The sequence below is a fragment of the Panicum virgatum genome, chromosome 8K (genome assembly GCF_016808335.1).
Source record: "Panicum virgatum strain AP13 chromosome 8K, P.virgatum_v5, whole genome shotgun sequence".
NCBI classification, from domain to species: Eukaryota; Viridiplantae; Streptophyta; class Magnoliopsida; order Poales; family Poaceae; genus Panicum; species Panicum virgatum.
The window spans coordinates 45,912,838-46,056,090 of NC_053143.1; the positions used below are offsets into that span (position 1 = coordinate 45,912,838).

General features: G+C 46.2%; 5 protein-coding genes, 2 long non-coding RNA genes and 7 pseudogenes across 12 annotated transcripts; 7 read left to right on the forward strand and 7 right to left on the reverse strand.

Annotated features, from left to right (window-relative positions):
- The window catches only part of LOC120644868, a 9,437-nt pseudogene extending 3,476 nt beyond the window's left edge, over positions 1–5,961 (forward strand).
- Positions 5,962–14,007: 8,046 nt separating this feature from the next.
- On the forward strand, positions 14,008–26,237 carry LOC120645818 (annotated as a pseudogene).
- A 3,540-nt stretch (positions 26,238–29,777) lies between these two features.
- Positions 29,778–32,160, forward strand: LOC120646355 (probable methyltransferase PMT2). Its single transcript, XM_039922958.1, has 4 exons — positions 29,778–30,434; positions 30,536–31,413; positions 31,493–31,570; positions 31,706–32,160. Exons 1-4 carry the CDS (start codon positions 29,778–29,780, stop codon positions 31,989–31,991), a joined length of 1,899 nt encoding a protein of 632 aa, XP_039778892.1. The 3' UTR covers positions 31,992–32,160.
- A 1,240-nt stretch (positions 32,161–33,400) lies between these two features.
- On the forward strand, positions 33,401–37,238 carry LOC120644871 (chromatin-remodeling complex subunit ies6-like). 2 transcript variants are annotated; one of them, XM_039921606.1, is made up of 4 exons: positions 33,401–33,761; positions 34,046–34,345; positions 35,127–35,194; positions 36,781–37,238. In XM_039921606.1, exons 2-4 carry the CDS (start codon positions 34,171–34,173, stop codon positions 36,883–36,885), a joined length of 348 nt encoding a protein of 115 aa, XP_039777540.1. In that variant the 5' UTR covers positions 33,401–33,761; positions 34,046–34,170; the 3' UTR covers positions 36,886–37,238. The 2 variants fall into 2 exon arrangements, with proteins under 2 accessions (XP_039777540.1, XP_039777539.1); XM_039921605.1 differs by having other exon boundaries at positions 36,786–37,238.
- A 2,877-nt stretch (positions 37,239–40,115) lies between these two features.
- Positions 40,116–47,166, reverse strand: LOC120644869 (xylanase inhibitor protein 2-like). Of its 4 annotated transcripts, none has more exons than XM_039921602.1 (5): positions 46,865–47,032; positions 45,997–46,086; positions 44,197–44,312; positions 42,837–43,467; positions 40,116–42,355 (listed from the first exon to the last, which is right to left on the reverse strand). In XM_039921602.1, the coding sequence occupies exon 5, from the start codon at positions 41,270–41,272 to the stop codon at positions 40,358–40,360; it is 915 nt and encodes a 304-aa protein (XP_039777536.1). In that variant the 5' UTR covers positions 41,273–42,355; positions 42,837–43,467; positions 44,197–44,312; positions 45,997–46,086; positions 46,865–47,032; the 3' UTR covers positions 40,116–40,357. The 4 variants fall into 4 exon arrangements, with proteins under 4 accessions (XP_039777536.1, XP_039777537.1, XP_039777535.1 ...); XM_039921601.1 differs by having other exon boundaries at positions 41,626–42,355; positions 42,837–42,964; positions 46,865–47,166; XM_039921604.1 differs by having other exon boundaries at positions 41,626–42,355; positions 42,837–42,964; positions 46,740–47,019.
- A 3,262-nt stretch (positions 47,167–50,428) lies between these two features.
- LOC120644872 (HVA22-like protein a) lies at positions 50,429–59,465 on the forward strand. The gene is made up of 6 exons (XM_039921608.1): positions 50,429–50,688; positions 52,170–52,196; positions 52,303–52,425; positions 57,908–58,151; positions 58,562–59,064; positions 59,147–59,465. Coding segments are annotated over exons 1-6 (954 nt in total). The 5' UTR covers positions 50,429–50,632; the 3' UTR covers positions 59,148–59,465.
- A 7,549-nt stretch (positions 59,466–67,014) lies between these two features.
- LOC120645819 lies at positions 67,015–68,789 on the reverse strand. The gene is made up of 3 exons (XM_039922555.1): positions 68,169–68,789; positions 67,283–68,117; positions 67,015–67,052 (listed from the first exon to the last, which is right to left on the reverse strand). Exons 1-3 carry the CDS (start codon positions 68,787–68,789, stop codon positions 67,015–67,017), a joined length of 1,494 nt encoding a protein of 497 aa, XP_039778489.1.
- Positions 68,790–74,825: 6,036 nt separating this feature from the next.
- LOC120644873 lies at positions 74,826–77,550 on the reverse strand (annotated as a pseudogene). The gene is made up of 3 exons (XR_005663969.1): positions 77,268–77,550; positions 76,992–77,121; positions 74,826–76,811 (listed from the first exon to the last, which is right to left on the reverse strand). The product of XR_005663969.1 is annotated as an F-box/kelch-repeat protein SKIP11-like (transcript).
- A 23,564-nt stretch (positions 77,551–101,114) lies between these two features.
- On the reverse strand, positions 101,115–102,692 carry LOC120646356 (annotated as a pseudogene).
- Positions 102,693–106,514: 3,822 nt separating this feature from the next.
- Positions 106,515–107,859, forward strand: LOC120646357. Its single transcript, XR_005664403.1, has 2 exons — positions 106,515–107,054; positions 107,408–107,859. It is a non-coding gene; the product is annotated as an uncharacterized LOC120646357 (long non-coding RNA).
- A 1,055-nt stretch (positions 107,860–108,914) lies between these two features.
- Positions 108,915–110,494, reverse strand: LOC120646358 (annotated as a pseudogene).
- Positions 110,495–114,316: 3,822 nt separating this feature from the next.
- Positions 114,317–115,661, forward strand: LOC120646359. The gene is made up of 2 exons (XR_005664404.1): positions 114,317–114,856; positions 115,210–115,661. It is a non-coding gene; the product is annotated as an uncharacterized LOC120646359 (long non-coding RNA).
- A 1,055-nt stretch (positions 115,662–116,716) lies between these two features.
- Positions 116,717–118,296, reverse strand: LOC120646360 (annotated as a pseudogene).
- Positions 118,297–124,430: 6,134 nt separating this feature from the next.
- Positions 124,431–126,324, reverse strand: LOC120646361 (annotated as a pseudogene).
- Positions 126,325–143,253: the final 16,929 nt, after the last annotated feature.

The following is a 143,253-nucleotide window of genomic DNA, read 5'->3' on the forward strand; positions in this document are numbered from 1 at the left end:
GAGTCTTGCTTTGAATCATTCGACATTCCCTTTAGAGTCACGTTTAGTCTTGTAAACCCATTTACAGCCTACTGGTTTGACTCCATTAGGAATATGTACCAGATCCCAAACATCATTAGAACTCATGGACTTAAGCTCTTCTTCCATAGCCTCAACCCATTTGGCAGAATTCTCACATGATACTGCCTCCCTGAACGAGTTAGGATCATCAACTTTCCCAACGTCATACATATCTTCACTCAAATATGTCTCATAATCTGGGAAGGTTGTCTGTTTCCTAGCCCGCTGTGATCTTCTTAAGGGCTGAACAGGCTGAGGTTTTGGTTGAGGTGCGGCATGAGGCACCTCGACAGGGTTTTCAACTTCATCATTAGGCGCCACTTGCTCGGCTTGTGGTTCGGCTTGTGGTCCACTCGCAGGCTCAGGAGCTACTACCACTAGCGGAGCAGCGCTAGTACTCTGAACAAGAGGCGTAATCTGAACGGATGGTGTACTCTGAACGGAAGGAACAACAGCGGCACTAACTGAGGTGTTACTATTTCCTGAATAATCGGGATGGGAAGCTCAGCCCGTATTTCTTCAAGATTAATTTCTCTCCTCGGAAAGCTCCCACTGATTCCTGAATCCTCAAGGAATACAGCCTGTCTGGTCTCAACAAACTTAGTGAAGCGATCAGGACAGTAGAATCGGTATCCCTTAGACTTATCAGGGTATCCGATGAAATAGCAGCTAACCGTCTTATCATCTAATTTCTTTTGCTGTGGATTAAATAACTTAGCTTTGGCTGGACAGCCCCACACACGTAAATAATTAAGCGTCGGTTTCTTCCCAAACCACAATTCATAAGGTGTCTTAGGAACGGATTTGGAAGGAACCCGATTAAGTATGTGCGCGGCTATCTTTAGCGCTTCCATCCACAGTTCCACAGGAAAGGTAGAATAATTAAGCATGCTACGTACCATGTCCATAAGTGTACGATTGCGACGCTCAGCTACTCCATTTTGTTGTGGTTCGCCCAGCATACTGTACTGGGTCTTTATACCATTCTCCTCAAGATACTTAGCGAATGGTCCAGGTACTTGGCCGAATGGAGCATGTCTCCCATAATATTCACCACCTCGATCCGATCGCACTAATTTAATAGTCATGCTGATTTTCCACTTCAGCCTTGAATATTTTAAATTTATCTAATGACTCGGATCGATTGCGAATGGGGTAAATATAGCCATAACGAGAGAAGTAATCTGTGAAAGTAATGAACGAGTCAAAACCATCAACAGACTTTACTGGGAACGGGCCACAAATATCAATATGAATTATTTCTAATAGGCCCGAACTCCGAGTAGCTCCTTTCTTAATCGTCTTAGTGAATTTCCCCTTAATACAATCAACGCATTGTTGATCTAACTCAGAAAGATCTAATGAATAGAGTATCTCTTCTCTAATGAGACGCTCAATTCTCCCCCTCGAAATGTGGCATAAACGACAGTGCCACAATTTCGAAGAAGTCTCATCATCACACTTGCGCTTATGCGTTACATCATTCACATTCATCACAGAATAATCATCAAGAGAGAGCAAATAAAGATCACCTTGCAAATGACCAAGGCCAACACTTATATTATGAAACTTAATATTGCACTTAGAGTTGCCAAACTCACAAATATGTCCCGACTTATTTAAATGTGAAACAGAAATAAGGTTTCTCTTCAAACTGGAAACATAAAGAACATCATTTAAATGAAGGTTGAAGCCACCCAGTAGCTCCAAGTCGAAGCTCCTAATGCCTTCAACCTTGACCTCATTGCCATCAGCCACTCTTAGGCTTCGCTCCCCCTCTCTTATAGTTCGGATCGAACTGAATACCTGTAATGAATTGGAAATGTGCATAGTGGCACCTGAGTCAATCCACCAAGTATTAGGAGAAAAATTTACTAAGAATGATTCATCAATGAAAGATACATAATCAATAATTGTACCTTTGCTCTTCAGCCAGTCCTTAAAACCATGGCAATCTTTCTGCTCATGGTTAGGTGACTTGCAGAACTTGCATAGCCTCTTCTCAGAAGTCTTCTTATGCTGCACAGCCTTGCCCTTATAGCCCTTAAACTTCTTCTTATGCTGCCTGCTGCTGCCAGACTCAGCCTGATGCTTGGGAGTGTTGCTGACGCTAACACGCCCAAAGCGCTCGCTGACCATGTTGACAGCATCCTTCATCCTTTCAGCTTTTTTCCTTTCTTCTTCCTCAATACAGTAGCTAATGAGCTCAGCCATGCTCCAAGTCGCCTTCTGAGTGTTGTAACTTATTTTGAAGGGACTATACTGTGCAGGAAGTGAAGTCATAATGAAGTGCACCAGAAAACCATCAGAGATAGCCATATCCAGTGTCTTCAGCTTATTGGCCATGTCACACATGCTCATAATGTGCTCCCTGATTCCACTTTGCCCATCATACTATGAAGTTAGCATCTTCATAATGAGAGTGCTAGCATAAGTTTTGGAGAAGCTCTTGAAATTATCTTCCACCTTAGCGAGATATTCCTTGGCCGTCAGATCATTACCATCCTGGTCCTTATCAGAAATAGCACCACAGATGGTAGGTGTGATCGTTTGCTTAATGATCACGAGAGCCAACCTGTTACATCTCTCCCACTTCTCAATGGCAGTCCGATCACCATTGGGATCAGTGGGCACTGCTGGCTTATCCTCACGTAACGCGAGATCATACTCGCACACAGCAATGGCCACCTGAACATCATTATACCAGCTGGGATAGTTGGTGCCATTCAGGGGCTCAATGGACTTCAGGTAGCCCGTCACAGTGTTCAGTGAAAATCATGAGAACAATAATTTTATTAAATTCACAATTAAGATGCTCATAAGAAGTATGAAATTAACCCTACGATGGTCTGATCAAAATCATACATAAATTTCAATTTGCATCACCGATGGGGAAAACAAACAAAATTTATCATTAAAACTCGTAATTAAAACAACGATGGTCAGAATTAATTACAAGTGCTCTAAATAAACTTCCCGATGGCTCCATTTAAATAGAGTGCATCATAATTGTTCATGGTGGATAAACATAATTTTCAGTGAATAAATGCAATTAAAACATCATAAAAGCATTTACATAACTCATGAAAAAATTAAATAAGCATAATGCTAGTAATTAAGTGCAACAAAAATAAATAAATCCTTTAAACATAATCAGCAAATAAGATTAAGCTTAAAACACTAAAGAAATAAGCTTAAAGCATTAAACAGTAAAGGAAAAGGCTTTAAACGTCAAACTGGGCTCAAAACTCATTAAACAGACCGAAAAACTAAAATGGCCCGTGAACTCCCCAAACTGCACGGCCCAAATGCGCGCACTCAGCTCGGCCCAGTAGCGCGTGGCCCGTTTGGCGCGCCACTGGCCCAGCTCGGCCCGTCCGCGAACCCTAATGCGGAGCAAATCTCAACCGTTTGTTAAGATCGGATGGCCGAAAACTGATGTGGTTTCATATATAAGGGAATCGGGCTGTCGGAGGGTGCCCTAATCCCTTCACTTTCCCTTTTCTCCTCACTCCCTGAGCAGCCGCTGCCGCCGGAGCCTTTGCTCCGCGCCGCTTCGTCATGGCGCTGGTGCAAGCCGGGACCGCCGGGGTTCGGAGCCTCGGCCGCGCGCCACCTCCTCATGGGGCATCGCCTGCTGGGAGCCTCCGCACCACATGCCCGCGTGGGCCATGGGCCCCACCCGCGTGCTGCCGGCTGCCGCGCACCGCATGCGGGCAGGCCACTGTCGCCACCTCACGCGCGGTGCGCGGGCCCCACATCATGCGCCTGGTGGTGCGTCTGCTGCTGCTCCTCACGCAGTAGGTGGGGCCGAGCCGGATGGGCAGGGGCGCTGTGGGTCAGGGCCCCGCAGCCGCCGCCTGTGCACGAATCCTCATGCGCGCGGGTCCCCGGCCGCCGGTCTTGGCCGTGCGCCGTGCAGGGCCCCTCGCCGGTGTGTGCGTGCGTACTAATCGCACGTATGACCTTCGAGGGCTCCTCACGGTGTAATTTGGCCAGGCCAGTACGCGCCTGATGCGCACGGCATGGTGAAACTGAGGTAGGTAACAGGTAAGCCACTGATGCTCACCTAGGGTTTGGGTTCATCATGAGATTTGGGATTTTCTTATGCGATCTGAAATTTGACTCCCCTTCTTCTAATTGCTTACTGATGCATCTAATCTCATAGATTTGGGCTTTAATTTGCAAAATAAAGCTTAACAGTGGGCTAATTTAGGAAAAACAGTAAGCAAAAGTAAACCCTAACCTTAATTACTTAACTTAATCATGACATTAACTTAAACTGATTCATTACTCAGGCATGATTGCATCTAATCCGGTACTTAACTCATAAACAGATCAAGATTTAATTAAAACTTGACTTAAACCGAAATAGATTAGATCTAATCTCGTGATCAGGAACATAATTAACCATGATTTAGATCTAATCACGTGCAAATACATTATGGCATGCATGAAACATTTCTGCAGAGACATTACAACTTAATTGCAGAAACAATTTGCATCTAAAACTTGAGCCTTTACATATTGTGCAAGGAGATCTAATCTGCACAACCATATGCATCTAAATCAACAAATCTGAGGCATAAACATGGCTTGAAAAGGACCGTGCATGACTAGGTTAAGATGGCTCATGATACCGATTGTTAGAATTAGCCAGGCTTAAACATTAGAGGCTAATAACCCAAGATCTTTACATAACCTAGTTCATGACAGATCAATCTAATGCGGAAAAATGGTAGATCATTATACCAGCGTTAGCGGTTGAAGCAGCCATTAGTGCCTCCTGAGTTGATGACGCCCGAGCCGTAGAGGAAGTAGGCGTACTTGTTGATGAAGATGTGCGAACATGGTAGCGGCGGCCTTACGGACGCCAGCGACACTGCCCTTGAGGAATTGGCCTTCCGAACCCCTCCAGTGCCCTTAGCGATCAGACTTTCGTGGCTAGGGTTTAGCTAATGACGTGATTAAGGATGCTAACTACAACCTCATATTTATAGGCACTGTGGACTGGGGGCAGCCTCTGGAAACGGGCTAATGGGCCTGCTGATCACAGCCCATTAGGGTTTTTCATTAAGTTTCCTTAATCGTGTTTAGGTGGTTTAAACGCTTTCCTTAATAGTGAAGATCACATATTATCTTAACAGAAATTTATTTCCAACAATTTCATCTATCTGAATTCTGAAGAATGACACGAAAATTTGTAACTTTTGTTCTATTGAATTCTTCTTCAGGTGTGAAGCGTTCTCTACCTACCCAAGAACATACGACCTCATACACGCCAATGGGATCTTCACCCTTTACAAGGACAGGTGAACCAAAATCTCATCATCTGTTTCCAAAAAACGAAATTACAAAATTCAAATTTTGTTCCCCATCTGTTCTCTGAATGTGTGGCCTATGGTGTCTGTGCCTGAAAATTTGATCTGTGAATTTGGAGCAGGTGCAAGATGGAGGACATCCTGCTGGAGATGGACCGGATCCTGCGGCCCGAGGGCACGGTGATCCTCCGGGATGACGTCGAGATCCTGCTCAAGGTGCAGCGGACGCCCAAGGGGATGCGGTGGAAGACGCTGATGGCCAACCACGAGAAGGTGCTCTTCGCCGTCAAGCGGTACTGGACCGCCGCCGGCGAGGGCTCGGAGTCGGAGAAGCACAAGAACACGGGCAGCTCTTCGGAAGCCAAGGGTTCAGAGGAATGAATGGTGAGCGAGATGAGGCAGAGCAAGAGGATTTAGATGATGGGAGTGGACGTGTGATTGCTTCCGGTTTCTGTCAGCCAGCCCAAGGTCAAAATGTGTGCTAGGTATTCCTTTTCCATTTCATCAGGGAAGCTTTGGTAGAATCATTCAGGATTTATGTTCAGTACGTAGAAGACTAAACGTTTTCTGATGCTCTGAATTTTGCAGTTTTCCAGAGTCAATGCCAATGAATCAGATGTGGTTATTTATCCTTATATAAGTTTGCTTTTTTGCATTGCACCTGCTCCAATGAATCGGCAGCTCTTCTGCCTGGTTCGTTTCGAAAAAAATAAGTTTGCTTTTCTAAAGAAAGTATAGTTTCTAAAAGATGTGTTATGATAAATCGGGAGTACCAATCCACAATTTTTACAAAGAGAGGGCATATATAGATTCAAGTGCGCTGATAAAAGTTTCAAGATGATTCAGAGAAATTTATTCCTAAATGTCACTCGAGTGATTATCGTTTTTCGTCATCAATCGATATTTTGTGTCGTGATTCTGATTTCGATGCTGCTGCCAGCCAAGTCCAAGTCCAACAACGCACGCCCATTGTGTCACGGGGGATGATGGGGCGTTTGGTGGAAGAAATATGGGACGTGACTCGTCCAAATCATGGGCCGTGGTGCCTGAGTTATTTTTAAGCCTCTCATCTGGGTACAGCTATAGTATCTGTTGATACATACACGCACGCACACCTCACTCACACCCCACATGTATAAACAAACCTACAACTACACTCAGACCAACAAACTGCATCCATCTTGAGATCACCGGAAGACTTTGTCAGCGACGGGCACGTCGCATTCTCTTCGTAGTTCCACGCGTGAGAGACTGCAGAGTTTAAATGGGGAATAACCCCGGCGATCGATGCCATTGTCAAATGTTCGTTCATCTAGATGTAAGCTCTCTCCATCGACGACAACCAGGTCGTCACTCGTCACTACCATGGACGGCACCTCTCGCTCTCGCTCTGCCATTGACTTGACTTTTAATTTTCTTCCTAAGCAAAAAACTTGCTCTTGGCTGTCTTCCTCTTCTGATAATCCATGGAGAGGGAGTGGCCCGTTGACGTTGACCGCAAGATAGCACAGTCATGGCACGACACGTAACTAGCATGAAAGCTTAGTCGTGCCTTGTCGGGACTACGCGGCTGCTCGGCCCCAGGCACGACACTACATGCACTTAACCGTGCCATGCCGGCCTACGAGCTGCTTGCTGTGTTAGTGCTGGCCCAGGCATTACAAATAAAAATAGGCTCAAACAACTCAGAATTGATAGACAACTTCAAAAATTTTGACAAAATCATAAACTCCGGTCATACAACAGTGATAATTCAATAGAGGACATCTCCGCAAGCAGAAATATAATATAAACTATTCTTGGACTCTACTCTTCTTACATACATAGAAAAAAGATAAAATATAAACTGCTAGTACTCATAGTGCAGATAAAGCTATTCACAAATTGGGAGTAGTTGCCAACGAACGTTTTTCAAATTTCCATGGGCGAAATATTTTGGGAGCCACTAGCACAACTTGGGAGATGCAGTACACAGCTATTGTCCTTTTTTTTGTTAAAGTCTGAAATATTAAGTAGATCGTAATACACTTGAGGTGGGGCTCCGATATTTATCTTCTGAAATATGTTGCGACAATAGTCTTCGCATTATATCGCCTTTCCCAGTGCAAAAGTGCTTAAATACCGATTCAAATAAATCCAACTAACTGAATGTTTGATTTCAGATTCCAATTAGCATTATAAGAGAGTTTAGCCTTGTTAACAGAAAAAAAAATAGGATGCTACTACAGATAAATTGACACATTTGCAAGTGGATATGATTGCTATTTTACCACATTTGCATTCAACCAAAATGAATATCAGATAACACAGGCATCATATCTGCTCTCTCATCAGATAAACATGGATACTGATGAAATTGTTCAGACATGAAGATGTAACCACGTTCCTACAAGTGTTGCTCATTAGTCCTTTAGAGTTTGCCATGCATTGAGGCTGACACTTGACAGTTTCACATGTGTGTGTTTGCATAATTGCATTGTCATCTGAAAGGACCGGTAGCGCGCTCTAGCCTAAGAGGGAGAGGGGGTGAATTAGGCAAGCTAAAAACTTAGACCTATGGCTCCAACTATTTGCATAATATTAAACTAAAACAAGATATCTAGATGTGCAACTATGGTTGTTCTAGTGTGAAACCTCTATCCCAAAAGAGTTTAGCAACCTATAGCCTTTCCTATCAAGAAACTACTCTATGAAAGTAAAGACACACAAATTGCTAGTATGAAATGCGGAAGCTTAAAAAGCGGAATAGGAGAAAGTAAACTCTCGACGCTGGTGTTTATCCCGTGGTTCGGTTAGCCATAAAGGCACACCTACATTCACGTTGTTGTAGCACTCACTAAGAGTATTGCTACTCGGCCACCAAGTCTCTTCCGTGAACACAATCAGGGTCACCTTGGCCCCGGGTTTCACTAAGGAGCTTCTCCACAAAGGATGGGGTCTCCACGTCCCCCGCACAAAGTTGTCGTCGCCGCTCCACACCAAGTCGGAGGGTCGATGACGTTGCCGGCGAGCTTCACAGCTCCAAGGGGCCGGCGTACCAAGCTCTTCTTTTGGTTCACTAAAGAACCACAGCACAAAGGCTCAAGGCCTTGCAATCTCACTCACTAAGAGCTAATCCTTTACACAACACTCTCGAAGTGTGCTAAAGGCTAATGATATGAACACTAAACTCCTGGATGGCTTGGAGATGTCCTTGGATGTGTATGAGATGTCTTGGGACTCCAGCAATCTTCAAATGGCCGGGGAAGCTCATATATATAGGCCACACACTTGAACTAGCCATTTGGAGCCGTTGAGCATATTTCTGCGTAGGCATCGGAACTTCCGGTGTAGGGCGTCGGATCTTCCGGTCACTCACAGCAACTGAAGTAGCCGTTGGCTTCTCTGACACAGTTGCAGCGACTCCAGGGACCATCGGTTAAACCGATGCTTAGGGCGTCGGTTCAACCGATCACACATAGCAACTAGACTAGCCGTTGGCTTCTCTGACACAGTTGCAGCGACTCCAGGGGCCATCGGTTAAACCGATGCTTAGAGCGTCGGTTCAACCGGTCACACACAACAACTAGACTAACCGTTGGGCCTTCCTCTTCTGCTGACGTCATTGCTCCGATGGTATGCTCCGATGCACCACCGGTGCAACCGGTGCTGAAAGCGTGGCTCCTCTGCGCTTGACATCGTCTCTGGAACATAGTACATTGAATGCACCGATGCCTCTCTTGACACCGTCGGTTCATCCGGTGCTTCACTTCTTTCTTCACTTGCTCTCCAGAGGCGCTCAGTCTTGCACCAAAGCAGGGCGTCGGATCTTCCGACAACCATCGGATGCACCGATGCTGTAGGCATCGGTTCTTCCGGTGCTACTGATTTCAGTAGAACTCGTCCAATTCAGCGTTTCTTTGAGTTCTTTCTTCGTGTTTTTCTTTGCATGGCCTTTTTACTTCATCCCTGGGATATAGAAATGTTCACTTAACAAAACCATTAGTCCCATTGATTGCGTTGTCATTCGATCACCAAAATCACTCGAAATGGCATAAATGGTGCCATGTTCATTATATCATCATCAGGTTCACATTACGACAACATTTTAGTATGTTAACATTGCATTATGTAGAAAGCTGCAACAATATATCAAAATTAGAAAATTTGTGTGAAAACAGATGCATTTCTTTGGGGTGATGTTGTCAGTGTTTTACCGCAAAACCTACCGAGGATACCTCGAGGTAGTTGATTTGTAGGCAGGGTGTCGTTGAGATCAGGAACTCGAAGGTGCAAGCAACACAAGGTTTAGACAGGTTCGGCCCGCGAATTGAGTAAATACCCTATTTCCTGTATCATGGTTTAGTTTTGTATTGCCTGAGGATTGTTATGCATCCTTATATAGTCTAGGGGGATAGGGTTATATGTATCCTAGTCTGGTGCGAGCTTAGGATTCCTACTCTGGTCATACCGAGTAGTTTCTTTCTATACCGACTAGTCATACTGGTATCCGAAAACATTACAACAGATATAAGGTATGGGTCATGCCCATCCCCTATTCCAGAATATCTATACCATGCTAGCAGTCCTGTGGTCCCCGTCTGACAGTATAAAAGTTACTTTTCTTAAAAAGGTACTAATAAAAAAGTTACATTTTCTCACATTAATGTACTACGAAGTTACTTTTTTCATATTTTTCACGAAGTATAAAGTTAAAGTTACTTTCTTATAGCACTGGAGTCCTCAAATTATTTTGAAGGTAAATGTGACAGCTTTCTTTTTTAAAAAATCTGGTGGGATTAAACTTTCCATTATAAGAAAGTTTGAGGGCTCTCGATTTGACTTAGTGGAGAGGCCTCTACATTTAGATTTTACCCAGAAAAAAATAGAAAAACACGGTTTGGACTTCATGGTATAAGCTGCACAAGGTAACGTGTCAACCAGGGCGAAGTAATGAGCCAAACCGATCTATACGTTCGTGTTTAATTTCATTCTCGCCTATTACGTACCGTTGTAGGTTTGCATCATATGGTAACGTGTCAACCAGGGCGAAGTAATGAGCCAAACCGATCTATACGTTCGTGTTTCATTCTCGCTTATTACGTACCGTTATAGGGTTATTATCAGTGCTATTAGTGGGATCAAAAAGACTTTGACCTTGAAACTCGGACACAAACCTTTTGTCCCAATCCAGACTGCAAAAAGGCTGCAGCTTAAATAGGAAGTTAGGCAGCCACTGTCCAGGAGAGGTGATTGAGGCCTCCCGTTTGGTTTTTTAAATAGCTGTCACATCGAATGTTCGGATGTCAATTTGAAGATTTAGATGTCAATTTAATATAAAAATATCTAGATGAATCTATTAAGTATAATTAATACATGATTAGCGGATGATTATGGTAGCAATTAGTGGTCAAATTATGGACTAATTAAGTTTAATAGATTTGTCTCGTGATTAAGTCACGACCTATAAAATCAGATTTGTAATAAGTCTATATTTAGTACTCCTAATTGGTGTTTAAATATGCGACGTGACGGGACTTATGACACTTATGACTTAAACTAAAAAAACCAGACGAGACCTGATTATTGAACCTGCAGAGGGGCTTGTTCGACAAAGGTACGGTGCCTCAACCAACTTTCTATACTTATGTACAAGGCTGCTGGCCCCAGTGGTAACACTGGCCAAATTCCACCACTGTTGAATCATATCATTGGTTGGCAAAAGCCATGATCGCCGCTGTCCTTCTGATCCTCAGCTTCACGCCCTTCACCACCGTCACCACCGCCATCGATGATACTCTTAATTTCCTTTACCAATTCTGCAGCACCAGAAGCAACTACAGAGGAACGAGAGTACTTTATCCTGCCTGTGATGAGTGAATTGTCAACCATGCGGTGTGATCATGCGCTTGGTCTTTAAAATTGCAGGTACACGAGCGTCGAGTGACGACGGTGAGCTGTGTAGAGGAGCTCAGGCCGGGCGGCAGCTGTGGCGTCCACTCCTGGATCGAGGCGCAAGCGGCAACGGAAGGTGGGTTTCTTGGTTTTCGCCACAAAACCAAGGAGGCGGACGGAGGTTGAAGACGCCAAGTCGTGGAGGCACGGGCGTCGGTCTCGGGACTGGCGGAGGCGACGGGCGTCGACGGCGTCTAGGGTCTCGCTACGAGCGAGGAGGTGACGGGCGTTGAGCGGCGTCTAGGGCCGTCAGAAGGCCGAGGCGGGAACGGCGTCTCGGGCCATGGTGTGGAGGCGGGAATCTCCCCACGCGAGGAGTTTTGGCGGTTTTTTCAAAACCGGCCACCTACCCGGGTTTCGCGGACCTTCCAAAACCGTGGACTAGATCTTCATCAAGATGGCGGCATCATGGAGAAGATTTCGTTCCGAAGAAAGAACCTCAGCCGTCAGATGGGATCGTGTACAGGGGGATACTGCAGACCAACCGGTCAGACCGGTTCCTGGCACCGGTCTGACCGGTCCATGGATTGCTCTTTCTCCCAGCCCGCCGCCCCTGTGTCTCTCTTCCCTTGTTCTTCTCTTTAGGATAGATTTTGTCCATGGATTGTTGAGACCTTGTGTTGGATTTGATTGGGAAAGGAGGCCCTATCCTCCTCGTGCCCTCTGGGCTTTTGAATCAATCCAATCCCGTCGTTTTTGTGCCCTTTTGTGCTGGATTTTGGTTTCATTTTTGGTGCACATGATTGCGATGGTTCTACGAGCTCTTTGTTGTGATTTCCGTGGATCTAGCGCTGACCCAAACCCTCTGGAATCGAGAGCTCTTTCGAATTGGATTTCTTGAGTTCTTGAGAAATCCCCATCCCTTTTGATTTCATCCCGAAATTCTCGTGTTATGATGATCTTTAGGACGAGATCTCTTGGGGATATGTTCATGGGGTAGGTGCGAAGCTATCCCCCAAGTTTCATCGAATTCCGTGGTCGTTTGGTCGAGATTCACTGTTTGGATCAAAGATTTCGGGGTTTTCTGTACGCCACCGGTCAGACCGGACGGCAAGACCGGTCAGCCAGCTTTTGGACAGCCACGACCGGTCAGACCGGTCCAGTGCACCGGTCAGACCGGTCCAGGCAGACAGGTCTGCTGTTTTTCCCGATTCGCTTCCGATTCGCTTCGTGATTTCGCTCGCTCGTTCTAGGGTCTTGTGTGTTGGTTTAGCTCTTCCATAGCTATTCCAAACTTTGCCTAGAACTCTTGAGGACTTGTGGTGATTTTTGATATAGGCCGACGGTTTGAATTTCGGAAGAAATTTTGATCGGCTCCTATTCACCCCCCCTCTGGTCGCCAGTTTCGGTACCTCAATTGGTATCAGAGCTTGGTTAAGGTTTTCAGTACCTTAACCGGTTCGATAACCACTTGGCGACCATGGCGAGTCTTGGAAAGATCCCAGTGTTTTCCGGCGACGACTATGCCTACTGGAAGGTTCGCATGAGAGCCTTCTTGCAGAGCATGGGAGCCGAGGTCTGGGATATTACCAAGAACCAGGCTTACGTGGTGCTTGCCGCTCGGGTCACTCCTCTTCAAGTGACTGAGCACGAGGCTAACGCCAAGGCTGTCAATGCCTTGTTCACTGGCGTTTCTCGTGCGGAGTTCTCATGCGTCCAGGGTTTTTAGGAAGCCCACAAGATTTGGACGTGCCTTGAGAACTACCACGAGGGCACACCTCAGGTCAAGGCCAGACTGTTCGAGACTCACCGGCGTGAATACGAGAACTTCACACAGGAGCCGGGTGAGAGCATTGACTTGATGTTCAGTCGTTTTCAGTCGATTGTGAATAAAGTCGATGCGAACAGATCTGCTGATGCCCTTGAGTACACAGAGCACGAGAAGGCCCTCAAGTTGCTCTATGCACTTGACCGCTCTGTGTGGCATCTCAAGGTGAACACCATCATTGAGTCTGCTGGCTATGAGACTCTGACGGTGAACGAGCTTTTCAGCAAGCTCAAGGCCACAGAGGTGGATAACCAGACACGAGCCAAGCTTAATGGTGCCCCTCCTTCCAAGAGCATTGCTCTTGTGACTGGCCCAGGTGGATCGAGCTCTAACACTAACTCTGTTCTTGGCTTTTCTCTTGCCTCTTTGCCTTCTGTTACAGATGAGCAGCTGTAGACGCTGGGCGACGACGACTTGTGCCTCCTCATCAACAAGTTCCAGCGCGTCTACCACAACAGGCAGAGGAAGAAGAACCCCGGGTGCTACAACTGCGGCGACCTGAACCACTTTATCGCCGATTGCCCCAAGAAGTCCGGTGGTGGCCAAAACAACCACTTCGACTACTACCGCCACCGCGACCGCGACGAGGGAGGCTACAACAAGGAGCGTCGGTGCCACAAGCACCGCAGACGTGACCGGGGAGGACGCTTCGACAAGGAGTCGCTCAAGAAGCACTTCCAGTACAAGGCCAAGAAGCGGGAGAAGGCCTTTCTGGCGCAGCTCAGCGACCTCGACAAGAGCTCCAACACCGACCGCTCTTCTTCACCGACCTCCGACGACGGCGACAAGAAGAAGAAGAAGCGGGACAAGGAAGCCACAGGCTTCATCGGCCTTTGCTTGGCGGCCGGTCGGCGTAAGGGTTTCTGCACTATGGCGGGCGAAGCCGACGGTGCTCGTGCGTCTTCAGGTGGACATGCTACACCGATGCACGCCGACTCTTCTTCTGGATCCGACAGTGATTCAGAGGTAAACTCCACGATCGACCTGCTAGATACAGAGGTTAGGGAGTTGTACGCCGCTCTCGACAACCAGAAAAGGCTGCTTAAGGAAGCAGCTAGAGAGCGTAGAAATCTTAGGGCTGAGCTGGCTTGTGCTAGGGAGAAATCTAGTGAGGATGAGTGCGTTGGATGCATATCTCACATGAACGATCTTGTTGCTCTCCGTGCCAAGCATGATGAGAACGTCGCGAACTTAGATGTTGCTAAGACTTCGCTTGCTGACATGTCTCATGAACTCGCTAAGGACAAGCATGAACTAGAACTGGTTAAGGACGCTTCTATTGTTAGCGATGTGCTTGAATGTGATGAGTGTCCTATCTTTAAGTCCGATCTAGCTTCGTTGTAGTCCAAGTTTGCTACTGTTGTGTGCGAGCTAGAGGAGATGAAGTCTAGGCCAGTTTTGATTGGTGCTTGTAAGCTTTGTCCCACGCTTAGGTCAGAGCTAGATGAGAAGAACGCTTTGATCAAGTCTTTTGGGAAGACTAAGGTCGTAGAGTCTAGCCCACATATTGACTGCTCTGTTTGCCCTGGTTTGATTGCTAATCTGGATAGTCTTGCGGTAGAGAAAGCCAACTTAGAGAATGAGAATACATATCTTAGGGCGATTCTGAGTTGGGTTTCTAGCAGTGAGCCGCAGTTGGGCATGATGATTAAGCAGTTCAAGCGTGGTGATGGGTTTGGGGTCGGTTACACATACACGAAGTCAGACTTTGACAGGTTGTATGGTAAAATTGGCAAGGCTGCTGGAAACACTGCTAGCACGAGCACACAGCCTACGCTTGTTGACCCCATGGATGGTGTGCTTAAAGAACCACCGAAAGCACCTCCGCAGAAGCAGGTTTGGGTTCCAAAACCCAATGAGCTGAGGAATTCCCTCGACACGCTCCCTGCTGCCGTAGCCCAGGTTGCACAGAAGAAGGGGGCTGCTTCTCCCCGTCCGCAGGCTAGGCCTTCACCTCCTAAGCGTGAGGTGAGGTACCACTGCGAGTTCTGTGACATGGAAGGTCACCTGGAGGAGTTTTGCTTCAGGAGGAAGCGGGCTGTGAGGCGAGAGCAGGAGAGACGGAACGCGGACATGTACTCTGCTCGGGTGCATGGTCCTTCTCGGCGTGGTGGTAGGCAAGATGCTAGGGCGCGCCGTGTAGGTGGAGGTCAGGGAGACGGTGGTGCTTACCGTGCTCCAGCGGGTGGTTGCTTTGCCGGTCGTGCCCCTGGTCGTTTTCAGTACGGCTATGGACCACATGACCGAGGCTTTGGAAGAGGTTTTGAGGCACCACGCTTTCCTCGCGGTGGTGTTCGTCAGTCACGCGGTAGACGGGACGGGGGATACGCTTTGCCTGGTTTTGCTAACCCTTCTGTAGAGCAAATGGCTCGACACTGGTTTGCTTCTCACTTTACTAACCCCAGTGTTGAGACATTTGCCCACCCTTTGTCTCACTACTGATGTGCAGGTTGGAGGCTTGGAGAACAGGTGGATCATGGACTCCAGTTGTTCGCGCCACATGACCGGAAATGACAAATGGTTCTCCAGCCTCACCCCGATGCGCTCAAAGGAGTACATTGTGTTCGGGGATAATGGAAGAGGAAAGGTACGTAGACTTGGCGCTGTTCGAGTTTCTGATCTCTTTACCCTGAGAGAGGTTGCTTTGGTTTCGAACCTTGGGTTCAATTTGATTTCTGTTTCGCAACTTCTTGATGAGGGGTTGAGGTTCGCTTCAAGGAGGGTTGTTCGCGTGTTTTAGATTCCAGAGGAGATTTGATTTGCCGGATTACACCTCGCGATCGGGTTTTCTTGGCTGACTTCTCTGGAACTCCTCTTGGCCCTTCTCGTTGCTTGTTGGCTGGTCCTTCTTCTGATTTGTGGAAGTGGCATAGGAGACCTAGACATTTGAGCTTCGATTTGTTGTCGAGACTTAGCTCACTTGGCCTAATCCGAGGATTGCCCAAATTGAAGTTTGAAAAGGACCTTGTTTGCCATCCGTGTCGCCACGGGAAGATGATTGCTACTTCACATCCACCTGTTAATCAGGTGATGACCGCTCACCCTAGAGAGTTGCTACACATGGACACAGTTGGTCCTTCTAGGGTGATGTCTGTTGGTGGGAAGTGGTATGTTTTTGTGATCGTGGACGATTTTTCTCGCTATTCTTGGGTCTTTTTCATGAGAACCAAGGATGAGGCTTTAGAGTTTGTTCGAGACTTGATCTTGAGGTTGAAAAACGAGCTACCCCAGGCCATGCGAGCGATTCGCAGTGATAATGGCACAGAATTCAAAAACGCTCGTTTTGACGCCTTTTGCAGTGATCAAGGGCTTGAACACCAGTATTCTTCTCCCTACACTCCACAGCAGAATGGAGTTGTAGAGCGGAAGAATCGGACGCTGGTTGAGATGGAGAGGACGATGCTCGATGAGCATAGGACTCCTCGCAAATACTGGGCTGAGGCGGTTAACACCGCTTGTTACATGTCCAACCGTATTTTCTTGTGTGCTTTCATGCACAGGACTTCTTACGAGTTGCGATTTGGACGCCAGCCCCGTGTTGACCATCTCAAAGTTTTCGGTTGCCGGTGTTTTGTGCTGAAAGATGAAAATCTTGATAAGTTTGAGTCTCGTTCGTCTGACGGCATTTTTCTCGGTTATGCTTCTCACTCCAGAGCTTACCGTGTGCTGATTATTGATACTAACATCATCAGAGAGACTTGTGAAGTCACTTTCGACGAGACTGCACCGTGCAATTCTTCTGTCTTTGAAGTTGCAGGAGATGAGGAGCTCGGAACCTCCATCTTTGAAGATGAGGAGGAAGAAGCTGCGGAGGGCGAGGCTGAGGCTACCACGCGTGCTGTGGACCCAGTTGCCTCCGCCACGAGCTCGGACGATGATGACGGCCCCGATCTGACTACGTCTACTTCACGGGGGGGGATCGAGGAGGTGACTCAGGCTTCACCAGCTGTACCTGAGGAGATACCAGACTTGGTTGAGGAGGAGGCGACTTCGACGCGTGAAGCACCTCGACATATTCAGCGTCGTCATCCACCTCAACAGATGCTAGGTGATCTCAATGAGCGAGTCACCAGGTCCAAGGTAACAAGTATCGCTGGCTTCGCTCATTCAGCGTTTGTTGCCTCTTTTGAGCCCAAGGATATTGGACATGCTCTTTCTGATTCTAATTGGGTCAATGCCATGCATGAGGAACTTGAAAATTTTGAAAGAAACCAAGTTTGGGTTTTAGTCGAGCCTCCACCTGCTTGTAATCCCATCGGAACGAAGTGGGTTTTCAAAAACAAGTAGGGTAAGGATGGGTTGGTTGTTCGAAACAAGGCTCGTCTTGTTGCCCAGGGGTTTTACCAAAAAGAGAGTATTGATTTTGAGGAGACTTTTGCCCCTGTTGCTCGTTTGGAAGCTATTCGAATCTTTCTTGCATTTGCTGCTTCCAAGGGTTTTAAAGTTTTCCAAATGGACGTTAAATCTGCCTTCTTGAATGGTTTTATCGAAGAATAGGTTTATGTTAAGCAACCCCCTGGTTTCGAAAATCCCAAGTTTCCAAACCGTGTTTTCAAACTTCAGAAAGCACTTTATGGTTTGAAACAGGCACCTAGAGCTTGGTATGATAGATTGAAAACCTTTTTTACTAGCTCAGAGTTTTAAAATGGGATGTGTGGATAAAACTTTGTTCTTCATGCGGTCTGGCAATGACTTTCTATTAGTTCAGATATACATGGATAATATTATCTTTGGTGGCTCCTCTCACGCTCTTGTCTACATGTTTTCTGAGCAGATGTCCAGGGAGTTCGAGATGAGCATGATGGGTGAGCTGCAGTTCTTCCTCGGGCTGCAGATCAAGCAAACTCCTCAGGGCACGTTCGTCCATCAAACCAAGTACACCAGGGACTTGCTGCGGAAGTTCGACATGAGTGACTTGTCACCTCAGCCGACTCCGATCAGCACTTCGACGGCGCTTGATGAGGACTTGGACGGCGAGGCGGTGGACCAGAAGGAGTATAGGGGCATGATCGGCTCTCTCCTGTATCTGACGGCGATGCGGCCGGACATTCAGTTCGGCGTCGGCCTTTGTTCGTGATACCAGGCTTCTCCGCGCACCACCCACAGGCAGGTGGTGAAACGCATCTTCAGGTATCTGAAATTCACCCCTGAATTTGGTCTTTGGTACTCTGCGGATTCTTCTCTGGTTTTGGTGGGCTTTTCTGATGCCGATTTCGGTGGGTGTCGGTTGGATCGCAAGTCGACATCCGGCACTTGTCAATTTCTCGGTACATCTTTGGTGTCTTGGTCCTCTTGCAAGTAGGCTAGCGTAGCGCTTTCTTCCATAGAAACTGAGTATGTTGCCGCTACTAGCTGTTGCTCCTAGATCCTATGGATGAAACAAACCTTGTAGGATTATGGATTGAGTTTTGGTAGGGTTTCCATCTTTGTAGACAACATGTCCGCTATTAGCATTGCAAAGAACCCTGTCCTACACTCCAGAACCAAACACATAGATATCCGTTTCCATTTCCTGCGAGATAACCATGAGAAAGGCCACATAGACTTGAACCATATCCCTTCAGAGAGGCAAACTGCAGATATCCTAACCAAACCTCTTGAGCATGACACATTTGCTCGCTTGCGAGGGGAGCTTGGGGTTTGTTGCCCCTTTTGATCACTGACTTTTCTTTGGATAGCTTTGTAGGTCTTGTTTGCTCTTCTTTTCATTTTCTAGGTTTGGTAGTTGCATTGTGCATATGCATTGTACATGTTTGCATTTTGCATTGCTTCACTTGCACTAGCATTCTTGTATACATTGCTATGATCTTCTAGTGCCTGCTAGTGTGAGTTGATAAACATGATCATGTATAGCTTGCTCCATTGTGTATATGACATCATCTAAGTTAAGCTATTTTGATTTGAAAATCTGAAAACATGATCACCTTGTCTTGGCTACTAGCATGTTAGGGCGTGTCGATATGCTTTGCTATCTTATTCATGCTAGTGTAGCCTTTCGTTCAGCAATTCATACTTGAAATGATCTAAATTTGATAAAATTGCTTGAACTGTTCTTGAAATGGTTTGAAAAGATACAGGTGGGATTGCTTGTCGCACTGATCGAGCTTTCGGGACGGCTCACTTTGCACTGGTGAGAACCCGGGCAAGGCTGTGCATGACTGAAACGAGTGCTTTAAGCTTCTGATTGTCTTTTGGCATAGGCTTGGCCTCGTTGCTAAGTGAAGCATGACAAGCTTTCAACCCCTGGCATTAAGAATTGCTTGATATAAAATTGATTGAAAAAATGAATGTTTGCAAATTGTTTTTGGCTGGTTTGGCTCACCTGTATGAGTATGATTAGCACTGTTTTCCTTTCCCTACTTGTTAGTGCTAGATCATGGGTCATACTTTTATTTCTCCTAAACTGAACTTGCCTAGCTCTAGACTGATTTGATATACCCTGTTGAGACTAGATGCAGGTCTTGTTTATGGATGCACACGTGCTTGTGACTAGATGCTGCTCATATCTTTGTATCCCTGAATGCTTTCACTTACACCTCTTGCATTGCATTCTTTGCATAGCATCTGTTCAGGGGGAGTTTCAGCTTCAGGGGGAGCTTTAGGTCTTTTTAGACTTGATGTGTGCATGTGCCAACAAGGGGGAGATTTTGGGAGAAGTGATCGAACAAGGGGGAGACTTGTTTGATTTTTTTGAAAAACTTGTTGTGCACAGGGCTTTGAGAGTGCATCATTTTGGGAGAGTCGCACTTGTGAGAGGGAAAAGCTTTGGTTTGAGAGTGCCTGCTTTGCTTCTGGCTCTTGGTTTTCTTCGTTTTCCTTCCAGTTCCAGCATGACTGCGTCGAGCGTTACCTCTGTCTTTGAGGAGTCATATTTTGGCTTTTGATCGATTGCATCGAGCTGTTGCCCTTGTCTTAGGGAATCGATCTGTGCTTGAATAAGTGACTATTTTTGACTTTCTGAGCTTTTTGTCACTTGCTTGAGTTCTTCGCTTTCTTGTTTATATTTTATCACTTCTCTGTTTTCAGGTGGTGTGTTGACAATGCACTCATCAAGGGGGAGATTGAGGAACGATAGTACTCTATCCTGCCTGTGATGAGTGAATTGTCAACCGTGCGGTGTGATCGTGCGCTTGGTCTTTGGATTGCAGGTACACGGGCGTCGAGTGATGACGGTGAGCTGCCGTGGAGGAGCTCAGGCCGGGCGGCAGCTGTGGCGTCCACTTCTGGATCGAGGGCGCAAGCGGCAACGGAAGGCGGGTTTCTTGGTTTGCGCCACAAAACCAAGGAGGCGGACAACGGTTGAAGACGCCAAGTCGTGGAGGCACGGGCGTCGGTCTCGGGACTGGCGGAGGCGACGGGCGTCGACGGCGTCTAGGGTCTCGCTGCGGGCGAGGAGGTGACGGCGTCGAGCGGCGTCTAGGGCCGTCAGAAGGCCGAGGCGGGAACGGCGTCTAGGGCCACGGCGTGGAGGCGGGAATCTTCCCGCGCGAGGAGTTTTGACGGTTTTCTCAAAACCGGCCACCTACCCGGGTTTCACGGATCTTCCAAAACCGTGGACTAGATCTTCATCAAAATAGCGGCATCATGGAGAAGACTTCATTCCGAAGAAAGAACCTTAGCCGTCAGATGAGATCGTGTACAGGGGGATACTGCAGACCAACCGGTCTGACCGGTTCCTGGCACCCATCTGACCGGTCTAACCAACCGGTCTGACCGGTCCATGGAACCGGTCTGACCGGTCTCCGCGGGTATAAATAACCTTCACTTGTATTAGGTCGGTGTGGCTTTTGTAACTTATCCGTCAATTGCTCTTTCTCCCAGGCCGCCGCCCCTGTGTCTCTCTTCCCTCGTTCTTCTCTTTAGGATAGATTTTGTCCATGGATTGTTGAGACCTTGTGTTGGATTTGATTGGGAAAGGAGGCCCTATCCTCCTCGTGCCCTCTGGGCTTTTGAATCAATCCAATCCCGTCGTTTTTGTGCCCTTTTGTGGTGGATTTTGGTTTCATTTTTGGTGCACACGATTGCGATGGTTCTATGAGCTATTTGTTGTGATTCCCGTGCTTCTAGCTCTGACCCAAACCCTCTGGAATCGAGAGCTCTTTCGAATTGGATTTCTTGAGTTCTTGAGAAATCCCCATCCCTTTTGATCTCATCCCGAAATTCTCATGTTATGATGATCTTTAGGACGAGATCTCTTGGGGATATGTTCACGGGGTAGGTGCGAAGCTATCCCCCAAGTTTCATCGAATTCCGTGGTCGTTTGGTCGAGATTCACCGTTTGGATCAAAGATTTCGGGGTTTTCTGTACGCTACCGGTCAGACCGGACGGCAAGACCGGTCAGACCGGTCAGCCAGCTTTTGGACAGCCACGACCGGTCAGACCGGTCCAGGTAGACAGGTCTGCTGTTTTTCCCGATTCGCTTCGTGATTTCGCTCGCTCGTTCTAGGGTCTTGTGTGTTGGTTTAGCTCTTCCATAGCTATTTCAAACTTTGCCTAGAACTCTTGAGGACTTGTGGTGATTTTGGATATAGGCCAACGGTTTGAATTTCGGAAGAAATTTTGATCGGCTCTCATTCACCCCCCTCTGGTCGCCAGTTTCGGTCCCTCAACTACACTGCCAACAGCACCTACCTTGCCAATCTTAAGCTCCTATCTCCCATGCTCATCAAGAACGCCTCGGCTAATCCATCGCCCTTTGCAATGGGCTCCGTTGGAGCTGTCCCGGACACCGTCTACGGCCTCTTTCTCTGCCGAGGCGACGTGGGTGCCTCCGACTGCAGCCAGTGTGCTGCCACCGGATTCCATGACGCGCAGGTTGAGTGCATTTTCAACAAGGACGCAACCTTGCTCTACGACCAGTGCCTCATCCGCTACTCCAACGAGGACTTCCTTGATGATCTGAACCATCGGGACAGAGATCGTGAGGCACTAGCGCGGCCAGGATATGCAGATTGGCCATTTCCTGGTTGGAATGAAAGCAGCGCCGAGAATGTCACGGCCATCACCGGCGTCGTCAGGGTTCAGCTGCAGGAGACAGCCAGGCAGGCAGCGTTCAACTCGACATGGAGGTATGCCACCGTACGCATGGATGTCAGCAGCACATTCCCGGCTCTCTACTCGTTGTTGCAGTGTGTGCCAGATTTTACACCGAGTGACTGCTGGGAGTGCCTCAAGAGTATCAGCGATACTGCGGTGAGCTTATTGGATGGGGAGATAAAAAATTACGTTCTTGGTGTGCCGTGTAGTATGTGGTACAGCACCGTTAAGTTTTATGAAGGCAAATCCATGTTGCACATCACGCCGCCACCGGATGCTCTTGCTACAGAAGATGCCGCTCGCAGCCCGAAACACAAGAGTAAGTGCTATAAGGCCAGTCTCATGGTATAATTTCATTGCACGGTTACTTGGTAACCGTGCGGCTAAATTTTATAGGGATGAAACTCCTCTCTCATCTCATGAAACTCTCCCTCATCTCACCTTATAATTAATGACACTGTGATGATTTCCTTCCCGAGCATTTACAGTTCCCTAAATATTACTAGCACCAAATAACTATTTGCATTTAATAGATCCCATTAGCAAGGTTTTGGTCATTGCCTTGGTTGCTCCACTATTTGCATTGTTTATCTGCGTCATCGTTTCCTTCAGAATTATGAGAAGGCAGATGAAAGGTCAGCTATCTGCACACATAATAAATGTTTTTGAGCTTCATTTCTAGTTTTCCAAATGCTAAATGTCTGTATATATGAGTGTACACTAAGTTAACTGAATGTATCACATATAGCTAAGATGAATGTGCATGAAGATGAAGCACTAATTTGGGGATTAGAAGGAATGAATCCAGAATTCACGATCTATGGCTTTTCACAAGTATTAGAGGCCACAGGTAATTTCTCGGACGACAACAAACTTGGGCAAGGAGGCTTTGGTCCTGTATACAAGGTACATTCAATTGCGTATTCGCGCGTGTACTCAAAGAGACAAAATGTTGATATACAACTTTCCATATCGTTCAATTACGTAACAATCTAAACAATTTTCTGATTGTGTTGGTTGGAATATTTGCCAAGTACCACTAATCCATCTCTACTAAACTTGGCTCAGGGGCGATTTCCTGATGGGTTGGAGATAGCAGTTAAGAGACTTGCTTCGCATTCAGGGCAAGGCTTCACGGAGTTCCAAAATGAAATTCAACTAATAGCTAAGCTCCAGCACACAAATCTGGTTAGGCTCTTAGGATGCTGCTACCAGGGACAGGAGAAACTACTGATATATGAATATTTGCCAAATAAAAGCTTGGACTTCTTCATTTTTGGTAGTATTTCTCACTTCACTGTAGTACAAAATCTCGTTTATTAAATCTAACTGGAAAAAGGTTTTTTTTCTTCAATATATCTATGTTCAATGATTCGCAGATGAAACCAGAAGAGCTTTGGTAGATTGGAACAAACGCCAAGTAATAATAGATGGGATAGCACTCATAGCACAAGGACTTCTGTATTTGCATAAACACTCTCGGTTGCGTGTCATCCATAGAGATCTCAAAGCAAGCAACATTCTCTTGGACCATGAAATGAACCCAAAAATTTCAGATTTTGGGCTTGCAAAAATATTTAGCAAAAATGATACTGAGCAGAACACAGAGGATCGTTGGGACATAGTAAGATTTTCTTACCAATTAGTCGATATCAGATATACATATAGCTACCAATACTGTTACTTGACATCAGGATCTATTACATGTATCCTTTCAGTGGTTATATGGCTCCAGAATATGCTTCAGAGGGCCTCTTCTCAGTCAAATCTGATGTATTCAGTTTCGATGTGCTAGTTCTTGAGATTGTCAGCGGACAAAGAACATCAAGATTCCATCGATATGGAGACTTCATCAACCTTCTTGGGCACGTAAGTCTTTTCAATTTTGAACACGTAAAAGTTTGTGTTTCTGAAGAGCGTAACTGTTTTTGCTGTGATCAACGCTCTGTCCTGCTTGCCAGAAGTATATTTCCAGGCTGTTAAGAAAGACCCAAATATAGCTGCCAATGAACTTGCACAGTCGATGAAATCCCCTATGTGTTAATTCAGTAGTTGCCAAGGAATGTATCCATGTCCCTGAGTAACCAAAAAAGATCTCTCTTTCTCACAAAAATAAAAGCCACTACTACAGCACTAACAGTATTGATCTGGAATCTGCAGCTATTCTTTTCACTTGTCCAGTACATCAATGAAGTATTTCGAGATTAAAGAAGATCCAATACATAATTTGAGATCACAGTCTGTATTTTGTGCTCATACAATTTGCAGGCATGGCAGTTCTGGAAAGAAGAAAGATGGCTTCAACTCGTGGATGCATCGATTGCTGAGTATCATACTCCAGGGATGATGAGATGCATTAATATTTGAGGAATGTTGAGTACTCTATCCTGCTTGTGATGAGTGAATTGTCAACCGTGCGGTGTGATCGTGCGCTTGGTCTTTGGATTGCAGGTACACGGGCGTCGAGTGTCGACGGGAAGCTGCCGTGGAGGTGCTGTGGCCGATGGACCGTGCGGTGGACGGCGGTGAAGGGCAGCCGGGACCGGAGCTCGGACCGGGCGGCAGCTGTGGCGTCCACTCCTGGATCGAGGGCGCAAGCGGTGACGGAAGGCGGGTTTCTTGGTTTGCGCCACAAACCAAGGAGGCGGACGGCGGTTGAAGACGCCAAGTCGTGGAGGTGACGGGCGTCGATCTCGGGACTGACGGAGGCAACGGGCGTCGACGGCGTCTAGGGCCTCGCTGCTGGCGAGGAGGTGACGGGCGTCGGGCGGCGTCTAGGGCCGTCAGAAGGCCGAGGCAGGAACGGCGTCTAGGGCCACGGCGTGGAGGCGGGAATCTTCCCGCGCGTGAGGTTTTGGCGGTTTTCTCAAAACCGGCCACCTACCCGGGTTTCGCGGACCCTCCAAAACCGCGGACCGGTACTTCGTCGACGTAGCGGCATCGCAGCAAAGACTTCGAGTCGAAGAAAGAAGTTCCGTCGTCGATCGAGGGTGTACAGCGGGCTGCTGCAGACCCGACCGGTCTGACCGGTCCCCTGGACCGGTCTGGCCGCAGCAGCTGGGTATAAAAACCCCCACCAGCCCGTGGCTGGGAGAGTCTCTTGAGTCTTTTGTTTTCTCTGGGTTTTTCCTTCTCCCTGCCCCTGCTCTAGGTTAGGGCCAAGAACTCCAACGCAAAAGAGGGTTAGGTATAGCTAATCTCTCAAATTTAGAGGGTGGATGATGGGCGGATGGCTCTAGCTTTGTATAGGTGAATTCCTCCGAAATTTATGAATGAAATCCTGTTGAGATTCACCTTTGTGTGCTAAGTACTCGTCCTCTCCCTTCTCCTTTGCGTTTTTGTCTTGATTTCTCTCTTTTGGATGATTTGTGTTTAGAGGAATCAAGCCCTTGGATTCGTGTTTTGCCGAACTCTTTGTGACGATTCCTATGCATCTAGCCTAGTGGCAAACCCCCTGGAATCGCGAGTTCACACGAATTGAAGGTTTTGTGTTCTTGAGAAAACCCCAATCCACGTTGATCTTTTCCCGAATTCTCGAGTTCCTTCAATCTTTTGGGTGAGATCTCTTGGGGATATGTTCACGGGACCAGTGTGAAGGTATCCTCCAAGTTTCGCTGAATTTGGACTTCGTTTGCTCGAGATTTGCCTTTTGAAGCTTTGATTGCGGGCTGTCTGGAAGGGACCGGTCTGACCGGTCTCTGATACCGGTCTGACCGGTCTGGATTTTTGAATTCCAGCCCGACCGGTCTAACTCAGCAGTGTTGCTATTTGGGAAGTTTTTCAGTTTTGCTTCCGCGAAGTTTTCTAGGGTGTGTTGCTGCGAGATAGCTTGTCTATAGCTATTCTCACATACCCCAGGTGGAGGGCTTGCGGTGATTTTCGGGATATAGGTCGCCGGTTTCGGTCCCTCAATATTGCATTGTTGTGTGTTCAAGAAAATGCAGCTAATCGACCCACCATGTCAGATGTGGTTGCCATGCTAAGTAGTGAAAGCATGACGTTGCCTGAGCCTGATCACCCGGCATATTTCCATGTAAGGGTGACAGAGAAAGAGGCATCGCTTGTCGAGCCATGTAGTCTCAATGATGTCACAGTATCTGGTATTGATGGAAGATAGTTTCCAAATTTCGTTTTAAAATCGTGTTAAAAAGTTAGTATTTTGTTCCACTCGATCAGGGGCTTATCCAGCCTTAACTCTGTAATATTTGGTCATTCAGCACCTGCAGAGTATCTGATTTCCTTAACCAAAATGGAGCAGAGCATATCATTCTGTAGTTTCTCGTTTGATCATTTCATTCAGAGTGTGATCTATATACATCTGCCTGCTCCTTTGGAGTTATTAGTTATTAATACTACTTGTTTGTGGCAATGCTAAGATGCAGCTACTTATATACTGCCTGACCTATTACAGCACATGATATGGATGGGTTTAGCATGAATTAGCAGCAAAACAAGCATGACTAGCATGCCATTCTCTACTACATCAACAAGAGGGCATGCTTCCATTGTTCTCTAGGATTTACAACTTCCGTAAAATTTATCACCAATCCATTGTCATTACCCTTGTTTTTCCATGATAATAAAATGTTATACTCTTGCCTTCCTCCATGACCGAGGTTCATTGTATTGTTCTATGGTAATCCAACCCTCGACATCCCGCGCCCCCACACCATCCCCAACCCCCAGGAGCAAATGATAGAGAGAATTCAGATATCGTTATGCTTTGCAATCAGTTTTCTTGTAATGATATGGATTGTAACAAGCTAACGATACAAATACTGCCCGGTTGAAAACGAAGCTTTGTGTAATTGATTCTGAATCATTGTTGTTCCATTAGTGTCTCAGTAGGTTGATACTTCAATCAACACATGCCACCTCGTGGAATTATAGTGTGATATTTTTAATATTGGTAGGTTCTAGGTTTGATCTTTTGAAAAGTATTGTTCATAGGCAAAAAATAATGTCTAATTCTACATATTCAAACCACAAACTTAACTTGTTAAATTTGTATCTCAATATATCATGACAGCATCAAGAAAGATACCAAATACATGCATTTCGGATGATTAGAAAGGCCGTAGCATGCTATTCATGTTTTTGGAGAACAATCCATGTGACCATGCTACTTGGGCAGAAGCAATGGCAGTATATATGTACATTCAGCATGTAGCACAAAGATGAAACGCCAGAAGAACCAGCAGAGAAGAGTCCCATTTCTGTTCCTCTGTTTTGAATTGCAATTTTGGAGAGGCAAATGAGTGAGATGTTGGCGGAAGCTGAAATGGCCAACACATCCACCAAAGCTATATGGAGTTGTCAAGGATCCATGCGTCTGTAGCTGCACACTAAAATTTCATATACGGACCACGAAGAGAATGACGGACACCTTTGTTTTGTTCATCACTTTTTCAATTCGTTCATTTGGGAGAGGCCAATGCTATGTGCTAGGGCGTGAAAAAGGTAGTATTTCCATTGGATTATCCGTCGAGCATTAGCACCTTGCTTGAAAACTTTGCACATTTCATTATAGAGTTTTTTTCACAGAAAGACAAAACTGCAAGTTGCGTAACATGAGTCGACCGGCAGCCGCCGTGTGGGATTCCGTGGTGCTGGAGGGACACAATCGGACGACCCCATGCTGGACACATGAGCATAAGCACGGACATCCAATCAATGGCTTGATGCTGCATGCGCAAAGGCTGAGCAATATGAGGCAGGCGTTCAAATGTGTATTTGCAAACATTTGGAGTGATTAATACTGACGATTCAAACTAGGATGCCTTTTGTAAATATTTTGGGTTTTTGTTTTAACAAAAATGCAAAAATTGAAGGATACGTTTTGTAAAAAAAATTCAAGGATACCACTCTGTTCTGACTGTTCATATATAGCACCCCAACCAACAGGAAGAGTTTGAACAATGCCTCGGTTTTTTATTTCTGTGCGGGCAGGTACAAGTGCAGGTCTCATGAACTAATCACAAGTCAAAATAAAGCAGAGGTCCATCAGTCACAAGCATGCTACAATGTTTTGCAGAGGAGTGCATGCCGTACCTTCGACTTGAAATTTAAAAATGTTGTACCCTGTGTCAATATGACAGATATGTACATTCTTTTTTCGGAACGTGGCATTTGAAGAATGTTGTACCCCATAATTTTTTGTCTCAACGTGATTCTTACTGGTCTCATGTCTAAACACAAGTAGCATATCTTTCTTACAACGTGATTTTTGCAGCTTTTCCAAATGCAAGTAAACACATGTGTTATTGGTGCAGAAGAAAAGGTACAGTGTACACACTAAATGTTTCCATCAAGAATCAACAGGGTTCTGTGGATTTTGAGGGTGCACTTGAAATCATCATAATTAAGTAGGTTTGTCAACCACACCGTGGCAGAGTGCAGATGTTAGACAAAGCCAAAATAACCAATACGCCAAAAAAAAAACATTCATGCACAAAGGGGTGCATTTGCCGCAGGTCAAAAGATTGTGTCAAATAGCATTTACGACACACATCTTTCGCAACATGCATGCCCTTTTTTATGATTTTGCAGCTTAAACGCATGAACTTGGGCAGAAGGGTTGGCAGTATCTATATGCGTGCATTCAAGATGGTACCAAATGAACTTGCATGGAGGATCATCACATATTAGTTGATAAATAACTCCAAATGAGGTTAACTGATTTTTTCCCTTAATTTTTGTACTTCAAGCTTGAGCTTCAAATCATCAAACGTAAGTGTGTATTTTTCAATTTATAACTTAATTTACGTACAGAGATTCGAGCGACATGTTGGTGGAAGGTGAAATTAGAGAGCCGTCCGGTAAATCTGAATGGGATACTCCATGTAAATGACCCTTGTTTGTTCGCACAAGAAGGTGAATAGTGTTATTCAATGCATTCGATGATTTTTTCTAAAACAAACTAGGTACAAAACAATCTCACTCTATTTGAATCAATCTCTCATATTACCGTGACATTCTATATATTATTAATGTTGTTGATGATCTATTTTACTAATGTTTTAATTATTTTTCGATCAATAAGGGATTGGTATAAGGCGCACACGTAACATGAAGTTGAACACTGATATACCTTCTCGAACATAAATTGTTCTTTGCAAAAGAAGTTGGGCCTAACTCTTCTTCAGGTCAGGCGGCTGACATTTTATTTGGATGCTAGATACTAATCCGATGGCACATATCAGTCGTCCGTTTTCTCCTTCATAAGACCGAAATGTGACGCCATATATTTGTCAACCATTTTTTAAAAAAAATATATGTTCGAGCTAACTCCTTTTTCTTAGGCCCTCTTCTCTCTCTCACCATGCTTCCAAGATCCGGTTCTCTCTCCTTCTCGTTACTCTGCATACCTGACACAAACCGCGTCACGTATTCCTCCTCACCTCCCTCGATCAAACGCAAGAACAGCGTTCGGATTTTATTACCACATCGTTAATCGATCAGATTATTAGAGTCGTGAGCATCGCAATCAAGGTTCGTATTACATTCCACTCCGATCGATTCATCCATCGCGCATTTGCACATTATTAATCACATTTTGTAGGCAGAAATGTTTCTTTTCTCTTGTTGCAATTATTGTTCTTGATGATGGCATCAGATTGGTTGATCGAATCCGATCGGCGAGGAGTGCGAGGCGGCCATGGCGAACAAGAGCAGCTCGGGGGCGCGGAGCCCGCTGAGCCTGGTGGTCGCCATGGCGCTGTGCTGCTTCTTCTACGTGCTCGGCGCGTGGCAGCGCAGCGGCTACGGCAAGGGCGACCGCATCGCCGCCGCCGTGAACCGGCAGGCGGCCTGCGGCGGCCCCGGCGCCGTCGCCGCGGGGCTCAGCTTCGAGACGCACCACGGCGCCGCCGCCGCCGCGAACGCGTCGGCGGCGGCTGCCGGCGCGGCCCCGGAGTTGTTCGCGCCGTGCGCGGCGGCGCTGGCGGACCACACCCCCTGCCACGACCAGGACCGCGCCATGAAGTTCCCCCGCAAGAACATGGTGTACCGGGAGCGCCACTGCCCCGCCGCCGGCGAGCGGCTGCGCTGCCTGGTCCCGGCACCGCCGGGCTATGTGACGCCGTTCCCGTGGCCCCGGAGCCGCGACCTCGTCCCCTTCGCCAACGCGCCCTACAAGAGCCTCACCGTCGAGAAGGCCGTCCAGAACTGGGTCCAGTACGAGGGCGCCGTCCTCCGCTTCCCCGGCGGCGGCACGCAGTTCCCCCACGGCGCCGACGAGTACATCGACCGCCTCGCCTCCGTCGTCCCCTTCGCCGGCGGCCACGTCCGCACCGTCCTCGACACAGGCTGCGGCGTACGTAATAATCTCCTCGCCTCGCCTACCTTGGCCGACCTCGCCGTCGTCGCCGTCGCCGGCTTCCCTGACTGACTCGGCGTCGATCCGTGCGTGTGCAGGTGGCGAGCCTCGGCGCGTACCTGGACTCCCGCGGCGTGATCGCCATGTCCTTCGCGCCGCGCGACTCGCACGAGGCGCAGGTCCAGTTCGCGCTCGAGCGCGGCGTGCCGGCCTTCATCGGCGTCCTCGGCTCCGTCAAGCTCCCCTTCCCGCCGCGCGCCTTCGACATGGTGCACTGCTCCCGCTGCCTCATCCCCTGGGCCGGCAACGGCGGGATGTACATGATGGAGATCGACCGCGTGCTCCGGCCGGGTGGCTACTGGGTGCTCTCGGGCCCGCCGATCAACTGGAAGGCGAACCACAAGGCGTGGGAGCGATCGGAGGCGGACCTCGCCGCCGAGCAGCGGCGGATCGAGGAGTACGCCGCCGCGCTCTGCTGGGAGAAGGTCACGGAGATGAACGAGGTCGGCGTCTGGCGGAAGCGGCCGGACCCCGCCGCCGCGTGCCCGGACAGGCCGGCGGCCGTCCGGACCTGCGACGAGGCCGCCAACCCCGACGACGTCTGGTACAAGAACATGGATGAGTGCGTCACACCGCCGGCCGGCGCCGGCGCCGGCGAGCTGCAGCCGTTCCCGGCGCGGCTCACGGCCGTGCCGCCGCGGATCTCGTCCGGGGCCGTGCCGGGCCTCACGGCGGAGTCCTACGCGGAGGAGAACCGGCGGTGGGAGCGGCACGTGGCGGCGTACAAGAAGGTGAACTACAAGCTCAGCAGCGAGCGCTACCGGAACATCATGGACATGAACGCCGGCGTGGGCGGCTTCGCGGCGGCCATCTTCTCCCCCAAGGCCTGGGTCATGAACGTCGTGCCGACCGCCGCCGAGCTCTCCACCCTCGGCGTCGTCTACGAGCGCGGCCTCATCGGCATGTACCACGACTGGTAATAAAAAGCAGCTACCTGAATTCTGAAGTTTGACGCGAAAATTGTAATTTTTGTTTTTTACTGAATTCTTCTTCAGGTGTGAAGCGTTCTCTACTTATCCAAGAACATACGACCTGATACACGGCAATGGGATCTTCACCCTCTACAAGGACAGGTGAATCAAAAACCTCATCACCTGTTTCCAAAAAACGAAATTAGTACAAAATTCAAATTTTGTTCACCGTCTGTTCTCTGAATGTGTGGACTACGGTGTCTCTTCCTGAAAATTTGATCTCTGAATTCGGAGCAGGTGCAAGATGGAGGACATCCTGCTGGAGATGGACCGGATCCTGCGGCCCGAGGGCACGGTGATCCTCCGGGACGACGTGGAGATCCTGCTCAAGGTGCAGCGGACGGCCAAGGGGATGCGGTGGAAGACGCTGATGGCGAACCACGAGGACAGCCCCAACATCCGCGAGAAGGTGCTCTTCGCCGTCAAGCGGTACTGGACCGCCGCCGCCGCCGGCGAGGGCTCGGAGCCGGAGGAGGAGAAGAACGCGAGCAGCTCTTCGGAAGGCAAGGGTTCAGAGGAATGAATGGTGAGCGAGATGAGGCCCAGCAAGAGGATTTAGGTGATGGGGGTGGACGTGTGATTGCTTCCGGTTTCTGTCAGCCAGCCCAAGGTCAAAATGTGCGCTAGTTATTCTTTTTCCATTTCATCAGGGATGAAGAAAATTAAAGATTTGGTAGAAGCATTCAGGATTTATGTTCAATATGTAGAAGGCTAAACGTTTCTGAATTCTGCAGTTTATCGTTGGGAACATATCTAGTGCAAATATCTAGTGCATTCAGGATTTATGTTCAGTTGTGGTTTGCACTAGATATGTTCCCTTTACCGTTACATAAGTTTGTTTTTTTTCTACAGGAGAGGGCATATTCAAGTGCGTTGAGAAAAGTTTCAAGATGATTCAAAGAATGTTCAGATTGGTCAACTTAAAATCATAAAGGCCTAAGAAATTATAAATTGAAATTTTTTAGAAGTAAAAAAATCAATTGAATAAAATAAATACTTTTATCCTCTGATGCGGCGCAAATGCTCAGGGTCGCGCGCGCGGGTGCGTGCTGACCCGTCGCACAGCGCCCGCGCAGCGCCCCCTGTTGGTCTGTGCGGCTCACTGTGGATCTGTCGGGCGCCACCGGCCCATTTTGCAAGTTACAGCCCAGCTCCCCCTACGCTACAACGGAAAACGCTTCGGCGACTTATCGTATCCCAGTAACGCGTATTACGACGAACAGGACCTTGATGCGGCACACGAAGGGAGCTTCTTTCTGGAAGATAGATAAATTATTTATCTTTAAAGTCCAATAAAATCCATTATCCTACTGCAAGTATATTCAATATTTTCATATGATTAATTCAATATTTTATTAAACTGGTTCAACATTTGACTATCAAAATGTTGAAATTGTATGGATGAAATGTTGAAACTAAACGCACAAAATGTTGAAATGTTGGAATCGAAATGTTGAACAGCAACCATCATGTAGCTTCTTCACTGCGCGGCGGCGGCAGCGGCGGCGTGAGCGATGGCAAGGCGGCGGCGGCGCAGGCATGAGGACGGCGCAGAGGTAGGCGGCGGCAGCGCAGCACGCGGCGGGGCGGTGCAGAGGCAGGCGGCAGTGGCGCAGCGCGCGGAGGCAGGCAGGGGCGGCGTCAGCACAGGCGGTGGGGAGAGAAAGTTGGGAGAGAGAGAGAGCTAGGGTTGAGGTGGGTCCAAGGGCTGTTGTTTGCATGAATCCCAATACTGGAAGATATGGAAACTAAAAACTACCGGAAGATCGGAAGATATATATAGGAATGGCGGCACATGAACAGACTCGTGGCGTGTTGGTTTGACGTAATGGTGACCCAAATTCTGCAGCTCATTAATGTACTGGTGGCCCAAGCCCAAAGCCTAATAGAAAAGCAGCGATAGTCAGCCCACCAAGGCACCAAAGGAAAAAAAAAAAAGGTCACATCCTGTTTCCTCTTTCTTGGCTTGCTAGCGGCCTCTCCCCCAAATCGCATCGCTCTCCTCCAGGCGGCGACGCGGAACGGCGACCGACCAAGAACGGCGGTCGGCCTCCCCTCCCGGTCTCCCCTCGGCGCTCGGCCGTCGCCGGTCGGCGGTCGCGCCTTGCCGCTGCTGTGGCTACGAGGGCACGCGCGGACGCGGCTGAGCCTAGCCCTAGCGGCAAGCATCCCGACTTTGGCGACCGGCAGGCGACGACGACGGCGAGCCCGGCGCTTACTGCCGGCCACCCGCGCGCCACGACGGCCTCGGTTCGTCTCCGGCTTGCCGTGCTGCTTGAGGCAAGGCCGCAAGGTGAGCACACCAATGTCAGAGCATTCTTCAAAGTAAAAAGTTAAGATTTCATTTTCTGATTTTTTGTTGCATTGGATTCTTGTAACATAGGTGAAGAAGAATGGTGCTAGCAATAGCATATTTGCATTGTAGAGTTACATTTTTTTTATTAGTAGCTTTGAGCCTGCTTTGATGTTTTGTATTTTTTTTCTTAATTAATAGAGACCACTATGCTTAGACTTTGTACTTTGTTTATTACTATCGCACATTTACATGGAACTTTTTTATGTACGTGGAATACCCAGCCGTGAGGTTCTAGCTCCGCCACTGCTCGCCGGCAACCCCCGTCGCCTAGAGCCCAAAGCGAAGGAACCGCTGGAGACTTGGTCTCATCCTGCTCCGCCTCGCCGGCGCGGGAGAGTATAAGAGGATGGAGTCGGAGGTGGTGAGGATGGAGATGGTGTTGGCGCCGTCGCTGCCTTTCAAGAAGGTGCAGACGGCGGACAAGTATCCCAAGGGCCAGTCCCGGGGGCGCCAGTGGAAACACCTCCGTCACCTCCTCCAGGCCGCAGATGCCTCCTCCATGCCCCCCGACCGCCCCAACTGTGAGCCCCGTCCGATCCACCCTTTCTTCTCAGATTGGATACCCCATCTGAGTTCTGGTAGATTTGCTCGATTATTGTGCGCTATGGCCGTGCTTAGGCTTTGCTGCCTCCTTTGTCTTTGCAAATCTCCTGTTTCGGTGTTTCCCTTCCGTTCTCCATGTTTATTTGGGTTACTTTACCTTAAATAAAACTTGTTAGATTTAGATCATGCTCTATTACTCTTCATGGCTGGTGGATGCATGTGTTTTAGTAAAGAAAAAGAGCTTCATATCATATTGAAATTTGTCTTTAGAGTAACTGCTCAACTGTTCACACACAAAGCATTAGGTTAATGTCATCATTACAATTCTTTTGTAGAATGTCAATACAATTAATAATGTCGAGATCTTTGATGTAAACTGATAAAATTTTTCGGTTCTTGCTAACCATTGTAGAGGGAACCTTGTAATAAATTGTTGAGAACAAATATAAATTGTCGCTTTCTCATTTTATTTTATATTATTGGAAAGCTCGTGACATGAAAAATCAGCAGAAAACTGTCCTTAGTATCAAATATTAAAAATCCAGAAACTGTCATTGATGGTACTAGAAAAATTGACATGTTTTTATTCTTGTCATTTGTAGTTTTTAGATAATATCATGTACTGAAGAATATGGCCTCTGGTAATCCTGTATGATATTTTGATGAGTGTTGTATGGTTGATGTTATCTTAAATATGCTGCATATGTGGTTTTTTTAGTTTGAGACAAACATCATATGTGACAATTTGGTTTTATGCAGATCTGAATATTCAATCGCCCCCATCCATTTACCCATCAAAGAGATACTGTGACATAACAGGTTTTGAGGTAAGTTTAATTTAATATTAGTTCTTTTGGGATTCTTTTTGGATACATATCTGAGAAGGTCATTAAATGGTTATATTCAGCGTTTAAATGTCAAATTAGAAGAAGAAAAAAACAAAATGTCACATTGTGTTCCTAACTACTCCCTCCGTTCCAAATTATGGATCGTTTAGACAGTGTGCTACTTGTTGCAGTAAAGGAGGGATTACTACCAATACCAGCCATTCTGTATTTCTGTATATTGATGTAGTGCTAACTTGTGATCTGATATGTAATTGTATTATCCGCATGGGACCTGTTTAATACTTGTATGTAGGACATAAAAGCTGATCTTTCTTTACACTATGTGCAATAATTAGCTGGGTTGGAAGAAAGACAAATGGGTAGCTTATAAGAAGCTAGAGCTAAGAAAAACAAAACTTTTAGTAGTATGTTTGTCAATTCTGGTGCTTTTTGAGTTTTGAACAGTGGACTATTATGTTAAAGAAGCCTTGCATGTCTTTTTTCTTTTGAAAATGTGTATGATTTTCTTCTTTGGGAGCTGTGAAGTTGACGATGGGTGTTTTGAGAATGTGTCTATCATGATACTCTTTTGAGCTTGTATTTCCACCTTCATGAAACCTCTGATTAGGACTCACACAGTATGACTTTTTGTTTTACTATATTTTTTGTGTGTGGAAGCCATGAGAAAGAAAACCTGTACATGATAGTGCTAGACTAGGAACTGTTAGGAGTTTGTAGCGCTAGATTAGAATGACTAGGCAATTATAGGTTCCTGGCAGTCATTTCATACAAGTTAGTCACCTGTATCTATAAGTTGCTAGTCTGTGTTGGAACCCTTATGATACAAGATTTTGTGCATATTTTGTATGTCTTCAAATTTAAGTGATAATTGATTGCTGGTTTGACTATCTAAATTCTGACATTTTGCAGTTAGCTGTTGAAATTATTGAACATCATTTTTTAGTGCACTTTGTTTAATGGCAAGTATTTTGTCTATTTTTTCTAGACTTTTTTACTAACTTGTTTGGCATCAACTCAGTACTCATAGAGTGACATAATGTATAAACTTCATGATTCTAAATAGTGGGATAAGAGATTTAGCGGCTGGACTCAAAAAAACAGCTAATAGCGGGCTAAATGAGGCTATAGCGGCTAAATTACACATGAGTTTAAATAGCGGTACCATGCCTCAAATAGCTATAGCGGGAGATTTAAAACCTTGATGAACTTCAACTCCTATGATGTTAATAACCTGTATATTGGACATCCTTAGATGATGTCATGTAGAAGCTTTATTGCAGTTCCTTGATATTAATAGTCTGTGCTTTGGATATCCTCAGGCCTCCACTGACATCTATGTTTTAATTTGGCTGAGTTGCGCAGTCCTGTCCTAGCCAATGAGCAATGGCCTAGCCTGTTCTGGTTGAACAGTGGACAATAATCCCTAGTGAAACAGAATTCTAGAAAGAAGAATCTGGACAAACTTATTTGTGTTGCTATTTTTTTTATCAAACTTGTCATTCCCTACTGCTGCATTCTCTGTTTACTCTTTGGCTGCCAAGGGGCAAGTGAACTAAATTTCTCAGTGCAGGCACCGTATATGGATCCGAGGACAAAGCTGCGCTATGCAGATCCAGATGTGTTCAAGCAGATCAGGATGCTTCCCGATGAATACGTCCAAAGGTATCTGACCTTGAGAAATGCAGCAGTTATACTGAGATAGCAATCCCTGAACATGGATAAGTCTTGTTGCACCACTCTTTACTATGTACGGAGGAGGCTGTTTCTGAATCCTTTTAAACGGATCTTTCTTCCTTGCTCTTGTATATCAGGGATTGCCTATGTGATTACATCCTGCTTTGTATTTTTCATACTGAAGATTGCGAATTGATGTTTAAGTATGTTCTCTGCTGTAGGCGAATTATGTGGTATCTATGTGCTATATTCAATTCATACCTAATTTTTTTGTTTTGTAAGATGTTAATGCCACAATCTGGGATATGGTTCTCAAAATCTCAATTCTATTGTATGGTTTTACATTTTACGACCTGGATTAGTGGGGCTGATTATACAATTCTAGTCAATGAAATTTGCAGTTATATGATTTCTGTAGTTAACATCTTATGATTCCAATCTCAGCCACATCCAAATCAATTTACATTTTGCAATTCTGACAACACCCGAGACCTCTTGCACGCTTATATAACACAACTTTTTTTATTTTGAAACGGTTAAAGTCACAGGAAGCTTTTTGAGACTCTAATTCAAACATCTGAAAATGAATTAGGCAAATGCAATCGCATTTGATGATGCAGCAGTTGGTATACATTACTACAGCCGATAATCACAAGTGCAAGTAGTAATAATGTAGTAGCACTTTTCATAACTATTATGCGGCCGGTAATCTTGTCACTCCATGTTGGAGGTTCTTGCTCGCAAGATGCTCACCAATCAAATACTCGCACAGAAACTTCAGAACAATCAGCACGATACATTCACCATCTTGTGCTCTCCTTCGGTAACCAAAAAAATAATAATGTGCACTCGATTCCATTCTGTACAGGACCTAAGTATGAAGACGCTAGCATGACCTAATTTTATGAATGACTGGAATCTGGGCCTATCTTCGAGCCCAATGTAGAAGATACTAAAGTGATTCCAGTATCTTCTAGACCTTAAATTGAACCCAAACATGCCACTTGGGTCCAATCGCACTAATTTTGAAAATACAGAGCAGATGTCTGAGTTTATCTGATGAGAGATATAATCTCCAAAAAAAAATCTGATGAGAGATATGATGCCTGTGTTACCTGTTATTCATTGATATCTTCTATTCAGATTATTCCCTCAGATTTTGAAAGTTCTGTATTATTAATGTTGTTCTACGAACATAGCTTTCTTCTTACACATTGTGTCCCACACCCATATTTAGTCTTGCACTCCTCATGTATGCTCAGTATTTATATGCATGACAATTTATTTAGTTAGCTTATGGAACATAATTCTGCTTGATTGTCTTTGGACAATGTTGAAATAGCAGCATAATTTTTTTAAATTTTCTCATGTTTGTTTATATTCATAAATAGTTTTTCTTGATTCCTAGGCATGGAAGATGTGGTTGACAATGTGAACAATGAATTAGTTGAACAAGAAGTGAGCACTGGCAGCATCCCTAGCCTGCTGTTCTGCACAACAAGGCTAAATAAAAGGCTTACGTGGAAGGTGTGGGATGACTTCATACCCACCTTCATCGATGGAAGGTCGTGCGGGCTGAATGTTTGCCACAGGACCTTCAACTACAACAGCACCAATAGCACTACCGGCTTGCGCAATCACCAGAGCAAGTGCAGCCCTGGGACTCAGAAGAGGCCAAGGCAGCACGAGCAAACACCCTTTGCAATCTACAAAGAAGAGCACAGCAGTTGTCAGCTGATCCAAAATAGTGGTGATAGCTAGCACTTCAAAAGATAGACATGTATACAAAGATATATGATGTGTGGCCTCCTTTTTCTTATTTCGTTATGCATTTTTTCTTGGGCTTCACCAACCTTTGTGTGATCTGGGAGATGCTTTCGCACTACTCTGATGATTTTGTGGTGGTGCAAATATTTGGCTTTCTCCAATGTCTCACTACGAGATGCACCCTCAATTTACCTGGACACTCCAGACACTCATGGAAGGTAGGGTCAACATCGCTGAGAAGTGCTAGAAGAAAGTAACTTCCAAATCAACTCAGGCAATCTGATGGCTCAAGTAAGTGCACCTATTGTGGGTGTGTATATATGCGAAAAGTTTTAACAATATATGCATGAATGTCCCCTCAAATGGATTTCTCCATTCCAAAAACATGAAAGGTGAAAAGAAAAGCATGATTAAGTGCTTGGTAGCTGGGCCAGCTTCATGTAAACAGGATGCTGGTCCTATTGGGAAATCCTATACTAGGACCCAAGTGTCATAGCTATAGGCGATAGGAAATGCATGATTTGGAATGTAAGCTCCATTGGTGATTTTTTTCTCTCCATACAATAAGTTTTGGCCGGTAAATGAGTCTTCATGTGAAGTTGGAAGGTTATTGCAAGTTTCTTACATGAGCATTATACATATTCATCACGGAGCTTGTTACTCTGATGCTATAAAAGGGCAACTGTAGAATTTAAAACTAGAAGTAGGACAATATACCTGTACTGAAAGTATAATGCAAAGCCCTAAGAAATTGTAGAATCAAGCCCTCAATGAATAGTTGTAGAATTGGCACCCAAAGCTTGTTCGCCTGTGTCACTTGGATTATCACCGGGGTGGAACAATCGTACAAATTTAGGGTGTTTTTGGCAGAGCTCCCAGAGCTGATTATCTGCTGAGCAGGAGCTGAAAAAACTAGTTTCTCTTGAATCAGCTCCCGTAAAGAATCGGAATCAGATGGAGCTCTACCAAACAGGCAAGCAGTGATGCACTTTACTCTTTTAAGTCCAACACGTGCTCCATCCGTTTGTCTTCCACATCCACATTTGTAGTGGATTGATGAATCTGCCCCCGAATCACCATGAATTTGCAAATTTGGATAGTGCTGGGAGCCATCTCCCACTCTTCACCATTGTTGAGCCCCGGGCCTACACCAAGCTTTTTCCCGTACGTGAACTTACCACTCGTTCGGTCATTTTCACTCTTATCATATTTGCGCATTACAATGATTAAATCCATATGATGGTACATCTATCTCGCCTCAGTTCAAAGCCAAAAAGAAAATAGGTAGCCAGATCGGATCATGATCTGTCCATAGAAATAAACCAATCTCTTCGTGCAAACTATAAAAATTTTAATCTGGGTCATCGGATCAATATCCAAGGAGAGGGGCGCAAGGGGGTGGGAGAGGGATTTACAAAAGTGTGATTACCCAATCCAAGGGTGAGTCCAGATTGTAATATTACTCAATCTCCCATGCCCCTTGGATGTTGATCCGATGACCCGGATTGAAGTTTCCATAGAAATAAAGTCACAAGAAACATTGAACACATGCATGATATACACGCCCTGTTCCATAACAGTTTATTCTTCTTCCTCCATTTTATTTTGTGCATAACACACTTGTTGAGTGATCATTACTAGAAGAGATTGAGCTGAAGTTTAGCTGAGTGGACATGGTCGGAAATCGGAATTGAGGTTTAATTAGCTGCTGCTGATGTAGTGGTTGATCTTGTCGTAGTACCTGTCCCAGATCATGAGGCCGCCGTAGTTGGGCACCTTCTCGGCGAACTGCAGGATGCCGTAGTAGAGGTCCTTCTGGAACAGGTACGCGTCCTGGTCCGCCTCCGGCGACGCCACCACGCCGACGAACACCCGGCTGCCGGGGTACGCCGCCGCCCACTTGTTCCACGAGTCGAACTGCCCCCACTCGCACCGCAGGTCGCCGCCGTAGAGCCGGACGTGGACGCGGGCGAAGAGCCCCGTCGCGAGCGCCGCCGCGAGGCCGGGGTCCGGGTACGCGCACCGCACCGTCGCCGTCAGCGTCACGCCGCCGGGCCGGCCGCGGTAGCTCCGGCCGCGGGCGCTCAGGCGCCTGGCGAGCTCGTCGTAGTGGCCGGCGCCCTGCTGGTCGTCGATGTAAAAGTCGACGCCGTCGAGCGCCGCGTCGCCGAACGGGCGGGGCACGCCGGGGCGGGCGCCACCGAGGTAGGCGTCCCAGAGGTGGGCGGCGAGCTCCGCGGCGGACCGCTGCGTGGGGAGGGAGTGGCTGGCGTTGTTGCCGGCTGCGGCCGGCCCGCCGATGGAGAGCAGCACGAGGATGCCCTTGGACTGGCAGTGCTTGATGTCGGCGCCGACGCCGGCGAGCGGGTGGCCCGAGAGGTCGAGCGAGTAGGAGGTGTTGGCGCCGCCGCCGCCGAAGCCGGTGAGGAAGGAGATGAGGACGGCGGTGTAGGCGCCCGTGTCGCAGGCCTCGCGCAGCGTGCCCTCGTCCTTGTTCCGGCCCCAGAACACGGCGATGTCGCCGGGGCCCGTGGCGGCGAGCGACGACCCCACCGCCAGCACGGAGAAGAGGAGAGCGAGGAGGAGCCTGCACGGAAGCCGCCGGAACGCCGCCATTGTGGTGACTGTGGTGGTGCCTGATGCGATCGAGATGGAAGCGCGGAGCACCTGTATTTAAGCCACACGACAGCAGAAGCATCCCACTGAGAGAGTGGAGGACAGCGCTAGACGAGCTTGCACATGCTGACCATGGCGGTCAACAACGGTGACCATGGCGGCTTTGCCAGGTAGCCGGCCGGCGAGGTTGACGTTGACCACCGCCGCTGGAGCCGACAACGAAACATGCAGAAAGGTTGGGTGGAACTTTGGAAGGGCCCCGTTGCTTCACGCCCCCACCAAGTACGTGCTAAAAAAAAGGAATGCAAGTTTGATCCGCATGTATCAGAAGTGTAGGAAAAAATGACTGGAAATTTGCAGAAGAAGCATCAGCCACACCCACAATTGAGTGCATAGTAACTATTAACATTAAGTCTGAATCAGTTTGATGATCAGCATCAGAACTAAAGGCGAGCATAGGGAGTTTGTAGAATAGTACAGGGCATCTATAACATGATTTCTGAATCAGTAAGGGATTCTCGGTATTTACAGCCTTACAGGACAATCTCACTACCACCAAATACTGATTCCAACATCTATCACTCTATCAGCAATCTGCTAACTGTTTCGTCGTTCTTTTCTGTCAACCAATACATCACTGGTGCGTTCATCTTGAGATGATTGTGTAAGGCTCAAGCAAAGCTGACTTGGCAAAGAATCGATCAGGCTTGGAGACGTGGCTCCTGCACTTCTGAGATGGGAACCTTCACGCTCTGGTGACGACGACGCCCCTGGAAAGAGCTGCAACTCCTGAGGCCGCGGTGCATAAACTTCAGCATCATTGGCAGAGTGATGTTGACTGTGCAGCGGTGATACTGTATTCATTTGGCGTGTTATGTCCACCGAGATTATATTAGGAATGTTGCTCCACATCTGATGTGGCATGGGGTGAGTCGCCAGATCAGGACTTCTCGTGTTCGCCACTCGATGTGACATCCCAAGGCTGCTATTCCCCATCCTTACACAGAGCTTGTTTGCTAGTTCTGATATTTGGGATTTGAGTGTAGCGTTCTCCTCTTGCAGCTCGGTCTTCTCTGAACTGACCTGTCAATCAGTATATTTTTGGCTTAACAGGTGCAATGCAGATAGTAACCTGAAACGTCTACCAAAATGCTACATCAAGCAAGTGGTGCTATTAGTGTAACAAACTCAAATGAGAATGGTGAAATGTTAATGAAAGTCATATGTCAGTCAGTTTCGCATTTCCAGTTAATATCAATGAATCATTGACTGGATTCACAAAACAATTTTTAGATAAAGGATAAACCGGCCGCATACTATAAGGATTCACAAAAGATAATATGTCCTACTTTTAGAAGAACGACTCAAGCTATATGTTTATCCTTCTGAACAGGAAAGTATTCAGTAGATAATTTATTGATTTTAAAAAGTGTACATTAAACTCCTTAGGGTTGGTCTATAATTTGTATCCATCCTTTGAGAAACAGAAGAATTCATGCAGCATATAGCATGTTTAAAAATTTTTTTATCAAGAATATATAAATGCTTGAATTAGGGAACTCACATATTGACGTTCCGATAGGAGAGCAGATTGTTCCTTTCTGAGAGATTCTACTTGAGTGACCAGATCTCGCAGTACTCGCGCAGCATCACCTACTACTGTAGCTTTTCCTGTATTTTGTCGATCAAGATCTGTAATAGCAGAACTGTGTTGATCAGTGCCTTAGTTATTTATAGCCAAACCAACAACCCTAACGTACAAAACTGTAAAACTAAGGCAATGTTCTGCAAACAACAGGACGACACGATAATGATTATGCAATAATATTTTATGGCGCATGATGCAAAGCAGATAGCATCATAAGTATGCCGTTGAGCAGATGGCACTCCCATCAGAATAGACGACTGCATGGTACATCAGCAACAATTTTCTGAGCGCTTGTTCGGCTGGGCATAAGTGGCTGTGCTTGAGCTGCTGCTGGAGCCGGCTGATGGAATGGAAGCAGTGACTGCAGCTGTGGGCGGACGGTGAGGGACAGGCAGGGCCGCAGGCACTACAGCGGTGGGCGGCAGCAGCGACGGCAGCCGTGGGCGGGCGGCGAGAGACAGGCAGGGCGGCAGGGCGGTTCTGGCTGGAGCTGGTTGGCTGGCAGCTCCAGCCCAGCCACTTATGCCCAGCCGAACAGGCTGAAGTGCTGTTCCATTCAAAATCACAGCATAACATTAATAGTTTAAACACACATTAATTTTTTAATAAGAAACATACATTAACTTTGAAGCAGTAGCAAATTTAGAAGTTGCATTTTGGCAGCCAAATCAGCAGTTCTTTGCATGGCAACAATCACAAACACACTCAGCACAGATGGTGCTAGCATGCTGATGTGTAAGACGAGTAGATGACACAAAAATATCCTTAATGGCATGGTTTATTCATGAAGACGCAATAGTATGATGATCCATAAAAGAGGGAGAACGAAAGCAGTATATAGAAGCAAAGGATTGCAAATAATTTTCAGAACCAATAAAAAAAGCTCTGTAGGGTCTAAATAAGAAGTTGGTGTTTGTTCTCGGAGTAACATTAACATGTTGTGGAGCACTCAAGTTTTTTTTTGAGAAATTTTAAGGAATGGATTCAGTAGACCTTTTAGACAAGAATGGAAAATCAGATGAGTTCTCCAAGGTGACACATTAACATACAAAATGGTGCAGATATACTATGCACTGCATCCTAAAAAGAGAATATAAGTTAATTTAATTTATAATTTCACTCCTCACTGAAAGTGCACGTGTCCTGGCTGCCATTAACAGATGATCCCAAGTGAAGAACAGAATGATGGAATCTAAATGCAGATACTGGTATCTTTCTCAAGAGAGTAAAGTAATTCTATAACAGATAGTCAATAGGTGGCGTATATTGTACTAACCTAGCATACTGCCGAGCTCAAGAAAAAGCTCATTCAACTGATCACGCTTGAGCTTCTCTCGTTCAGCCTTATGAGTTTTCTTTGGAGTCTTTTCCTGAGATCTTTGATCAAGAGACCTGCAGCATAAATTTGTCCAGGAAACAGGGGAAAAAATGCAGCTGCATTAAAATGGGTAGGCTGAGTGAAGGGGTACACTACTAGAACAAATAAGTATGAAAAGAATGGACAGCATTATAGTTCAGAATAATCTAAATGCTGAAATGCAAAAATAGCCCATTTAGAATTATTGGCAGTTTGAGGTTAGGTAAATCTGAACTCCAAGAGATACCGAAATATCAACTTCAAACAGAACATATTCTCAGTGTCAGAATCATATAAAAATTGCAAATTAACACTTTTTTCTTTGATTTGCCAACCTGATTGAGATGTAAAATAATACATGCTGGAAACAACTACCATGGTTGATATACCTCATTCTAATGTGGCAAGGGGTGATGTATAAAGTTCATTCAAAAGATGCCAAACTGTAAACCTCTTATATGACTCGTCCCAGAGCCCAGGGTCCTACCACGGGTTAAAGTGCAGGAACCCATCTGCACAGCTCTTGTCCTACAGTCTTTTTACTCCTACATGGTTTCTTCTGCTCGCTTCAGTATACATGTGAGTTATGCTTTGTACTCCCTCCGTTCTTAAATATATGACACCATTGACTTTTTTTTCTTCGTTTGACTATTCGTCTTTTCTACAAATATTTATGCAAATAGCCAAATCTTCAAGTTAGATTCAAGAGACTCTTGATAATAGACGTAAAGGTACTCATTTCATTTCATTTAACTAACTGATTAATTAAATAATGTTGGTCAAAGTTGAAGAAAAAAGTCAATGGTGTCATATAAAAAAGAACGGAGGGAGTATGCAGGGAACTTTCCCTTTCAAATTTTGTTGTGAGTTCAGATAAAAGGATTGCTTTGCTTAAAAAAAGAGATAAAAGGGTTAAAAAACCAGGAAGAAAAATCAAACACACAACTTAAATTGTTGACTAGTCTCGCTTTTATATGCGTGCAGTTGAAAATGACAAGCCTATGGGACCAAATGATCCTGCTTTACTTATGAGGCTACAGTAGCTACTAGCATACATTTTGCATCTCTCTACCTCTTAGATCATAAGTTTCATTCAAGTTGTGGCCCTTTACTGGCCAACTCCATATGACATGGAAAATAAGCAAGCAGCAGAGGAACTAGAAAAAAAAAACTATAGTGAAGAAGCAAACTAAGTCAAACTAGAAGGTTGAACAGAAATGCAAGATTTAACCTTAAAATACTTTTTTGAGGATTTTGAAACATCTATTCACAGATCAGCCTACCTTATATTGTGCATGAATGAACAATGCCCATTTTAATCATGTGTAGCTTGCAGCAGATCAGATGAAGAATGTGAGGATATTGTAATTATCTGATGGACATTAGCATTTTGAATGCAAGTGTTTTCTCTGCCACAATCACCCAAGATATGTAATTGACTAGCAGCTATGAAGTAGTAAATGGACTTAGGTTCATCTGCATTGTAGTTCATGATAATTTTCTGTGCCTTTATAGTTATATACTTTAGACTCTACAGAAAAATTCATAATCTCAGAAAGATACATGCAACTAGAGTCGGGAGATGATCTAAAATGGGAACAGGTACGGCCATGCGTGTGAGCGTGTCATAGACTAATCAGCCATACTGTAAAAAAGAACAATAATTATTGCTTTGAAATAAGTATTACTTATCAAGTTATCATATAATTAGAGGCTAACCCATGAACAGGCATCTCAACAGCAGCATTTGAACTTCCAGGCAGTGAATTTGAGCTTTCTGTGTCAGCCACCATACCCAGATTAATGCTCCTGTATCACAAAATGAGTAATTAAGCAATAAAAACAGATGAAACCAAGTGTAACAACAAGATCAGCTAATACAGGCCACAAGCCTGCGAGCCATTAGAACACCAAATTTAATCCACTTAAAACAAACCCTGGGGTTTGATGGGAAGCTATACCACAGCATTATCAATTATTCACAATACCACAAAGAAATAAACTTTTAAACTCCTAAAAAAGAAATACGAACCAGATATGGGTCGCACATAATCACATCAAGAAATAAAGGTTATGTGTGGACTTTGGACAAGGATCAGACCAACAACACAAAAATCGATCTGAACCTGCATCAACAACTCGGTATGGCTATGGCTACCTTTACTAACTGCTATTAATAACAATTGCTCTAATAGCCTATCAAATATGGTTGGTCAACTTTACCAATCCAGATATTTCAAAGCAAAAAAAAAAAAACTGTAACACAGCAAACAGCACATGAACACGATGAACAGCCCCTTCTCCCTAAAAGCCTCATCAGGACATCATCTTCTTTCTCTCCCGCCGCAGCAGCTAAACCAAGAACTGTGCAACCTATCCAATACCGATATCGAGGTACCAGCTTTCGCAATGAATGAATTCATCTAAATTAACAACCTAGACACCTCAAGAAACTAACCCACCTTCTACTACCCCCCTCCCTACTCCGTACCAACTGAATCATGCCCGCGCAAAGAACCAAGCTTCGATCCCCCCACGCCCACCCAAATTCAGATCAAGAAACGATCTTTCTTTGCGGCGCGGGTACCTCGATCGGCCTCGACAGATCTTGATACCCAGCCGGATGGTCCGCGGCGGCCGGCGAGGCGGCTGACGGCCAGAGATGGAGGTTGGCCGGATGGATGGGCGCGGACAGGGCAGGTGCAGGGGACGGCTACCTGGGGGAGTGGGGAGCTGGTGCGTGGGGGGAGCCTCGGGGAGGGGAGGGACTAGGGAGGCGAGCACACGCACGCGGGCGCGGGCGCAGGGAGCGTGTGGCGGCCACCCACCCGCACACTTGGGTGACCCAGGCGGCAGCGCGGTGACACGTGGCATCGCCGCCGGCCCCACCGGCCACGGGAATTCCCTGGGTCGACGCCGATATGGATGAGGAAAAAGCTCTGGTAGGATTGGATCGGGACTGAACGATGAATGAGCTCCGTGGATTGGGATGGGGATGGGAAATTGGTCCCAGCCAGGTCGACATGTGGCTGTTGTGCCACGTTGGCATGTAAACCAAGATTTCTGGAATCCTATTAAAAAAACTTTGCTAGAGAAAAATTTACTAATTTTATTAGGTTATTAAGATTGTTATTGTAGGTAAAGAAATATGCTTTCAACTAAACGGTAGGAGTATATCTAAAAGTAAGCGAATTTAAGAAGGCTTAGTCCAAGCATGTGTTGCGGTAGTTTTAGTTAAAACATGTCTTAAGAACTAACACTGGCGAAGACTTCGATAACTCTAAATTTTTACCGAGTTCCACTACTTCTTTCGTCGACTCCTTCGTGTTCTTATCCCAACCCCGTCCTACCCTTATTCCATGTTTCCGAGTAAATTTACCACTGAATTCGCTGCAATACCAACCTGTGGACTCGTACCGCCTCCTATGGCCTTTCATTAAGCCAAGGAGAGGAACAATGTGATTCTTTTCAAAAGAAAAAAAAAGAGGAACAATGTGACTCCATCTTAGCAATGCCCAAGTGTCGCACCCCCTGTTTATAGTAAAATTATGTGCCTTCATGTTGAAGTTTTGATTTGTCTGGTGCGCATGAATTAGAAAAATCAGGGGAAGGACACCTAAAAGGATATGTGGCATTCATATGCCGGGAGGAAGAATGCACGGACACCTCATCTTGTCATGCGTCATTTATAGCTTCGGTGGTTTGAGGAGTTCTCTGCTAATGGTTTGGAAACCAATTCAAGACTACACCAAACTATTTTATTTTAATATACTTTAAAACCAAACCAACTCCATCTCAATCCACTTGCTATTCCACCCAAACCAATCCAAACTAATTCCTATTACAACTAAAGCAAACCAAATCAATAGTTTCAACCCAAACAAACCGGTTTCGAACTACTGCGTCTAATTCTCTCCAACTAGTTTAGTGACTCCGCTCTTGACATGGGATCCACGTATAGTTTTATAACCACACTGTTTTACACAGAGTAGCTGTAAGTCATACTAAATCATCTCCAACAAGTTTTAGTCAATTTCGATAAAACTTATAGTGTGAACGCGAGGTTTTATTTTCAGAATCTGACTCTTGATGTGGGGTCCACATGTAGTTTTAGTCACACTGCTTTGCACAGAATAACTGCTAGTAATACTGAGTCATCTCCAACAAATTTCAGTCAATTCCGATAAAATTTTGTAGTGTGAACGCGAGATTTTATTTCCAGGGTCTGACTCTTGACGTGGGGTCCACGTATAGTTTTAGCCACACTGTTTTGCACAGAATACCTGTCAGTCATATTGAGTCATCTCCAACAAATTTCAGTCAATTGCGATAAAATTTTATAGTGTGAATGCGAGGTTTTATTTCTAGAGTCCGGCTCTTTGTGTGGGGCCCACGTATAGATCTAACCACACTACCTTACCAAGAGTATCTACGAGTCATATTAAGTCGTCTTCAATAAATTTCAATCAATTTCAAAAAATTTATGGTATGAATGCGTGATTTTTAGTTTTAAGGTTCATACTATTTTGGATAAAATATCCATTTCAACCTACGCCAGCCCATCTCAACTCGTGTTTACATAGAACCCACTTCACCCCAACTCATTACTTAATTCAACCCATTTCAACTCACCCAAACACAATCCATCTCAAAACCCAATCCACAAAACTCATTTCAACCCAAACCATTAACAGGGTGAGACACATAAACAAACTAGTGTGGTGTTAATATAGGGTATTCTAGTAATTTGAATATCTAGCAAACTTGTGAATATTTGGATTTCAAAAGGTAATTGTTTGGAGTTTTTTTCTTGGAATATCTATGTAGGAGTCAATGATATGTGGGGCTCACATGAGTCAATGATATGGGTCGCGATCGTGATGATATATATATATATATATAATTTTCGAATTTTTTAATGATATATATCCAATTTTTCTATTTGAAAAAGAAGATTGTAGAAGATCTACCAGAGTAAATACCAATCAATCACCAAATCTGATATTTATCATCCCATCAAAGTGATGATTAGGCCCTCATAATTTATTAGTTTATACTGTACATGATGAATAATAGGAATAATCCAGCTCGGATAAGATCTTGGGAGATACGGGCATAAACATAGAAAAATATAAACATTAGCAAAAATAAATAATAGCAGCATCCGAAGAAACCGGCAGATTATCCACCCAATGAGCTGTGGGCCTGTATCTCGAACCCCTCGGCAGCAGGTTTGCAGTGTGAAAGGACAAAAGAAAACCGGAAACGCAATCCCAGCCGTGCAATTATCAGTTACTCCTCTCGTGTATATGCTATTTTCTATTCTCCCCACCCGCTAACATGGATATTGCACCTTGGTCCTCCTCTCTGCAACATCTAAAACAGCTTAAAAAATGTGGGTACCCTTTGCATGAGATTAAAAATGATGCTCATCTTCCTCCATCTCAAACATGATCATGAACATTGGTTTGAGTTTTGGCCAAAAAAATTATTTTCATCAACATTTGGTGGATTTTGGCCACGTGAACCATGTCACAAGTACTAGATACTACACGACAATATCGCACCGCTGCTTGTTTGTGGTGTGATACGTACAATAAAATACGAGGTAATAGTCAATGTGAAGTTAATTGCCAGACTATAGCTTACTGGATATGTTCCTAAATAGTTGTAAATTTGACCATGTAGCTACATAAGCAAAAACAAAAATCAAGGGGCAAATCCGGCTGACATAAAAAAGGAGAGCAAGTTGGACACTAGCAAATAGGTAAAATCTCGTTTAAAAAGATAGGTAAAATATAATAAATTCATTTTATAAGAATACAACAATACAAAATATAATCGAAATACATTGGCGAGCAAATAGCTAAGAAAGAAAAATATAGTGCCTTTGCATTCCTGACCAACACACAAAATAAATTTATAGGTATTTCCAAAAAAAAGTTCTATACTCATAAACACTACCTCTACATCTACATGTGTGCAGTGTGCTCGTGCTCGGTAAGGCTCTACTTAATCAACAAAGTAGTTTTTCAAAAGAAAAACCAACGAAGTTGATAGAACCGTAATAAGATTATTTCTCGAGGGCCTTTTTGCATAACGCCTCCTCTGTTCCCGTGCCGGTGCTCTGTTTTGGGCTTGTCACTTCCACGCCGGTCTTCCGTCGTCTCGTCTGCTCCACTCCACTTTCCTCCCCCGTGTTCTCTCCCCTCGAGACCCCAAAAGCACCGAAAGGGTGAGACGGGGGGAGAAAAGGCGGCGGGTTCAAGAACGCCGGGGCCCTCCGGACCTCCACTGCAAACCCCCCTGCATTCCCACCTCTCCAGAGCGCCGATTCGGGGGCGCGGAGGCGGCCATGGGCTCCGGATCTTTGCTCAAGGTCCTCGCCAAGAACTTCGACGTCCTCGCAGGGTCGGTCACTCTCCCTGTCAGTGTGCTCTCTTACCCGCCCCCCTCGATCTCTTTCCGGGATTTCCCGCTCGCGTGCTTCTTTGCTCGTCCCCGCGGCGGTTCCGGCAGTGTGGAGTGATGCGGCCGCGCGATTCTGGGCGCTTCGGCGCTCGGCATTGCTGGAATGCAGATGCTCTTCGTTGTCTGTGAGGTAATCGGCTGAGGCTTGGAATGGGCCCAATGGCGTAGCTTTTAATCGGCGTCAGGTTTTTTTGGGGGAAAAAACATTCTCGCGTTTGGGAAGAAAAGGAATCCTTCTTGGTATGGTTTACTAGTTGATTAGTTCTTGGCCTGTAAAATCTCGCGCAACTGAATCGACTTCGTATTGCGGTGTGTGCTGATTAGCTGGAGCGCTGTTGCGTAGATATGCCTGCAGTTTTGTTTGTTGGAGAAAAAGATTTATTTTTTTCTTTTTCGAATTTTGTTGGTAGAAGGACTTGCTTTAAGGTGGGTTCCGTGACGTTCTTGAGTGCGTTCTGTTTTGCAGCATTCATTTTCGAGTCTTCAGTTTCGCTCGCCTACATCAGCACGTCTCTTTCTGTTGATCTGATTCAGTGCCTTTCTGAACGCAAACCATTGCCTGAACGAAAAGTTAGGATGTGAAATGTGGTGCACGAGTAAGCTGTCGATGAAGATAACCAAATCTGAATGCATAGATCAGCCGTCCAGTTCTGTCACTTGCTACTTTTCCCTCAGTGGTTCAGTCCTTTATAAAAGCGGTGATTGCTTTTAGATTTATAGTTTTGCTAGTGTCTGCATTTTAGGTTTGTTGCTCAATTCCACTTTCCTGTTTTATTTTTTATGTGCAAATAAGAGTTGTCCAGTCTTATCTTTTTGGCTGTTTCACATTCCTTTCCATGCAGCTAGTTAGGTCATATGGAGAAGAATGGCCCAGCACAATCTGGTGCTGTTTTCTTATAGTTTAGTGGGTCGTGGGTTATGTCTTGTAGCGACTGTGATGCATCATTAAAGAAATGAGTGTCCGTTTTGGGACTAGAATTTATTAAATCTTCTTAGTGGGAACCGATGTGTGTTGTACCAGGGTACACTGAGCTTCATTTATTTATGAAGCTAGTGCCACTGCCACATTCAGTATTGATGCTGTGATTCATGTTGCTGGGTTGGACCAATATGCTTCGACATTTCTTGCTATTACTGTGCTGTAACATGTAAAAACCCATTTACGAAACTATACCCCTCATTTGTTGGAGAGCTAAGGCTTACAACATTGCTGGTGAATAGGTTTCTTGTGAGTTATTCATTTGTTCCTCTGTTGGAGTGTACTGATGGTTTCCTGTTACTAACACAGGCAGGCTAGTGCCACTATGGTCTTTCTGAATTTACAGTTCCTCTTTCTGAAAGTTCTTTCCTCTGGCTCATATGCAATTATTATGAATCGAAAGTGCATGCTTTAACTTCAGTTCATCTATTTTTCTCTGTAGGCCTTTGGTTGCACTGGCTTATCCTTTGTAAGTTGCTCACATCATGTCTTTTACTTCTAGACACTCAACTTTTTTTATAATAATTTGTTTGTGCTAAAACACAAATGTAATTCAGTGTTATTACAACTTACAGGTATGCTTCAGTTAAGGCAATAGAAACCAAATCTCCTGTTGATGATCAACAATGGCTCACATATTGGGTGCTGTACTCATTAATAACACTGTTTGAACTCACATTTGCCTCAATTATTCAGTGGTAAGTTCTGCTGTGGTGTGATTGTTATCTTATTTTTAGTGTCAATTCACTATTCTGTGTGAAAGTTGGAGATCCTTTTGGCTTTTGTAAGCTTATAGTTGTTGCTATATCTCAGGATTAGTGTACAAACAGGACATATATATTAGCATTAAGTCATTTACACTGTGAAGCCCTTATACATCTTACTCTGGTTATCCTTGAAGATTTTGCTCCTTTGTTTTTAAAGTTAAAAGTACAGACTACAGAGTATCATAAATCAGGCTTCACATAGTTATTTTAATTTTGAACCAAATAACAAAGAACTGGCTAGTAATATACCTTCAGTTCTTCGGGTTTCGAAACATCCATGTTTTGTGAAGTAGGAATGTTTAGCACAGTTGGTTTAAGTTGATGGATAAGTCTTTGTGCTGGATGGATAAGGCATAGGGTCCTTGCAAGGACCAGAGCATCTATTCCTTTAGCATATTTCAGTATGCTAGGACAGTCAGTTTGCTTTCAGTTTGCTAGAACAGTCAGTTTGCTAGGACAGCATCTAGCTTTAGTTCTTTTGACTAGCATCTTAGCATCCTTTGGCTGCCTGCCCTGGCTGCCTATAAGTATGTATCCCCAGCCCCTTGGGTTGGCATGGCTTTGAGTTTGTGAATATGAGAAAACCAGAAAATTGCCCCAAGTTCATTGTCATCCTCTCAGCTCAATGAGAGTTAGAATTGAGCTCCTAACATCTGGTATCAGAGCCGTACTTTCCTGTAGGTTGGATATCTCTTGCTCCTCCCCTTCCCAAGCCGCGGTAGCAGCCCAGCCACCACCACCAGCAGCTAGCGCAGCAGCAGCAGCAGCTGCACCAGCCACTACAGCAGCAGCAGCAGCCGCTGCAACAGCAGCAGTAGCAGCCGCTGCAACAGCAGCAGCAGCAGCCCCGGTTGCCTCTTCTTCCCCGTTCCCTTCCCCCTCTCCACGCAACAGCCCCTTGGAGGCGCGCCATGTCCGACGCACCGTCTCAGCGCTCGGTCGCCTCGAGCGCCCGGCGCCAGCGAGACGCCGAGCTCGCCGCGGCAGAGGAGCGCAGGCGAGCGACGGCTCAAGCCGCTGCAGCAGCGGCGAGGGCGGCCAGGCTGGCTGCAGCGGAGCTGGCAGCGGCCAGGGCGGAGGTGGAAGCAGAGGAGGCGGAGGATGCAGCGCGTGCGGCGGAGGTCGAGGTTGAGACCTTGCGCGGCAGCCTCAGCGGCTCCATCGCCGGCGACGCCACCGCCGACGAGGACCTTGAGGAGTTGGAAAGGGAGAGAGCGCGGGAGCGGACCGCGCGGTGGGCAGCAGCCCACCCCGGCGGCGGCGGCCTGGACGGCGGCGCGCCCGGCGGCGGTCCAGGGGCCCGCGCGCCCGGCGGCGGTCCAGGGGCCCGCGCGCCCGGCGCGCTCGAGTCTCTGCTGGACCTCTCCACCATGACGATCGAGGAGGCGATAGGTCGCCTCAAGGTCGTCGACAGCGACGAGCCACAGCCTCCCTCGGGAGGCATCTCCATCGGTGGGAAGCTCCACCTCACTCAGGAGCAGTGGGAGGCTCGGCGCGGTGACAGGAGGAGGGGGGAGCCCTCTTCCTCGACTGGTGGCCGCAAGCGCGGCAAGCCGCGAAAGGGGCGCGGAGGTGCCCAAGCCGGGGCACGAGGGCGCGCCGAGGGTGGCGCCCGCGGAGATGCTCAGGGCGGCGCCGCTGACAGGCCCAAGGCGGCACGAGACGACGCCTGCCACAACTGTGGCAGGCCCGGCCACTGGGCCAGGGACTGCCCGCAGCGGAGGCGTGGGGGCCAAGCCCACGTCGCGGAGGCCCAGCCGGATGACGAGCCGGCTCTGTTCCTACTCCACGGGGACATGGAGCCGCATCCGGCGGCACCGCCTGTCACCGCTCTACTCCACCTCGACGAGCCGCGTGCCCGAGTTCTCCTCGGCAACGGCTCCGACGACGACAGGGTCGATGGCTGGTACCTCGACTCCGGCGCCACGCACCACATGACCGGGCGGCGGGAGTTCTTCTCCGACCTGGACGTCGACGTAGGTGGCTCCGTCAGGTTCGGGGACTCCGCCGTGGAGATCAAGGGCGTGGGCTCCGTGATCTTCACCGCCAAGTCCGGAGAGCACCGGATGCTCACCGGAGTCTACTACATCCCGGCGCTGCGGAACTCCATCATCAGCCTTGGGCAACTCGATGAGAGCGGCTCCCGCGTGGTGATCGACAGCGGGGTCCTCCGCATCTGGGACCACCGTCGCCAGCTTCTCGCCAGGGTGGTTCGAGGGAAGAACCGCCTCTACATTCTCCATGTCGGGGTGGCCCAGCCTCTTTGTCTTGCAGCTCGCAGGGACGACGAGGCATGGCAGTGGCACAAGCGCTTTGGGCACCTCCACTTTGAGGCCCTGAAGCGGCTCGGCGCCAAGGAGATGGTGCAAGGCCTCTCGTGCCTCGACCACGTGGAGCAGCTCTGCGACGTCTGCGTGCTGTCGAAGCAGAGGCGGCACTCCTTCCCCCAGCAGGCGAGCTTCCGAGCCAAGGAGCGGCTCGAGCTCGTACACGGGGACTTGTGTGGCCCGGTGACACCGGTCACACCAGGAGGACGGCGCTACTTCCTGCTGCTCGTCGACGACCTCTCCCGCTTCATGTGGGTGATGATCCTCGGCAGCAAGGGAGAGGCTGCGGACGCCATCAGGCGTGCTCAGGCCGCTGCGGAGGCGGAGAGCGGCCGCAAGTTGCGCGTGCTGCGCACCGACAACGGCGGCGAGTTCACGGCGTACTGCACGGATGAGGGCATCCAGCGCCACTACTCTGCGCCGTACAGCCCGCAACAGAATGGCGTCGTCGAGCGGCGCAACCAGACGGTGGTGGGGATGGCCCGGGCCCTCCTCAAGCAGAGGGGCATGCCGGCCGTCTTCTGGGGAGAGGCGGTGGTGACGGCTGTCTACATCCTCAACCTCTCGCCCACCAAGGCACTCGACGGCATGACGCCGTATGAGACTTGGCATGGGCGTAAGCCGGCGGTCTCCCACCTGCGGGTCTTCGGCTGCCTCGCGTTCGCCAAGGAGCTTGGCCACATCGGCAAGCTCGACGACAGGAGCACTCCGGGAGTGTTCATCGGCTACGCGGAGGGTTCGAAGGCCTACCGCATTCTCGACCCGGAGACACAGCGTGTGCGCACGGCGCGCGACGTTGTGTTCGACGAAGGGCGAGGATGGGCGTGGGACAAGGCGGTGGACGACGGCTCAGCTCCGACGTACGACGACTTCACCGTCGAGTACGTCCACTTCGAGGGAGCCGGGGGAGTAGGCAGCTCTTCTTCGCCCAGCGTGCCTACCCCGGTCCCCGAGCCTCCACCGACTCCGGCGCCCGCCACACCGGCGGCACCACGCTCTTCAGCTACGACTCCGGTCTTTCGCAGAGGCCGAGGGACACGCGGCATGGCGTGCCGCGATGCAGTCGGAGATGGACGCGGTTGAGAAGAACCGCACTTGGGAGCTTGCTGATCTCCCTCGTGGTCACCGCGCGATCACCCTTAAGTGGGTGTTCAAGCTGAAGAGGGATGAGGCCGGCACCGTCGTCAAGCACAAGGCTCGCCTGGTGGCACGAGGTTTCGTGCAGCAGGAGGGAGTCGACTTCGACGATGCCTTCGCTCCCGTGGCACGGATGAAGTCCGTGCGACTTCTCCTTGCGCTGGCTGCCCAGGAGGGCTGGCGCGTCCATCACATGGACGTCAAGTCGGCGTTTCTCAACGGCGACTTGAAGGAGGAGGTCTACGTGCACCAGCCGCCGGGGTTTGCGATCCCCGGCAAGGAGGGTAAGGTGCTACGTCTGCGCAAGGCCCTCTATGGCTTGCGGCAGGCCCCGAGGGCGTGGAATGCCAAGCTGGACTCCACGCTCAAGGGGATGGGCTTCGAGCAAAGCCCGCACGAGGCGGCCATCTACCGGCGGGGCAATGGAGGCAATGCCCTGCTGGTGGGTGTCTACGTCGACGACTTGGTGATCACCGGCACCAAGGATGAGGAGGTGGTGGCGTTCAAGGAGGAGATGAAGGCCACCTTTCAGATGAGCGACCTGGGGTCTCTCTCCTTCTACCTGGGGATCGAGGTGCACCAGGACGACTCCGGGATCACACTTCGACAGACCGCCTACGCCAAGCGCGTCGTCGAGCTCGCCGGGCTCACCGACTGCAACCCAGCTCTCACTCCAATGGAGGAGAGGCTGAAGCTGAGCCGTGACAGCACGGCAGAGGAGGTGGACGCTACTCAGTACTGGTGCCTTGTGGGGAGCCTACGCTACCTCGCCCACACGCGGCCGGACTTGGCGTTCTCCGTCGGCTACGTTAGTCGGTTCATGCAGCGACCGACGACGGAGCACCAGCAGGCCGTGAAGAGGATCATCCGCTATGTTGCAGGGACTCTCGACCACGGTCTCCACTACCCGAGGTGCCCTGGAGCGGCACACTTCGTCGGGTACAGCGACAGCGACCACGCCGGCGACATCGACACCAGCAAGAGCACGAGCGGGATCCTCTTCTTCCTCGGCGAGTGCCTTGTTAGCTGGCAGTCGGTCAAGCAGCAGGTGGTGGCCTTGTCCAGTTGTGAGGCCGAGTACATAGCGGCCTCCACCGCGTCGACTCAGGCGCTCTGGCTCGCTCGACTGCTTGGTGATCTACTCGGCAGAGACATTGGAGCGGTGGAGCTCAGGGTGGACAGCAAGTCCGCCCTGGCTTTGGCGAAGAACCCTGTTTTCCATGAACGGAGCAAGCACATCCGGGTGAGGTACCACTTCATCCGAGGCTGCTTGGAGGACGGGAGCATCAAGGCAAGCTACATCAACACCAAGGACCAGCTTGCAGACTTGCTCACCAAGCCCCTTGGGAGGATCAAGTTCCTTGAGCTCTACTCCAGGACCGGGATGGTCCACTCCTCCCACAAGACGACGCACAAGACTTAGGGGGAGAATGATGGATAAGTCTTTGTGCTGGATGGATAAGGCATAGGGTCCTTGCAAGGACCAGAGCATCTATTCCTTTAGCATATTTCAGTATGCTAGGACAGTCAGTTTGCTAGGACAGTCAGTTTGCTAGGACAGCATCTAGCTTTAGTTCTTTTGACTAGCATCTTAGCATCCTTTGGCTGCCTGCCCTGGCTGCCTATAAGTATGTATCCCCAGCCCCTTGGGTTGGCATGGCTTTGAGTTTGTGAATATGAGAAAACCAGAAAATTGCCCCAAGTTCATTGTCATCCTCTCAGCTCAATGAGAGTTAGAATTGAGCTCTTGAGCTCCTAACATAAGTTCTTTGATTTGGTGATTTAGTATTATATTTTGGTTTTCAAAGCATCCATGGAATTGTCATAGTTGCATGGGTTTTTTACATCTGAACTCAGAATATTCGGTTTTAGCTCACACAAATGTACTAAAGATCATAATGGCACACTACTAACAATATTCAATGGCTTCCCATGCTTGATTTTGACAGGCTTCCTTTCTGGCCTTCACTGAAGTTGATCTTTATTTGCTGGCTTGTTTTGCCATACTTCAATGGTGCAGCCTATGTGTACCAAAATTATGTGAGGCCTGCCTTCATAAAGAACCAGATGGTCAACATTTGGTATGTCCCTCAAAAGAAGGGCCTTTTTGGGAAATCTGATGACTTCCTCACAGCACTTGATAAGTTTGTTGAAGAAAATGGAACTGAAGCTTTGAAGAAACTAGCAAATAAGGTATATGCAACTTATATATATGTGTGCCCACTTTGTGCGAAATGATTTGAATTTAACCTAGTTGTGCATGCTTGTTCATTCTGGTTCCAATTGGCTCTGATCTTCTGGTGATGATTATAATCATCCATCACTATGCTTGTCGACAGCATTTTGATTTTGCTGCTTACCTTGTCTCAAAGCTATAGTTTGATGATTATTGTTTGTACTCTCAGCTAACTCATTAGTACCTGTCACACTGGGTAGTTGAGGCTTCAGCTCTAGTGCTCTTCTAGTCAATCTTTGTTTTATTCTTAAATTTGAGTAGTTCCTATGGACCATGCATTAATTACTTTTGAGAAAAAGAAGCTGAGAGCCCTTCTTCTGTTCCAGTGACAAGTCATCATTCTGATATCTTTTGTTTTGTATTGCAGGCTGGCAAGTCATTTAAACAGTCTGGTAAATCGTCAAAGGATTCGAAAGAATCAAAACCAGCAAAGGATTCAAAGGAATCAAAATCATCGAAGGATTCAAAAGAACCCAAGCCATCAAAAGATGCAAAGCAACCCAAGGCATCAAAAGATCTGAAGGAGCAGAAGCCATCAAAGGATTTGAAGTCACCCAAGGATTCCAAAGAGCAGAAGAAGGCAGCATCGAAAGATCCAAAGAAAGCGTCCCTGAAGGATTCTAAAGAACTGAAGAAAGCACTGAAAGATTCAAAAGAACAGGAAGCTCTGAAAGATCCAAAGGAATATACACCAAAGAAGCGAGTGACATTCGCTGAGGTGGAGCCTGAGAAGGAGGTCATGGCCTCCAAAAGTGAGTGGCACCCATACTCTGACTTCCACAGCGCGTACCCTGAGCAAAACTCTTGGACTAGCAGCTTCATGATCTTCGAGGACGAAAACACTTACTGGAACCAGGGCCCGCACGCATGGTAAACCCTGAACTCACCCTAACTATTGCTTTAAGTCCTAAACTGCCTCTAGTCTCATCATCGTGTTTCTTGTGAGGTTCAGATCAATGCATCAAGGCGGGCATTTTTTTGGTTCACTTGGAGTCGCAAGGTCCCCCGGTTCATCTTCAGCCTTTAGCGACTTCCATCTGCCGTTCGTGCTGACATCCCGTCATGTAACATATTTGTTGACATATACCAGTAGATGAGTAGTGTAGTAGAACTCTGCAATGTGGGTGGTGGTGGTGAACTGGATGCTGTTGCATTTGAGGTGGTGAACCTTATTTAGTTAGGAGAATTGAGATGATTGGGGGTAGCAGTGTGTTCTAATCTTATCTGTGGTGTCTGAATGTGTCCGCTGCTATTTGATGCATTTTCCAGTATCTACAAAGTGCCCCAAAAGTCCATGCGGAGTCATGTGATCTTGTCGTAATCAATCCCGTGTTTGAACCACCAGGTCTCTGTTGAAAATTGCTAGCAGAAGTTTACAAAAAAAGTTTCTAGGTTTTAAGGTAAATTTTACAAAAACTTAGTATTTTTATTAAATTTACCTTTTTTTCACCACCAAGGAAAAAAACAGAGTATTTGTACCATGGGCCGGCTGATGGGCCGAATCCTCTTCTCTCTAGCCCAAAATGACATCTTCTGCGCGGGCGTGGTGGAGGCTCGAGCTCCCAGGGTGAGGAGCCGAGGAGTCGCCCCCCAGCGCGGCGGCCTCGGCGAGCAGCAGCGAGCACGAGGACCGGGAACCCTAGCGCCCCCATTCCCCAATCCACTCGCCTCCCTCCCTCATCCGTCTCCCGCGGTCTCGACGGGGTTGCAGTGGAGTGCCGGCTGGCGCAGCCGCGGCATACGGCGGGGGCAAGAAGCCCGGAGCAGCGGCGGCGAGCAGGGCAGCCGGAAAACAGAGGTAAGCTCCGGACACCCGAATCCTTCCTCTCTTGGCATGGAAATGCGTGCTTGATTCAGTACTTCAACGGAAATGCGAATGCACGGTAGGAGGGGATAGGAAAGAGTGAACTTGTGATGTATTATTTATTTATTTATTTATTTTGGTTGAAATGCAGAGATTAGTTGAGCGATTGGAAAATGAAGAAGAAAAAGGCGACGGTGGATTTGAAGTCCTTGTGGGAAAGGGCCGGGAAGGCGCCGAAGATCGCATCCACCTCAGTGCCGGCAGCGGCAGCGGCACCGGCACCTCCGTCAAGTTTGCTTCGATGCTTGAGGTTCTTACTGCAGCAAGGGCTGGCTTTTCAGGGGCATGGCAAAATCGAGGACTCACTGAACGAAGGAATGTTTCCTGAGCTCTTGAAGAGGCTGGCAGAACATTTGGAAGGGGCCGACAAGGCGGTTTCATTTGATCCAGCTAATTCATTTGATCCTTATGACAAGGATAAGTTACTTAAACTTGCTCGATTTTATCCCAAAGACTTCTCAAGGAAAGATTTGTTGAATCTTCCCATCCATCTTACACGCTTTATTGCTGATATGCGTGGGGATGAAAGGTTTAGAAACGTGAAAAGTTATGTTGAGCTTTCAGTTATGCTTGTTGAAACAAAGAAGAGCCTCGAACATCCTATTGTTTACAAGCTTCTTAAATTGGTGCTAGTTCTTCCCATAGCAACTGCTACTGTTGAGAGGGTATTTTCTGCAATGGATCTTGTTATGAATAAGCTAAGAAATAGACGCGCGGGGGGGGGGGGGGGGGGGGGGGGTGGGGGTGTAATTGCCTGGTTACATTCATTGAGAGGGATGTTTTCATGCAAGTCAAGGATGAGGCCTTGGTATCATTTCCAAGCCATTGTAGGAGCATAAAGTCACAAGGAGCGTCTGGATGTTAAGCTGAAGCTAATGGCTGAGTAATTCAGTATGGACTGAAGTGCAAGAGGGAGGGAGATGTTTTAAGTTTTTGCCAAATCCATAAAGCAAGGGGCTTTGCTGCTTACTGTTGATGAAAAGAAACCTCACCATATCTTCAAGCGTGAATTTCTGCTTTTCTGCATGAACTGTGATGGATTCCTTGCTGACAAGCAGATCAAGATAAACTACATCATTGCTCTCCTGCAGAGTGCTTCGTGGCAAGGTATGCCCGACTCTATCCACAATACTCTGAAGTTCTTGTCGTGATCCACACCTTAGTCACATTTTGATTATCCTAGTGTTTTACTGCTGGTACAGGGACAATGTGTTTAGTGTTTACCTCTTAATCCTTTACAATATCACTCTCCGTCTTGATAGTAGTATCGTAGTAAAATGTTTATATCTTGTTTCTTATTGTTGTATCTGCACAGTAAATGATTTCTAGCACTTGTTGTCTTGTTGGTTAGTATTAGTGGTTAGCATATTGGCCGTTTTGGGCTGGCCATTGGCTAAGTGTGCATTTGCTTTCCAGCCAGCCTTTTTGTTACACTTGGTATCCATGTTAGTTCATATTATCTCCATTTGATGAGTGTTGAACTGTGAATCTATTACTCTAGCGGATGTTGGACAACGTTCACCGGAACAATCTTTGTGCTAAAACCATCACCGCATGCCTCTTCCTTGGGGCGTTTTTTCTTTCTTGCCTTGTCATGTGTGCAAGTTCCTTATGGACTTATGGTTTAGGGTGTCTAGGATAACGTTTATAAAACTTTAAACACACTGTTCTGTGTTTGTTAGATTGAACTGTGGAGCCAGTGGTCTCTTGAAAACTTAGTGATGCAACAATGTTTCCTGATGCTCAGCTCCAGTGTGTCTGTTTGTTGGTTAACCCACTGATAGCATAATGCAAACATGCTACTCTTGGCGATCCTATAATCATTTACATTGTCAAGTCGGTATCTTTTGTGAAACATTGATTATCAACTTTTGGATCACTGTGCAGGGTTGACAGGTGAATTGTCAACGTCCCCTTGTTTATGGTGAGTGTCGAGTCTGAGAGGCACATTGAACTGTCATTGACAAGGCCCATTGGGTGGTGGCGGTCCCCCTGGTAGGGTGAGGAACCAGAAGAACTGGAGTCAAGTGGGCTGGTGGCTATGCCTGTGGTAAGGACCAAGAGGAAAAATGCAAGAGAGCCTAGTAGTTTAACGATATGTAATCGCCTTAAGATGTTAAGGATGTGAGCGGTATGTGTAGCCCAGCCTGAGGTTCACAAAGCCTGTGTTGCATTTCAGAATTTTAACAGCCCGTCCTGTAGATAGTTGCTTTCTTTTGTTTCACTGTGTAAGGTAGCTCAAGCTATCGTGAGTTTGTTGACATCTTAACATCTACTGTCTGAACTTCGATGCACTGTCTAATTCTTTTTAGGAGAACCCTATTACATTATATCGCGTTAAAGGAGGTGAAACTGCCATGTTGGCTTCTTGCTATCTTCTTGAAAGGATTAAAAAAAGCATTATTTTTTCAACTCACTGTTACTACTATTGTCAGGCTTTGCCAGTCATTTGCACGGTCGCATGATTTGTGCCATGTCGATGCTCTTCTCTACTTTTATGGTGTGTACTGATGCTGAACTAACCAAGGGAACATTCTGACCAATTATTGATGTTCTATCCTGTACCAGTCTGCTGTAAAAAAACAAAAAAAAAGTTACCCATCAAATACGTTGAATTATCGTGAAGATCACGGCTGAGTGCATCTTCAGATACTGCTTCAGATGTAGAGGTTGGAATAAAAATGCCATTCCATGAGCACGAGCCAGGCCACCATTTGCCAAGTTGCCACAGCCGATGGTGCCAAAGCAGGCGTCGTTTTCCAACAGGGGAAGTTCGGTGAGCCGGCTTGGTGCGATCCTCATGACACGGACAGCCTCCTCTTCACCATCGTCCATTACCTCCCCTTTTCCTCTTCCTCTTTTATTCAATTGGACAAGACAAGAGAGATTGTTCCTCTCACAAATCACACGTCAACTTCAGCGGCACATTTCTTGTTTAATCTTTTGGCGCCAACTAACCGCAACTGAGAAATGTTGTTTGTCTTTCGCGGGTTCTCGAAAAGAAAAATAATAAGGTGAGAGATAAGGCTTTGTCTTGCTCTCCACTTGGTGCCATGCAACATCCACAAACTAAAACCTCCCCTGAAAAAGTGTGTGATGGTTTAAGAAACTTTGCCTTTTGTGAAGATCAACTACAATTTTTCTGAGGTTTTGTAGGATTCAGTTGCAGGACTTATTTTTTTTTTGGATTCAGTTGCAGGACTTGGTGATCAAGGAATGATTGTGTTGCAACCACCATCAACTAATAAAGGGCTATGAATGATATCGAATGGATAGGCACTGGACCTGTAGCCCCCTAAAAGACACTTGAATTGATATACAACAGGCTGCCATATCACAAGGATGTTTAGAGGGCAATAGTGCAATATGTTAGGCTATGGGACAAATAAGATACTAAGAGAGAGGGCAAGAATATCGCATTAAGGGGAGACCACAGGGCCCTTTGGATTATAAATTCTGAAATATCTAATGTGCCAATAATTTCCTAGGAATGTTGGATGATGGATGGGCACAAATAGATAGAAACAAGTGAAGGAAAGTGTAGGCACGGGAATTGTGATTGTATTCCAATGAACGGGATGTTACATTATATAGGCAAGGATCAGCTAGGGTCTAAAAGGAAATATCCAATCTAGAGAATCCTTGCCTAACACAACATAAAACCCTAAAGCACACACAGGTGCCTGGCGCATGCAGAGCTGGGCGCATGGCCCCCTGCAGCACAGCCCATCAGGCCCAATAAGCCAATACTAATGACGCATTAATGAATAACATCAATACATTCTAACACCCCCCCCCCCCCCCCCCCCCGCAGTCTGATCGGCGGCACCGCAGACGTTCAGACTGGACCTAAACTCCGTGAAGATGGAAGACGGAAGCCCCTTGGTGAAGATGTCCGCATACTGAGACGAAGTCGGAACATGCTGAACTTTAACATCACCAACAGCCACCTTGTCTCGAACAAAATGAAGATCGATCTCAATATGTTTCGTTCGCTGGTGCTGCACAGGATTGGAGGACATGTAGACGGCACTGATATTGTCACAATAGACCAAAGAAGTACGGCGAAGTGGAGCCTGAAGTTCACCAAGAAGCTGACGCAGCCAAGAAACCTCTGCCACAGCATTAGCAACGGCGCGATATTCAGCTTCAGCACTAGAGCGGGACACAGTGTTCTGTCTTTTGGAAGACCAAGACACAAGATTATCTCCAAGGAAAACAGCATACCCAGAAGTAGATTCTCGGGTATCCGGATAGCCTGCCCAATCAGCATCGGAGTAGACAATCAACTCAGAACTGGCAGATGGTCGAATCAATAATCCAAGAGAGGATGTACCGCGCAGATAGCGCAGAATGCGCTTAAGAGCAGCAAGATGAGGTTCCCGAGGATCATGCATATAAAGACAGATCTGCTGAACTGCATATGAAATATCCGGCCGAGTGAAGGTGAGGTACTGAAGTGCACCAGCCAAGCTCCGAAAATCCGTAGGATCAGCAACAGAAGCGCCTGAGGTAGCTGAGACCTTCGGATTGGTGTCCACAGGAGTAGCACAAGGCTTGCAATCAGCCATACCAGCCCGATCAAGAATATCCAAGATATACTGCCGCTGGGATAACAAGAGACCATCGGCAACCTTCTGAACATGCATCCCCAGAAAGTGGTGAAGCTCACCAAGATCCTTCATTGAAAACTCCCGCTGCAAAGCTGATATAGTGCGCCGAAGGAGATCCGGAGAGGAAGCAGTGAGAACAATATCATCCACATAGAGAAGCAGGTAAACCATGTCCGTGCCACGATGAAAGATGAACAGAGAGGTGTCGGACTTGGCTTCTGTAAATCCCAGAGATAGCAGATAGCTGGCAAATCGACTGTACCAGGCACGCGGAGCTTGCTTCAAACCATAGAGTGACTTGTTCAAGCGGCAGACAAGTCCAGACTGAGAGGGATCCTCAAATCCAGACGGCTGTGTGCAGTATACTGTCTCTGTCAAGGTGCCATGAAGAAAAGCATTGGTGACATCCAACTGATGAATCGGCCAGTGTCGAGAAAGAGCCAGAGACAACACAGTGCGAACAGTAGCCGGTTTGACAACTGGACTAAAAGTCTCGCCAAAATCAACTCCAGGACGCTGAGTAAAACCACGACAAACCCAACGAGCTTTATAACGCTCCAGACTGCCATCAGATTTGAACTTGTGCTTGAAAACCCACTTGCCAGAAACCACATTAGCCCGCGGAGGTCGCGGCACCAGGTCCCAGGTGTGATTCTGGACAAGAGCAGCATACTCAGTTTCCATAGCAGCACGCCACTGAGGATCGGCAAGTGCGCTTCGGAAAGTCTTCGGGATGGGGCTGAGCACGGAAGCATGGAAGACTGAGGGCACACGAAAACCATGCTTGGCGCGAGTCACCATGGAGTGCTGATTGGATGGACGCTCAGGAACAGCAACAGCTCCCTTGGGCAGGGAGGGCGCAGGAGCATCAGCAGACTCCACTGGAGCGGGCGCCGTGGGGCGTCGAGAGTAGACGAACCGAACATCCTTAGCTGGCAGCAGGATGTCTCGAAGTCCACTGGAAGGCGTCGGTGGTGAAGCCGCGACCGCTGCAGGCGAGGAAGCCGAGCTGTCCAGTACTCCTGTTGCGAAAGGACTCATGGCCGCGCCTGGCGCTGGCGAGGGGGTCCCCACAGGAGAGAAGGGTGGTGAAGAGGCGACGTCCGTGGCCGTGCGTGGCACGCGAGAAGCCGGTGCCGCGCGTGGCGCAGCAAGTGGAGAAAGACCTAAAGAAGGCCCAAACGATGCCGCGCGTGGCGCAGCGAGGGAGTCATCCGTGGCCGCGTGTGGCGCAGCAGGAGCCGGCGCGCTGGCTGTGGGACGGATGCCAGTGTCGGCACCAGAGGAGGCTGCAACCGAAGCTAAGGGTGAACCTGCAGGAGAAAAAACAGACTGGGAACCAATTGGTGCCAGTAGCGTGTTAGTGAAATCCTCAAGAAATTCATAAGCCGGAGGAGCAGCGGTCGGACGCTGTTCCAGAAAGGGGAAGGAGGACTCATCAAAAATGACATGCCGAGAAATAATGATCTTTTTAGAAATAGGATCAAGGCACCGGTACCCCTTATGGTGTTGTGAATAGCCAAGGAAGACACAAGACACAGAACGAGGTGCTAGCTTATGAGGTGCTGTGGCTGACAGGTTAGGATAGCAACGGCAACCAAAGACGCGTAAGTGCTCATAAGACGGGGATGTGGCGAAAAGAGCCATATGTGGAGTAGAGTACTGAAGCGTCTTGGTGGGTAGGCGGTTGAGAAGATAGGTGGCGGCATGAAGACCCTCGACCCAGTAGGATGGCGGCAAGCCGGCCTGGAGAAGGAGGCAACGAACAATGTTATTCGTAGAACGAATGATGCGTTCGGGCTTACCATTCTGAGACGAGGTGTATGGGCAGGACATACGTAGATGCATGCCACGGGTGAGGAAGAACGTGCGGGCGCTAGAATTATCAAACTCGCGGCCGTTATCACACTGAACTTCCTTGACAGTGACGCCAAACTGGGTAGACACGTAGGCAAAGAAATTAGTCAGAGTAGTGTAGGTGTCAGACTTGAGGCGTAAAGGAAACGTCCACAAATAATGAGAACAATCATCGAGCACTGCTAGATAATATTTGTAACCAGTGATACTCGCAACAGGGGAGGTCCACAGATCACAATGTATAAGATCAAATTATGAGTAGCTCTAGATGTCGATACAGGAAAAGGTAGACGAACATGACGACCAAGCTGACACGCATGACAAACTGTAGGACTAATATCTCGGGTACATGATGGAAGATGAGGCACAAGCTTAGCTAAAGCTTCATGACCAGGGTGACCTAGGCGGCGATGCCAAAGCGACTGCGGGGTACCGGCGACGAAGGAGGTGGCTGGAGGAAACCTCAGGGGGTATAACAGACCGGAGCTATTGCACCTGATGATCTCGCTCCTGGACGGAAGATCCTTCACAGAACAACCAAAAGGGTCAAATTCAACAGAACAATTATTGTCAGTAGTGAACTGGCGTACAGAAATCAAATTCTTAATCAGCCCAGGAGAAACAAGAATATTATGAAGCTGAAAAGAACCTGGAAGAGTGGTAGAGCCAGTGGAAATAACAGGAACAAGGGACCCGTTACTGACAATAATTGAGGAAGGAGAAGATGACCGAGGGGTTGAGTGAGAAAGGATACCGGCGTCGGAAGCCATGTGTGAGGAAGCCCCAGAGTCGAAGTACCAGTCACCGTCGGAAGGTGGAGTCACCGTCATGGTGCTGAAGGCGGAGGCGAGGGAACGCTGATCCCAGGTGGGAGATCCCACCAGTGGATTGTAGTAGTTTGGCACAGGAGAGGCCCACTGTCCAGCACCTGCAGGCTGCTGGAAGGGCACGGGAGGCGCCTGCTGGTGCTGCTGCGCGACCAGCGCATGCTGCTGCTGGTGCTGCGGCTGCTGCGGCGCCGTCGGGATGGGCGCCAGGGGTGGACGAGGGCCTGGCCACATCTGTATCATCCCTATCCAGGGATTGTAGAAAGATGGCCAGCCCCGGGGAGCGTCTGGAGAGGCGCCAGAAGCCTTCTGGCCGGCGGTAGATGAGGTGTTGGAGCCACCAGAGCCGCCGGTCTTGTTCTTCTGGCCGCCGCGCTTGCCACGACGCTGCTGCTGCTGCTGCTTACCGCCGGATGCAGATGGCGCTGCAGGAGGGGCTGAAGCCGAAGCGCCTGCAGCAGCCACCAGGGCAGTAGCAGGAGCGGTGGAGCGATGCTTGAGGGAGAGCTCCTCCATGAGCAGCTCAGCCTTGGCGTCGGCGTAGGTGGGGAAGGGCCGTCCGCGCCTGAGGTGGGAGGCGACGACGGAGTACTGCTCGTTGAGGCCGCGAAGAATGTTGAGGACGAGAGTGCGATCCGTGATGTGTTCGCCAAGATCACGGAGCTTCTCGGCCTTCTTCTTGAACTGGGAGCAGTAGTCGTTGATGCTGAGATCGCCTTGACTGAAGTCGCGGAAGGCGGCGTCGAGGTAGAGGGCGCGGTGCTCCTTGTTCCCAAGGAACTGGTCCTAGACAGCGAGCCAGGCGGCGCGTGCAGTGCAGCCGCGGTCTAGGGCATCGGCGATGTCGGAGGAGACGGTGCCGTGGATCCACGACGACACCACGCAATCCATCCGGATCCAATCTGGGACAGCAGGGGCAGGACCATCGTACAGAACGTGATCCTGCAGGGAGAATTTACCGAGGGTGAGGAGGAAGGACTCGCGCCAGCGCGAGTAGTTGTCCGCCAAGGAGTCGAGGACGATGGGGACGAGGCCGCGAATGTTCTGGACACCAACGGCCTGGGCGTGCAGATTCATGATGGCGGCAGCCTCATGGAGAAGAAGAGCGTCCTGAAGATCTTGTTTGCCGGCGTAGGGCTTGGGGGAGTCGCCGGCATCATCTCCAGGGGACTCGGTGATAGGAGACGAAGCCGCAGCAGCGGCGCGCTCCTTCGCAGCGCGATCGAGAGCGGCACGCGCGCGTGTAGCGGCCTCATCGCGGTCGCGCACAGCAGCTGCGGCCTCTTCCTCGGCCTGCGAAGCGCGCTCTAGGGCAGCGGCGCGCGCGGCCTCGAGGCGCTCAGCCTCCGCAGCGCGCTCAACAGCACTTTTGGAGGCCTCGGGGTCGATCTCGCCGGCGGGAGTCGCGTCAGTAAGGTCGGTGAGGCCGGCCATGGCGCGCAGGAGGTCCGCCGAGGAGGGGAGGGGTGCAGCCAGGGCGGCGCACACCCTAGGGTTGCGGAAGGTGAGGCGGGATGGAAACCCAGACTCGTGATACCATGAAGGAAAGTGTAGGCACGGGAATTGTGATTGTATTCCAATGAACGGGATGTTACATTATATAGGCAAGGATCAGCTATGGTCTAAAAGGAAATATCCAATCTAGAGAATCCTTGCCTAACACAACACAAAACCCTAAAGCACACACAGGTGCCTGGCGCATGCAGAGCTGGGCGCATGGCCCCCTGCAGCGCAGCCCATCAGGCCCAATAAGCCAATACTAATGACGCATTAATGAATAACATCAATACATTCTAACAACAAGGATTAACAGATTTGGAACAGTAAATTCTCACATATGTGGAGAAGGCTGGATAAATTGGATTGTAGCCTAAATGAGGAAAAAACTATACACATCTCAATCCATGTGCATATATGCAACCTTAGTCTAGCAGTTGGGAGAGCAGCTCATTCAGAATAACTGGAGTGGTGATGATAAAAGCACTCAACTGTCCACATACACACCACAAAGTTGCAATCAAAGAAGGAAGGTTTTGCCTTTTTTTCCCTAAAAAAGAACTGAAGAACTGCAAAAGCACAAGGGGCACCTGAATGCCACAGCCACACCATGCAACACTTTACCAGTTTAGATGCAATGAGCATGGACCATAAGGGAACTAAAGTCATAGATACTTGCCAACCTGTAATTGCAGCCAATGCAAGAGCGCCATTTTTTCCAACATGTAATGTTTGGTAACCTGCACTCATCCATTTCCTGAGATGACAACACCAACGAAGTTACAGAGTAATAAGCTTGCGACATAATTTTGAAGTGCCTATTGGCATCGCCTTTTGCCTTCTACAGCAAATGGCAAGTGAAGGATACACCAAGACTGGCCTGAGTCCTGAGGCACCTTCACTTGAGTCTGACTCAGTTGGCCTTTTTCAATACATTTGGTAATGACTTCCCTTCTCAAGGACAAGGGCAACGTCCACAAAATAATTGACTAATTGACACATCCTTCAGCCCATTGAGTTGCATCTAATTTAACTTTCTAGGTTGTGACCTGAGCAAATTAATAGGGGGGAACACATCATTGGACTATAAACCAACAAAATATAGACACATCATGACCATAAAGCAGCGACATTGGCAACTTTATGCACCAAAGTAGGTGCATCAAGAACAGTATAGCGCAGGACAAATTCCTTAGCGATAACTTTATGTCCCATCTTGCTTTGGAGAGGAATTTCTAAAATACCCAAATTGCATATTTACATCATACAAACTGTGACTAAATTGGCTCAGACGTGTAAACAAGAAGCTTTTGCATACTCATCATTGATTTGCCCTGCATAGATTATTCATAGTGCTCAAGTTTGGATACTTGCCATCGAAACCATCACCACCATGTAGCCACCAAGACAGATGCAGCTAATGGAGCGGTTACATTGGAGATTCTATCAAACTTGAGCCCTGCATCACATATGAAGGAAATGAGGAACCTGTGATTAAACAATTAGTGGGAAAAAAATCAACAGCATGTAATTAAAGAACATTTCCATCAGATGTAGGGACAGATTCGATTCTTTTTTAGAGACTTGTCGCACTTGTAACATTATTTGTTTGATTGCTTGTCCTTTCTGCTTCTGCTTTAATTTTCTTGGTTCTCCAGGCGAAGCACAATGCCATATACTTGTTCCATGCTTTAGTTTGTTCTCCACTGAAATTATCCCTAGAAAAGAAGGTGTTTTCCCTTGGTTAGTGAGAAGAGCAATCCATAGATATTCTGTCCCAATAAAAGAACATGAACATAAACTTGGCATTCTAGAAATTACTTTGGAAGTAGAGCTGACCAGATGAAAGCCAACCACTTTGTTAATACTGTGTTCAGAGAATGGGGGACAGATTAGTTGTAAAGATGCTATTCGATGTCAAATTCAACAATAGAAACCGAAGTTTGTATCAGATATAAACCGCAAAAAAAATACAATTTATGTTACAAGGTACCAAAAGAGGGAAAATAATAAAAGGAGAAAGTGTGCCATCAAACCCAAATGTCACAGTGTTGTTAATGGGGTCTTGACAATTTGCCAAAATCAAATTGTAAGTAAAGCATTTAAATCTTTTTTTTCTCGAACACGCAGGAGAGCTGCGTATCATTGTATTAATAGAAGAAGGTTGGAGTCATACAGAAAGACCCCCACACACACCCATACACACCCAAACTAGAGGGGGAATAAATCGCCTGTTACATGTAAGATCGACCCAAGACCCTGGACAAGAACATCCTAGCCAACAACCCTGTCCGAGAGAGAGGCAAGACCCTTGGCACCTGCCAGGGTCCACAAATGAGCCTCATCTCTAGCCATGCTTAGCATGCTGGCAACACTTGGGGAAGCCCCATTAAAAACGCAGTTATTCCTATGCTTCCATATACACCAAGCACCAAGGATGATAAGCGAGTTTAGCCCTCTTTGCACATCTCCAGTAACTGCTGCTGCCACCCTTTCCCACCATGCGTCGAAAGGAGAGTCATTAACCGCCGGAGACAGCTGAGAGAGGCCAAAAGCATTTAAATCCTATATGATAGCATGAACCAAAAACAACTAAGAAGCAACTAAGTTCAGATAAACAGTAATAAAGGTAAACTGACCAGATTGATTTGTTTTTGAAACACAAGATATCTTACCTCTATTATATTTGAAACATATTCTTCCGTGCACATTATGTATCCTATATTAGCATAATTTACCTTGGATGTAAATGATAAAGAAAGAAATGCTACCAAAAAATGTTCTAATACTTTCTACAACAGGAGCTAGAATGATTAACTAAACTGCAGTTCATTTTAACCATACTTTGTGGGCTCTGTTAATTATATTCCAGTATTCCACAGGCAGCGCACAAACCAGAACAATAATTTATCTAAGACATTGAGCCATTGACTTCTTACATGTCGCATTTATGTCAAAATGAACTTAAGGTTCAAATAAACTATGCCGTTGCACAACTCAATGAGGTGGTACTTATTGATCAGAAATGTTTTACACCTTGCTCAAAACATTAGAGATGCCTTAACTGTTTAATGAACCTACATGTTTACAAAATTTTAAGTGCAAATCTTCACAGTTCAGGAAAGATATAATGTCCTGAACTCATGCACACCACTGAAACATATCCAAATATGGTCACATTTAAAAGTATTAACAAATGCATGACATCCACAGAATGGGCTTGTTCCCTAGAAATGTTTGTCGGTACCTCTGGACTAGGGTACCCCCTCTTGCTGCGTCAAGACTCGCGTAGTTATCCGTAACTACGCCCTAAGGAGCTGAGCAGCCGGACCCCTGGGGTCCGACTCCACCTCACCGGGCCAACGGTCCCAGACCCGCTTCCCGCTCTGGGACGGGTCCGGTGTCACCACGCGTCCCAGAGGTGATTGCCGTGTCTAGGCAAGAGCCTCGTAGTTATCTGTGACTACGCGTTGACGGCTTGAGCAGCCGGACCCCCGCGGTCCGAAGCCCTTCTCACCCGGTCAGCAGCCCCAGACCCATTCCTTGCTTGGGAAGGGTCCGGTGACGCCACGTGTCCCGGAGAAGGGAGCGCTCAGCCAAAATAGCCGGGGGCCCCGGACCTTCCACGGGATCCCGGACCCCCATATACTATCCGGACCCCTCAACGGGGAGGGAACAGACACTCCGCTTGAGGGGGTCCGGAGCCGCCACGTGCCCGCAGGTGCAGGCACGCGCACAGCCGCGAAGCTTCCCCGGGAAGACTAGCCCACCTACCGCATTCAATGCGGTAGGTGGTAAGTGCGCTCTGCCACAGCAGAGCCCAAGGCGACTTTTGCCAGGCTGTACTGTTGATCGCGCGTTACCAAGGCGCACAGTGCAGCCGCTGGCGCCACCCACGCCACGCGCGTCAGTCTGCAACGCCAGTTAGACACGACAGCTCGGCGACGGAATATCATAACGCCTACACGGTAGACCCAACACTCTACGCCGCAACCTACACCGCCTCAACGGGCGCCTCGCCGATGGGACATGTGAAAACCCCCCTCGGTCAGAGAGTCTACAGGGCGATGAAGCGTATCCAGAAAGAGATTCACAAGGCACTGTTAATGTCTTTTTGATGGTAAACTATACATCCTTGTTGGGCCCACCTGTCGGGGTCCAACGCCTGTGTACGCGTGCTCCTTGCGCTATAAAAGGGGGACGCCCGCTAGAGAAGGACTCAAGTCTCAAAAGGGGCTTAGAGGCAGAGGATAGACTCATCCACGAACTCTAGAGCAATAGAACTCTCAGTGGACGTAGGGTATTACGCTCCGACGGCCCGAATCACTCTAAATCCTCGTGTTCTTGTGTTCTTGCTCCATGAGTAGATCTGAGGAATAGCTTGCACTTTCCCGAGTAAACACCCTTTGGGATTAGGCGGGTGCACTACGCCACCCGGCTGTGGCCCTCCTCTTAGAGCCACGACAATGTTGTCCCAATAAGGAATCCCTCCCCATATTACCACAAAATGTCAGAGGTATATATGCTCAGACAGGTGGAAAAAATAGCCAAATGCTAGCAGTTCAGATGGTCACTTCAACATAGTAATCCCTCCAAAAAAAACCAAAAGCTTCACAAAGATCATCTATCCTCCAAGAAACTTGGTCTTACAGAGACACAGACTATTGTGCAAAAGTTGCAGGTCATTTATATTTAAGCTGTCTCTGGACAAAAAAAAGCATGTGAACTCATCTATACCATTTCTTTAACACTAATGTGCTTTTAAGACACCCCTACAGCTTAGAAACTGGTATGCTGCCACTCATCGGTAGTGCAAAGCGATCCACATCCCCTTTTTAATGGACAGAGGAATATAAGATCATTCTCAATAGAAGAAACAGGAACAGACTTCCGCAATGATTACAGTAAAATTTGTCGTTTCTGCTCACCACTAGTATCCAATTTCATGTCAATGTAGAATAATTCAAAAATTGTATTCATCCAATATAAATTAATAAAATACACCATGTTTGAAGGATCTGGCTAGGGAACTCATTACACAACAGAATTAACTGATATGAGAAGAATAACATAACTAAGCATGAGCGTGCAAAGGGGACCAAAACAAAAGAAAGCACAGCATACAGTAAAGCACACAAAAGCCAGTAAAAGTGTACATAATTAACAAAATGTGCACATGCATACAGAAAATTTATGTCTTGCTAGTATCTATCGTGTATATATTTCACCTAACTGCCCCTTCAGTATACCTATCAGCAGGAATCAAATGCCTAACGGAACGTCCATCATAGGAAAACCAGAAGATGCCTCACAATAGGTTAAGGTTAGTCAGGGAGCTTCTACCAGAAGGGAACCCTTACATTATTAATACGATCAGATATTAGCCAGTTTGGTCATAGAGTAAACTTGAATGCCAATAATAGCTGTAGCAATGTTAAACCTCCATGCTAAGCATAGACACTCAGCAAAATAAATAGACAATTCATGATAAGAGAACTTAGCAATAAATTTGTACTTAATTTATCGATTACAAAAATGCATATCTGCTACCAAACATATGCTAGTGATAATTCCTTAATATGTAGTATAGTTTAAATCTAACCTGCAAGCCTCTAACTGGGTTGCGAAGGAATTGAAACTTTAGAAGCATGTCAGTTTTATCATTCAAATGCTACAATTAGGATCATCTTGAACATGGAATAACATATACGCAGCATCCATTTAATGCCATCATCCATGTAAATGGTCAGTGAGCTGCCCACAGGACCATGTAATATCAGCATGGAATAACTAGAGAGAAGGACGGGGGGAGGGGAAAGGGAGGAAGGGCACTACATTAGCAACCTACAAGGAAAGAGATCTAACAAAAATATATAGAGTAAGTTTAAGTGCCAACTAATCTCCCAAGACATTCACACATTCCAAAACTAGAATGTTAGATCACAATGACCAAACAAGCTTTCCACTCTCAAGAAGCAAACTTGAGACAGAATCAATAAATCAGACATCACCAGTATCATAATACAGCACAACTGATTAGTACTCATACTCTACACATAAAATTCAAGGAAATGTTTCACCAATATTCGGTCACTATTAACCAAGTAAAGACAAAGAGAAAAGGCGACGATTGTCAACAAGGACATATTTCTTTCTTCCTTTATTTCTTACAATCTATGGGCAAATGATTTGCCAATGTAAGGCTACTCTCTGGAGCTAAGAAACTTTGATCAAAGTACCCAGGGAAGATCAAAATGTTTGAGGTTGCACCAAATTATTAATCTAATGCTGCACTGCATGTGCAATTGCAGGCCCTCCAAATGGAATTAAAATAAAGAGATTAGACATAAGCAGTAAGAAGCTACATGAGAAAGTTCTATCCAACCTTCAGCTCAGCCTAAAATGCCAGGGGGCAGAAATTCCCCATCATGTAGTAAACAGGCTCAGCAGAATTTGCCTTCTTTATCCTTCCTTTTGGTCAAGATGTACAGTTTTGATAATGTAATAGCCTTGTATGTCAACAACTCATCACAGCACAGTTGTATACAAAGCTTCCTGAATGGTGGGTGCCAATGATCTTCCAATCAGGCAGTCCATTATTGGGTACCCAGGAACAAATTTCAATCACCCCACTACCACCAACACTGATTCCACCAATGACAATGAGCATATCTCCACAGCTGCGAAAAGCCAAGCCCCAGCCATGAACTGATGTATACCTCCCAGGTAATGATCCAAGAGTGATCCAAGCATTATTTTCCTTATCATACTTTCTAACCTCCTTTGATGCATAATCAGCAGCATAAAGTTCATTATTCACAACAGCAACAAGAGGTGGAGCACCACTCCCACCATTAAGGCCTCGCGCCATATCTGGGATCAATCGCCAGGTGCCATTCTCCAAATCAAACTCCTCAGCACAACTAAGGATCTCATTGTGCTTCTCTGCCTTCCCCCCAATGACATAGAACTTGCCATCCATGAAGAAACCAGAGCACATCTGCCGCGCCCTATTCATGCTTGGAAGAGTGGTCCAGGTCTGCATCTCAGAATCATAAAGCTCAGCAGAGCTCAATGTACCATTCTCACCAATACCACCAGCTACAATAGCCTTCTCACCGAAGCTTGCTGAGCCAAACAAGCACCTCGGTGTGTTCATCATCTCCCCAGTTGTCCAGGAGTTGGTTAGAAGGCTATACCTCAGCACAACATGGGCTTCCACCCTCCTCCCGAAGACAAGGATATTGGTGCCCACGGCCAGGGATTCTTTATCAGCAAGTGTGAAGCATTCTATGGCAGGCATGGAAGTGATGCTGAACCACCGTTGGCGGCATGGATCAAAACCATTCCACTCGAGCACATTGCATGAGCAATAGATCATCTGTTCGACAATCCAGGCCTCCCGTCTCAACCTATAAAGCTCCCCAGACCTTACAAGGGAGTAGAAAGACCGGTTGACACATGCCACATCATAATAGTAGGACCGGGGAAGACGGAGCAAGCAGGAGATGGTCAACTCCCGACCGATCCCGTTGATGAGCTCATTTGTGTTGACTTCACCATTCTGATCAGCATCCTCCATCTCAGAGCCCCAAGATTCGATTGCAGGATTCCCTGAACCACTGCCAACCTTATTCTTCTTGCTATAACAATTCACCAGAGCCTCCACCTGTCTTCCCTTCTCTGCCCAAGACACCTGCAGTCAGACACACAGTTGCTGCTTCCAGAAGTGAGCTCTTCAGAGAGGGTCAAATCAGGTGCCGAGCTTGATGAGGTTGCTGAATCTATGGCCAATACCTGCTGGTCACCCAACATAACCAGAACAGCCTTCAAACTTCACAACGACTCTACAGCAATGCTAAAGGCTGCATGAATCTTCCAGCAGCCAAATCTACACAAGCAAACTAGTTGCAAACTGGAAACCGTCCCTTTTTTCCCTCCTTAAATTCAGGGTTGAGCCTGCAAGTAGGAGAGCGCACGACGGTCAGGTGAAAACCCAAAACCACGAATAACGGCAACCGTTTCGGCTGCAAGATCCAGAGCACCGAAATTCTTGCATCAAATACTCCAACCAAATCTCCCCTGCCCCCAAATACGCAGCAAATCACGAACGCAAATAACACCAGTAACCGATCTTACCACCGAAGCAATCAAGAAATGAGCGCAATCAGGGGAACCGATCTCGAATTGTGCGAGAAGTAACCTGCCTTGCCGCCTCGCCGCCCGTGCATTCCACCGGCAAGGTCTGACCTTCAACCGCCGCCGCCGCCTGAGAAGCAGCACCAAGATCCAATCTTTTCATCAGGAGCAATCAGGAGAAAAATATCCCCAAGTAGCCACCGGGGAACTCAAGAAATCACGGAAATTCGCCGGCAAATCGAGGGACAAAAGAAAAGGAAAGACAAGACAACCCACCGGATGACTCACAGCTCAGTCCAGCGCCATTGGCGCCTCCCGCAGCGGCGCGCCGCCGGAAGGAGAACAGTGGAGCCGCATCCCGGGCGCCGCCGAGCCAGAGGCCTCGCTGTGTTTTATTTATCTCTCCCCCACCTCCCCTCACCCGGTTTTTTGCTCCCTCCCTCCTCCCCCTTTCTTCTCTCTCTCTCTATCAAACTTGTTCTCTACTCTCTCTCCCCTGTTTTTGTATTCTATCAGCAACTACAACTGTGAAAGGGAGGGAGTGGAAGCTGGTGATGGTCTGATGGAGAAGGTTTGGCCTTTGGCCAGTATTTATATTGGTGCTTAGGCTTTATCGTTTTGCTAAAATCCATGGATGTCACAAGGCGCACATGAAGAGGTCCAACTTTATTTAGATTCAAAAAAAAACAGACTCCAACTTTGTTTGTTGGAGTTTTGGAGCTAGAGTGACGATAAATTGTTGGAGTCAGCCTGAAAATTAATTGCTGGAGATAGACTGATGATGTGTGTTGGTGTTTTCTTGGCTGTTGATCAATGCTGGAAATGGATTGACATGTATTCGGCGCGTCGTTTTTCTAGCTGTTTTTTATGGCAAAGGATATGCATTAGATGTGGCTCTAGCACAAGCTTTAATTGCTAGAGATATAGTGACAACTTTAGATGCCAACTAATGGTGAGGTAAGAAACATAGATGGTGCCTATAAATGATTTTAATGTTTTCTATTAATGTTAGAGATATATTAATTTGGTATATTTTCGTTCTACTAAATTTTCTCATGTTTGGAGAAATAAAGAGGTATGTATTTAATTTACTCTATCTTCTTTAGCATTGAAATATATATGAAAACATTTGCTTTTTTTGCATTTTTATTTCTTGTGCGGTTGTGCATATTCTCCCACTCAAGTTCGGCACAATGTGCCTGCCACCTCCTACTTGATTCGTCAAAATTGCTTAAAACAACATAAAAATGAAAAAAATAGAGTGTGAGATACTCAACAAAATTTCCTAATGAACTATACTGTTATGCCTAGATAGAAAAATGTTATTTCTTACGGGGAAATGTGATATGCTAAAAAAAAAGTTTGATTAATGAATTATACTATTATATCTAGACAGAACAATATTATTGCTTACTGAAAACCAATATTATTGTCACTGTAGAATAATTTAGTTTTATTGAGAACCAACATTACAATACATACACGAGATTGGAAAAAGTTGTAACTAACACACACGCCGCCGCCGCAGGTCCGCGCCACACCGCCACAAGATCTGAAGATCATATATTTTTAAAGTTCATATCTTTGCTCTTGCATACCCGATACAAGGATTGACCAAAGGAATTTCGAAAACCATTGCACTGAAAACGTAACTCACACGCCCTAGCCTGACCCCGGGTCGCTCGAGTGGCGACATAACGGCAAGCGCGCAGTTAGATGCCGGCCCCTCCACAACCACGCTCCGACCGCCGCATCCGTCATCGGCGTCCGGCCACTGCAGTGGCAGCCAAAACCCCTCCTCATCTATCTCTCCCTCCTCTTGCTCCTCCCCACTCCACCCTCGCAAACCCTAGGTCTCCGGTCGCCCCTGTCCGCCGTCGGTCGCCGGCAACTGGCTGGTGGTGGCAGATCCACCTGTGGCTAGATCTACGCATCCCTAGCTTTGGGGGGAGGGGGGAGCTACCTCGACGACATCAGTCTCGCCCGGGCCTTCTGCACAACTTGGGGGCATCGCCGCCTCCTAGGACGCGGTGGGATCCGCGCCACCCCTGGCCGGTTCTCTTCACCGCCCCTTTGCCCGCCCTCCACCGCCTTGTGTGTGTTGGGGGCGCGGCCAAGGTGCGCCACCGCCACTCCGGCAGCCATATCTGCACCACCCTACCGGTTCAGCTTCGCCCGCCTCATTCCTGGGGCTGGCCGTGCGGTTGGGGTGTGCCGCGGCCGTGAGGCAGGGGCTCGGTGCTCCGCCATCATGTTTGCCGGGTGGCCGATACCCCTGGGTGGAGGTGCCCTCTACTACTGGTGGGGGTGTTTGGCCTGCAGTTTGCCCTGATTCGCATTGTGGTGACACTCCTCATTCCCGTGGCTAATGTTTCCTGTGGCGGCGGTGTATTTCGGGGAGGGAATTGAGAAGGCGAAAGCCTATGACCATGCGGGACAATGACGGCGATGCTCTCTGGCATCGTTTACCTTCTTGAAGGTTTCATTTGTTTCTCTTTTCCCTCCTCTCTGGTGAGCTTTCCAGGAAAACGTATTGACCTTGTTGGTCAGATGATGACAGCACTAGTGGCGTCACCCCTTCCCTTGAGGCCTCATCTTGGAAGCTCTACCGGATGTCGTTGCTATCACTTCGGGGATCGGATTGTTGCCAAACATCGTCCCCATTTATCTCCGTCTAGTCTTTTGTCCTAGTGGTGCTCGTCAGCTCTCCTCGGGGGAGTTTGCTCTTCTATATATATGCTTGTCTTCGATTTGATTTAACCACTTTGTCCATGTTGCTTAGGTTGTCATCGTATTGTGGATGCTTGGCCGCCCTTCTCTGCACTAGTAGATACTTTGCTGCAGTTGATTGCTTGATCTGGCGGATGCTTTGCCATCATCGTCTCGTCGTGTTGGTCGTATCGCTTCAGGTTGATGCTTTGCCACCTTGTTTATGTTGTTTGGATGGATGCTTTGCCACCTTATGCTTAGAGACCTTAGGCAACTTTGGCGTTATTGTATCTTAGTATAGGTTCAGATGTTTGATCGTGTCTAGGTTGGGTGGGTTTGAGTGTGTTTCCTCCCGTGTTGTTCTTACTATTTTTGTTTGTGTTGGGTCGCCTACAACTAGCTTGGTGATGCTCTGTAACCGCCTTAATAGCCTATGCCTCTTAAAATCTGTACCGATCGTATTGCTTTTCTTTTAATAAAATACGTGCTAAGGCACATTCGTGAAAAGGAAACATAACTCCCACAATTATCTGGTACGAAAATAAATTGACGCGGCCCTTCTAATTCTTTATAGCAACAACTTCTAATCCGTTCAATACCTGTATCATCATCCATTTTGGGAACACTATGAATTGTATTGAAAAAGAAGGTACGAGGACTTATGATGCACCGACTTCAGTCACTGAGGAAAAGTATGTATATAAATTAGCAGGTAGCTAGGCCGGCAAATGTTTGTGCATGTACACAATGTGGTATTCATAAACTAACATTCTTAATTAGATGAAAGCAACGATATCTCTGTGTTTGTGACTTCATAACCCAAAATATAACAAGTTGGGCACTTGTACCGTGGATAGCATTTAAGCTGCTAGAATGTCCACTGATCTTCGAGTCAAGCCGCAATCTTTGAGTGCATTGCCCATCTTGTGCATGCATGTGTATAGAAATGAAATAAGGAACTACCCATCCATTTCAAATTATTAGTCATTTTGACTTTTCTAGATGCATAAATTTTTTTATGCATCTAGATATATATCTCGTGCCTAAGCGTATAGTAAAACCAATATATCTAGAAAAAAACCAAAATGATTAATACTTTGGGATGGATCGGAGGAAGTACCAAAAATCTAAGAAATCATTTGATCTGACGATTAGTTGTCCTTTCTCATGTGGGGTTCTACTTTCCTAGGAATTTAAGAAGTTTTTTTTATTATGAACAAGTCGTACACTCCACTAAAACATTTACTATATGAACTTTACATGAGTTGTACCTACAAATAGAAAACAAATGTTGTCCAAGATAGGTGTGGGTGTTTGCATATATTAAATTTCCCATGCCATGATCTTCTTTTTATTCTCAAACGTTTGGATGTGCCCTCTCTTAGTAAAATAGATCCTTCATGCTTGTTTGAAGGCTAAACGAATCAACTGTAAACTTGAGTTCCTTAAATAAGATCACTCTTATTTAAATGTGAAAACAATCCACTGGTTGCTATTTGGGGCATTGTAATTTACATGCCGTATGTTTGTGCGCCTCACAGCACTTGTTGTGTGGTCCTAGCATTTTGCATCATCCAAGTGCCAAAAGGACAAAGGTACAGGCGTCAGAAGCTCAGGGCTCCTTTTTTATCAAGTTAAGAAATGGGATGCCATTTACTCCGTATTTCGTTCCCGGGCTGTGTTTAGTTCGCCCGACTCTTCCAAATTTTCCATCACATCGAAACATTAAATATATCAAATGACCCATGCATGGAGTACTAAATGTAGGTAAATAAAAAAACTAATTGTATAGTTTTGATGTACGTTGCGAGACAAATCTTTTGAGCCATGTTAGCCTATGGTAGGACAATATTTACCACATACAAACGAAACATGCTACAGTATTTTTCGCAAACACTTTTCGGAAAAAAATTGCAACTAAACACAGCCCCAAAAGGAGGTAGAATTTGACAGTGTACTATGTACGAGCTGCCGTTTTTGGCTGTTAAGGTAGTACGATTGATGACTCATGACTGACACACATACAACCTCGAACTTGAGAAAAAGAAAGTGCAAAGAAAAAAAATAGGGAGAATCATCCTTGCTCCCATGTAAATATAATCTTAAAATGCCCCTTGGGTCAGTTAATTTTTTTCTGATAAACTGACTGGAAATATAATTATTTGACCAGATATAACGTTTTTGTGAAATGGTTTTGGGCATTTAATAAGAAATTTCTAATGGAGAACTGATAAGCATATTTTCTTTTTTTCCTTTGCGAAGAACTAAAACATGCTTATAAGAATTAATTTATTGAGTGAATAGTTAACTTCAACAAACCTTTTGTGACCACTCTGTTCTGCTGGAACTAGCCAGCAATGTTTTTCTCTCACACCAAATTAGCAACAGCCACCAGCACCAGCTAGCCAGTAGTATTTTTCTCTCCTAACAAATCAGCACCAGCCACCAGCCGCAGCCAGCCCAACAGAGTGCTGTATGCAGGCCTTTCTTAAGTCATGATTTTCCCGGTTATGACTCTTCGTGCACCACAGTGAATGAAGTGCAGGAGACTGATCGATACATTATCCATTTATCCTTGAGAGTATTTACTTCTTTCAGGATGGTTACACAATGCTAATTAATATCGATAATACACACGCGCGCGTACACACACATCGTAGAATATTTGACAGAAGCCCAATCATTTGAATATTTGGTAACAAGAATACCATCTTTGAATTTATGGCGCAAAGCATGACCCGTGGACTAATTAATTTGCATTGGTAGCGATGATCCATTGCAAATGCAGACAAGTGCACTGCCAAATTAAAGCACTAAAGAGAACGTGTGTTTCTAATACACTCACGTGCTAAAAAAGGACCAAGCCATCGCCCCATATTGGAAGCAAGTCCACACACGCAGCTCGACCAACACCGAAAGGAAATTAATATATTCAGCACATTTTGGCTAACTAAAGAAGGCATCATTCGTATGTAAAACGTCGTCGTGTATAAATAACACTATTTTCCGAACTCGCATCATAAGGTATCTTAAGAAAGGGCTTCCCCCCACAAACTATATGAGACCGTCACCGCGATCGAGCGCGCTTTAATTTTCGAGACCCGTCGCACGTGATGATCCTTCGATCGAGCTGCGGAAAAGGCCAGCACAGAAGGAGATATCCATCAATGTTAGTATATATAGATGCTCAATAAAAGTGGAATTATTGGAGGTCATCAGAGAATGAAGGAGGGCAAAACTCCATTTGCTGCGCTGAAAGCAACCGGAGGCTGATTGGCAGCCGCAGACAGGAAAAGAGGACAAGTATGGACACCTGACTACCTGAGGCGTTGATTCGGTTCGGTTGGCTTGTGCGGTGAGGTATCTGGGCGCTATGGTGAGGTTCGTGACGCTTTAGCTTTTGTGCCGGTTTGAGCGAGTCCTTTGGGCGCCTGTGGCATGGGTTGCCAGAAGAGATGGATGGGCACCTTGCTTTCCTCATGGACACATATGGAAATGGAATCTAGCTAGAGAGATCTAGAGAGCATGATGTGTTCTTGTTATTCTTCTCATAATTTATGTTATGTTCTTAAGTCTTGGTGGATGAACATTAAAATAATAACTAGGACATATAGAATATGTAGGAGCGTGCGTGCATGTAAAACATATACATAGGGTATTTTCTTAAAGAAGTGTGTCAGCATTTGGCCCGCGATAGATTTCACCGAGGAGAGGAAAAAAGAACAATTGAATTGCTATATTAAATTATACTCCCTTCATTCTAAAATATAACATAGCCCATTTTAGATTCCCCCCCCCCCCTAATTAAGTCATACTTGAACTTTGATCAATTAAATTTAGAGAGAATCGCACCAATACTTATGACATCAAATTAGTTTTATTAAATCCACCGTGAAATATATCTTGCTAGTAATGTAGTATGTTTGTTTGGTATTAAATATAGTAATATATTTTTCTAGAAGTTTAGTCAAAATTGTAGAAGTTTAACTTAGGGTAAAACCAAAATAACATACATTTTCGAACTGAGGGATCGAAGTGCCACTTCACGAGTAGATGTACATATATAGAACGCTTGCTTTGACATAGTCAATAGATAAAGGGCCAAAAACACAAAGGTCCTGAACAATCATCACCCATCACACAATGCTAGTGACGTCCAAATCACCAGCAAATAAATAGGTTAGCCAGGAACTTATCCATCCATGCACGCGCTAGACTTAGCTCTCTCCCAGTCGTCCCACATACGTGCCATCTCCATCGGAGCTAGGCAGCTCCATCATCCAACCATCGGACGCCGGCGTCAAAGCTTTCGGTCGTGGAAGAAACACAATCATTGCCCATAGGCCGGCCGGCCGGCCTCTCGATCACTTTCCACGCACAGCCGTCGCATCGGATTACGCAGCGAGCTCTCTGACCTCGATCTCTCATTACAAAGGCGATTAGTAGTCGATCAGCATCACCAAACTCCGCTTGGTCACGGTCATGGCATGGCAGTGTCATGACCTACAGTGTGCTTAGCTTGCTTGCTTGGGCCCCAATTCTTGGATTAGGAAGCGTAAAACCAAGAGCACTAGCTGCCATAACACTTGAGAGTTTCATAGTTTGTAATAAGTGGTCATCGTCACTAGCTAGAGAGTACTACAATGACGAGGCACCAAATTGTTCATTATTAGAAAGAGAGTGTACATGCATGTAGTAAGAACAATAATAATACTGCTACTAGCCAGCTAGTCTCTGAAAAGAAATCAAATGTGTGTACATGTTCGTTAGGAGATCTTTGTACCTAGCTACAGGGCACCAAATTGTTTGCTAAGGGTCTCTTTGGAACGCACGCAATTTTTCTCTTGAAGTGCTAGATCCAATATGAAAAAACTTAATTAGGAATAATATTATGCTGTAATATCGCTTGAATCCAATAGAATGAGTGCAGAAATAACAGTTTGAATGCAGCACATGAAAAACACAAGAATTCAATATAAGAGCGGGCATCGTAAAGAAAATTATTTTTCATAAAATTCCTTCAACATGAAAAATTCATCTCATATTTGTACGAACTAATTAATCCTTCGTTGTGACTAAAGGGGCTCGTGGGATACATACTTATTGACTCTCAAATCGTCCAAAATTGCTCGGTTTTCTCCATTTTCCCTAATTTGTTTCGAAAAGGAGGCATACAAGAGTATACATATATAGTATGAAAGCACTGCCCCACCTACCAATGCAAAAATAACAAGTGTCCACTGGGAGAGCACTGGCCCACCTACCAATACAAAAAAAACATGACATATAATATAATACTTGTTTATTAGGAGTGATGCATGAGGTGGTGATGGGACACGTGTCAACATGACGAGTTCCAGGGACGTTTGTGGGGAGTGCATGGTTAGTTTCTCGTTAGTCTTGGGAGGGGAGTGAGTGGATTGGGGGCGTAAATCCACTCTTAAACCACTTTTGGCTAGTTGATGACAGTGACATATGAGGCTGTTGATTGGTATTTGATGCATGCATGATGCTGCTGTATCATATCCTTTTCCACCCTTCGGAATGCATGGTCATTTTTCGCAAATGATTGGGGTTGCATATTTACCATATGCATGCATGGTTAATTGACCACCTACTACTGGTAAAAAAAATTAAATCAGGTGCTCTCAAATCAAGAAAACTAGCTTCTTTGTTGTGCACATATATAGAAGTTAATCCATTCCATCTAAAAAGGGCCAGCTTGATATCCAACACTGAAAACACAAGTGATCCATGACACCTTTTTCTTTTTTTGCCCTTCCTCCGATCCAGAAAGTCTTTTTGAGCCCATGCTTTAGCTTGGCATGACAACTCAAGAACCCTAAAGTCTGCAAGGCACCCAAGCCAACCCTCATAGATCTGGCCAGCTGCCTTTTCCATGAAGCACACACAGGAAGAAACAACAAAGACGGTCTTGTAGTTTGGCAAGGCACGTAAAGAGGCAAAGGTGATTGCTTAGAAACCAAGAACACCTCAAAGCGATGCCAAGACGCTCGCTCATGGTTTCGATGGTGAAAGGACGCATGGTGGGGGCCCACCGCAAGGGTACAAATGCCTCGGCAGGAAAAGGTGGTCGAATTCCTACTCTCCCCGGTCACCAAAATATTCCAAAAACAGTTGGTCAGTAGCCTTTTTCCCTTGCATCATTGTAGACGGATGCTTTCCTCACCATCTCGAGGGGGGGGGGGGGGGGGGGGGGGGGGGGCGAGAGAGAGAGAGAGAGAGAGAGAGAGAGAGAGAGAGAGAATTTGTCCATTTTAGTGATATTAGCTAGGAAGAATTGGATTCCCTTTTAAGTTCATTTGTATGGCTATCAACGCTAATTCTTGACACACATAGTTGAAAACTTAGATTAATGTCTTCTCATTATTAAGGGTTGGCTTCTCAGCGCAGCCATGGTAACCTCTCTTTAATTACTTCCAAAATAATTTACCATCGCCTTTTTTTTTATTTGGTGTTCCATTTGGCTCGACTCTAGACTATAACAGGTAAAAAAGGGTGCACATCATATTACTTGTGCCATATAGAAAAGATAAGTGATTTGTGCCATATAGAACCATTACATTGCAAACAAAAGACAAAAAAAAGGACAAGTCGCCAGAAGCCAAACAACGTTAGGAGACCTAAAGAAAGATAAAAAAAGGTACAAGTCGCTAGAAGCCAAACAGCGTTAGAAGAGCATGCACGTCAACAACATGTACGTGCGCCGAGTTTCTGAGTCACCGAAGTTTTTTTTGTTGACAAAAACCTATCCAACAATGCAAGAGGGAAATTGTGCTACAAGTGAGAAAAGGGAGAAAATCTTTTCTTGCAAGGCAAACGGGTTCAGACAAGCTATGGTTTGCAACTTTGTATCGGCCTCCTTCGATCACTTTGCAGCTGCGCGTGACTTTCAAAGCCTTTTATAGGAAGGCACAGTAACTAGTATGTTATTGAAGTGAAAAATATATGCCGATCGAGTTCGAGCCAGGTAAAAATGATTTCCAATTTACAGAGGTTATGTTAGCATGCTGGCAAATGTTTCAGCTAGCAAAAACCTTTTCGATTTTATTACTTGTGTTGCCACTAATAATTTTACAGCCATTGAAGTCAAGTCAGCATTTGCGTTACCGTGCTGTGCACAACTAACTAATCACCAGAAGACTTCAAATGACATGCACATGATGTGATCGAATTTTGTTTGTTCTGTGTGTGTGCGTGGACAAAACAGAACGTAGTATGTTGTTTTTTTTTCTTTAAGATTTTTTAGTAGGGTTTTCCCTTTAAGGAGAGAAAAAGAAAACAGAGACAAAAAAAAAATGGAAGAGGCGGCCCAAACAACAAATTGGCATGGCCACGGTTGGGCTGAATGTCACCAAGTTTTTAGGCCCACTAAAAAGCCCATTCGGTCCATCGCCGAACACTGGTCGGTCAGCAAATAAGGCCCGAATGGGAGCGGTTTTTTCTTTTTTATATTTAAAAAAAATTAAAATTTCAAAAATATATGTCTGTTTTGGAAAATTTCAAAAATATACCCCGGTCGCCCTATGGGGGGGCGACAGGGTTCAAATGTAATTTTTTTTCAAATTTGCAACGAAGTCCCTGGAGTAAAAAAAAGGGGGGGCCTGTCGCCCCCCCAACGGGCGACAGGGGGGGCCTGTCGCCCCCCCTGGGCGACCGCTGAGCCCGGCCCACGGGCACGGCAGGGGGGCCTGTCGCCCCCCCCCCCCCCCCCGCGGGCGACCGGGGTAAGCCCCTCTATAAAAGCTCCTACCCTCCCCTTCCCTCCTCATTTGAGCCCGAAAATTCCACCAAAAATCCAGAAAAAAGAGAGGAGTGAGGAGAAGGAAAGCGGCGAAGCCCTGTCGGATTCAGCACTTGTGATCTGCAGGTTAGTACATTTAGTTTATATATTGTTATATTTAAGTACTACGTATTTAAGTATGAGTAATTTAAGTAGGGGTGAGTAATTTAATTTAATTAGTGGTATATTAGAACCATTTAAGTAGGAGTTTAATGATACGTTAGTTTGTAGTTACGTAGTAGTAAATTAGTTTAGAAAATTAGTACTACGCATTTATTATTACAATTGCAGTACTATTAGAGACGTGTTTATAAATTAATTATAATTTGGCATATGCAGTATAGAATTTGAGTGTCATCACGTAGTTATGAATACTTATACGTTGTAGTTGAATTTCATACTTAGTTTTTACGGATTATTGAATAAGGAAGTGAAGTAAAGAGTATAACTCGATAAGTATTATGTGATATACAGATATGTCGAGCAAGATGCAGTTTCAAGTATTTTATGGTGAATACAATGTTATGTATGGGCCAAATGGAGTAGATCTTTCTGCCTTTAAGTGTACATCTAGCGGCATAGATAAACCTCTGGAAATGAGTTTTGGTTCCATATATAAGTGGCTGCAGCGTGGGTTCCGTGTTGATCCATTGACACATGTGATCACTGTCCAGTCTCTTGTTAATTGGGAGGTAGAAAGTGAATTATGGGAATTGATGATGATACACAGCACTGATGACTGGCAGAAGTACATGCAAGCAGCTCTAGAGCGTGGGTGGCCTCTGGCCATTCTTGTTCAAATCCGGGAGAAGACACAAAATGAAATCCAACAATGTGCAGATCAAGGAACTCCGAGTATTTGAAGAGAGACTAATTATGTTGAGCAAGATGAGTCAGAAGAGACAGAGAACCAAAACATGGGACCACAGGGCCTTGCTGATGAGGGAGAGAGGATACATAGCATTGTGGACGAGATGGAGGCAGAAGACCAAACCGCAATAGAGATGGAAGAATATGAGGGCTCATCTGATGACGAGCAGTACTCATTGCCAAAAGAGTGGAAGGAGCATGGTTTTGGCAGTTATGTCGCAGAAGATGTACGAAATCAGCAGTGAGAGTACAGAGGGAATGAGGTAGTGCAAGGTGCAACATATCCAAACATTGAAGCCGTAAAAGATGCTGTGAGACTATGAGCAATATCATTGAAACGAGAATTCAGAGTCGTAAAGTCTGGCAGTAAAGAATATGAGGTTCTATGCAAGGATAGAAGTGGTCGTGGTATCCGTAGAGATAGGGTGGTACAGGAGAGTTTGATTACAGTTGATGGCAAAACCTTCTGCTCCTGCATGAAGCCTAAGTTATTGCATTTGCCATGCTCCCATCTCATTGCGGCATGTGCAGAGTCTGCGTTGCAGCCAGGAGTATTTGTTTCACCGTACTTCAGCAAGGAAGCAGCTGTATCCACCTGGGGACATGAGGTATACGGGATTGGAATTGTGGGGCCTTTCACTCAGGATAATGAGAATAAGATGTTTATTCCTGATCCAGCCACTAAGAAAGGCAAAGGCCGCCGTCAGACACGTCGTATTCGGAATGGTATGGACGAGTCGGAAGCAAGCAAGGCACAAAAGCGTTGCAGCCAACGTGGAGCATTGAGTCACAACTACAAGAAGTGTCCTCAGAATGCACTTCACGATGCTGCTGACGTCGGTCATTCCGGAAATCCCAGAGATGGAGCACCTCCTACATTTTTTGCGTAGGATTCTACCCCCATGCGGGCGCCGTACCTTCTTCTTCCTCCTTTCGACCAGATAACGAGACCTTCACCTTAGACGACTTCGACAGCTTGAGTCCAGAAGAGCCTGCCGCGCAAGGTGACCCCGATGTCTTGGAGTATTCACAGCTAGGAGGAGCACCACTTGGGATCTCTCAGCAGCAGACACCGCAGCCCCTTGCGCGTCCTGAGCGACAGGTGAGGTCTCCGGATGTTCTCACCTACTCCGAGGGCCATGTCCGTGCCCAGTAGAGGGCTAAGAGGGTCCGACGCCCTAGGGGTGGTTAGATATATCTGATGTTTGTATCTCTGATGTTTATTTGTAATGAGATAGCTGCGGACCGCTTATTTGTATCCGATGTTTATGATTGTGCTAGTTTACTTGTCATTTGTTTCTATAGGTACTATTGATGTGAATTTGTTATGTTTGTGGGTTCCATAATGCTCGTGAAATAAGGGAAGTTTTTGCGATTTTTTTTCGTGATTTAATGAAGGACAAGTTAGGTGCGGTAGGAGTCAGCGGCCGAGATCCTTCCGACGATGATGACGACTACATGCTCGAATAGCTCAAAATAGGAACCATAGTGTATCTAGCTGCGAGTACGAGATCACAGGTTGCCACTACTCAGCACGGCGATCACGGGTTTCCCAAATGTCGCATTCTTTGCCCAGACATAAGTGACCCAATAACAGTGCCCTTCCACCATTTCAAAAAGGTGTGACAACACGGCAAGCACTCCAGCTTTTTTCCTGAATTTTTAGGCTCAAATGACAAAGGAATGGCCAGGTAGTCTTAGGGAGGGGACCCTGTCGCCCCCCCCCCCAACGGGCGACAGGCCCCTGTCGCCCCTAGGGTGGGCGACAGGGGCCTGTCGCCCGTTGGGGGGGCGACAGGCCCCCCCCCATTTTTTTTACTCCAGAGATTTCGTTGCAAATTTGAAAAAAAATTACATTTGAACTCTGTCGCCCCCATAGGACGACCGGGGTATATTTTTGAAATTTTCCAAAACAGACATATATTTTTGAATTTTTTTTTAAATATAAAAAAGAAAAAACCGCGGAATGGGAGCAGCTAACTGGGCCTCTCTTCGCCCGGCCCAGACCAACGCTCCCGGTCCAGCCCACCAGGCCCGATCCTCCCCAGCCGCAGAGATCCCATCGTATGGCTCAAAACCAGCCCAGCCCGGACGGTAAATGAAATACTGTCCTCCCCACCTGGGCGGGCGGGGACGTCGGCGACTCGCGGCCGGCACGGCGGCGCCGGCGACGTCCGGCTTCCTCCTCCGCTGCTCGATCGGGTATAGCCGCCGAAGATCCCACGCCCTCCACCCGCGTCCTTTCTCCTTCGATGCCTGCGCTTCGTCGCGGCAGGGAGGGCCGCCGGGCGGCTTGCGTCGCCAGCGCGCCGCGCCGCGGCGTGGCGAGGAGGGCGCCATCGATCGCGCTCGCGCGTCTCCCCTCCGGACAAAGCTGAACGCGGGGCGCGCGCGAGATAGAGAGTGGGTTGTCCCGTCGCAGCGGGAGAACGTACTACTAAAAAAAAACCATTAACCGTGACTTTAAAAAATAGCTCTCAGAGGCCGGCAGGAAAAAAATCTGTCTCAATTAATGCCAGACTTTGCCGCCGGCGATGTCGCCGAGCACTCCACGGCCGCTCGTCGCCGTGACGTCCTCTCGCGATCCTGGAGTACCGGCCGGCGGCCGGCCTCGTGGGATCATCGATGCTCGTGGCGATGCGGCCGGCCGCATGGCCTCGCTCGCCGGCGGAGCCCCGCGCGGTCGCCCGTTGCTGGTTCACGGCCATGGCGAGAGGGGTCGCCGCGAGCGAGGCCGAGGTGGTGTCGCAGGCCACAAGTCCTGGCTGCACCTGCACGTACTGGCTATGCAGTGTGTTCATACGTGCAGAATTCCCGCTGCAGTAGTTCAGAATAAGCTTTGTTTCAGAATTCCTGCTGGCCCAAACCTTTCCAACTTTTCTCGACGGTAAATGAAGGTTCACCGCTTCGTACTACTGCTAGTCTGCTACTGCACCACCAGTTCTACGTATTCAGAGATGATAATGTATTGAATTCAATTAGAGACACAAATTGTGGTACTGTCTTGTCTACCACAAACTGTGGTATAATCTGCTCAAATCTCTTGACGTTTATCAGGCATGTTATTTCATATCCAAACGCTCCAGGTAGAATGGCCACGATATTCAACAACTAATTAACACAGATCAAGATTCATTGAGTTGAGTGATTTGACAATCGAAAAGAGCAGTGATCAGCGTCTTCCGTTACTAGATCTTGCTGATCGATTTACTGAAGCCCGACGTCTCCGCCACTTTACGATAGATCAAAAGGCTGCCTCATGAGTCCTGCCTGCCAAAGTTCAGAGGATCGAACTCAACTGAAACGACAACATGGAGTGCTGTGCTGTGATGGAGACGACGCGTACGTGCTAGTGCCTACCGGACGAGAAGGGCGTGCACACGTCTGACATAGTGGTCTCGGCCTCCTCGCCGAGCGCTTGCCCCTGTCATGGCGGACGCCGGCGGCGAGCGCCGGCCGCCGGAGCAACCATGGCGCTGCCGGCCGCTGCGTGCTGCGTGCTGCGGGTAGGAGAGAGGCTACAGGCCTCGGCGAGCTAATGGGCTCAGGAAACTGGGCCTCGACTCGACGCGGCCCAAACCATCGCTCCCCCTCCAGCGCGGTAGGTCCAATCCACGCCGCCCAGATTTCATCGTACGGCCTGATGTTGCCATGCTGGACGTCCTGCGTTATCTCGCCTGAATGTCTGTAGTTGCTAACAATACGAGACCAACTGAGCAGCAATTTTGACATACCATTTCAATGCTAATAACAACCCAGATGGTGTTCAAGTGAGGCTTATTATCAGTTAGCTGGTGAGTTGTCAGATCGACTCATCTGTCACAACTCTGCTTTCGCGTTGGTTAAAGAGCCAGGTGGAATTAATCTAAAAAATAGAACCAGGTGGAAGAATTGTACTGCATCTACTGTACATGTAGATTTGGCAGTATGGCTCTGCCAACAGTCTGTGTTTTTGCATTATATTACTGGAAATGATGACGAGTAATGTGAGCAAACAGATGGTACAGATTGAATTCAAGGCCGAACTGATGTATCATCAGTTTCTACTTGCCCCTCCGGTGCTAGAGATGAGCGAGTTCCCACCGATCCGATTCCATTGTGCTCCCTCTCATCCCTTGGCAAGCTAAGGATCACTGCATACATTACAAGATCAATGCAGAGGTAAACTTTAAACACGTGAGCGGTGAATATTCAGAGTCAAATTGTAACCTGAATGTGTACTTGTTTCATTTCTGATCCGGCAGTGCAGGGATTAATCTTCATCTTCGGGGTTGTAGTCCGTAGCGCGTGACTTGATATGTCTGATCTTGTCGTGCTCTGGTGAGGTACCTGTTAGCAAGGTCTCATACAGCTTCTTGCTGCAAGTCACCTTGAGATACCTCAGGTCTGCACCTCGCAGGTATCTACGAAGTGTCTCCATGGTGACGTCCTTCGGCTCCAAGCTGTCTAGTGACGGGACACCTTCCACAACCTCCACATTCAGGCAATCGAAGATTCTAATCTTCTGCAACCTGGAGAGCCCACTCATCCTCTTAAGCTTCGGGCAGTCAAACACATCGGGTTCCACAACAGAAGGCAAGCAGTTCTCCACAGCTGCCAGGCAAGTCAACTCATACTAGTACAGTGCTCTCAGAGCATGCCTCTTGCTGCTGGCGAGCCCTTGTGGAAGATAGCTCAGCTTGCAGTTTTGGATTGTGAGTCCCTGGAGAGAAGGCATGGCCATGACATCTACAGTGACATCATCCTCCCTGTCCCACTACTCCCATTTAGACAAGCCTTCCATCAGAAAATTTGTCAAATTAGGAAATGCTGAGATGATGTAGCTGCTGTAACACCCCCACCCACCGCCATGGAGGAGGACGCCTGTAATTCAAGGCCAACTCTCTTGATCATCGATGCATTTATAATGTTCAACGCTTCCAAACCAGGGAGCCAACACAAGCCGTTAGGGAGTTTGGTGCAGCAAGGCAGGTCTTGTAGTGTCAAGTATCTCAAGCTCTTAAAGGCCTCTATTGACGGTACCATCATCCAAAATTTGGTAGCAACCGACCAAAGCATCCTTCAACATGTATATGTTGTATGCAGGGTGGAGGGTAGAGCTTCTCCAGCACCACTTCCACAACATGCTTCTGCTGCTCCTTCTCGATCTCATCCATTAGTTCCATGCACCATTGCTACTCCAATTTAATTCCAAATAATCAAGGTGCTACTTGCTACTAACCAAGGCCATTTCAGCCAACGAGCTAGCAGGCACATTTTCTAGGCCATGCAAAGTAAGCCTCCTAAGTGGGAAAGAGACCCTATCTCTTCAAGGCTGCACTAGCTGCCATCCCCATTCATGCCCAAGTGTACTGGATACCCATAAAGTGACCTTAGATTTGTTAACCGGCCAAACTCCTTGGATATTGCAACATCAATGTTTGAATGCGACATGTTAAGAGTTCTGAAATGGATTAATTTCACAATGCATCTTGGAAGATTCTCCAAATCACTACAGTCTAGGAGTATAATGTGCTGCAGGAACCTCATCCTATGGATGTCCTCTGGTAGCCTGGATATATTTATTTGTACTAAACAAAGGTATATCTTATGTGCCTGAACTAGCATAGGGAGCCAATCAACCTATGACAATCTCCACCCTTCATGGATAATACCCTTAGCTTAGACAGGAAGCACTGCTTGAGTTGGGGAGACAAATCCTCACAGCTCAAGAAGATTTGGGTGTCCAGCTCCTTAGGCAATCCATCTACTGATCAGGCACGATGGTTCGGAATAGCCTCCCACTCACGCTCACTTTGAGACCTCATGCTTAGAATTCCTCCCATCACTTTGACTGCAAGTGGTAAACCACCACACTTTCTGATGATTTTCATCCCTATATCCCTTAGGTGATCAGTCCCAACTACCTGCCAATAATCGAAGGCTGCTTGTTGAAAAATAAATTTGATTCTTGTATGTGTGCATTTTTCATTTAAACATGAATTTACAACATTATGGTTACAAAATTACCAAATAATGTGAATTAATTTTCACTCTTGACTCATGAAGAATCATAAGTTCCTTCACTTAATGGTGTCATATATTTAAGAATTGAAATAGAAATTTATAAGATCTGCTTTGGATTTACATAGCACCTCTTGATTTCTGTGAAAAATTCCTAACAGTGAATCATTGTCAAACCACTTGTAACTACAGCAGGATCATCTACTATTTTGTGCATGATTTGGTATTGTTTTTCACAATGGCTGTATTTGGTATCGAGATAGATGAGGATGATGTTGGCAATTGGTATGATCGCCTCAATTGCTTTATTCATTTTAGATTGGATGGTGCTGATTGTTGGTAGATTGGTTAAATTGGAATGATTGAATGGATAACTGATATTAGAAATGGTTGAATTGGTTATGCTCTCCTTAGTTGCATTTATTTTAGGATGGATGATTCTAGCATTACTTGTATTTATATGGATTGTTGGAACTATTATTGCCTGTACTTTACTTTGTATTTATACATATTTTTATACTTTTTTTGTTCTTTCTCAATCCACCTTTTCCCCTTTGTTATAGTGTTAGACAAGGTTATAGTTGAGTTAGCTGACTCCTAGTTGGTTAAGAGTCCAAATCCTTAGCTTTTGATTAGGTTCAGTTTGGTAATTAATAGTGCAGGTATTCATGCCTGATTTTTAGGGCCAGCAAGGCCAAGTCTTGCACCCACCAAAGGCCTCATATTTTTTTAATTTTCTTATAAAGCATCTGAAGCGTGTTCATCTGCATACAGTGAGTTGAGCAGAGTTTTGCATTCTATTTGATTTTTACAGTGTTTATTACATATTATGACTATTTTTCTACGTGACAATAACTCCAGTTGCCTTTACCACGGAGTTCACTTTCATAAGACCAAGAATGAGGAGCTCCAAGATCACTATGAGACAATGTTCAGTCTTCATGAGACCATCATTAATGCTTAAGGTGTGCAGAATCAGCAATCCAAAGATCAAGCATCCACGGTCTTCGTGGAAATACTCGAGAAGGTATTAGCATACATCAAAGACATGGAGAGTCGGTGCCAAGCAATTCCCAAAAGCTTATCAAGCTAATTAAAAAGCTGAGGGTCTAATCTTGTGGTGCCTAGTGTCTATGGATAGATAGTTTTTCATGACTGGTATATGATGAGTTGTTTTGACTATTTTTGCATTTGTTAGGTGTGCAGACTATAAAGATAGATGTTGTTCTATAATGCTTGAAGCATATAAAATCAACTTTCTGAATTTGGTATTTCTGTTGTTCAGCGAGTATGTGAGTTAGAAAGATTGGAATGTCTTATTCTCGGATCCTACATTTCTTTTGATCCCCTAGTTGGGGGCTCAGGGCATTACGTTAAAATGATGTTATATGGTATTCTTGCATTGCTACTGGTATCTGTCATCTATCAAATTCGTGCATTGGAGATATCCATCAACTATCAAAGAAATGAGGTGTTTGTGCTTGGGGTGGATGAGGAGGAACAAACAGGGTTGCTGATCTATTTAACTATAGTGTAGGGACTTTTCCTATGAAATATCTTGGAGTCATGTTAAGTAGCAACACATGTGTGTGTCAGACTTAGCCTACATACACCAAAAGATCTCGAAGAGTTTGCCAACATGGCAATGTTGTAACCTGTCTTCTAGAGGGAAGATGGTCTCAATTTAATCATGTTTGAGTTCAGTCCCAAACTATTCTACGGGTATTCACTTACTAAAGGATGAGATCCATAGTAAGATGGATACTGCATGGGAAGATTTTTTTTAGCATGGTCTAGGGCTGAAAAAGAAATATCATATGGTTAAATGGGACACTTTGATGACTCCCAAAGACTTTGGAGGGCTAGGATTTACAAATACTAGGGTGATGAATGAATGCATACTGGAAAAATGGATCTTTAAGCGGGAAAGAGGGGATGAAAATGTTTGCCTCAACCTTCTCAGGAAGAAATACCTTGGCAACAAAGGCTTCTTCAGTTGTAATACTAGTAGTGACAATGACTTCGATGAGGATGAGTACAGTTTAGTGGAGGCGCTCGAATGTTGACTTCTCCGAGCATTTCAGATATTGTGACATTGGAAAAATCTGAATTGCGTATGAATTAGTGGCGTTTTGGTAGGGGTGCTCTTGACTGACTGTCAAGAGGTTTATATTTGTCTAGTAAATCTATGTTTACATATGCTTGTCAAGAGGTTTATATTTGTCTAGTAAATCTATGTTTACATATGCTTGCAGTAGGTTAGACCTAGTTAATTTGATGTAGGGCATTTGTACTTCAACTTGGTAATGGTCTGGTTTGAAACTAGTTTTACTGGTTTGGGTTTCATCTGGTTATCCTTTCCTTTGGTCTGGTAGGAATGGACTGGCACTACAAAAAAGTTTGGTTTAGTTTGGCTTGCTGGTGAAAGAAATTTGGATTAGTTTGAATTTGATTTGAATAGTTGTGTTGCAAATAGGTGCGTCCATGCATCTCACGTGTGTCTTTTGCCCACACACAGTAGGGCTATGCTATAGCCTCGCTTGCTACATCTAACGAATTATATTGGATTTTGAGAAGATGGTTTGGTTTGGATTGAGTCTAATGCATGCACAATTTAATTTGGTTCGGTTCCTGCAGCTAGTGGGTTGGATTAGTGTTGTTCCTTGCAGGGATAATTATTTATTTAGGGTGCGGTGGGTTCGGTTCAATTTCTAGACCATTAGTACATAAGTTCATTTGTGTTGTTCCAAATTAACTAGCATGCTCATGCCTTGTTATTTTCATCGTTGTACCATGACTATTGGCGACCTCTGGAAGAGGTCATTAAGCGGGCAACTACTAGTACTACCGGTGTGTAATCAGTTCTACATTCAGAGATAATGTGGTGTGGCAGCTGTTATGTATGCCACGCGACGACCTAGAAATCACTAGCGCACAAATTATGGTATTGATAGAGAAGAATGATCACCATTCAACATGAATGTTCATTGATTTTAAAGTGATAAAAATTGAGAAGTACACGTGCAAAGCTTGAAGCAAACATGTTGTGGCAGAACTGCCATAATTAATCCGGTTCAAGTGCGTTTACCATCACCATTAAGGATGAAATGATTAATATGCACTTCGAACGGAGAAATCTGACAGTCTGTCGGGTAAAATCCCGATACAACCACTGTATTTCTGATCGAAACAACATACCTCACACAAAGATGAGTTCAGAGATTACAATAACCATAAATTTTATAATACAAACTTCAATAGTAAATGTTATTACAAACTGAGTTTGAGAATTCAAACAGAGTACCTCAAAAGTTTGAAGGTAGATAAGTTCTTCAGAGTTTATAAACAGCGGAAAAGAAAACGATAACTAGCGATGATATATGACATCATGATGAAGCCCGTACATGACGTCAATCTCACCAAGCATCCCAAAAAATTTACCTGAAAGCAAAGTCACAAACAAGACTGAGTATACTAATACTCAGCAAGGCTGACCCGACTAAGGGTATATAATATCCCTTTAATTAGATATGTAAGGTTTGTGAAGGCTTTGGATTTTCTTTTGCTGAAATTAACAAAGAGTAGGTCCTTAATTTCAAGTTTTAGCTTCCAGATTCTAGTTTTATTTATTATTCTCGGTAAGCACCTATCTATACAAACATGGTAGAGGAATTATTTGTATCCAACAAAATTGAGTATCATAATTGTTCCACTTCTTACTCTATGTGGCAAAGGGATCAAGCAGTCTCAATTTCCGTGAGAAACAGATGATTCTGAATGGAATTTCCAACCTTGCAAGGGTAAACCTAACACACACGCTTGGAGCACTGTCGAGTCACTCCCAAGCAACCGTTTGCTTCTCATTCTGGTTTATGGATCAGTGCCACTCTCCCTGACTATAGGGCACCAACCTCGTCCTTCATAGTCGTAGTCGTTGCGCAACCTATCATAATTTCCAACATAATTTAACTTCCTATCTCTAAGAGAGAGTGGGAGGTATGTCCATTTGCCGGGCCGATCAGTTACTAGGCTTGCCGCTTACCCATAATTCACGGCATGTGGCTAGTACTTTCAAACGCTTAACCACCGCTACCACACACTGCGGCCTTAGCAAAATTTTATCAATATAGACGGATTTCCACCATGAAACTTGTAACCTAATCCGTCAATGGTCCTTATAGTGATTGCAGGAATGCAAACAATCAATTCCTATAGAGCTCGCGAGTGACAGGCAATCACTCGACTTTTACCAGTCCTATTAGCATAGCATCTATTCGGACTCAGATTCTAGTGTTCAATCAATAGGTACCTAGAATTATGCATCTAAAGCTTGCATTCAATTCCAATAACTTAAATGCACAAAAAATAATAAAAGTTGCATAATTTAAAGTAATGAGATTATGCACCGGGGCTTGCCTTTAGTGATGTCTATAGAGTCAGTAAGCTTTAGCTCTTCTGAATCGAAGTTCGGGACTTCAGTTAATTCCGCAATGTTGGCCTGGGCTTCAGAAATATCCCCGTCTGGTTCCTGGATAAGCTCGTATGTTCCGTCTGCTAACGATGTTGTTTCTATATGCAATGCAATAGTTAGAAATTAGTGAAGTGCTTGAGTATAGCTTTCCTTCACTAAAAAGTTGTTATCCAATAAAGTAAACATTTAAGACCAAGCTTAAAAGTGTTACTTTACTGGGCAATCGTTTATGGAGTAAAAGTGAATATAAAAGACTTCATAAAATAGCAAAATTAGTTACACTAAACAAAATGGGTGAGGTTTTAAATCAAACATCAACTCAAAGTTCAAAAGGAAAGATTATGTACATAATTCAAGCTCAAACATGGAGTTTATTCTAACAAAAACAGCACTAGTACAACAAGATCTATTTTTAGGTCAAGTTCCAGACATAACTAGAGATTGAAACTTTACAAAAATTATCTAACTAGAGCAACATAATTACATTCACATGGCAACTAGGATGGGGTTTATATCCATCTAAGTCATGGTTCAGAAACAATTAACAAACCCTAAACTAGGAACATGTTCTGATCCTATAAAGTTTATGCTAAACAATACCTAATAAAGCAATTCTACCCTACAAAATTCAAATCCATACAGGCAGCACATAACTCATGAATTAAAACTAGAACCCATGGTTAAATTAAAACCTTAATATAGACAACGCTAAAACTCTCCCAAAAATTACCATAAACTACTTGTGATCAGTAGAGCCCATGGTAAAAAGATGACCCTAAGAAACTAACAAAAACATGCTTTAATAAAATAATAAATGCATATGCTAGAATTTAAACAAAGTACATAAAATCATAAGCAAAAGTCAGGCATTTGGACCACAAATTTTATACAAGACTATACATGGTAAAAAGATGCTAGGTTCCAAACAGAAAAGCATAGCAAGGCTATGGTTAAAAATATATAATTAAATCACTCATTTCCTAACAATTAAACTAGAGCACATAATATAAGGTTTCAAACAAACTTTAGTAGCCAAAGTCATAGAGCTAGTTAAGAGGAACACAATAAAATTGTTAGGAAATGACTCGCTGGCGACGAGGGCCCCGGGGTGGAAGAGTAAGAGGGGTTAATGGGCTACCTCAGGGTTGCTTCGGTTGGGGTCGGGGTGGCCCGTGGTAGCGGCGCCATGCGAGCAGGCGGCCGGTGGTGGTGCTGGGCCGCGGCGACGGCTCGCCGGAGGCGAAGGGGTGGTGCGACCGGGTCTAGGAGCTTTGGGAGGAGGGGGGAATGTCGCTGAGGTGCCAATTTGGGTCGAGATGGGGTGGAGGGGTGAGTTCGGCTACGAGCTCGAGCTCGGGGTACCAATGGCGGGCGACAATGGAGGTCTGGGCACTTGGGTGAACGGGGAGGGGGGGTCTACCCTTTTTATAGGCAAGGGCGAGATGGAGGGTAAGCAAAGGGAGATTGACTCGCCGAGGGAAGCGTATCCAGCGGCGAGGAGGGAAATCCGCGGCGGCCGGCTGGTTATCTAGAAGGCAGCCGGCGAGGGGGACGGCGTGGCGTGCGTGAAGGGGGCCAGCGAAGACGGTTCGGGTGGTGGCGGGGTTCGTACTTGATGCGTGGAGGTGGCGAGGCGGCGTTCCATGGCGGCGCGGCGACCAGTGGGCGGTAAACCCACGGCGGAGGGGCGGCGCCTCTGTTCAGGCAAAAGAAGGAGGAAGAAGAAAGAAGCAAGGGTGGTTTCGTAAATATGCAAAAGTTCAGAGGGTTAACTGAAAGACAAAAATTCCCACTAATCCAAGGGTCCAATGAAAAAGTTCCCAAAATAAAAGTTGTAACTTTTGATGAGATCTACAGCTTTGCTTTCAGGCCCAAATTCAAAGGAGCTATAAATTTGAAATTATTTTAAAATCCGTCAAAACTTCCATTTGCAAATAAACATAACTTAAGTTTTAAAATTTTAAATGTAACCATGTGCATAAATATATCTTTTTGCAAGGGTAAGAATGAAAAACAGGATATGCACTTTAACTCTTCACAAAATTTGAAAATTTTACCTTTTGCAAAACTATTTTGTAAAAAGGATTCTGCACTTTTCTAAAATTACAGAAATACCCTTGCTATGGCAATTATGTTTTAAACTTTTAAATACAAAACTATATTTTTAACTGGGTGATTCTAGCCCATAAAACCTGGATTGTCACACATGCTCAGTTGGCTAGCTTACAAATTCACTCCATGTGTACTATTTATCTGTTTGTTAACTTTACGGGTACACCTCAATGATAGATCGGACACCAAGAACCAGTATAATGTTGTAGTGAGTGAAGCCAGCTTCTAAAATTATGTTTCTCCACTCTTGCTCGTCTCGCTCAATGCCATTGGCAACCATAATGAAAAGGTCATACAAAACTTGTGTCTCTCTATGCTTTGGAGTTGAACACCCTGCACCAACCACGGCATCTACTATTATCACTTTTCCACCCGCATCACGTGTAGGTATAGCTTTCTTGCAGTTCTTCAATATTGTAATACACTCGGAGTCACGCCAGTCATGCATAACCCACTGAAATAAGCAAAAAGAATATGGATGTCAAGAAAATATGCTATCTAACAGCATAAATAATACTACTTCCGTTTCAAATTGTAGTTCGTTTGACTTTTTTGACCTTAAGTTTGACCACTCGTCTTATTCAAAAAATTTGTGCAAACATTGCCAAATTTAAGCCATTCTTGAAGATCTTGTATTGATAAAGCAATCCACAATAAAAAAAGTGATAATTTGCACAAATTTTTGAATAAGACGAGTGGTCAAACTTGGAGTCAAATGAATTACAATTTGAAATGAAGGGAGTACTGAGCATTGAAGGTGAGATTTTCTATTATTCATGGTCCTTGCCAGAGGTAAAGTGTTAATTTTTAGCATTTTAATCATACCAAGAAATACCACTTACTGTAATGTACTAATCTAGAACGTATCAATAAAAACTAGTGCATCCATCCGCTACCCAATTTTCGCATGCATGTCTCACATGTTGTACCTCAAGGAAGACGGCGTTTGCCGGTGGAATGCTCTCAAACATATGCCGGCAATGTACTTCAGCCCGGTATCAGCAGGAGCACTATCCACGACGTGTTGCAGATCCAGAACGCTGCACTCGATGTGCGGGAACGCCTTCGCGATGGCCTGCGCCGCCGCGCCGTGCCCTCCGGCGACGTCGATCAGGGAGCTTATCCCCTGAAAAGACGTGGCCGCACTCTCTGATGGCAATGTCCATGAGGAAGCGGCTGTCCGCGACCATTCCGGCGTTGAAGAGCGAGCTGATGGTCGCATCGTGAAGGATCACGTCCCACACGGCCTTCCCGTGCGCCACCTCGAAGAGGGCCAGGTCCGGCAGCTCGTGCTCGAGCCAGGTGCCGAGACTGAGGAATGGTGACACGAACATCTCGTGGAGGATCAAGCTTAGGGTGGGAGCTAAGTTGTGTACCGAACCGATCAGAAGTCGGGACGCCGGAGTCAGGCCGTACACGACGCGATCTCCATCGTCCTCGGCCGGGTTCGCGGCGGCGGCGCTGAAGATACCGGGGACGGTGAGGACGCGCATGAGGCGCCGTAGAGAGGGTAGCTTGGAGGGGTGGAGTGGCTTCACCACGCTAGTAGCTATCTGGGTGAGGGTGGCCGTTCCACCATGGCGGTGGATGGCGTCGGCGATATGGAGCTCGAGCGCGCACTTAGCGCCATGGACTTGATGAATGCGAAGGTGTTGTGCCAGAGGTCGAGCTGAGCATCAAGCAAGGCCTGGTGGCCGCCAGCGCTGCTGTGTTGCTCCTGAATGGACCCCATGGCGAAATGCTTCAGCTTTGCTTGATTTGGTATGGCTTTAATTTGTTGGTGATATAGAAGAAGCCATTGATACCAAATCTCTATATATAGGGACTTGCGGTTCACAGTGCCTGTGAACTGTACTTGCTTCATGTAGTTATCTAGGTAAAAAGTTTATGTCAGGTTATCAGTTTCTGCTGGTGGTGATCGAAAAATATATTGTTTTTTTATTTCCTGATAGTTATTCAAGATTACGTACGGCATCGGCATGCAATGTTGTTTTCTGCTGATCTTGTTGTGTAATCCAAATCAGAAGCTCGTGCGATCTTAATTAATTACGCGTGCTTTCATAATGGAAGTAAAAAATCACTATTGGCATAACAGGAAGCTGGAGGAATGGTGAGTAAGCAGGGGATCGGAATGAACAAATTGTGTAGACCTTAGATCAGTTCTTGTTGAAGCTGATTCTTATATCTGATGGTGTTTTTTTTCTTTTTTTTAAAATATATTTCCGGCTACTTTTCACTTCCGGATTGTACGTAATAGACTATATATGGGGTGTTTTATCCAAGTGCTATATTTTGCCCAAAAGTGATAAAATTTAGCAGTAACCCATCCAAACAAGAGTGCTAATGGACTGAGCTAAACTTTAACCAAGATTTAAAAAGTTCAGCAAGAATATGAGAGCTACTAAGACTAAAGTTTAACACTCAACTTTAGCTCATCCAAACAGATTTGAAGTGTTAATTGTTGTACTATTGTGCCTGAAGCTAGCAGCTGGGTTATAAACCGCGTGAGTCTTTTGACTAGCGATCTTTCCCTTATAATATTCACTCTGTTCGGATGACTTGTCAGCCAATCAGTCAGCAGTGTATCTATTATCTCAATACAATAGTGTTAAAAAGCCACCATGTTCGCCAAGAGTGTCTAGAAATTCCCACGTTAATCCAAAAAAGAGAAGGATATACACCGTTAGATTTTATGAGGATCTAACAGTCTAGATTAATCTAAAAATTCCATGTAAAATACAAATAATAAATCTATCTATTATTTTAATACAATAGTGTTAAAAGAAGCCACCACGTTTGCCAAGAGGGTCTAAAAATTCCCACGTTAATCCAAAAAAAGAAGAATATATACCGTCAGATTTTATGAAGATCTAACGATCTAGATTAATCTAAAAATTCCATGTCAAATACAAATAATAAATCTATTATCTTAATACAATAGTGTTAAAAAAAAGTCACCACGTTCGCCAAGAGGGTCTAGAAATTCCCACTTTAATCCAAAAAAGAGAAGGATATACACCTTTAGATTTTATGAAGATCTAACGGTCTATATTAATCTAAAAATTCCATGTCAAATACAAATAAAAAATATTTATAACCTAAGGAGTCCTACTAAATATCTATGAATTAGAAAACTAGAAATAAAATGTATGTATCCGTACAACAATAGGAGAGAGACTAGGAATTATGTAAATACTATGTCCTAATTAGATTACATTCCACGTTGATGATGAGAGAGGAGGCATGCAATTAGACAAACTTATTTTCTAATCAGATTACTTTCCACATTGAGGAGAGATATGACTAGATATCACCTACCATTATTTTTTTTATCAATCTCACTTGCTACTGTATCTTAGCAGGCTTCGATGCCACTAAATTGCAAGTAAATGCATAGGAGAAAAGCTAGAAAATTGTATATCGAAATATATAGCTCGAAAACCCCAATGCAAAAGTGTTCCAAGTAGGCTGCAAGTTAAGGCAAAGCACATATTGTTGTCTCACTAGAGTTTTTAGCACTAACTGAGCCAATAATTCTCTACATGATACACTTTTGATCTACGTATGTAGTGGCAATAGCCAGTTGATGAAATGTATGTATGCATCTCCATCTATATATGGCATATGGCCGGCCGGCAGGAATACGATGCCATCAGTCTGTCTACCTATTCAGATAACATGGATGTAGGATATGGCGTACCAGTGATCCAGCAAAGCAGCATAAATAGAGATATGACAATGGTGTAACCAAAGCATCTCCATCTATATATGCCATATGGCCGGCAGGCAGGAATACGATGCCATTAGTCTGTCCACCTATTCAGATAACATGGATGTAGGATATGGCGTACCAGTGATCCAGCAAAGCAGCACGAATAGAGATATGACAATGGTGTAACCAAAGTGTCATATTCATCCACTCCGATGTTCACAATAATGTGCTCAAAGAATAGGGCACCCACCTCACCCTATTAGCACTTCCACATCTTCGGGCACAACCACTATTGGTGCACTTCCACAACTTCAGGCTCAAAGAATAGTCTTGCATGAGTAGTTGTGTGGTGTCGCAGAAAACAATAAACTATATAAAAATTATCACTGTACCTTTATGATAGAGGAACTCACCAGATAGCGATGCCCAACATCTGGACTGGATGCAGCAAGCTAAAGACCTTCACTTGCGGGTGCAACATCAAACAGCTCAAGGTGAAAAAACCTATGAAACAAAATACAAGTTTTACAATTTACTACATTGTAAATATGAAGAATAGTGCAAAGATGCATGCATTTTCTTCTGATCAAGCTACCAGCAAATAAATGAAGAATAAATATTACAAATAATTCACTTTGGATTAGTAGCTAAGTAGCAGCTAAACCATAGCGTTTGCTGTGCCTTGATGTGCCCTTAGTCATAATTTTAATATCTCAAATACCACTGCTGATGATGATGGCACGAACAAGTGACTCTAACTGTAGTTAGATTGCACTGGCAATCTAACTTTTTATGGAATAATTCTAAACTAAAAGAAAATAGGATAGTGTGCAATCTAGAGTGAATCAGGACAGCCATGGATAAAAGCACCACAACTTAACAACAAAAACTTACAGGGGAAAACTATTACCAACACAAAGGGAAAGAAAAAAAAGGGGCAGGATTAGTCATATTTTGAGAAGGTGATGATGTCAACTACGAGTGTTAAGTTCTCTAAGAAGAAGTGTAGCTTCATATGAGCAAATAGAAAATAAATACACAACAGATAGATGGAAAAGCAGTAAGAACTTTTTTTTCGAGAACGTGTTTGAGCACATATTTCACTAAGAAAAGAGGGAATTACAATGACACACTTCAAGAGAGTCCTCAAAGCGTAAAGTTACAAGAGACACATATAGCAACATCAAAAAAAAAATCCACACTACCACCACACCAAAACGACCTAATGACTAAGACCTGCAGGGATAGTGAAAAAATACTATGGAACCTATACAAGTTGCCTAACTAATGAGACTAGCGAGAGTAAGGATGTGGAGATCTTGCAAGATGATGCCTTCAAGAAGAACATGACGTCAAGGACGCCACCATCGTCCGTCCGTCCTGTGAAGAACGGACCAAGTCTTCACCTATCAAAAAACAAATGAGTTTGGTGGCAATAACAAAACAACGCCCCCAACGAGTTGAGCTACATCCATGGACGGAGCCGTTGTTGGTGTCGGCAAATGTCGAGCAAAGCTTTCACCATCACCCATGACCCCCAAAGCCTAACTCCACACAATCTACCACGAAGTCCCAGAAGTGGTGAGGCAACATAGTGGTGGGCAGTCCACGACGACGATAAGGCACACCTGCAATCCTCAATCGAGAAGAAAAATATCCTTCCCAATGCAGAGATGCAGCCAACGCCGACGAGAATAAGCGGCTCCCAGCAGGGAGATGACGAGCAGCAACCGATATTGGGTTGCCGCCCCCGACATATGATTGCAACCCAATGGTGTGGGTCAACTTGCTTAAGTTGTAGATTGATTGCAAGCTGTCCGTTTCTTCAAACATATGATTTTCTCAATTTCTTCTATTAGACAGTGACTGAAACGACTCATCTTCCAGAAAAGCTTCACCTCTACATGGCATGGAAGTAGCCGAATAGTATACTTAAAGCTGCGTATTAACACTTGTTTTATGTCATCTGTCCCCATAGATGATTCACCCATTAAAGTACACATGTGGAATTTTCATGATTTAAAGGTAGCTTCGACATAAGCGTCACTCCACCACTACTACAAAAATGCCTACTAATAGTGCACAAACGATTCAGTCACTAAAAAGGGTGGAAGCTTTGAGGGACTTGATGTTTCAGAATTTAGTATGCTCTAATTTTAGAAACTGTCTATATTTTGTTTCATTTCATATTCAAGATACCAGATAAGAGATTGACAAATCAATGGTAATCATTTGTACTAACTACATTTACTGTAACTATTGGTAATGTTTGCTCCTGTTCTGATCATCACACTTCTGCTGTACCTGCAGACAAACTATGGTGATATTGAGTTTGGCTTCTTTCCTCATGGAAACCCCAATCGGGTCTTGAAAGAACAGAAGGTATTTTTATGCTTTTTTTGTTCTTTCTCAATCCATCTTTTTCCATTTGTTATAGTGTTAGACAAGGTCAGAGTCGAGTTAGCTGGCTCCTAGTTGGTTAAGAGTCCAAATCCTTAGCTTTTGATTAGGTTCAGTTTGGCAATTAGTAGTGCAAGTGTTCATACCTGAGTTTTAGGGGCAATGAGGCCAAGTCTTGTAGCCACCAAAGGCCCCGTCTCTTTTTAATTTTGTTATAAAGCATCTGAAGCTTGTTCATCTGCATACGGTGAGTTGAGCGGAGTTTTGCATTCTATTTGATTTTTACAGTGTTTATTACAAATTATGACTATTTTTCTACGTGACAATTACTCCAGTTGCCTTTACCACGGAGTTCACTTTCATAAGACCAAGAATGAGGAGCTCCAAGATCACTATGAGACAATGTTAAGTCTTCATGAGACTATCATTAATGCTCAAGGTGTGCAGAATCAGCAATCCAAAGATCAAGTATCCGCGGTCTTCGTGGAAATACTCGAGAAGGTGTTAGCATACATCAAAGACAAGGAGAGTCGGGGTAAAACAATTCCCAAAAGCTTATCAAGCTAATTAAAAAGCTGAGGGTCTAATCTTGTGGCGCCTACTGTCTATGGATAGTTTTTCACGACTGATATATGATGAGTTGTTTTGACTATTATTGAATTTGTTAGGTGTGCAGACTATAAAGATAGATGTTGTTCTATAATGCTTAGCATATAAAATCAACTTTTTGAATTTGGTATTTCTGCTGTTCAGCGAGTATGTGAGTTAGAAAGATTGGAATGTCTTATTCTCGGATCCTACATTTCTTTTGAGCCCTCAGGGCATTACATTAAAATGATGTGATATGGTATTCTTGCATTGCTACTGGTATCTGTCGTCTATCAAATTTGTGCATTGGAGATATCCATCAACTATCAAAGAAATGAGGTGTTTGTGCTTGGGGTGGATGAGGTGGAACAAAACAGGGTTGCTGATCTATTTAACTGTAGTGTAGGGAATTTTCCTATGAAATATCTTGGAGTCATGTTAAGTAACAACACATGTGTGTGTCAGACTTAGCCTACATACACCAAAAGATCTCGAAGAGGTTGCCAACATGGCAATGTTGTAACCTGTCTTCTAGAGGGAAGATGGTCTTAATTTAATTATGTTTGAGTTTAGTCCCAAACTATTCTATGGGTATTCACTTACTAAAGGATGAGATCCATAGTAAGATGGTACTGCATGGGAAGATTTTTTTTAAGCATGGTCTAGGGTTGAAAAAGAAATATCATATGGTTAAATGGGACACTTTGATGACTCCCAAAGACTTTGGAGGGCTAGGATTTACAAATACTAGGGTGATGAATGAATGCATACTGGAAAAATGGATCTTTAAGCGGGAAAGAGGGGATGAAAATGTTTGCTTCAATCTTCTCAGGAAGAAATACCTTGGCAACAAAAGGCTTCTTCAGTTGTAATACTAGTAGTGACAATGACTTCTACGATGAGGTTGAGTACAGTTTAGTGGAGGCGCTCGAATGTTGACTTCTCCGAGCATTTCAGATATTGTGACATTGGAAAAATCTGAACTGCGTAGAAATTAGTGGCATTTTGGTAGGGATGCTCTTGACTGACTGTCAAGAGGTTTATATTTGTCTAGTAAATCTATGTAAAAAGGATTCTGCACTTTTCTAAAATCACAGAAATACCCTTGCTATGGCAATTATGTTTTAAACTTTTAAATACAAAACTATATTTTTAACTGGGTGATTCCAGCCCATAAAACCTGGATTGTCACACATGCTCAGTTGGCTAGCTTACAAATTCACTCCATGTGTACTATTTATCTGTTTATTAACTTTACGGGTACACCTCAATGATAGATCGGACACCAAGAACCGGTATAATGTTGTAGTGAGTGAAGCCAGCTTCTAAAATTATGTTTCTCCACTCTTGCTCATCTCGCTCAATGCCATTGGCAACCATAATGAAAAGGTCATACAAAACTTGTGTCTCTCTATGCTTTGGAGTTGAACACCCTGCACCAACCACGGCATCTACTATTATCACTTTTCCACCCGCATCACGTGTAGGTATAGCTTTCTTGCAGTTCTTCAATATTGTAATACACTCGGAGTCACGCCAGTCATGCATAACCCACTGAAATAAGCAAAAAGAAAATGGATGTCAAGAAAATATGCTATCTAACAACATAAATAATACTACTTCCGTTTCAAATTGTAGTTCGTTTGACTTTTTTGACCTTAAGTTTGACCACTCGTCTTATTCAAAAAATTTGTGCAAACATTGCCAAATTTAAGCCATTCTTGAAGATCTTGTATTGATAAAGCAATCCACAATAAAAAAAAGTGATAATTTGCACAAATTTTTGAATAAGACGAGTGGTCAAACTTGGAGTCAAATGAACTACAATTTGAAATGAAGGGAGTACTGAGCATTGAAGGTGAGATTTTCTATTATTCATGGTCCTTGCCAGAGGTAAAGTGTTAATTTTTAGCATTTTAATCATACCAAGAAATATCACTTATTGTAATGTACTAATCTAGAACGTATCAATAAAAACTAGTGCATCCATCCGCTACCCAATTTTCGCATGCATGTCTCACATGTTGTACCTCAAGGAAGACGGCGTTTGCCGGTGGAATGCTCTCAAACATATCGCCGGCAATGTACTTCAGCCCGGTATCAGCAGGAGCACTATCCACGACGTGTTGCAGATCTAGCACGCTGCACTCGATGTGCGGGAACGCCTCCGCGATGGCCTGCGCCGCCGCGCCGTGCCCTCCGGCGACGTCGATCAGGGAGCTTATCCCCTGAAAAGACGTGGCCGCACTCTCTGATGGCAATGTCCATGAGGAAGCGGCTGTCCGCGACCATTCCGGCGTTGAAGAGCGAGCTGATGGTCGCATCGTGAAGGATCACGTCCCACACGGCCTTCCCGTGCGCCACCTCGAAGAGGGCCAGGTCCGGCAGCTCGTGCTCGAGCCAGGTGCCGAGACTGAGGAATGGTGACACGAACATCTCGTGGAGGATCAAGCTTAGGGTGGGAGCTAAGTTGTGTACCGAACCGATCAGAAGTCGGGACGCCGGAGTCAGGCCGTACACGACGCGATCTCCATCGTCCTCGGCCGGGTTCGCGGCGGCGGCGCTGAAGATACCGGGGACGGTGAGGACGCGCATGAGGCGCCGTAGAGAGGGTAGCTTGGAGGGGTGGAGTGGCTTCACCACGCTAGTAGCTATCTGGGTGAGGGTGGCCGTTCCACCATGGCGGTGGATGGCGTCGGCGATATGGAGCTCGAGCGCGCACTTAGCGCCATGGACTTGATGAATGCGAAGGTGTTGTGCCAGAGGTCGAGCTGAGCATCAAGCAAGGCCTGGTGGCCGCCAGCGCTGCTGTGTTGCTCCTGAATGGACCCCATGGCGAAATGCTTCAGCTTTGCTTGATTTGGTATGGCTTTAATTTGTTGGTGATATAGAAGAAGCCATTGATACCAAATCTCTATATATAGGGACTTGCGGTTCACAGTGCCTGTGAACTGTACTTGCTTCATGTAGTTATCTAGGTAAAAAGTTTATGTCAGGTTATCAGTTTCTGCTGGTGGTGATCGAAAAATATATTGTTTTTTTATTTCCTGATAGTTATTCAAGATTACGTACGGCATCGGCATGCAATGTTGTTTTCTGCTGATCTTGTTGTGTAATCCAAATCAGAAGCTCGTGCGATCTTAATTAATTACGCGTGCTTTCATAATGGAAGTAAAAAATCACTATTGGCATAACAGGAAGCTGGAGGAATGGTGAGTAAGCAGGGGATCGGAATGAACAAATTGTGTAGACCTTAGATCAGTTCTTGTTGAAGCTGATTCTTATATCTGATGGTGTTTTTTTTCTTTTTTTTTAAATATATTTCCGGCTACTTTTCACTTCTGGATTGTACGTAATAGACTATATATGGGGTGTTTTATCCAAGTGCTATATTTTGCCCAAAAGTGATAAAATTTAGCAGTAACCCATCCAAACAAGAGTGCTAATGGACTGAGCTAAACTTTAACCAAAATTTAAAAAGTTCAGCAAGAATATGAGAGCTACTAAGACTAAAGTTTAACACTCAACTTTAGCTCATCCAAACAGATTTGAAGTGTTAATTGTTGTACTATTGTGCCTGAAGCTAGCAGCTGGGTTATAAACCGCGTGAGTCTTTTGACTAGCGATCTTTCCCTTATAATATTCACTCTGTTCGGATGACTTGTCAGCCAATCAGTCAGCAGTGTATCTATTATCTCAATACAATAGTGTTAAAAAGCCACCATGTTCGCCAAGAGTGTTTAGAAATTCCCACGTTAATCCAAAAAAGAGAAGGATATACACCGTTAGATTTTATGAGGATCTAACAGTCTAGATTAATCTAAAAATTCCATGTAAAATACAAATAATAAATCTATCTATTATTTTAATACAATAGTGTTAAAAGAAGCCACCACGTTTGCCAAGAGGGTCTAAAAATTCCCACGTTAATCCAAAAAAAGAAGGATATATACCGTCAGATTTTATGAAGATCTAACGATCTAGATTAATCTAAAAATTCCATGTCAAATACAAATAATAAATCTATTATCTTAATACAATAGTGTTAAAAAAAAGTCACCACGTTCGCCAAGAGGGTCTAGAAATTCCCACTTTAATCCAAAAAAGAGAAGGATATACACCTTTAGATTTTATGAAGATCTAACGGTCTATATTAATCTAAAAATTCCATGTCAAATACAAATAAAAAATATTTATAACCTAAGGAGTCCTACTAAATATCTATGAATTAGAAAACTAGAAATAAAATGTATGTATCCGTACAACAATAGGAGAGAGACTAGGAATTATGTAAATACTATGTCCTAATTAGATTACATTCCACGTTGATGATGAGAGAGGAGGCATGCAATTAGACAAACTTATTTTCTAATCAGATTACTTTCCACATTGAGGAGAGATATGACTAGATATCACCTACCATTATTTTTTTTATCAATCTCACTTGCTACTGTATCTTAGCAGGCTTCGATGCCACTAAATTGCAAGTAAATGCATAGGAGAAAAGCTAGAAAATTGTATATCGAAATATATAGCTCGAAAACCCCAATGCAAAAGTGTTCCAAGTAGGCTGCAAGTTAAGGCAAAGCACATATTGTTGTCTCACTAGAGTTTTTAGCACTAACTGAGCCAATAATTCTCTACATGATACACTTTTGATCTACGTATGTAGTGGCAATAGCCAGTTGATGAAATGTATGTATGCATCTCCATCTATATATGGCATATGGCCGGCCGGCAGGAATACGATGCCATCAGTCTGTCTACCTATTCAGATAACATGGATGTAGGATATGGCGTACCAGTGATCCAGCAAAGCAGCATAAATAGAGATATGACAATGGTGTAACCAAAGCATCTCCATCTATATATGCCATATGGCCGGCAGGCAGGAATACGATGCCATTAGTCTGTCCACCTATTCAGATAACATGGATGTAGGATATGGCGTACCAGTGATCCAGCAAAGCAGCACGAATAGAGATATGACAATGGTGTAACCAAAGTGTCATATTCATCCACTCCGATGTTCACAATAATGTGCTCAAAGAATAGGGCACCCACCTCACCCTATTAGCACTTCCACATCTTCGGGCACAACCACTATTGGTGCACTTCCACAACTTCAGGCTCAAAGAATAGTCTTGCATGAGTAGTTGTGTGGTGTCGCAGAAAACAATAAACTATATAAAAATTATCACTGTACCTTTATGATAGAGGAACTCACCAGATAGCGATGCCCAACATCTGGACTGGATGCAGCAAGCTAAAGACCTTCACTTGCGGGTGCAACATCAAACAGCTCAAGGTGAAAAAACCTATGAAACAAAATACAAGTTTTACAATTTACTACATTGTAAATATGAAGAATAGTGCAAAGATGCATGCATTTTCTTCTGATCAAGCTACCAGCAAATAAATGAAGAATAAATATTACAAATAATTCACTTTGGATTAGTAGCTAAGTAGCAGCTAAACCATAGCGTTTGCTGTGCCTTGATGTGCCCTTAGTCATAATTTTAATATCTCAAATACCACTGCTGATGATGATGGCACGAACAAGTGACTCTAACTGTAGTTAGATTGCACTGGCAATCTAACTTTTTATGGAATAATTCTAAACTAAAAGAAAATAGGATAGTGTGCAATCTAGAGTGAATCAGGACAGCCATGGATAAAAGCACCACAACTTAACAACAAAAACTTACAGGGGAAAACTATTACCAACACAAAGGGAAAGAAAAAAAAGGGGCAGGATTAGTCATATTTTGAGAAGGTGATGATGTCAACTACGAGTGTTAAGTTCTCTAAGAAGAAGTGTAGCTTCATATGAGCAAATAGAAAATAAATACACAACAGATAGATGGAAAAGCAGTAAGAACTTTTTTTTCGAGAACGTGTTTGAGCACGTATTTCACTAAGAAAAGAGGGAATTACAATGACACACTTCAAGAGAGTCCTCAAAGCGTAAAGTTACAAGAGACACATATAGCAACATCAAAAAAAAAATCCACACTACCACCACACCAAAACGACCTAATGACTAAGACCTGCAGGGATAGTGAAAAAATACTATGGAACCTATACAAGTTGCCTAACTAATGAGACTAGCGAGAGTAAGGATGTGGAGATCTTGCAAGATGATGCCTTCAAGAAGAACATGACGTCAAGGACGCCACCATCGTCCGTCCGTCCTGTGAAGAACGGACCAAGTCTTCACCTATCAAAAAACAAATGAGTTTGGTGGCAATAACAAAACAACGCCCCCAACGAGTTGAGCTACATCCATGGACGGAGCCGTTGTTGGTGTCGGCAAATGTCGAGCAAAGCTTTCACCATCACCCATGACCCCCAAAGCCTAACTCCACACAATCTACCACGAAGTCCCAGAAGTGGTGAGGCAACATAGTGGTGGGCAGTCCACGACGACGATAAGGCACACCTGCAATCCTCAATCGAGAAGAAAAATATCCTTCCCAATGCAGAGATGCAGCCAACGCCGACGAGAATAAGCGGCTCCCAGCAGGGAGATGACGAGCAGCAACCGATATTGGGTTGCCGCCCCCGACATATGATTGCAACCCAATGGTGTGGGTCAACTTGCTTAAGTTGTAGATTGATTGCAAGCTGTCCGTTTCTTCAAACATATGATTTTCTCAATTTCTTCTATTAGACAGTGACTGAAACGACTCATCTTCCAGAAAAGCTTCACCTCTACATGGCATGGAAGTAGCCGAATAGTATACTTAAAGCTGCGTATTAACACTTGTTTTATGTCATCTGTCCCCATAGATGATTCACCCATTAAAGTACACATGTGGAATTTTCATGATTTAAAGGTAGCTTCGACATAAGCGTCACTCCACCACTACTACAAAAATGCCTACTAATAGTGCACAAACGATTCAGTCACTAAAAAGGGTGGAAGCTTTGAGGGACTTGATGTTTCAGAATTTAGTATGCTCTAATTTTAGAAACTGTCTATATTTTGTTTCATTTCATATTCAAGATACCAGATAAGAGATTGACAAATCAATGGTAATCATTTGTACTAACTACATTTACTGTAACTATTGGTAATGTTTGCTCCTGTTCTGATCATCACACTTCTGCTGTACCTGCAGACAAACTATGGTGATATTGAGTTTGGCTTCTTTCCTCATGGAAACCCCAATCGGGTCTTGAAAGAACAGAAGGTATTTTTATGCTTTTTTTGTTCTTTCTCAATCCATCTTTTTCCATTTGTTATAGTGTTAGACAAGGTCAGAGTCGAGTTAGCTGGCTCCTAGTTGGTTAAGAGTCCAAATCCTTAGCTTTTGATTAGGTTCAGTTTGGCAATTAGTAGTGCAAGTGTTCATACCTGAGTTTTAGGGGCAATGAGGCCAAGTCTTGTAGCCACCAAAGGCCCCGTCTCTTTTTAATTTTGTTATAAAGCATCTGAAGCTTGTTCATCTGCATACGGTGAGTTGAGCGGAGTTTTGCATTCTATTTGATTTTTACAGTGTTTATTACAAATTATGACTATTTTTCTACGTGACAATTACTCCAGTTGCCTTTACCACGGAGTTCACTTTCATAAGACCAAGAATGAGGAGCTCCAAGATCACTATGAGACAATGTTAAGTCTTCATGAGACTATCATTAATGCTCAAGGTGTGCAGAATCAGCAATCCAAAGATCAAGTATCCGCGGTCTTCGTGGAAATACTCGAGAAGGTGTTAGCATACATCAAAGACAAGGAGAGTCGGGGTAAAACAATTCCCAAAAGCTTATCAAGCTAATTAAAAAGCTGAGGGTCTAATCTTGTGGCGCCTACTGTCTATGGATAGTTTTTCACGACTGATATATGATGAGTTGTTTTGACTATTATTGAATTTGTTAGGTGTGCAGACTATAAAGATAGATGTTGTTCTATAATGCTTAGCATATAAAATCAACTTTTTGAATTTGGTATTTCTGCTGTTCAGCGAGTATGTGAGTTAGAAAGATTGGAATGTCTTATTCTCGGATCCTACATTTCTTTTGAGCCCTCAGGGCATTACATTAAAATGATGTGATATGGTATTCTTGCATTGCTACTGGTATCTGTCGTCTATCAAATTTGTGCATTGGAGATATCCATCAACTATCAAAGAAATGAGGTGTTTGTGCTTGGGGTGGATGAGGTGGAACAAAACAGGGTTGCTGATCTATTTAACTGTAGTGTAGGGAATTTTCCTATGAAATATCTTGGAGTCATGTTAAGTAACAACACATGTGTGTGTCAGACTTAGCCTACATACACCAAAAGATCTCGAAGAGGTTGCCAACATGGCAATGTTGTAACCTGTCTTCTAGAGGGAAGATGGTCTTAATTTAATTATGTTTGAGTTTAGTCCCAAACTATTCTATGGGTATTCACTTACTAAAGGATGAGATCCATAGTAAGATGGTACTGCATGGGAAGATTTTTTTTAAGCATGGTCTAGGGTTGAAAAAGAAATATCATATGGTTAAATGGGACACTTTGATGACTCCCAAAGACTTTGGAGGGCTAGGATTTACAAATACTAGGGTGATGAATGAATGCATACTGGAAAAATGGATCTTTAAGCGGGAAAGAGGGGATGAAAATGTTTGCTTCAATCTTCTCAGGAAGAAATACCTTGGCAACAAAAGGCTTCTTCAGTTGTAATACTAGTAGTGACAATGACTTCTACGATGAGGTTGAGTACAGTTTAGTGGAGGCGCTCGAATGTTGACTTCTCCGAGCATTTCAGATATTGTGACATTGGAAAAATCTGAACTGCGTAGAAATTAGTGGCATTTTGGTAGGGATGCTCTTGACTGACTGTCAAGAGGTTTATATTTGTCTAGTAAATCTATGTAAAAAGGATTCTGCACTTTTCTAAAATCACAGAAATACCCTTGCTATGGCAATTATGTTTTAAACTTTTAAATACAAAACTATATTTTTAACTGGGTGATTCCAGCCCATAAAACCTGGATTGTCACACATGCTCAGTTGGCTAGCTTACAAATTCACTCCATGTGTACTATTTATCTGTTTATTAACTTTACGGGTACACCTCAATGATAGATCGGACACCAAGAACCGGTATAATGTTGTAGTGAGTGAAGCCAGCTTCTAAAATTATGTTTCTCCACTCTTGCTCATCTCGCTCAATGCCATTGGCAACCATAATGAAAAGGTCATACAAAACTTGTGTCTCTCTATGCTTTGGAGTTGAACACCCTGCACCAACCACGGCATCTACTATTATCACTTTTCCACCCGCATCACGTGTAGGTATAGCTTTCTTGCAGTTCTTCAATATTGTAATACACTCTGGAGTCACGCCAGTCATGCATAACCCACTGAAATAAGCAAAAAGAAAATGGATGTCAAGAAAATATGCTATCTAACAACATAAATAATACTACTTCCGTTTCAAATTGTAGTTCGTTTGACTTTTTTGACCTTAAGTTTGACCACTCGTCTTATTCAAAAAATTTGTGCAAACATTGCCAAATTTAAGCCATTCTTGAAGATCTTGTATTGATAAAGCAATCCACAATAAAAAAAGTGATAATTTGCACAAATTTTTGAATAAGACGAGTGGTCAAACTTGGAGTCAAATGAACTACAATTTGAAATGAAGGGAGTACTGAGCATTGAAGGTGAGATTTTCTATTATTCATGGTCCTTGCCAGAGGTAAAGTGTTAATTTTTAGCATTTTAATCATACCAAGAAATATCACTTATTGTAATGTACTAATCTAGAACGTATCAATAAAAACTAGTGCATCCATCCGCTACCCAATTTTCGCATGCATGTCTCACATGTTGTACCTCAAGGAAGACGGCGTTTGCCGGTGGAATGCTCTCAAACATATCGCCGGCAATGTACTTCAGCCCGGTATCAGCAGGAGCACTATCCACGACGTGTTGCAGATCTAGCACGCTGCACTCGATGTGCGGGAACGCCTCCGCGATGGCCTGCGCCGCCGCGCCGTGCCCTCCGGCGACGTCGATCAGGGAGCTTATCCCCTGAAAAGACGTGGCCGCACTCTCTGATGGCAATGTCCATGAGGAAGCGGCTGTCCGCGACCATTCCGGCGTTGAAGAGCGAGCTGATGGTCGCATCGTGAAGGATCACGTCCCACACGGCCTTCCCGTGCGCCACCTCGAAGAGGGCCAGGTCCGGCAGCTCGTGCTCGAGCCAGGTGCCGAGACTGAGGAATGGTGACACGAACATCTCGTGGAGGATCAAGCTTAGGGTGGGAGCTAAGTTGTGTACCGAACCGATCAGAAGTCGGGACGCCGGAGTCAGGCCGTACACGACGCGATCTCCATCGTCCTCGGCCGGGTTCGCGGCGGCGGCGCTGAAGATACCGGGGACGGTGAGGACGCGCATGAGGCGCCGTAGAGAGGGTAGCTTGGAGGGGTGGAGTGGCTTCACCACGCTAGTAGCTATCTGGGTGAGGGTGGCCGTTCCACCATGGCGGTGGATGGCGTCGGCGATATGGAGCTCGAGCGCGCACTTAGCGCCATGGACTTGATGAATGCGAAGGTGTTGTGCCAGAGGTCGAGCTGAGCATCAAGCAAGGCCTGGTGGCCGCCAGCGCTGCTGTGTTGCTCCTGAATGGACCCCATGGCGAAATGCTTCAGCTTTGCTTGATTTGGTATGGCTTTAATTTGTTGGTGATATAGAAGAAGCCATTGATACCAAATCTCTATATATAGGGACTTGCGGTTCACAGTGCCTGTGAACTGTACTTGCTTCATGTAGTTATCTAGGTAAAAAGTTTATGTCAGGTTATCAGTTTCTGCTGGTGGTGATCGAAAAATATATTGTTTTTTTATTTCCTGATAGTTATTCAAGATTACGTACGGCATCGGCATGCAATGTTGTTTTCTGCTGATCTTGTTGTGTAATCCAAATCAGAAGCTCGTGCGATCTTAATTAATTACGCGTGCTTTCATAATGGAAGTAAAAAATCACTATTGGCATAACAGGAAGCTGGAGGAATGGTGAGTAAGCAGGGGATCGGAATGAACAAATTGTGTAGACCTTAGATCAGTTCTTGTTGAAGCTGATTCTTATATCTGATGGTGTTTTTTTTCTTTTTTTTTAAATATATTTCCGGCTACTTTTCACTTCCGGATTGTACGTAATAGACTATATATGGGGTGTTTTATCCAAGTGCTATATTTTGCCCAAAAGTGATAAAATTTAGCAGTAACCCATCCAAACAAGAGTGCTAATGGACTGAGCTAAACTTTAACCAAGATTTAAAAAGTTCAGCAAGAATATGAGAGCTACTAAGACTAAAGTTTAACACTCAACTTTAGCTCATCCAAACAGATTTGAAGTGTTAATTGTTGTACTATTGTGCCTGAAGCTAGCAGCTGGGTTATAAACCGCGTGAGTCTTTTGACTAGCGATCTTTCCCTTATAATATTCACTCTGTTCGGATGACTTGTCAGCCAATCAGTCAGCAGTGTATCTATTATCTCAATACAATAGTGTTAAAAAGCCACCATGTTCGCCAAGAGTGTCTAGAAATTCCCACGTTAATCCAAAAAAGAGAAGGATATACACCGTTAGATTTTATGAGGATCTAACAGTCTAGATTAATCTAAAAATTCCATGTAAAATACAAATAATAAATCTATCTATTATTTTAATACAATAGTGTTAAAAGAAGCCACCACGTTTGCCAAGAGGGTCTAAAAATTCCCACGTTAATCCAAAAAAAGAAGGATATATACCGTCAGATTTTATGAAGATCTAACGATCTAGATTAATCTAAAAATTCCATGTCAAATACAAATAATAAATCTATTATCTTAATACAATAGTGTTAAAAAAAGTCACCACGTTCGCCAAGAGGGTCTAGAAATTCCCACTTTAATCCAAAAAAGAGAAGGATATACACCTTTAGATTTTATGAAGATCTAACGGTCTATATTAATCTAAAAATTCCATGTCAAATACAAATAAAAAATATTTATAACCTAAGGAGTCCTACTAAATATCTATGAATTAGAAAACTAGAAATAAAATGTATGTATCCGTACAACAATAGGAGAGAGACTAGGAATTATGTAAATACTATGTCCTAATTAGATTACATTCCACGTTGATGATGAGAGAGGAGGCATGCAATTAGACAAACTTATTTTCTAATCAGATTACTTTCCACATTGAGGAGAGATATGACTAGATATCACCTACCATTATTTTTTTTATCAATCTCACTTGCTACTGTATCTTAGCAGGCTTCGATGCCACTAAATTGCAAGTAAATGCATAGGAGAAAAGCTAGAAAATTGTATATCGAAATATATAGCTCGAAAACCCCAATGCAAAAGTGTTCCAAGTAGGCTGCAAGTTAAGGCAAAGCACATATTGTTGTCTCACTAGAGTTTTTAGCACTAACTGAGCCAATAATTCTCTACATGATACACTTTTGATCTACGTATGTAGTGGCAATAGCCAGTTGATGAAATGTATGTATGCATCTCCATCTATATATGGCATATGGCCGGCCGGCAGGAATACGATGCCATCAGTCTGTCTACCTATTCAGATAACATGGATGTAGGATATGGCGTACCAGTGATCCAGCAAAGCAGCATAAATAGAGATATGACAATGGTGTAACCAAAGCGTCTCCATCTATATATGCCATATGGCCGGCAGGCAGGAATACGATGCCATTAGTCTGTCCACCTATTCAGATAACATGGATGTAGGATATGGCGTACCAGTGATCCAGCAAAGCAGCACGAATAGAGATATGACAATGGTGTAACCAAAGTGTCATATTCATCCACTCCGATGTTCACAATAATGTGCTCAAAGAATAGGGCACCCACCTCACCCTATTAGCACTTCCACATCTTCGGGCACAACCACTATTGGTGCACTTCCACAACTTCAGGCTCAAAGAATAGTCTTGCATGAGTAGTTGTGTGGTGTCGCAGAAAACAATAAACTATATAAAAATTATCACTGTACCTTTATGATAGAGGAACTCACCAGATAGCGATGCCCAACATCTGGACTGGATGCAGCAAGCTAAAGACCTTCACTTGCGGGTGCAACATCAAACAGCTCAAGGTGAAAAAACCTATGAAACAAAATACAAGTTTTACAATTTACTACATTGTAAATATGAAGAATAGTGCAAAGATGCATGCATTTTCTTCTGATCAAGCTACCAGCAAATAAATGAAGAATAAATATTACAAATAATTCACTTTGGATTAGTAGCTAAGTAGCAGCTAAACCATAGCGTTTGCTGTGCCTTGATGTGCCCTTAGTCATAATTTTAATATCTCAAATACCACTGCTGATGATGATGGCACGAACAAGTGACTCTAACTGTAGTTAGATTGCACTGGCAATCTAACTTTTTATGGAATAATTCTAAACTAAAAGAAAATAGGATAGTGTGCAATCTAGAGTGAATCAGGACAGCCATGGATAAAAGCACCACAACTTAACAACAAAAACTTACAGGGGAAAACTATTACCAACACAAAGGGAAAGAAAAAAAAGGGGCAGGATTAGTCATATTTTGAGAAGGTGATGATGTCAACTACGAGTGTTAAGTTCTCTAAGAAGAAGTGTAGCTTCATATGAGCAAATAGAAAATAAATACACAACAGATAGATGGAAAAGCAGTAAGAACTTTTTTTTCGAGAACGTGTTTGAGCACGTATTTCACTAAGAAAAGAGGGAATTACAATGACACACTTCAAGAGAGTCCTCAAAGCGTAAAGTTACAAGAGACACATATAGCAACATCAAAAAAAAATCCACACTACCACCACACCAAAACGACCTAATGACTAAGACCTGCAGGGATAGTGAAAAAATACTATGGAACCTATACAAGTTGCCTAACTAATGAGACTAGCGAGAGTAAGGATGTGGAGATCTTGCAAGATGATGCCTTCAAGAAGAACATGACGTCAAGGACGCCACCATCGTCCGTCCGTCCTGTGAAGAACGGACCAAGTCTTCACCTATCAAAAAACAAATGAGTTTGGTGGCAATAACAAAACAACGCCCCCAACGAGTTGAGCTACATCCATGGACGGAGCCGTTGTTGGTGTCGGCAAATGTCGAGCAAAGCTTTCACCATCACCCATGACCCCCAAAGCCTAACTCCACACAATCTACCACGAAGTCCCAGAAGTGGTGAGGCAACATAGTGGTGGGCAGTCCACGACGACGATAAGGCACACCTGCAATCCTCAATCGAGAAGAAAAATATCCTTCCCAATGCAGAGATGCAGCCAACGCCGACGAGAATAAGCGGCTCCCAGCAGGGAGATGACGAGCAGCAACCGATATTGGGTTGCCGCCCCCGACATATGATTGCAACCCAATGGTGTGGGTCAACTTGCTTAAGTTGTAGATTGATTGCAAGCTGTCCGTTTCTTCAAACATATGATTTTCTCAATTTCTTCTATTAGACAGTGACTGAAACGACTCATCTTCCAGAAAAGCTTCACCTCTACATGGCATGGAAGTAGCCGAATAGTATACTTAAAGCTGCGTATTAACACTTGTTTTATGTCATCTGTCCCCATAGATGATTCACCCATAGTGCACAAACGATTCAGTCACTAAAAAGGGTGGAAGCTTTGAGGGACTTGATGTTTCAGAATTTAGTATGCTCTAATTTTAGAAACTGTCTATATTTTGTTTCATTTCATATTCAAGATACCAGATAAGAGATTGACAAATCAATGGTAATCATTTGTACTAACTACATTTACTGTAACTATTGGTAATGTTTGCTCCTGTTCTGATCATCACACTTCTGCTGTACCTGCAGACAAACTATGGTGATATTGAGTTTGGCTTCTTTCCTCATGGAAACCCCAATCGGGTCTTGAAAGAACAGAAGGTATTTTTATGCTTTTTTTGTTCTTTCTCAATCCATCTTTTTCCATTTGTTATAGTGTTAGACAAGGTCAGAGTCGAGTTAGCTGGCTCCTAGTTGGTTAAGAGTCCAAATCCTTAGCTTTTGATTAGGTTCAGTTTGGCAATTAGTAGTGCAAGTGTTCATACCTGAGTTTTAGGGGCAATGAGGCCAAGTCTTGTAGCCACCAAAGGCCCCGTCTCTTTTTAATTTTGTTATAAAGCATCTGAAGCTTGTTCATCTGCATACGGTGAGTTGAGCGGAGTTTTGCATTCTATTTGATTTTTACAGTGTTTATTACAAATTATGACTATTTTTCTACGTGACAATTACTCCAGTTGCCTTTACCATGGAGTTCACTTTCATAAGACCAAGAATGAGGAGCTCCAAGATCACTATGAGACAATGTTAAGTCTTCATGAGACTATCATTAATGCTCAAGGTGTGCAGAATCAGCAATCCAAAGATCAAGTATCCGCGGTCTTCGTGGAAATACTCGAGAAGGTGTTAGCATACATCAAAGACAAGGAGAGTCGGGGTAAAACAATTCCCAAAAGCTTATCAAGCTAATTAAAAAGCTGAGGGTCTAATCTTGTGGCGCCTACTGTCTATGGATAGTTTTTCACGACTGATATATGATGAGTTGTTTTGACTATTATTGAATTTGTTAGGTGTGCAGACTATAAAGATAGATGTTGTTCTATAATGCTTAGCATATAAAATCAACTTTTTGAATTTGGTATTTCTGCTGTTCAGCGAGTATGTGAGTTAGAAAGATTGGAATGTCTTATTCTCGGATCCTACATTTCTTTTGAGCCCTCAGGGCATTACATTAAAATGATGTGATATGGTATTCTTGCATTGCTACTGGTATCTGTCGTCTATCAAATTTGTGCATTGGAGATATCCATCAACTATCAAAGAAATGAGGTGTTTGTGCTTGGGGTGGATGAGGTGGAACAAAACAGGGTTGCTGATCTATTTAACTGTAGTGTAGGGAATTTTCCTATGAAATATCTTGGAGTCATGTTAAGTAACAACACATGTGTGTGTCAGACTTAGCCTACATACACCAAAAGATCTCGAAGAGGTTGCCAACATGGCAATGTTGTAACCTGTCTTCTAGAGGGAAGATGGTCTTAATTTAATTATGTTTGAGTTTAGTCCCAAACTATTCTATGGGTATTCACTTACTAAAGGATGAGATCCATAGTAAGATGGTACTGCATGGGAAGATTTTTTTTAAGCATGGTCTAGGGTTGAAAAAGAAATATCATATGGTTAAATGGGACACTTTGATGACTCCCAAAGACTTTGGAGGGCTAGGATTTACAAATACTAGGGTGATGAATGAATGCATACTGGAAAAATGGATCTTTAAGCGGGAAAGAGGGGATGAAAATGTTTGCTTCAATCTTCTCAGGAAGAAATACCTTGGCAACAAAAGGCTTCTTCAGTTGTAATACTAGTAGTGACAATGACTTCTACGATGAGGTTGAGTACAGTTTAGTGGAGGCGCTCGAATGTTGACTTCTCCGAGCATTTCAGATATTGTGACATTGGAAAAATCTGAACTGCGTAGAAATTAGTGGCATTTTGGTAGGGATGCTCTTGACTGACTGTCAAGAGGTTTATATTTGTCTAGTAAATCTATGTAAAAAGGATTCTGCACTTTTCTAAAATCACAGAAATACCCTTGCTATGGCAATTATGTTTTAAACTTTTAAATACAAAACTATATTTTTAACTGGGTGATTCCAGCCCATAAAACCTGGATTGTCACACATGCTCAGTTGGCTAGCTTACAAATTCACTCCATGTGTACTATTTATCTGTTTATTAACTTTACGGGTACACCTCAATGATAGATCGGACACCAAGAACCGGTATAATGTTGTAGTGAGTGAAGCCAGCTTCTAAAATTATGTTTCTCCACTCTTGCTCATCTCGCTCAATGCCATTGGCAACCATAATGAAAAGGTCATACAAAACTTGTGTCTCTCTATGCTTTGGAGTTGAACACCCTGCACCAACCACGGCATCTACTATTATCACTTTTCCACCCGCATCACGTGTAGGTATAGCTTTCTTGCAGTTCTTCAATATTGTAATACACTCGGAGTCACGCCAGTCATGCATAACCCACTGAAATAAGCAAAAAGAAAATGGATGTCAAGAAAATATGCTATCTAACAACATAAATAATACTACTTCCGTTTCAAATTGTAGTTCGTTTGACTTTTTTGACCTTAAGTTTGACCACTCGTCTTATTCAAAAAATTTGTGCAAACATTGCCAAATTTAAGCCATTCTTGAAGATCTTGTATTGATAAAGCAATCCACAATAAAAAAAGTGATAATTTGCACAAATTTTTGAATAAGACGAGTGGTCAAACTTGGAGTCAAATGAACTACAATTTGAAATGAAGGGAGTACTGAGCATTGAAGGTGAGATTTTCTATTATTCATGGTCCTTGCCAGAGGTAAAGTGTTAATTTTTAGCATTTTAATCATACCAAGAAATACCACTTACTGTAATGTACTAATCTAGAACGTATCAATAAAAACTAGTGCATCCATCCGCTACCCAATTTTCGCATGCATGTCTCACATGTTGTACCTCAAGGAAGACGGCGTTTGCCGGTGGAATGCTCTCAAACATATCGCCGGCAATGTACTTCAGCCCGGTATCAGCAGGAGCACTATCCACGACGTGTTGCAGATAGCACGCTGCACTCAATGTGCGGGAACGCCTTCGCGATGGCCTGCGCCGCCGCGCCGTGCCCTCCGGCGACGTCGATCAGGGAGCTTATCCCCTGAAAAGACATGGCCGCACTCTGATGGCGATGTCCATGAGGAAGCGGCTGTCCGCGACCATCCCCGCATTGAAGAGAGGGCCGATGGTCGCATCGTGAAGGATCACGTCCCACACGGCCTTCCGTGCGCCACCTCGAAGAGGGCCAGGTCTGGCAGCTCGTGCTCGAGCCAAAGACGGCGTTTGCCGGTGGAATGCTCTCAAACATATCGCCGGCAATGTACTTCAGCCCGGTATCAGCAGGAGCACTATCCACGACGTGTTGCAGATCCAGCACGCTGCACTCAATGTGCGGGAACGCCTTCGCGATGGCCTGCGCCGCCGCGCCGTGCCCTCAGTGCCGATGGTCCGCATCGTGAAGGATCACGTCCCACACGGCCTTCCCGTGGCGCCATCTCGAAGAGGGCCAGGTCTGGCAAGCTCGTGCTCGAGCCAGGTGCCGAGGCCGAGGAATGGTGACACGAACATCTCGTGGAGGATCAAGCTTAGGGTGGGAGCTAAGTTGTGTACCGAACCGATTCAGAAGTCGGGACCGCCGGAGTCAGGCCGTACACGACGCGATCTCCATCGTCCTCGGCCGGGTTCGCGGCGGCGGCGCTGAAGATACCGGGGACGGTGAGGACGCGCATGAGGCGCCGTAGAGAGGGTAGCTTGGAGGGGTGGAGTGGCTTCAACCACGCTAGTAGCTATCTGGGTGAGGGTGGCCGTTCCACCGTGGTGGTGGATGGCGTCGGCGATATGGAGCTCGAGCGCGCACTTGAGCGCCATGGACTTGATGAACGCGAAGGTGTTGTGCCAGAGGTCGAGCTGAGCATCAAGCAAGGCCTGGTGGCCGCCAGCGCTGCTGTGTTGCTCCTGAATGGACCCCATGGCGAAATGCTTCAGCTTTGCTTGATTTGGTATGGCTTTAATTTGTTGGTGATATAGAAGAAGCCATTGATACCAAATCTCTATATATAGGGACTTGCGGTTCACTGTGCCTGTGAACTGTACTAAGGGCGGGGCTAGGATTTGAGGTTTGGGTATTCAAAATTTCAAAAGGCAAATATTTTTTTGGCATAATTGTCACTCTTCTTCCTCGTCATGATTTGAACCCAAAAATTGCAATCACTCCGGCCACTCCATTGCTCTAGAATTGTCACAAATTAACAAGCAATGGCCAATCGAAGTTGCTCTACGCTGTGTGCTCACCTTTCTATTGCGCTACGACCAAGGCGCTGCGAGGGCTGAGGCGTTGGCGCAGATGCACCGTGCGCGCCGCCGCCCGCCGGTGTGCTGCCTGGCCAGTGCAGGTGCAGCTGCACCCGGCACCGGCGGCCGGCCAGCCGGCCTCTGCAGCGCCTTGGCTGCGCCGTGCAGAGCCGCCCTCCGCCCCTGCCAACTACCGCAGATGCGTCTAGCCAGCGCCAGGTGCTCAGGCCCACCGCTAGGCACCAAAGCCACCGCCCCGGCCGTCAGCGGCCCTGCCTCTGCCTACCGCCAGCCGCCGCTAGGGTTCGCCGCCTATGTGGGGGCTTCGGCGGAGCTCAGGACGAAGTCACGGGAAGGGAGACGACGGGCTGTGTCGATCTGGTTGAGGGGAGGGAAAAGTTGTTTGGGCTGCTGCAAATGGGCTGTGAGGAGAGGGGTAGCGGGCATTTGAGCCCAAGATGCAAAAGAAGATTGGGAGGTCTGTGTTTTGTAGTGTTATTTCCTATTTTTTTATACATATCCATGATTTAAATAGCGTGTTATCGAATTTAGCATTTCCATGTTTTGGCCGCTATTGCCCCTATAGCAGCCGCTATAGCGGCCCTATCGCTATAGCGGCAGCTACACCCAGTAGTGTTAGCTTGCTGTGTTCCAAATAGTGCGCTATAGCGGTGCTATGGCCGCGCTATAGCACGCTATTTGTTAAGTGGACTGCAAATTATCATAAGAAATAAGCTAATCGGCAAATTCTCATAAGAAATTATCATAAGAAACACAAATTATCATAAGAAATGATCAAATCGGCAATTTTGCCAATAGCGTATGGATAGCGCACTATGGCGCTAAATGTGTTTAGCGGCACTATAGCGTGCAATAGCGCAAAAAAGTGAAATTGCGTCGCGGCGTTTGCTTTGGCGCGCTATAGCGTCGCGGCGTTTGCTATAGCGCGCTATTTTTTTAATGGATACATATACATACTATACACTATATATATAAATTTTTCTACCAGAAATTTTGGGTATTCAACTGAATACCCATGAATACATATGGGGCCGGCCCCGACTGTACTTGCTTCATGTAGTTATCTAGGTAAAAGGTTTATGTCAGGTTATCAGTTTCTGCTGGTGGTGATCCAAAAACATATTGTTTTTTTATTTAATGATAGTAATTCAAGATTACGTACGGCATCGGCATGTAATGTTGTTTTCTGCTGATCTTGTTGTGTAATCCAAATCATCAGAAGCTCGTGCGATCTTAATTAACTACGCGTGCTTTCAGAATGGAAGTAAAAATCACTATTGGCATAACAGGCCAAGCTGGAGGAATGGTGAGTAAGCAGGGGATCGGAATGAACAAATTGTGCAGACCTTAGATCAGTTCTTGTTGAAGCTGATTCTTTTATCTGATGGTGTTTTTTTTCCTTTTTTTAATATATTTCTGCTACTTTTCACTTCTGGATTGTACGTAATAGACTGCATATGGGGTGTTTTTATCCAAGTGCTATTGCCCAAAAGTGCGAAAAATTTAGCACTAACTCATCCAAACAAGAGTGCTAATGGACTGAGCTAAACTTTAACCAAGATTTAAAAAGTTTAGCAAGAGCATGAGAGCTAATAGAGACTAAAGTTTAACACTCAACTTCAGCTCATCCAAACAGACCCCGAGTGTTAATTGCTGTACTATTGTGCCTGAAGCTAGCAGCTGGGCTGTAAACCGCGTGAGTCTTTTGAATAGGGATCTTTCCCTAATATTATAGAAAAACACAAAAAAACACAGCCGGGGGAAGGGGAGGAAGCAATTTATTAGCCGCAGGCGGAAATTCGCCCCAACCGAGGTTCAAACTCACGACCTGCGGGTGCTGTCCAGCTGCTGTCGCCACTTGGGCTAGCAATCTTAGGCGAAAAACACAAGATAATTATTACACCGTCTATCTGTTGAACGTGTAACTCGAGAAAGCAACTCGCGTGTGTCGTCCCCTGGAAGTTCACCCGCCCCATGGAAATTGGACAGGACACGATCGACACACCCAACACTGCTAGCTTTCGATCTCTTGCTGGGAAGGAATCCACAAACTTTAGCTTATTCCATCTCAGCCCAGATCTGCAAAGCTTTGTATCTCTGGTGGTGGAGCGGTGTCATTCTCAACCGCCCTGGAGGTTTCCGCACGATGGAAATCAGGTGAAGAGAGATAATGTCACGCTCGTCCTTCGCATACTGAAAGCGCATTACGCTAATGAACATCAGCGACGGCAACATGTAGGAGAAATTCAGTCGTTCAACTTCACTGGGCTCGCACATGAAACTCAGAAAGCAACATGGATGGATGCATGATGAGTCGTGTCTTTAGCATGGGGGGTAGACCGATAAAGGCTAAAACTGATCCTGATCCGGCAGGTCACACGGCACATCTTACTCCCTCCGTCCCTATATATTAGCATTCCGAGCATTAAGTTGAAGAAATAGCAGAGATGTAAAATGACACATGTGCTCCTGAAATGGGATGATGTGGTAGAGGCAAAAACAAGTAAAATATTACATTCACATGACACACGTACAAACAAAAGTACAACAGCACAAGACCAATGCATTGATTCCGTCATTTCATAAGGCCGACAAAATGGGCCTGCGCCTGCCGCCCCAGCCGCCGCCACCACCACACCCGCGCTCGCCGGGAACGCCGCTGCCCCAGCTGAACTAGACACGGATGCCGCCACACCCGCGCCTACCGCCGCAGCCGCTGATGCCGCCGCCACCGCACGTGCCGCGAACACCGCCGCTGCAGCAACTCTCGCTGACACAACTGCACCAGCACCAGCATTCGACTCCGTGGCCGCTTCCGCTGACGCACACCAGGGACGCAGCCATAGCACCGGCCGCAGCCGCCAACGCACATCCCCCCGCCGGCGCTTCTAGATCAGACGCCGATGCACACCAGGGACGCAGCCATAGCACCGGCCGCAGCCAAGGCCGCCATAGCACAACGACCGCCGCCTCAGGACCTCTCTTCTGTCGTGCCACATCCCTATTCCGACGCGACAAAGCTTCACTCTGCCGCCACCGCTCAAAAATCTGCCGCCAGTGGCGCTCAGCTTGCCGCCGCCGGCGCTCTCCTTCACTCGACCCTTCCATGGGGGTGGGAGGAGAGCGATGATGGAGCTGCAGAGGGTGGGGAGGTGCCCTGGGGACCGGCGGCCAAGGGGCCCGACACCGGCGGCGAGGGGGTCCGGGATCTATGGGGGGCCTTGTGCGGATGGGAAGGAGACGAGACGAGATGAGATTGGGGATTTCTCCAGTGCACACGATGGCATTGCCTTTTGGGGTGGGGGAATCCAAAGTGTGGAGCCCACAAATCAAAAAAATGCTTATATTTTAGGAAAAATTTTGAGTGCTTCAAATGCTAATATAATGGGATGGAGGGAGTACTTAGTTGGGTTTACTTGAGAGACTTGGTTGGGGTTGGTTGTTGCCCAAAGTACAAGTTTTCTTAGCAAATATTTCACCTGGAACTTATTAATTTGTTTTAGGATCTGTGTATACAGCAATCGGTTGAAAATAGTTATCTGTCAATCACATGTTTAACCACTAGATCTTCATCCAACAGTTCGGTCATCTGCTCATATATATTCTGTTACCTAGATGTTATCGGGTCTTCTTTCTCATGTAGCTTGCCCGTTAAGGGTTCAGCACATCTATATCGGGTACACTTTTGGTTTTCAACCCCATTAGCATTTGGGTCATGTTTTCTTTTCTCCTTGTGACCTTATTACCAGCCCAGCCCTGTACATCATATTAAGCCCAGTAAACACGTATTTTATTTGTGTGTGGTTTTTCAATTAAAAGAAACAAAAAATTAAAAACAAAAAAGTTACAACTAATTTTTCTGACTACAAAATTTTAATTTCTCCAAGCCAATCTGGATAACAAACAAGACCTGCACCATGATGCACCAACAGATCTGTAAAAACTACATCACATTGAACCCAATACACTACATGTTTTATTTGTGTTTTTTCAAACTAAAGTACACACAAAAATTCAAAGAAAGTAAGAAACAACAAATAAAAAAAAGTTACAGCCAAAATTTTTGGTCTAACAATGAAGTTACAATTACAATTCTCCTAGCCCATATTAACCACAAACAAGAGCCGGTCCTTGCTGCACTAACAAATCTAAAAAAATACATCACACTGAGCCAAGTAAACTACAGGTTTTGTTTGTGTATTTCTCCAACTAGCTAGTGTGCAAACAAAAATCCAAATAGAAAAGTTACAGATAAATTTTTAGGCTGACAATAAAGTTACAACTGCAATTCCTCTTAACTCATCTTGATAACAATTCCTCTTAACTCATCTTGCTAACAAACAAGAGCCGGCACATGGTGCACTGACTAATGTGTATAAAACACAGAAATTATACTCAGTAGGACTACTTTATTATTTCAAATCACACTACACTGCTTTCCATTTAATTGGACTAGGCTGAAATGGGAGCTCCGTCGTTCTTCATGGCCTCACTTGCTCGTACCGAGAAACAAGGAAATGGAGTGCTGGTGTTCTCCGGCCGGCCACTGAAATTTCCAAGAGGCCTGGTGTTCACTGGTCAGAGCCTCCCTTCTCGTCAGGCCATAGGCTCCCTTGACATATGTATATGGTCGCCGTTTTGACCTCCGATGGCAGCGGCGAAGAAGAAGAAGCAGCAGCCAACAAGCCAACTCACAATCAATGCAATTATGGAAGCCCTTGTGTGACGTCTGGAACTCCCTTCACTTCCACTTCAGCTGCTGGTGGTCAAACTCTGAAATTAGTCAAGTATCAAAAAAAATCTGAAATTATTCAGAAACAAAGGAGACTGGCTTTGCTCTAGTGCAAACCATTCTCTTTTCTAAGAATGAAGGCTGGATCTAGCCTACTGCAGTGAACACATTTCACTTTCAGTGATTTACCACCTGCTATCTGCGAAAGCGAGTTATGGAGATTACACTCCAAGACGAAGCAAGTCAGATTAGGCGATTACACACCGAAACAGAGCAAGTGTCACCGTACATAGTATTATCAGACTGATGAACGATTCATCACACTACATGCACTCGAAAGATTTGAGTACTGTTTTTTTCCAAAATTGGTTCAACTGAACAAAAGGAAAGCACAAACCTGATAAAAAAAAGATAGGCAATTCTTCATAATATCTTTTGTGAAACCAACAAGAAGTATTCATTACATTTCAAGGAAATCTGGCACCCGAACAGCCACATGTCAGAGAACTGCTGGATGATTTTCTTCGCAACACCCTAGCAGTTCTGAGGACGAACATTCTATACGCTGCTTTGTTTGCATTATCAAGAGAAACGTGCATTCGTCGGCATAAGAGTCTTCTGAATTGGAGCATTGCTGTTGCAGCATCATGCATCCCCTTTCTGAACGCGCCAGCATTCGCGACGGAGCGCGACGGCAGCAGCAAGTCGCCGATCACCCCCTGCACGCGCCAGCGGCCAGCCCGCGCAGCGCGTTTCTCCCTGCTCTCGGCGGACAATTATTGCTCCGCCGTGCACGGTGCTAAGCGCCTGCCGCGGCCGCCGCCTCCGTACTGGGCCGCTGAGCGTCTGGCGCCGCTGCTGAACGCCGGCATGAGCTCCGCTCCCTGCTCCTTGCCTGCTACCCGTGGCCATGGCTGCCGGCGCGATCCGAGCTGTTGTCGTCACTGTTGTCGTCACGCGGTTGCCGGAGGAGGAGGCCGGAGGAGGGCCTGGACGGAAGGGGCGGTGGTCCTGGGGCGCCGCAGAGCTCCGGCGTGCAGCGGAGGCGGACGACCAGGGCGGACGGCGAGCGAAACGACGTCCAGGGGGTGGACGGTATTTCAAACACCGTCCACCCCTGGGGCCCTGCCGTCCGTTAGATCAAGCACCAGCGTCCCAGATCGGGCGTGGACTTTGGTCAACGGCTCGGTCGTACTCGTTAGGCGGGCGCGGGAGCGCGGCGCGGCGCGGCGTCGCTCGGGCTTGTCGGCGAGGCGCCCGACGGCGGTGGAGGACCCCGGAGATCTCTCTGGAGCTCTTGCGATCCGTTCTGGGCAAAGGCGTCTGCTGGCCTGAGGAGACGAAGGCCCGGCGGCCGGCAAGCTGCTTGGACTTGTAGAGGTGCGTGCCGCCTGCCGTGTCGCCGTCTTCGCCGCCGCCGCTCGGGCTGGCGCCACAGCAAGTCGCGCAGCTCGTCTCGCCCTGCGCGCGCAGACGTGCCGGGCGTGGTGCCGAGCGGCTGCCGCGGCCGCCTCGCCGCCAGGGGTTCCGTCCGGCGAGGCGAGTCGGCGCGCGGCGCTGCTGAACGGCGGCCTGGCCTGGGCTCCGTTTGTTTCTTGTTTGCTGATGCGAGCTGGTGGCGTTGCGGGCTGTGGGGGAGGAGGGAACCTGGACGAAGGGGACGGCAGCAATCGAGTCCCCACGGTGCGCGGCGGAGCTCCGGCGTGCGGGGGTGGACGGGGGCGCGACGGCCAGGGTCGACGGGGGTGGACGGTATTTGAAATACCGTCCACCCCTGGGGTCCCCGAGAACCGTCGGATCAAACACCCGCGGCGCCGTTGACTGCGGTCAGTGACGGGCATCATATCCAGGTCACAGGCGGGCGCGGCGTGGGCGCGGGAGCGCGGCGCAGCGCTGCGGCCTGTGGCGTTGCCGGTGACGGAGCTCGCCGCCGGTCGAGGACGCGGGACGGCTGGCCGCATCAGCGTTCCAGACTAGAGGGAGCTGCGGGAATCGAAGGAGACGGCCACGGCTAGGCGGCCAGCTTCAGGCCTGGGGCGCCGACGGTGCAAGTTCCATCAGAGAGAGTCGGCTGCTCATCCACCTGGATCAAAACGACCAACCAGGCACTTCGTGCTCGACAACGCTGCTGGCTAGGTCTTGTTCGGCACTCTGGCGAACGCCGCTCGCCGTTCGGTGACTTGTTCTTCTAATGCCCCCTTGCTTTTCACCGGCTGCTAGCTTTCCGAGATCGCCACTGCACCAGGGCACCATGGACGGATCGTGCAGGAGCAGAAGGCGCATCCGTTCAGTCTTCTGAACGGGGCAACGCAGCCTGACCGATCGTCTGCTCGCGAAATCGCAACTGGAAACCTGCTAGTTGAGTTGGTTTCAGGATTGGATGTGCGCCTGCCTGACACTTGTGCTGCAGGGCAAAACAGAGAGCTGGCTATCTGCTGCGCAACCATCCCCCTGAATCTGAGCGGGGAAAGTTACCCGGTGAAAAGAGGTTCAGCTGGAGATCGGTAACAGGGCCACTTGTCTGAATGCAGAAGCTTGGTGGAAAAGCCAAAACTCAGAAGGTTGTCTGTCGACCAAGAACTTGGTGGGCTGGTGGCAGCCAAAACATTATTCCTCTCTCTAAATTACAAGGTTTCCTATGCCGTCTGCCAAACACAATCTCTGCTCTCGTTCAACATGAAAAAGTGAGCAGTAACATGCTCTCATAGACCTGGGTCGGAAAGGGGCCGGACACTACTCATTTCTATCCAATCTGGACCGGAGGGAGACCCGAGCGCGGGCGTCGGTACGAGGGGCCCCGGCGGGCGGCGGCAGGAGATGCCCCGGCGGGCAAGCTGCCTCCCCATCCCCTTCCTTGGCGTCGTGACGGAGCTGCAGCGGCGACCGATGGGCGCGCCCGCGGCCTGCGGCGGCAGCGGCGGCGCCCCGCAGGAGCTGGGGTTGGACGGTATTTGAAAACCCTTCCACCCCTGGGCCTTGCCGTCCGTTAGATCAAGCACGAGCGTCCCAGATCGGTCGTGGACCGCGGTCAACAGCACTGTCGTCCTCGTCAGGTGGGTGCGGGAGCGCGGCGCGGCGTCGCTTGGGCTCGTCGGCGAGCGCCCGACGGCCATCGAGGACCCCGGACCGGAGCTCTCGCGATCCGTTTTGGGCGAAAGCGTCTGCTGGCCTAAGGAGACGACGGCCCAGTGGCCGGGAAGCTGCTTGGACTTGGAGAGATGCGTGCCGCCTACCGTGTCGCCGTCTTTGCCGCCGCCGCCGCCCCCGGGTTGGCTCTCGCTCTCTCTTCTCCCTCACCATCGCCTCGCTTGCTCAGTTGCTTGGGCCACCGGCGGCCGCCACCGCCGTGTTCTGGCCAGGCGGTAAGAAAAGATCCCCATTCCCCACACCACTCAAGCCGCCGGCTCGAATCACGGCAATCCCAGCAGCAAGCAGGGCGAGCAGCGAGCTGTTTTCCTTTTCCTTTTTTTTTACGAGGGAAGCCAGTAGAGCTGTGGAAGAAGAACGGAGCTGGCTCTGAAATGGGCCTCGTGGGGCCTTCAACGTGCCTGTGTTTTCGCCCAGCAATTCCTTTGGGCCTCCGATATCTTAATTTCAATTCCTATCTTCTCTTTTTTATTTTATTTGTTGAGGGAATTCCTGTCTTCTCAACAACGCTTGACTTTGCCTAAAAAAAAACGCGGCGCTGGAGGAGAACAGCTTCAACTTCCGGCCAGGAAGTTGTCACCAATTTAAATTCAAGGAAACGGTTCAAGTGGCTATAGAGGATACACCAAGACTGACACATTTTACTACGCATTTAGGCATTAGGCAATGTTGTGCTGATAGCTCGAGTTTTCTTTTAAGTTTTAACCGAAGTCAGTATGGAGATCCCTACCTATTCGCGTGCGCGCGCGTGTGTATATATATATATATATATATATATATATATATATATATATATATATATATATATATATATATATATATATATATATATATATATATATATATATATATATATATAGTACAAGGATAGGAAGTCCATGATAAGGAAAGAAGGGAAATAAAATGCTACTTAGCCGAAGTTAATTTGATCTTCTCAATTGTACATAATTGCATACAACCCGCCAGATCAAAGTTGGATGTAGAACGAGCATCTCCAAGAGACTAGCCAAATTAGGCTAGCCAAATTCCCATTTAGCTAGCCATCTAGCTTTCCAAACGGTGGGGAACCAACGTCTCTGTAAAATCTTACTCTTTGTATCCAACCAACTCTCCTCTCTTCACTCACTTATGTGTGGGCCCCAATGGCTTCATCCATTCCCCTCCTCCCCCGTTCATGGCAGCAGCGACCAGCAGCCATCCCTGCTGAAACGAACCGGGTTCCCGAAAGGGCAACCCGACTCCCTGTATCGTCGTGATAGTCCCTGAATCAGTCGCTATCACATACAGAACTCATTTCAGGCAGAAATCACAGTCATACCAGCGATTACAGAACATTCATGGGTTTAACTTATTACAACATTCGGGATAATAGTAATAATCTCCGAGTACAAGCCCGATGGGCTAAAAGAGGTGCAAACAGAAAGCGTAATGGTAACTAAGACGTCATGCTGGTCCTCCTCCGGGAATCCTCTTCTCCACAGGCATCCTTGAGTGTAGCACGCCTTCAATCGTACCACCCGTCGTCGTTGTTATCGTACTCCGAGTCATACCCTGCATCTATCCAATCTATCCCCAAGGATGGGATAGGTCCACGTCACCATCCGCATGAAGCAATATGTGGATGCATTAAGGTAAAAATAATGCCAAGGAAAATGCTATGGTTTCCTATGCAAGCATTTATAACAAGTCATCCATTCTCATTCAGACGCGGGCAGCTCCGGCACCCGGACTCCCGGTCAACTAACTTCCGCTACAACAACTACCCAAGTTCGGTGCGGGAACTCCCTCTCCCCGCACCTCAGCTGCTATCCGAGCAGGAAAGTGGACTAGAGGGAGGTAGAAAAGTATATGTGGATCTAACTACATTCGTGGGGCCAGATCGAGAGTTGTACATGACCGAGTACGCGGCTATACGTATAGTTTTCACCCTGCAGGGGTTTGTACCCCTGTACCCACTCACCCCGAATCCAGCCGGCAAGCAACTCCGACTATCTCCGAGGCACCAGTCAACGAAACTAACGGCTACGGCACCATCCTACTCCCGGTCTGGGGCGCGTCCTCCCACAGTAGGTCGCCCGGGGCTGTGAAGCTATCTAGAATGGAATCTCCATGGATCCTGCGATCGGGGGCGATAGGGTCCTGCCCTCTCCCCCTGACACTGAAACACTATCCTCCTGCAGTAATGGGTCCTTTGCGGGATAAAGGATAAGTGGTGTACACGTTTGACATAGTTCCGTCACTAGGGCCACAAAGTCAAGTCCTTAATCCCGCAAAGGCGAGCATCTTCGTCCACAGTTTGCGTTCCGTAAACACGGTTCGCGATCGGCACCCATTACAAGTATCGCCACCTCAACTCCTCAACTCATGTTCCCACGGGAACAGCCTTGCACCCGCCACAGGTGCTCGTCACCCATCACAGGTGCTCACAGGGTCGTGCCCAACACATAACCCCCAGCTCCCGACCCTATGGTCGGAGAAAGGGTCCGCTCGCCCCGCTGTAACCTATCCCCAACTCCTATATATGTGGAGGCATCTTCCAGCACGCAAGGACTATACCATATATATATTCCCATACCCCAATCTCACACACATAGTAGCAATAGCATACATCAACAATGATAAACATGGGAAACAAGGAATACGGTAGTAAATGGTTATGCAAGATCATCTCAACACTCAATTTGGGGGCGTAGCGTGTCTAGCAAGCAATGCCTAATAGGTATTCAAAACATGGATGGGCGTGAACTTGGGGCCTCCTCGTAGTGCTCCTGGAAGTCGGGGTAGTCGTAGCCTCCGGTCTGCTCCTCAGCGTCAGGTCCTATTCATAATTACGGAAAAGTGTAAGGGTACAAGTGCAAAGATGCACAAAACTCATCAAAAGAATATCCAAATCACAGCAACTCCTACTCTAACATGTAGGTCATGATTTTAGAAGAATTATGAAACTAGTTTCATAATTTTCGGAGCTACGGTTGATTTATTATCAATTTTCGAAGCCTAAAAGCATTTCTGGAATTAAATAAAGATTATCGGAAAACATAAAAGAAAATCAGTGACACGTGACAGCCTCTGGGCGTGCCATGTGGCATGCTGACGTCAGCATGACGTCATCCGGGGGGCTGGCTGTGCTGACGTCAGCATGGCCCATGCTGACGTCAGCGTTGACCAGGTCAACACCGACCCGGTCAACGGTCAACGGTCGCTGGGGGCCCACTTGTCAGCCAGCGGGTCTCACCAACATGTGGGACCCGCGTGTCAGTGCCGTGAAAAAGAAAAAGAAAAAGAAAACGTGCGTCGTTGGGCCGAAAGTCCTCCTGGGCCCCTCTCGTTCTTGGGCTTGCTGGGCCGGTCCCGGCCCATTTTTTCTTCCCTTCCTTTTCTCTTTTTTTTCTTCTCTTCCCGCTGCGGCTGACACCTTGGTCCCTCTTGTCGGCGTCTCCGTGATCCCGTGTGGCTCCTCTCAGATCCGGTCTCGAGCGCACGCACGCCGGTCAGGAGGTGCCAAGGGCGGTCTGGGCCGGTCTCGAGCGCACGCACGCCGGCGAGGCAGCGGCGCGGCCATGGCAGTCCGGTAAGGCAGCGGTGGCTGTCCGTTCTCGGCCACCAGGCAGGCGAAGGCCCGGCCTTGGGCCAAGAACGCGCACGCGAGCAGCTCCAGTGTGGCAAGGCCACGGCGGAACTCCGCGGCGAAAAGGGCGGCGATGAACGGCACCCGCGGCGGCACCTAGGCTCGCCGTGGTGCGGATCAGCGAGGGTCCAACCAAGGAGAGCAAAGGTGTCACCTTGGCGGCTGGCTATGGCCACGCACACGTGCGCGGGCATCGAGTTCACTCGAGCCGCGGTGTGGCCGCGCGCTAGGCACGGCGGCGCTAGGACAGGGGAGCGGCGGTTTGCGAGTTACAGCGGCGCGGCTCAACGGGCTCCTGCAAGCGCACAAACAAGGAGAACGGGGTTCCTAGGGCTCGCTACCGGCGGCTCAACGGCGGCCGAGGCACACCGGAGCAAGGATTTGGGCAAAGGGCGGACGGCGTTCACCTGGCGGGCTCGTGGAAGAAGGGCTCGGAGCAGTGGCGATTCGATGCAGGCGGGCCGAGGCAGTGCTGTGCAGCGCGGCTATGACGATGTCGAGGTACGGGTCGCCGGCGTGGGGAAGCTCCGGCGGCGACGGCATCGCCTCCTCCTCCCTTCTTCCCTCCTCTCCCCCTTGCCTCCTCTGTTTTCCTCTCTCTTGGCGGCGGCGGCAGCGAATGGGGAAACCCCTGGGTGGCTAGGTTTTAGGCGTCGGGGCCGTGGGGGTTTTATAGGCGAGGTGCTAGGGTTTTGGGGCCCGGACGCCGAAAAGGATGGCGGCGATGTGATGGTCACCGAGCGGGGGTACGTGGCGGCATCAAGGGCTCCGCGGCTAGGGTTTTCCCGGTTGCGGGCGGGTCGCGCGCGCGCGGCGGGAATCGTGGCCGACCGCGGGGGCAGACGCGGGCGTCAGCAGGGTAGGTGGCCGGCGGGAGGCGCTCTCCGCGCGTTGTCGCGGAGTGCCGCGGCAAAAGCAGAGGCGAGGCGCGGCTGCGGGAGGTGAAAGGTAAAGCTGACAGGCGGGGCCCGCCTGTTAGTGGCTCACGGCGGCGAACGGGTGGGGGGAAAGGGTTACAGGCCGGCGCAGGGGTTTGGCTGGGCCGTTGCTGGGCGGCCTGCTGGCGTCCGTGCGCGCCCACGCGCGCGACCGGACCGCAGCGGCCGGTTTTGGGCTGGACGGGGTGGAAAGGTTGGTCGGGCCGACTGGGTTAGGTGGGTCTCGGCCCGGTTTAGTTAGTAGGCTTAGGTTAGCTTTTGTTTTTAATTTGAATGGCTGATTCAAATTAAAAACCACCCAATTCAATCAAAATTCATTTAAAACGAATTTGAAACAAGTAGAGGCAAATAAACTCCAAATCCAAATGTGGCATACTAACATTTAGGTCCTTGTGTTAGAGTTATAGTTTAAATTCTAAGAATTTGGGAAAGAATAGCATTATCCCTTATGTGTTCCTAGCTACTAACACTTCCACGCAAAAAGTTTTTGAAATTTCATATTTTTGAAGATCATAACATTCCGTAAAATTTACGGGATGTTACACCTACCGCCTATCCCCGCCGTCTACCACCCGTCCCCGCCATATCCACCGCCCATCACCCATGCGCTGCCCCTGCCACCCTCCTCTAGATGGCGACATGGCAACGCGAAATGGCGCTCCAGTGAGGCCAGCAATGACGCAAATTGAGATCCGGCTTCTCGGCGCGGACGTGGGTGCCTGTGCCTCCCCGTCTCCCCCTGCGCGGCGGCACGTGGCTCGGCGGCCTAGTGGGAAGATCAGGAGACCGCGCGACGGCGGGAGTGGCGCGATCGCCAAAAGAGGAACGGGTTGTGGGTGCGTGGGCACGGGAGCGACGACGCTTGGGAGGGAAGAAGAGCGCATGAGTGACGGTGTTGCGCAGGAATTCATCGCGCGATGCGGGAGGGGCGATTTGGCGAGGGGCGCCGGCTAGGCAAATTAGTCGACTGCGGGGCCGGTTTGCCTAGTGATATGTCGAGCCCCCTTCGATGACTAGGCTGTTGGATCAGTGTTTTTCCTGTTTTAGCTAGTCAAATACCTATACAGAGTCATTTACCTAATCTCTTGGAGTTGCCTCTGCCGCCACAGGGGCGTAATTGTAAGGAACACTGACCTGGGCCTGAATTGGCAACTAAAACTTAGTCCCGTCACATCAAATATTTGGACATTAATTAAGAGTATTAAATATAGGTTAATTACAAAATCAATTGCATAAATGAAGAAGTCTAATTGATGAGATGAATCTATTAAGCATAATTAACCCATCATTAGCATATGTTTGCCGCTGCCCAACATGGTCACATTATAGACTAGTTAAGCGTAATAGATTCGTCTCATGAACCAACCTCCATTTATGCAATTGGTTTTGCGATTAGCCTATATTTAATACTTCTTAATTGGTGTCTAAACATCCAATGTGACGTCCAAACAGGCACAATATAATCTTCCTTCCGATTTTAATGAATGTTCCTATCCTAACTTAGTGCTATAAAATGCAAATTTAGGATATGCATATAGATCCTATGCTATTCAAGGCTATCCAACCCCCACTAGCTTTTCCCGGGGGTAATTTTTGCACTTAATGAAGGAAAGTATTAACGCTAGAAGTTAGATTTTGATTAGTGTCTTTTTTGAAATTTATTTTGATTAGTATCTGTCGTGGTGTGGCAAACCACAGCCGGGTGGCGGAATGCACCCGGCTAAGCCCAGAGGGTGAGTACTCGGGAGTTAGCTAGGACTAGTTCGATCTCGCTCAAGAACACGATGAACACAGCCGGTTTAGAGTGGTTCGGGCCGCCAGAGCGTAATACCCTACGTCCACTGTATGCTGTATTGCTTGAGTCTGGGTGAGCTCGGAGAGAACTTGGTCTGTGTGTGTGCGCTCGAGAGAGCTTGTCCTGTGCAGCGAGTGCCTCCCTTTTATATCTCAAGGGAGGCGCGTACATGGCCGTTGGGTCCCCGACAGGTGGCCCCAAATGATGTAGTATAAGATAACGTATTGTTCATACATTATGGCGGAGGAGATCTCATAATGACGGAGGAGATCTCATTCCTGGATTTCCTTGCTTGCCCGCGGGAATCCTCCGTCCAGCGTATCCATGCCCTGTCTTGTCGAAACGGCGCCAAGCGTAGCTTGCGGCGTCGCCTGCAGCTTGGCCGAACGGGCCGTGTAGCTTGCGGCGTCGCCTGCATGATGGAAAAGTGTCGTGCTGTCATATCCATTTAATGTGGTAGACGGGCTCTGTGCGGATGCGGCGCAGGCGGCTGCACTGTGTACCTCGGTAATACGCGGTCCACAGTGATACCTGACAAAGGATGCCCCGCGTGCCGCAGCAGCAGAGCACGCCTGAACCACCCGCATTGAATGCAGTGGGTGGGCGAGTCTTCTAGCGGAAGACCCGCACCCACGCCCGCGCCTCCGGGACACGTGGCGGCTCCGGACCCCCCGGAGGTTATGTTGGTTCTACGCGCGTGGGGGGTCCGGACGGACGCGGGAGGTCCCGGACCCCTATGGGGGGTCCGCGGCTTCGGCTGTTGGCTCGGAGCTTCCCCTCCTCAGGAACACGTGGCGTCTCCCCGGTCCCGTCCCCGAGCGGAGAGCGGGTTCGGGGCTGTTGGCCTGGTGAGGTAGGATCCTGACCCGTGGGGCCCGGCTGCTCCGCCCCTTAAGACGCAGTCATAGATGACTACGCGAGTCCTGGCTCGCTGCAGTAGAAGCGGGTATCCCTGCTACAGGGTACCGACAGTGGCCCCCGGGCCCACCTCGGGAGAGGTGTCGAACCCGTAGGTGGGGCCACTACAGTTATTTGGCTCTTCATAACTTGAAGCCTCTTACTGCAGGAGTCTTGTCCGGCTTTGACCATCCTTCGGGTTTTTCGCTGCCTCACCACATCGCAATGGCTTACTGACTCGTGGCCCCCACACACAGTGGTACACCTAATCGAGTGAGCGACGCTCGGCATTGTTGCGGCCGGAGTAAACGGGATATTTACCACCAGCGCAGTTCCCGAAAAGCCTGGTCATGCCAGCGCTTAATGCGCGCACGTCAGCTCAACTTCCGCCTCGCTTCGCGCGTGGGCAACGGTTCAGATCCCGCCTTATCACACCTTTGTTTGTTACCCGCCCTCCCTGACAGGTGGGCCTGGGCCCCTTGTCATGGACTGGGTGGTTAACACCAGGCGTGGGCGCCGCTTGGGTTCCAGCGATGGTTCTGGGGGCGCGCTGGTTGGGTCAGGCTTCATAAATGGACAAGCCGCATAGCGCAGTTACTTTTCCGCATTCGCCTTCTTCCTTCCAACCTTTGCGCCCCTTTGCCTTCGAGCATCCTCTTCCCTTGCTCTTCTGCATTGATTGCTCCACCCCTTCATAGCGAGATGGCGTCCCTCGCTCACCCCCGTCGTTTCCAGACCGAGGAGGAGCTGAACACAGTGCGCCGCCTGCTTGGGTGGAGTCCACAGGAGACTGCCTGGGGGATTAGAGCAGGCTCGGTTCCCCTCGGCAATCTGCGCGCCGGGGAATTTGTGCTGTTCATTTCGCACATTTCCACCGGCGTGGACCTGCCGGTCTCTTCATTCCTGCTGTTGCTGCTGGAAGACTTCGGCCTCCAACTCCAGCACCTCACGCCCCAATCCCTCCTCCTGATGTCCATCTTCGTCCATCTATGCGAGATGTTCGTGGGGGTGCGGCCCTGCGTCATCCTCTTCCGCAACTTCTTCGTCCTGGTGAAGTCCGGTAAGGGGAAGGATGAGGTGGGGGCGTACTACTTCCAGACAAGGAGCGACTTGCCGAGGCTCTACATTCCCGGCCTCACTGCCGGAAAGTGGGAGGAGTGGCGCAAGGAAAGGGTGATCGCCACTGCCGAAGCCAACGAGTGCCTCGTCTTGCCGATCGAGGGACCCGCCACCGACAGCCAGTCCTGGCGGGTAAAGCCGTCCCTGCCACCGGCGTTTGACCCCGTGCTGAGCAAGATCAGGTCGCTGGCAGAGGGCGGCCTCAACTCGCTGCACGTGCTCGGGGATTTCCTGAAGCGCCGAATCGCTCCCCTGAAGCAGCGGCCGCATCCTGCTTGGAGCTTCACCGGCCCCAACGACTACAGCAGGACCCACTGCGGAGAGGGGACCGATCTGACCCAGAAAGCCCTGGAGGTCCTGGTGCGGGTGGTGACGGGGGAGATCT

Excerpts from the sequence above, each read along its gene's own strand:
- LOC120644872 (XM_039921608.1), top strand. The coding sequence starts at position 50,633 with ATGGGCTCCGGATCTTTGCTCAAGGTCCTCGCCAAGAACTTCGACGTC. Across the intron at positions 50,689-52,169 it reads AACTTCGACGTCCTCGCAGG|GCCTTTGGTTGCACTGGCTT; the intron begins GTCGGTCACTCT and ends TTTTCTCTGTAG. Across the intron at positions 58,152-58,561 it reads TGAAGAAACTAGCAAATAAG|GCTGGCAAGTCATTTAAACA; the intron begins GTATATGCAACT and ends TTTGTATTGCAG.
- LOC120646355 (XM_039922958.1), top strand. The coding sequence starts at position 29,778 with ATGGCGAACAAGAGCAGCTCGGGGGCGCGGAGCCCGCTGAGCCTGGTG. Across the intron at positions 30,435-30,535 it reads TCCTCGACACAGGCTGCGGC|GTGGCGAGCCTCGGCGCGTA; the intron begins GTACGTAATAAT and ends GTGCGTGTGCAG. Across the intron at positions 31,414-31,492 it reads ATCGGCATGTACCACGACTG|GTGTGAAGCGTTCTCTACTT; the intron begins GTAATAAAAAGC and ends ATTCTTCTTCAG.
- LOC120644869 (XM_039921601.1), bottom strand. The coding sequence starts at position 47,151 with ATGCCACGTGTCACCGCGCTGCCGCCTGGGTCACCCAAGTGTGCGGGT. Across the intron at positions 46,087-46,864 it reads ATCTGTCGAGGCCGATCGAG|GAGCATTAATCTGGGTATGG; the intron begins GTACCCGCGCCG and ends TTTGTGATACAG. Across the intron at positions 44,313-45,996 it reads GTTGAGATGCCTGTTCATGG|GTCTCTTGATCAAAGATCTC; the intron begins GTTAGCCTCTAA and ends TTTATGCTGCAG.
- LOC120644871 (XM_039921605.1), top strand. The coding sequence starts at position 34,171 with ATGGAGTCGGAGGTGGTGAGGATGGAGATGGTGTTGGCGCCGTCGCTG. Across the intron at positions 34,346-35,126 it reads GCCCCCCGACCGCCCCAACT|ATCTGAATATTCAATCGCCC; the intron begins GTGAGCCCCGTC and ends GGTTTTATGCAG. Across the intron at positions 35,195-36,785 it reads GTGACATAACAGGTTTTGAG|GCACCGTATATGGATCCGAG; the intron begins GTAAGTTTAATT and ends TTCTCAGTGCAG.
- LOC120645819 (XM_039922555.1), bottom strand. The coding sequence starts at position 68,789 with ATGGCCGGCCTCACCGACCTTACTGACGCGACTCCCGCCGGCGAGATC. Across the intron at positions 68,118-68,168 it reads CCCTAGACCGCGGCTGCACT|CACCGCGCCCTCTACCTCGA; the intron begins GCACGCGCCGCC and ends GGGAACAAGGAG. Across the intron at positions 67,053-67,282 it reads ACACATGGCTTCCGACGCCG|GATCTTCCGTCCAGGAGCGA; the intron begins GTATCCTTTCTC and ends TGTTCTGTGAAG.